General features: G+C 36.0%; 2 protein-coding genes and 2 pseudogenes across 5 annotated transcripts; 3 read left to right on the forward strand and 1 right to left on the reverse strand.

Annotated features, from left to right (window-relative positions):
- Window positions 1–4843: 4843 nt before the first annotated feature.
- On the reverse strand, window positions 4844–10720 carry LOC140171533 (uncharacterized). The gene is made up of 3 exons (XM_072194802.1): window positions 10557–10720; window positions 7227–7445; window positions 4844–6266 (listed from the first exon to the last, which is right to left on the reverse strand). The coding sequence occupies exons 2-3, from the start codon at window positions 7407–7409 to the stop codon at window positions 5166–5168; spliced, it is 1284 nt and encodes a 427-aa protein (XP_072050903.1). The 5' UTR covers window positions 7410–7445; window positions 10557–10720; the 3' UTR covers window positions 4844–5165.
- Window positions 10721–22200: 11480 nt separating this feature from the next.
- Window positions 22201–47364, forward strand: LOC140171535 (uncharacterized; annotated as a pseudogene).
- On the forward strand, window positions 25546–28790 carry LOC140171534 (EGF domain-specific O-linked N-acetylglucosamine transferase pseudogene; annotated as a pseudogene).
- Window positions 47365–56060: 8696 nt separating the features above from the next.
- Window positions 56061–77847, forward strand: LOC140171536 (uncharacterized). 4 transcript variants are annotated; one of them, XM_072194806.1, is made up of 13 exons: window positions 56061–56145; window positions 56911–56990; window positions 58087–58204; window positions 58916–59122; window positions 61454–61560; window positions 67908–68110; window positions 68520–68697; window positions 70482–70653; window positions 71988–72088; window positions 73592–73736; window positions 74013–74095; window positions 74778–74943; window positions 76956–77847. In XM_072194806.1, exons 6-13 carry the CDS (start codon window positions 68004–68006, stop codon window positions 77105–77107), a joined length of 1104 nt encoding a protein of 367 aa, XP_072050907.1. In that variant the 5' UTR covers window positions 56061–56145; window positions 56911–56990; window positions 58087–58204; window positions 58916–59122; window positions 61454–61560; window positions 67908–68003; the 3' UTR covers window positions 77108–77847. The 4 variants fall into 4 exon arrangements, with proteins under 4 accessions (XP_072050907.1, XP_072050905.1, XP_072050904.1 ...); XM_072194804.1 differs by lacking the exon at window positions 56061–56145 and adding an exon at window positions 56176–56283; XM_072194803.1 differs by lacking the exon at window positions 56061–56145 and adding an exon at window positions 56200–56338.
- Window positions 77848–144179: the final 66332 nt, after the last annotated feature.

Consider the following 144179-nt stretch of genomic DNA (forward strand, 5'->3'; position numbering starts at 1 on the left):
TTCAGAATTCCATCAAATAACGGTCTACTAAGCCTAAATTGTATTTATTTTATAATAAAGTATCTGGCCGAGTATCTGTTTCTTTCAATCGCGATTGTGCAAGAATGTATTACCGCAATGCGCTAAATATGAAAACCATTATATGGGCTGGATTTGATGAAATCGGCGGTTTTTTAATTAATTTTTTGATTACTGCAAGACGATGTTTTTTTAATCAGATATTTTAAAATGAATCAAGAATAGGGAATGTCACAAACAAGAATTTAATTTGTTATTCGATCATGTTTATTCAGTCCATAACATGAAGGTAGCAGCAAGCATTTGCGCATGGGATTGATCCCAGCGAAATTCAAACTCAATTACCCAGTTATACCCAGCCAGTTATGACTGATTTTGTCAAAAATTTACGGAAAATGTATGTATTGACAATAATTCTATTATTTCTAATATATATAGAAGGAACCAGCAACTTGAAAATTCCTCAATTTCAAGCTTTATTGTGCAAATCAGACTTGCCGGGCAGCTTGCGAAGTACAGGAAGCAAGTCTTGTTTACATGTTTCCGACTAGGATCACGTGACTGCGAACCCTGAGCTTACGCCACGAAAGCATTCCCAAGGTCATAGACGATTGATTTGGGTGCTTTTTGGCGCCTTAAAAAGACCAAAAATTCAATCATTTTTTAATTTTTCAGCTTTATTGGCCATCAAAAAAATCGGAAAAAATAATTTTTAGTATCCTGACATCATAAGCTTTCCATTGACATATAACTTTATTTTTAATGAGGTTCACCTTTAAGTACAATTTAGGTACCAAATCCATTTGAACATATGTTTATAAAACATCTGTTACTACATGTACAAGTACTGGTACAATATGTGATTTCACAGGATGAAAATTATTGCATTTTTTCTCAAATCACTTTGGCTTGTAAATACTGACAAATGGGGACATTTTCTGGTCTAAAACCCACCAAACTGGGACATCAGGTAACCAGGAATGTTCCCAGTTGTAGAGACTTCTCCCCTGCACCCCTATGGCATAAAGTGCCAAAATGGCATTAACTATTAAAGATGCCACGGGTGTAGGACATGTAGATTTTAGGCATGTCCAAGTTTTGTGTGTTTTAGCACAAATGTCCCCAGTTGACACACAAATATCCCCATTTGACACATAATAGTAGTTTTCAGGCAAGTGCCCCATGGTACAAGAGGAGCTGGACCGGTGTGTGTACATGTATGTATAAACAGTATATACAATTAGCAGACCAAAAGAAAATGAGGGGGAAATGTATGTGTTTATGTATTGTTCAACAAAAATCTGTTTGCGCAAAATTCCTGAAGCCACATTGTTAAAAACTAAAAGCTAGGGTAAAAATAAGATCTAACCTAATACTAAATACAGTAAGGTACACATCATATTGATGACATATTATTTTTAGCTAGCCTTTCTCCCGCCCTTTCTCCAAACACTGTATTATTCTTCACAATCAATTTATATCAAAACATGGTTCTGATACATGCATGTCCTGATATCAAGACCTGCATAAGTTTTAAAATCCCACAAACATAAGCTACTGAAAGCTGATTCCAAGTTTTCCATCACCCGCCTGCATCACTTTTTCATTTTGGCCAAACTTTTCATTATTTTCATGAAAAAGTAAATTATATGAAAATTGAGATGGAATTATCACAAATCTAAACTCTCAAAATGTCAGACATGCACAGCTAATGATTTCAGCAGTTTCCTACTGGAACGGGTAGAGGATTGACGAATGTAGTCAATAATGACAATTGAAGGATTCCCTCATCAGTCATCATGTTCCTGGTGATGACAAAAACTGCAAATTTTTCATTTTTAATAAAAACAAACTCAATTTGACTCAAATCTATTTTCTCAATCTGTTGCAAAATGTCTGCATTACGTTTTGTTACCTGGAGAGATCATGTCTCACCTCCTTTTTCAACCAAATCGACGGTAATAACTCTTGTAGTGAGGGATCAACATTTAACCACAAATTGCCTCAGGCAAAACTCACTTCCTGAGAACCAAATACCACACAAGGTCATTTTTATGTAACTCATTGACCCATTTGTGTTATACTCTTGCTATAATTAGGGTGGTCACATGAAAATTTCAAACCCATCCCTGGAATTACTTTTTCTGTCAGAATTGTTCCTGCTGCAAAATGATTTAAAAAATCCTTTGAATCAACTCAATCGGACAATCCGTTGCGAAGATACAGCATTTCAAAGATTCACAAAATTGGTAATTTTTACCCCATTTTTAGGAAAATCCTGATTTTGGCATAAATTTGCATATTCACGGAGCGATAATTGTGGGAATAAAGCCAAAGAAGGCACGAGATGTATAGTTTTTGTTTATTTAATGTTCATTTATGCAAATATTAAAAATCCAGAGTCATAATTGCTATATTTTGCTTCTTTACAACATTTTTAAAATGGCTGAAATCACAAAAATAACTCTTTTGCCAGGACTTTTAAGGGTGGTCTTAACCCTGGAATTATGGAAACTTTCGGGCTTCATAACTGCTAAATTATTAGTCTAAAGAATATAAAAGTATACATTTTAGACTGGAAATGACTTGCTGAATTCATCTGTGAGGTCAATTTGGGCCAAAATTCTCATTTTTGGAGAAAATCACAAATAACGGGTTTTTTGGCCTAAAAATTGTTTGACCAAAAATTTTTTTTATTAATTTTTAAAAACTAGATAAAAATATCTAGGGAGCGTTTTTTTATTTTTTTGAATTTTGACCAACTTTGAGAAATTTGCACCAAAAATGGTAAAAAAATGCAAAATTTTCAAAAAAATCATAAAAAAGCCTGATTTTCTACCAAATTTCAAATATTTTTGGTGAAGTTGGTCAAAATTCAAAAATATGAAAAAACGCTGCCTAGATATTTTTATCTAGTTTTTAAAAATCAATAAAAAAATTTTTTGGCCAAACAATTTTTTTTTACGTTACTAAAAAAATTTGGGCCAAAAAACCGCTTTTTAGGATTTTCTCCAAAATGAGCATTTTGGCCCAAATTGGGCCTCACAGATGAATTCATCAAGTCATTTCCATTCTAAAAATGTATACTTTTATATTCTTTAGACTAATAATTTAGCAGTTATGAGGTCCGAAAGTTTTCATAATTCCAGGGTTCAGACCAACCTTAAGGTAAATATATGTGATTTGCACCATTGAGGGCGCTATTTGTGCCAATTATGACCTTCAAAGGACTGTATTTCCTAAACTACACAACCAAATTGTCTGATTTTTGCACAGGATTTTGCTCTGAGGGTCTAGATTGTAAAACTGAATATAGCATAATTGTACATCTTTGGGAAAATAGTTTTATTTGATGACAAAAAATAATTTTGTGCGTAACTTTTTTATGCGTGACCGTACAAAAATGCTATATTCACCTTCATTACGAGCAGAATATTTTCTATCTAATTAGGTAGTCGGGTTTGCACAGAAGTTACTAGGAGACAAATTATATGGAATTCAAAATGCCCAAAAGTTTTCCAACTGCTGCAGAATCTGTTACATTTCTACCATACATTTGTGTATGTAGGCAGGGGTACACACACAATAGCTAGCATTGTGGCCACCCTACTATAATGACATCCTTGAAATCTGGTCTACTCATTGACAGATACATGTACGAACCTCAGGAGGCAATTTTTGATCAATTCTCTCCAGGTAGTGAAATGTAATGGTATCTAATCATTAATTCCTGTTTTGAAGGTCTTACTAAAATTAACAATGTAATGAAATACACCCGAATAATATTAATAGATAATGAAAGAGTCACTTCATCACGTAACAAAAAATGTGACAGGAAAAGGAAACTTAACACCATCATTCATCAGCCTTTACATGTATGTACATTTTGTAAACATTACAAAAAGTATGTGAAACTGATACAAACTCACAAAGAAATGAAAACAATCATACTAAAATGCACATTTTTGAACATCGCAACTTGATATTAATAGATTTAGTATTTCTTCTGCAGATCATTTTTCACCATGTGATGTAGGCCAATAACATAATGTTGGTATTGGTAAAAAATTTAGTGAATTACAGTTCAAAGTTGTGTAATATCAGACCCGTACAATATCATTCCTGTCCAAGTTATTTTTCTTTTAATACTAACAGATCTTAAGTTTTACAAACATATTATTGCATGGTGTTGAAACCAAGTACAGTGGCAACTCGTTAACACAAACTCTCTTTTAAAACATGAAGTTCCTGATAACAAGAAGTATATTTTACATTCCCAAGCATACATTTCACATGTTATTAGAATAGATAACACAAACTCCTGATAACAAGAAGTAAAATTTGAATTCCACACAACTTCGTGTTAATGAGTTTCCACTGTATGTGTGTGTCCAAATTGGGGTACAGGCAAAAAATGTAGGAAGAAGCAAAAAATAATAAAATACATACAAAAATCAGATACAAACTCTCATAACTTCTCAACATGGTACACAGTGATTGCGCCAGAAAGAGGGAGACAGCTAGAGGAATATGCCTCCTAGTCAGAAGTCTTCCCCCATGCTGACTTGGTCCCCAGTAAAAACACAAATTATGAAAATGTCCATTTCTATGCAGCAATTTTCCAACTCATTTTCAACACTGACTCTTTTAGTTTTAGCCTGAGTGGTCTGATCAATTGGGGGGGGGGGACTCATATACCATGTGTTACCATCCATGTGCAGGTCATCACATTTCCAACCCAAAACACTGTCCTATGTGAAAATACCAGCCCTCATCACTCACCTTGAACTCTTCTTGGAAAGGGGATCCTTTTCACTGTTTTAAAACATTTTTGTTGGTCTTCAATGTTTGCAAATTAATCAGGGTGCAATAACCAGGAAAAAAGAAAAGAAAGTTGAATATAGCCCTAACATTGAAATGCCTACCCAGTACCCTCATCAATTATGCCATTAGCCAACCCTTTTAAGCAAAGGATCCTGTAATTGGAACATGGTCCGTGATGTCGTATGAATTTCCTACCCTTTCACATGAATACCTGCTCATGGTTGGAAACATGTTGGGTTTGAGTGGCCCCAGGCAACAACCGCATAAGCATCACCCTGGTACAAATGTATTTAGTTCTGCTCCTTTTGATGATTTGAACTAGACTAAACATTGTCCTTGTTGTCTTTGGTAGAACTATCATATCCTTTAGCTTCTGTTACCTGTATACTTAAGCCCTGCGACTGCTGCTGTGTCTTACACTTACACCTGTCCCCATCAGCAGTACAGTCTGAACTTTCAATTTGGGCATTAAACACAATGGGTTGTATACAAGCCTGTTGTAATGGCTGTAACATCTCTTTTGGCGCTTCAATTTGTATTGAACCAAGTCTTATCGGAATTGTAATACAACCCATTGATGTGGAGACTTTAACATCTCCTACAGAGCTACATGGTGAACCAACCGACCTTTGCAGTGAACTGCAGCCCGTGTGAGGGTTAGGAGCGACTTGACTCATACATGAGGTTCTTTCTTGAAGCCTACTACATGTAGCATTGCAATGACAAGACTCTGAGGACGGAGGTGATGAGGCAGAAGAATTGGCTACTATGTTGGTACTTTGTTTGAATGATCTTTGATGTTGACTACTTTCTTCACTTGACCTTCCATCCAAATGACAGTCATCTTCACAGACATCATTCACAGTTGTTTCATCAACTTCGGAAAATTTCAGTTTCTTTACCGGAGGCTCTGCTGATGATTTTTCCTGATAGCACTCTTGTTTGATTCTCACTGATGATGCGGTGGTCAACGGTGGAGATGTCTCTTGGCAGTTACTAGTAGAAGGCACTATGAAAGGTTTATTGTCTTCATAATCTGCTTCACTTTGGCAAGAAGCTGCTTGGTTGTATCCATCATCCAGAGAGTCTTCCGTATACAAATCACCGTATGTGGATGCCTTGCGGCTCGACCAAGTATGCTCCATGGTGATCTGTGTTGTAAAGGCCTCCATTTCATTTTGTAGAAGGCTGCGAATGTCTTTGGCAAATTCTGATACTGATGTATAATCATTCTGATGCTCACGGATCCAATTATCAACGCCCATGTAGAGGCGGACTTCCTGCTTGGATGCAGAGTATACATCATGGACACCAATCCCAGCTAAGAAATGGTTAACGAGCTGTAAGTAACTGATTGTCATATCTAGTATTTCGCCCTTTTCTAAGCGTCTTGAGAGTGGTACCTTGCGGCAAGCTGGTACAAACTGTAGTGGTATAAAATTGATAGATAAATGGGTTTAGTACATTGTTCATTTACAGAGATCAAATGTGAGCGGACACTACGAATGAGCCGTAAACTCGGCAAATTGTATTCTGAGATACAGTGTAACATGTGTGTGAAGGTTGTAGGCCTATTCGATAGGTGTCTCAATTAGGCGCGACATGTTTCTCATTTGATAGTGTTTAAACCAATCAACAATCCTATTGCTGAAGAGGATGATAATCTTCTACATATGGAATCATTAAATAGCCTTCATGACTAATGATCAAGAGGAATGACTTGCAGTCTTGCATGTCGCTAATATTGTTTTTGAGATATATATTGGCAAAAACAGTACTCAAATTATTTTGTTCTATATTGTTTTCAGCCATTGATAAATTGCTTATAACTTGGTAACCAGATGAAAATTGCAGACATGCTACTCATTCCCTTGATCATGTCACAAGTGTGTAGCATAAAGGAAACAAACTTCTTTTTCAGCCGTATATAACAGGATGCATGTTAAAACTGAAAGGTTATACAATAGTACATGCACACCCAGGGGGGCCCTGACACATCAAAAAATTTTGGTTGGTATGTTCCCCCGGAATTTTGAGGTGGTGGGTCTTTGGGAGCTGACAGTGTAGGCCTACCGGTAAAAGGGGGTCTTTCGGAGCTGCGAACAAGTTAAAATGGGGACTTTTGGAGCTGCGGACAGTCAAATTCAAGGGTCTTTCTAGGCTTTCTGGTTGAAAATCGCCTGAAAACCAGAAATATGAGGAATGAACAATTTTGGGGTCTTTTAGAGCTGAAATGATCAAAATCAAGGGTCTTTCAGAGCTCTATTTTGGTCAAATAATAGGGGGTCTTACGAAATCCAAAAAGGGGGATCTTTCCGGAGGAACATACCCGTATGGTCATTTGTGTTAAGTGCCACCCTAGCTGCACACCTACATGTACATACCTGCCGTATGGTCTCCAAGCAGGTATTGATGCGATCCCTTCGTCTCTTCTCAACATTCTTGTGTGCATCCAAGTATTCTCTAGTATGTCTACCTCTAGCGTTGCTAAGGTTGAGTGGGCCACACCCGGGCAGATGTGGTCTGATTGGCCTTCCGTTACTCATAGATTCATTTGGGAAACTCATGGTTATTCGTTCAGCTCATGCATGAAGCTTAATATTCTGTGGATGAAAAAAGGAAAGAAATAGTTCCCAAAAAGTTAGTGTTACACATGTATGATATTTAAATCGGTATAAGTAGAGGAGTATGAGAGGTAAAACAGGTTTTCATGGAACAGTCTTGGGACCAAGTCTATCAAAGGCACTATTATTCCTGTCATATAAATGACTTGCCGGACAAGCAGACCTCGCAATTCAGAATGTACGCTGACGACTGCCTTGTTTACCAACCCATTTCAACTACTGCACTGGAAATTTTATTTTAGAACATAGACAACAGTTGTGGAGTTACAGTCAAAAATGAGGGAAAACCAATATTTTATCAATAAATCAATAACTACTTGCCTTTAGTTGCTGATGAATTTTCAGTGCAGTAGTTGTAGTCCTTGCCCTATAATACACAAATCTTACTTGTCACCAATGTGCTATAATTTTTTGAGAAAAATGCAAAAATAATAGGCACAAAATTGGCCAGGGATGTAGTACCCCCCTTAATACAACTGCTGAGCTACGTGTCAAGGGTTCTTACCACTAAACCCGCCTGTGAAGCGGTTTCCGGCAAAAGTTTGTCACGCCTATTTTAGTCGCAACTTTGCATCAAAGTTGTGCAAAATCGGTACAATAAAACCATTTTAGTGCTGTTTACTAGAACTTGTGAATGTGACCTCTGCAAATTTGAAAAGAAAACGCAAACATTTGAGTGATGTTTATGATTATGTGCGCATGAACACACGGGGTCAAAACGTGGTTGGGTCATTCTTCGGTAAAAGGTGCACGTTTGAAGGTTTGGAAAATAGACATTTCAAAATGATTTTTCTGTTAATTTTTTTACAGATTAAGAAAGAGACATGTCTCCAGTGTAGTAAAAAAGTGTTTGGCTCAATTTTTATTAGCAGCTTGGTGTAATTTTGTGGCTTTTTCTGCAGCTAATGTCATCTCCATCACCGTCATCATCTCCGTCACAATTGCAATGAAGTTCAACTGATACCAAAAATGTGTCGCACATTGGATTTGTTTTTTACCTACAGAGAAAGGGAGTATAACCAAGATTATGCAACATATCATTACATTTCCATTTGACCAGTTTTAAGGTCAAATGGAAATCTGTAGAGTGACGGAGATGATATGTCAAATATTGGAAATTCTGCTGTATCATCTCCGTCACGTGACGGAAATGATTCTCTCATAGCGAAAATCACCCCCAAACGTCATATCCGTCACAAAATTGTGACGGATATGACGTGATGGTATATTACGAAATTAACAAACTTACGACCCTAGTGGTACATGTACAACTATAACATACACATGGTCAATAAAGGAGGTGAATAGAAATAAACGCACAACTGTTGTAATTTTGAAAAAAGAAAAATAAATAATGCGAACATTTTAGGTATCAGAAGCGTTCGGAGATGATGATTAATAAAGGTACCCACCTGTATGAGTGAAGAAATGGTTAGGCTATTGAAACTTGATGTTGAGTTTAGCGTCCCATTTTTTTCAGCTCATAATGAGGCAACTATTTCATTATTCATTTTTTCCAAGGTTTCATTATCGGCGACCTTTTACCAATGCTTATGTGCTTTTGTTCATTCTAATTGGATAGCCAGTCGCAATATAATGTCACAAACACACATAAACATTTATAAAAGTATAATTATCTTTTTCAAGTTTTAAAACAAACTAAATGTATTCCGAAGTACATGTATATTATGCCAGTCTTCTTCACTCCAATTTGTACTAACCTCTCCGTATACATTTGAAGATAGGGGAAATGGGGGGGTGACTCATTAAATACAAAAATAACAATCATGCAGAACATTATGAAATAAATTTTGGCACCAATTTGTCAAAACTAGGCCTTTCCTTGTTAAATTATTTACAACATCAACAATCTGGTAAAAACATTTTGGCTAGGTTGATTTCTCTTCTAGTCTATCTAGCTGGTATCCCAAAGGTAAATAATTGAAATAATTGGATAGAGCAAGGGTCAAAAACCTGTATATTTTTAATGCTAAAATATTTAGATGGATTCATCTGATAGTTCTCAAGGCCTTCTATAGTTTTTGAAGGGTTCAAATACAAAAAAAAGGGGTTTAAAAAGTTTGCAGAACAAATTTTCTTTCTGGTTTAGTAGTAATTTGCAAAATAATGAATTATTTTCAGATTATACATCTCAAACGCGGCACAAAATTCATAACGCGGGCGGTGGACGCTAAACTCAGAATCAAGTTTCAAGTGCCTTATAGTTTTGATGAATTTATTGCGCCAACATTCATGAGGAAAAAATGTCCAAATGAATTTACTGCATTGACTTGTGCTCTCTAGGTCAAATAAATGACCTTACAAAATTAGTATTTTTCTCCAGGCGCTTCTAAATTTTCGTGACGGTAGATGACACAGACATAGGGACAGGAAATTTTAGACATATACTATAGGGTGAAATTATTTTTACTCCTGGCTATGAAAGATGTGTTACAATAACTTTTTCTACATTATACAATAAATAACTTGTCATTCCCGGTGTTTTTTACGATGCTGAAGTTATCCACTAAAAGATATCAGCATCAAAAATTTTGATGACCCCAATCGGGACATGAGGTTTTGGGGGTTGTGACACCCTGTATAAGCAATTTTCTCGAAAATAAGAACTTCTTTTAATATTTTGATGTTTTGAGATATAAAAGGAACATCAATACTAAACAACTGCAAAGTGGAGGGACTGCAATTGTGCACCTTACCGAAGAATGACCCGGTTAGCAGTCGGATGTAAACACTGGAAAATTATGCTTTTTTTTGTATAAACGCTAATTTTAAAAAGTACCCCAAGTAAAATGTTGTTTCATTTTCAGATATGTTATGCAGCATTTTGTTCTGATTGAGATGATATCAAATATATATTTCAAAGTAAGACGTAACTCGACTCATGGCCTAAAACGCAACCTGAGTTTAATATGTACCCTCAACAATGCATGGTCAAGCTGCAGAATTTTGCTATTTGCAAACATGCAATTACGACACTCGACAATGACAATCAAGACGATTGTTACAGTGGAATCTCTGCCATCGCTGACCTACTTCCACTTCGTAAATTATTAAGTATAACATATATACCTTTAAATGTTACTGCAAATCTTGATAAACGATCTGTGTGGCCTTCAAATTGATGCGAGTTTTAGGGCATTTCCCAAAACAGCATTGTGATTGTGACATTCGTCAGCTGACTACCTCCGAGAAAAAGAGATAGAGAAGCGACACTCTGTACAAACTGCCTATACTATGCTATACAGCAGTCGAAGACATGCAATCATGGAATAATTGATAGGAAGAGGCACTCCCTAATTAGCATGAGGCCGCATTCTTATTTAAATTAGCCATTGTGTTATAAATTCATATTCATGTTTACCAGTAGCACTTTACACCACCAGGTAGGGTAAGCCATGAATAATTTAGTGTTGTAAAGTCAAATAAGCTTCATTCTTTCCAGTCTTGAACAAAATAGTAGGCGGAGGCGGGAATCGATCTCGGTACCTTTCGGTTGAAAGGCACTAGCGTATGACCACTACGCCAAGTAACTATCTGCTGTGAGACGTGTGATTTTAATCCTTGATATTGCTCAATGGAATAAATCGTGAAATTAAATCAATAATAAAAGAAGCAGAGTTTTATTTTGGGCTCAAATTGGAGACAGCTCTACTAGAGAAAAGGGAAAATATTTGTCTTTGCTCTAAAGAAAATATTTAAGTTAGAAAATAATCAAATAAATTTAAATAAATATTTTGAAACAGAATGTTATGCCTCTATTGGAAAAAAATATATTACAATAACTTGTGTGTACTATAATTTATTATTTATTTATTATTAATTACTTAATTACTTAATTTATTTATTTATTTATTTATTTATTTATTTATTTATTTATTTATTTATTTATTTATTTATTTATTTATTTATTTATTTATTATTTAATCACTAACATTTATACTCACTTCATCACTCACTCACTTAAAATTAATCTCATTCTGATGACAAAACAACCCAATTAATTATATCATGAACAATATTATTTAAATTATTAAAATTTTGTAAATTTGACCAAATATTTTTATAATTGTCCCAGAAAGATTAATTTGATTGTAGGTGCATGCAGTAGAAAATAGTCTAAAGACAATAATATGCAAAGTTTAAGGCCTTTTATGGTGGGTATACTTTTGGAGCTACATTTTATTTCAGGTCGAAATATGGTGAAAAAATGAAATGTGTAAAAAACGCGTTTGAAAAAAAAAAAAAAAACGTTGTTTTTAAATTTTTTTATCCGATTTGCATAACTTTTGAAAGTTTGTTTAATGTATTATCAAAAGTGCATTATGTTAATGTGTCTAATAATGAAAACCACATTGATATAATGATGATTTTTTGATTTCTCTTGCCACCTGTCTCACTTTAATTTCAAAATGGCAATTTATTGCTCGCATTTATTTCAGAAAAATTAATTCATCCACCAATGCCAAGAAATCTACCGTCACCACTGTCTATTTTACCATAATGACAGATTCAGTAATCATCCATCTTACAAAATAATATTGTGTGAAATAATATATGGTCAGTAACTCAATCAACTCCCTCCTCTCAATTACTCTTGCATTCATTCATTTACCTGTTATACCTTCACACTTTATTCCAACAATCAATCATCAATCAATCAATCAATCAATCAATTCATCAATCAATCAACCCATACATCAACATACCAATCAGTCAATCTGTCAGTCATTTAGTCTCACGTCATCACAAGTCATAAAATTAAAATTGATCGACAACTTGATTGGTCGATCAGTTCATTGTTTCATTGTTTGATGAGTCTATTGATCTAAATTGACTATTATATAATTATTAATATAGTTATTGTTTGATTGATTGATAACTTGAAGAATTGATGTATCAATTAATTCGTTGAGCCGTTGCAAGTGAGTACGTGAAATGTTTAAGAGCTGAGTTACTTCAATAGGCCTAAATTAAATAAATAAATAAACAAGCAAATAAATAAATTAATGAATGAATAAATAAATAAATAAATTAATTAATTAATTAATTAATTAGTTTATTTATTTATTTATTTATTTATTTATTTATTTATTTATTTATTTATTTATTTATTTATTAAGTAATTAATTCATACATTCATTCATTCATTAATTAACTAATTAATTATTAGATGAATAAATAAAAGTTGTGCAAGAAAAATCAATGCAATAGATGTCCCATTTCGTTTACGGCTATCTATCTGTATATTAAATATTAAAAAACAAAACAAATATACTATATTTGTTTTGTTTTCATAAAATTGCTGTAGGCATATTTCTCTTTTGGAATCATTAGGGGCTGTGCAATAGTTATGATCCCTGGGGGAGGGTAAAATTAGGGGGGGGGCAAAAATGTTTGGCGAGCCGCAAGGGAGGACAAGCAATTTTTGGCCAGCCGAGATGGGGGAAAGCGATTTTGGCACACATCCATGGGGTGCGTTTTAAATAAAACGCTCTAAAAACGCTTCGAAAAACAGTACGGAAACGCTTTAATATGCAAATTTTCCTGCTCGCAACATAATAAGCATACCCGCAAATCATTGGCATGTGCAAGAGGGGGGGGCTAAGAATTTTTGGCGGACCGAGAGGGGGGTGCAAGCGATTTTTGGCAGGCTGAGAGGGGGGAACGATATTTGGCGGGCCATTCGGAAATTTTACCCCCGGTAACGTACTGTTATCCTAAGCCTTTTTAGAGCATTTTATTTAATAGGCGTAGGCCTACCATGAATAGGACCTATGTGCAAAAAAACCCTTCCCCCCCCCCCCGGCTCAGAATTATTACACAGCCCTTGATAATCTCCGGGGATAATCTCCAAAATCATTCAATCATTCTTTTGATAGACCTAAACTCTTCTAGTAGGCCATAGATTTTAAATACTATGAGTAGGCCTATACGTATTCAGCAAGTGACATGTAGGCCCCTACAAGTGCTATAAACGCCGTGCATCAGTGTGTCACTTCATTAATATTACTAACCGGCTCACACGCTGTAGTGTATAAATCAAAATTCAAAACACTCGGGTGATTACATAATCAGTGGTCTCAGCTCAATTGAGGGCGTTTCAATTTATTACGTGATTTGGGAAATGCACAAGATCAAATAGAACGGCGAGTAATGATTATTTACTTGTTTTTAAAAACAAACTGCTTAGGGCGGTAATACAACGTGTACGTCCGATAACTATAGATTGAATGATATTTATCATCACACGAGGAAACAAAAACAAACGAGGTCAGTGGAGGTCAGTGGTCTCAGCTCTCAGAGGGGCGCACTTTCAAGCTTGGTACTCGCATTGAACAGACAAAGTTCCCGAACTGAATGGCGGCTTTATTTGTCAACCGTAATTAACATGATCGAGGGGTCGAACATGCTAATCTCCATAACCGATCGATAACTGGACTCATTTTCTACCAAGCAAACCAGCGGGATTTGTCATAGGTTTGCGTGCGTAATAGAATAACCGTGAATTTAGTGTCACCCCCGTGATGCAATTCGCAAGCGTCGTCGCCGGCCAAGTCTTACTACGAACGTGTAATGAGAAGATACCATAGAGTCCTACATAGAGATCTGAAGAGACGGTCCGAATTGACCTAGTGACCTATAATTTATTAGAGAATCACATTTTTAGAGTATAAGTCCGCCCACCGCTGTCAATCATTCTAATGAACAAATGAAACAAGCTCTGGCATTCTGGCAATGACGTAATCCTAATTATAAATGAGAAAATCACATTGTACATGTAACTGTCTGCTGTACTTCATGTCTTCCAACAAGTGCCGGAGTGTCGCGGCCCTGACTACCTTTGCCGATCCCACCCGTATTTTTGTATGGACTTTGTCATAACGAAAATAATCTGTATACAAGCACGGAATCAGTGTTGGACCTTTAATTTTTAAGGGCACACGGAGCAACTTTGAGACGGGTTGAATGATGAAATGGACAAAATAATACAAACCCACTTTTCAGGGTAGGCCTAATTTCAACAACAACAACAAAATTCGAAAAAAAAATGAATGAATGAGATAAATATTATTTACCCAAGAACAGAGAATGGTCCCATTACTACTCCTTTGACTAAGTTATTCAACAACAGCTTATCCAGTGGGCAGGTCCCTCAAAAATGGAAATTATGTAGAGTCACTCCCTTATTCAAAGAGGGGTCCAGAGACGATGTCAACAACTACCGTCCAATTTCTGTTATTCCTGTTGTTATGAAAACTTTTGAACGCCTAATTCATAATCAGTTGTATGCCTTTTTAAGTCAACATAATTTGCTCTCTTCACATCAATCCGGATTCAGACCCAAACATTCCACACTTACCACTTTGATCGATGTTTCAGAATACATCCTCCAGAACATTGATGCTGGCCATTTTGTTGGAGGGGTCTTTATTGACCTAAAAAAGGCATTCGATACGGTCAATCATGCCATTCTTATTCAGAAGCTTACATCTTTTGGAATTTTGGGTCTGGAGCTGGATTGGTTTAAATCTTATCTTAGTGATAGAGAGCAGGCAACTAAGATTGGTAGTACTATTTCTGCATTCAAATGTGTCAGCTTTGGTGTGCCTCAAGGTACAATTTTGGGCCCACTTCTATTCACGATGTACATCAATGATCTGCCTCTAACTGTGTCCAGTGATACCAAAATCACGCTTTATGCTGATGACACGGCCGTTTTTCGCTCATCAAAAGACATAAATGAGATCAATGTGCATCTTAATGATGATCTTAAACGAATTACATCGTGGATGGAAGTGAACAAATTGACCTTAAATGCTAAAAAAACAAAAGCCATGCTTTTTTGTTCAAGTTATTTTAATGCAAGGGTTGATGAGCTAAGTCTTTACATGAATAGGGAACAACTTGAAAATGTAAATCAATGTAAATACCTGGGAGTCATTCTCGACCAAAATCTAAAATGGGAAGCACAAATTAATCAAACTTGTTTAACAGTTTCGAAATACATTGGTATGTTGTACAGAATCAGGGAATGGCTATCTGCTAACCACATGAATACAATTTATAAAGCTCTTATTCTTCCAAGATTGACTTACTGTGATACTGTATGGGGAAATTGCAATAACACGCTTCTGAATAGGATTGAGCGTCTCCAGAACAGGGCTGGGAGGGCCATTCTTAAAGTTCCAGTCAGGACACCATCTTCTTTAATCAGGGAAAAACTTAAATGGAAGCCTCTTAGCAACCTTAGACAAGACCATCTGTGTCTTTTAACTTATAAATGTATTGCTGGTTTTGTTCCAAAGTATATGCAAACAATTTTTACCTCTGTGAAAACCAGTCATCGTCACAATACACGTGGTAGCGCTCATGGCAATATTGCACTTAATTTCAAACCCAGAATTGAAGCTGGTAGACGCTCATTCTTATTCAGAGGGGCTAAGGCCTGGAATTCACTAGATCCTAAACTGAAATCACCTCTCCCAATTAGCACAGCAACTTTCAAAACAATATACAACTCTCAATTTTATGATTCTTAAATAGTAGCCTTTAAATTTGTTTCATATTTTGGCTTCATTCGTTTATTTTGCAAAACAAGATTTGTTTGAGTTATATTTATACTATCATGCTATGCCTTACTACTATTTTGTGCAATCAATTTCCATATTGAATTATTTGTATTTGACATTAAATGAATTATTTTGTTTGTATTTGGTGCAATCGATAGTTTTGAATAATATTAATGTTTTATAGCTATGCTGGTTCATAGGTTGATTTTTGTTGTTTCTTATCTTTTAAGTAGTTTTAATGCTTATTGGGTCCCCCATATTATTTGATCATTTATTCTATATGCTTTGCCTATGTATGTAGTATTAATAGTATTTTAAACATGTTGTAAAGTTACATTGTAATTTGATTTATTTTGTAAACATTGTATTTATCTAAATTTGCAATATTATCATGTATTTGAATGTATTTAGTATTTTTAAAACCTTAATAATTATGTTATGTAAATGTTGTATTGATCCCTGGGCCTCAAGGAAGAACAGATGATTAATTGTGTTTTCAACTGATTGAGTGTCCCAGGTTAAAGAAGAAATAAAACAAACAAACAAAAAAAAACAAAAAGAGACGAATATATAGGCCTACCTGTAGATATAGGCCCCTATATAGGCCTAGGCCTAATATAGGCCTATACGTCTCAGCCCAAGAAGGTCCAAATTAAATTATAAAATTAATGTTAAATTGGTTCTCGTCCCCTCTCCTCAATTTCTGGGATTTGTCAATTTCTTTTTTTCTTTTAAATAAATTTATCAGGATGGCACTTCCAAGCCTTTTTGTGGCACTTATAGGGGGTTTATCCTAAAGCCAAGAATTTTCTGCTTTACAAATGTTAAATTCCGCTTTTCTCCGCTTTGTAATTTTAGCACATTTCTGACATAATAAAATAAAATTTCACAAGAATCTATAGGGCCTACCTTCATTGCGATGTTGCAAAGTTGGGATGGGTGATTGGGTATCATGGCTGCAATGGGAGGTAGGACAGGCGTTGTACGGTAAATATATGACGGATTTTACTTTATTTTGAAGAATTTTGAAGACCCATTTCATTTAGTATTTTATTTATTTCTTTTCAATTGTATCTTTTTTTCTTTTTCTAGGTCATTTTTGCTTATTTTTTTCTCAGCAATGCGTTTTCCGCTTTACCTCCGAATTCCGCGATTTTCGCGGAATTTCTGCAAACGCGGAGAATTTGTTGGCTTTAGTTTATCCACATTTTGAAAAAATCATATACCGGTAACCGGTAATACCGGTACCTACCGTAAAATGGGGGTAACTTTGGGCACTTTTCAGAGTTTTTAAACCATTGCTTCCAAACAATACCAATTGTATTTCTAATTATCTCTTTTTTTTTATAACATTAAGGTTCCCTTCTACACCTTGAAGTTGAAAAAGATTTTTTAATAATTTTGTAAGGGTGCCTTAGGGGTTAAAAATTGCCTGACCAAAGCGTAACAGCCTGATTTACTCATGAAAAGAGCCACCCCATAAAACTTTTTGGTATAGCCTGTGTGACCTTCGACACAAGAGTTCTTTTGTTGTTCTCTGCATCAGTGGTTAACATCATTAAATACTAGCTAAGCTTAGCTAGGCCTACTGATGAAGAGTACAACCAACTAAAGTTGACTGCACCTACCAAGTTTCATGCCCATATGACATTTTTTACTATTTTGACCTCAGATGACCACTGGGTGACCCCAAAATGACCGTCCAAAAATTTGACTCTAAAAGTTGACTGTACCCACCAAGTTTCATGCCCATACGACAGTTTTTACTAATTTGACCTCAGATGACCCCTGGATGACCTCGGGTGATCTTGGCCCACTTACCAAAACAAACTTGTTCTGTCTGAGGTCCAGATGCACCCACCCACCAAGTTTGAGGAACGACCCCTAGTTCCCTGGGAAAATAGGCGGAAAACAGTTGTTACTAATTTGACCTCAGATGACCCCTGGGTGACCTTGACCCACTAACCAATACAAACTTGTTCCGTCTTAGGTTAAGATGCACCTACCCACCAAGTTGCATGCCCATATGACAGTTTTAACTAATTTGACCCCTAGATGACCTCTGTGACCTTGACCCACTAACCAATACAAACTTGTTCTGTCCCGGGTCAAGATGCACCCACCGTCAAGTTTGAGAAACGTGCGACCCCAGTCTCCGAGAAAAACAGTTTTTACTAATTTGACCCCTGGATGACCTTGGGTGACCTTGACCCACTAACCAATATAAACTCGTTCTTCCTCATACCAAGCTGCACCCACCCACCAAGTTTGAGGAACGTGCGACCCCCGGTCTCCGAGAAAAGAGGCGGACAGACAGACAGATGTACAAACAGATGTACAAACAGACGTACAGATTCTGGTGAATTATAGTAAGATTTGATATTTTCCACATTTTTGATATATAACAGTCCGCAAAGTAAATTTTATAAATCTAATGACATATTCTTAAAGTGTATGTAGCTGGGAGGAAAAGCCGACGATCGATTGAAAAATTTGACCTTTCATATTGAAGGTATGGATTTTTTTCCCAAAAAGACCTAATTTTTTTTGGTGTTTTGGGAAAAAATCCATATCTTCAATACGAAAGGTCAAAATTTTCAATTGATCGTCGGCTTTTCATCCCACCTACATACACTTTAAGTATAAATCATCAGATTTATAAAGTTTACTTCGAGTACTGTTAAATATCAAAAATATCAATTTTAATCATTTGCCATAAAATGTGAATTACATCGCGAATTTAAAAAAATTAAAATTATTTGATATCAGAAGGACATTCTCCGTATTCAGAATGCAATTCGATATGTCTGATGTGCTCTAATGTCCCACAATAAATACTGTCCAAACGTTCATACCCCACCCCTTAACAGTAACTTTATATTTTAGATGACATATCTTGGTAAGATTTAAGATAAGGTATTATGGCATTATGAAGAAAGATGAAATTTAAAGACAAAGATCTTCTGTTACCGCCTACATGGAATATAATTATTTTCTGAGATGATCTTGCGCTCACCTAAGAGGTATGTTATCAGTTTAAAGATATTATCAGTTTTGTGTTTACATGTAGATTTATCATTAATTTGATAAAATAAGAGTATTGTTTAGTTTAGATTTTAGACACTTACAAAATATCTAAGTGTAATGTAGGCCTATTTTGTATATATAGGCCTATATACGGCCTACATTACATACCGTATATATAGGCCATATTAGGAGATATTAGGTTAATAGTATTGCCATAATTAGCACCCAAAAGTCCTGTCTAGTCAGAACTTCATCTAGGACTTTTGTTCAGATTATGTAAGAAAGTCACATTTTGGGCTTAATAAGTGTTATCTAAGCAATATGAAAACACCCAACTATGCATAGTGATGAGACCTTCACTTTCTATTGAAACTCGTTTGGCCATGCTTAATTCAATAAGATTTGCAAGTAAAAGGCTAGGTACCGTAGTTTATTTGAAGATGGTTAAAAAGTGGAATTTAGTCTTTTGTTAAATTGTCATATTATGATAAGGGATTTGCATTTTAGCTTGGAACTTCTCTATATATTAATGTACAGTGTGGCAGGGTAATATAACTCATAAGGAAGTGGTGTTGTGGTAAATAAGAAATTCACTGATGATGTCATAGTAACAGAATACATGTAGAAAGGCCATAATTAGATACAAGTAGTAGTTGATGCTAATATATTAATTATTATGTCTAGATAGTGAATATAACTTTATAAGAAACTATTATTAAGTAAACAAGAAGCATAAATATTTCCCATATTTAGTAGTTACATTTCAAAGATTAAGATACTTAAATTTACAAATTCCTTTGATAAATTATCAATCATGATTAAGATTTCTTTTGGCTTATATATGTTTGTATTTAGCATTAATATGAGTAATTAATACAAATTTCATATTCAAGTTTATTGTTTTGCTCCAGAAAGTACGTTTTGCACACATAGGCCTAAGCGAATTGATTTAGTAGGCCCTATATACGGTCAATTTCGCCCCACCCCCTGAGCTGGGTGAGATGGCAGTATTTTCCCCCCACTATAAAAGGTACATTTCCCCTGACTGGGTCAACCCCGGTCTATATTTCCCCGCCAGTAACGTTATTCACCCAATGACCCCCCCACCCACCCCACCCCCCACCCCACCCCACTGATTTATAGTGTTGACTGATAGGCCTATAATAGAGTGCTAACAAACAAAGCACTGTTCACTGCACTGCGCAATGGGGAAAACTCAGCTCAGGTTCATGATAAACTGGCCCATGATGCAGTCATGTCTCCAGTAGAATTCAACTCGACCTTTGCAGGACTTAAACCCCATTAAAAGCTATTAAACCAAGATAACACTCATTGAAATTATTATTATTATGCGGCATTAAGGGCTGGGGTATGAACGTTTGGACAGTATTTATTTTGGGACATTAGAGCACATCAGACATATCGAATTGCATTCTGAATACGAAGAATGTCATTCTGATATTAAATAATTTTGATTTTTGAAATTCGCAATTTAATACACATTTTATGGCAAATCATTAAAATTGATATTTTTGATATTTAACAGTACTTGAAGTAAACTTTATAAATCTGATGATTTATACTTAAAGTGTATGTAGGTGGGATGAAAAGCCGACGATCAATTGAAAATTTTGACCTTTCGTATTGAAGATATGGATTTTTTTTTCTTAAACACACAATTAAATTATCTCTTATGGTGTAAAAATCCATATCTTCAATATGAAAGTTCAAAATTTTCATTTGACCGTCGGCTTTTCCTCCCTGCTACATACACTTTAAGAATATATCATTAGATTTATGTAATTTACTTCGAGGACTGTTATATATCAAACATTTGAAAAATATCAAATTTTATAATTTGTCATAAAATTTGTATTATATTGTGATTTTAAAAAATGAAAATTATTTGATATCAGAAAGACATGCTTCGTATTCAGAATACAATTCGATAGGTCTGAGGTGCTCTCATGTCCCACAAAAAATACTGTCGAAACGCAATAAACGCTCATTTTGGATCCCTTAAATGTCGGCTCAGCAATAACAAAATTATAATAGCTTATAATGACAATTGCAATATATAATAACAATGCTAAATCTGTGTCAGAATGGTACATGAAAGACGACGTTTAACATAATTAAGAAAGCGATCAGATTGATGATTTTATATCTGTCATTGTTAGGTAAGATAATCCCACAGATTCAAGCAATTCCTACATTCAATCAGAGAAGATGAAAAGAGAGGAGATTTAGATTAAGCTGATTATCCCAATTATTGACTCCCACGTCAGCATTTGAAGTAAACATTACCGGGAAACATAAACCTTCATGGCTGAAAAGTTTCATCCTTAAGGGAACAACCCAAAAGTTCGATGAAGCCCTATAAAGTATAATAAACGAACGTCCTTTCGTTAGGGAGGCATAGGAGGGAAGGGGTCAAAAAGTCCGATTACGTTTGTAAAAAAGTAGTTATAACATCGGTCAAAGTTGATCTTTTTTAAGGATTTAATATATAAATTTTAGTATTTTCTGAAGTACGATATTGACATTTTACAGTGGTTGCTTCGAAATAATTTCAAATCAATATACTAGAGTGCAGTAGGCCTACTCGCAACCTGCAATTTGTAAGTTCATTTTTAATTAGCGTCCCGCACCTTGATTCTTTTTTATTTGAAAATCCAGCAAGTCATAATTTTTGTCGTGCCCAGAAAGGTATGAAGAAAAATATTTTAAAATAAAATAGAATATTGGTTTCTTCCATAAACGTGATCAATAGCCTATCATTGCATTGTTGCACTCCTCCACATCCCCATCCACCATAGCGACGGTCCTGTATCCTATGAATCCGGGTTGGAATTTTCGATATTTGAAAACTTACGTTAGAAGGGAGGGGGAGGGGGTTAGCCTTCTAACGAAAGGACTTTCGTTTATAGGGCTTCATCGAACTTTTGGGTTGTTCCCTTAGCCTGCTTATCCTCCACCACGCTTGACTGATTTCACTGAGTTTGACTTATTAACCTACTGTATGTACGTGTAAACAATGACGTACGGTTAGTTAGATTTAATAGATTTTATATGTTTCCTTATTCTGTAAATACCATGCATGTAAAGCTATGTAATATAATTATAATGTCTACATTTTATTTCCGTGTTGGCTTTCGTTCACGCTTTCCAATTATTTAAAAGTAGATCCGCAACCAGTCCAAGCCACAACAAGCCAGCAACGCATATGAGACGGACGTGAGTACATGTAGGCCTACAGTGTTTTATTATTATAAACTGATCTTTTTTTATTTGCTTTAACTTAATTTATTTTCAGCAGTATTAAGCTTTCAGCAGTATTAAGCTTTCTAAAATAGGCTCCCCCTACATAGGCCCATTTGTTGTCTCATGATTGTATTCATCAGTTAACATAGGCGTAGATCCGGGGGGATAAATCCCCCCAATATTTTGTCAGGGGACATAGTCCATGCGGGGTTTCTGACCAAATTAACCTCATATTTGGCCATTTTAGCCACAAAAGTGCCAATTTTTGTGCACTTCGCGCGGATAGGCTACATGGCTTTTGCACCCGATTTCATGATTTTTAGCTTCAATATGTCTAAATTTTTCGCACGATTCGCGCGCATTTTTACCGTAAACTTATTTGGTCGCCAAAGGGTGCTGGATTCACTATCCTATACTTTTCCTCTTACAAACCCATGTACCTATATGTAGTAGGCCTACGATTTTACACCAATAGATATGCTTTACATTTCCCAATCTTTCGTTGCTTACTATGCTAATGTTACTTTATTGTTTTAAAGAAGAAAATTGTACCGTCCCAAACGGTAGTTCAGCACATCACATAAAAGTTCCCGTTGGGCGTTCCATCCCTTTTTTAAAGGAATTTTTATTTTTACTGCAGATTGGAAACCATGAGTATCTTTCATTATGTTGCAGTTTTCTTTATGTTTTTGAAAAATCTATATCTGCATGCTCTGCAACATCGTTGACTGATAATAGACCGAGTCTAGTTTGAATCTACAGTCCACCTTGCCCATTTTGCTCTGACTATTAATATTGTATTAATTTTATGCATAAAACTCCGATTTGTATTTGTGTAGAATGATAGATTTTCACATCCACTGATCTTTTCATTCACCGTAGGCTACTCCTTCATTATGATTATGCCAAGATATGTTGCATTTAATAACAGTAGAAAAAAAATTGTTTGCTTTTCCTCCACAACTTTTTAGAATTGGGTCGGTCGGTCGGGATTTTTTTTTAAATATTTTTTTTAAAGGTCATTGCCAAAACATGACTGTATCATTATGTCTTTATTTAGCTTAATATAGCCCAAATAGTTGTGAATTGTGATATTTCTCTACTGTATACCACTTCATTCATGTTTTTAAAACAGTTTAGAAGCGTGTAGAAAATGTAAAAAAACTTTTCAGAATGTCAAAAATGTTGAAAGAAAAAGAAAACTTTTTCTGTAATTTCCAAAATTAGGGTCTGTAGGCCTATTCATTTGTACAGTAAAACAAAAATAAAACTTTTTTCCAGATTTTCCAGATTAGGGTCGGTCGGTGGAGGACAATCATACAATCTTTTTTTTTTTTTGTGCCTAATTATAAACTTTTTAATACTAGTTTTGCCTGCGTAAATATTGACCAAGCTCTGTGGTTTATAGGCCTAATACCTCTGAGTACATTGTAAGGTATAGGCTAAAGCCAAGAATTTTCTGCTTTACAAATGCTAAATTCCGCTTTTCTCCGCTTTGTAATTTTAGCACATTTCTGACATAATAAAATTTCACAAGAATCTTGTGACGATCATTGCGATTTGCAAAGTTGGGATGGGTAATTGGGTATCATGGCTGCAATGGGGCGTTGTACGGTAAATTTATGACGGATTTTACTTTATTTTGATGAATTTTGAAGACCCATTTCATTTAGTATTTTATTTATTTCTTTTCAATTGTATTTTTTCCTTTTTCTAGGTCATTTTTGATTATTTTTTATTTTTTTCTCAGAAATGCGTTTTCCGCTTTACCTCCGAATTCCGCGATTTTCGCGGAATTTCCGCAACGCGGAAAATTCTTGGCTTTAGTAGCTATATAAGCTTATAATAGCAGCATATTATTCTGAGCCCGATTCTACATGACACAGAATTTGATCTTCTGAGGTCTGGTGATTTTTCAAGTTTTGCATATTCATGATATTATTGTTGTTCACCTTATGTTATTTTGCATCTCATTGAATTTAATGCTTGTCTTTATAGGCCTACTATTCATGACAGCAGATTCGAGGACGGAGCAACTTGATTAGCTTTGATTTCCTGCATTAAGCTACCAAAGATATCCTGCATCATAATGGCTGGGTAAGTGTCATTGCATTGGTGTCCATGGACCCATGATTCGGTGTGTTTTTTTAAAGACAATATTAAATTTTATATTTATAAATTCTAAAGGCACATGTAGAGCTCGTCCATTAGCATTGAAATGATGCATAAATCACTGATGATCATGTAAATGACCCGGGTCTCCCCGTCAGTCCGAACAGGATAGATATCTGTGGTCCGAACCACTGTCAGCCCGAATTTCTAGAGTTAGGGTTAGGTTTAGGGTTAGGGATATAGGAATAAGGTTACTGACGGTGCTTCGGACTGACAGGGTGTACCCAAATGACCACCAATGACCACGGGTACATGGTAGCAATTTTCTGCGTGGGACGGGGGGGCGTCCCCCACCTTTCGGCCGGCAAAATGACCATTTTTTGTTCTTTTCGGCCATTTCTTGACCATTCAGGCCGATTGTCCCCCGGGGATTGTCCTCCCATTTTCAAGTCAGATTGGCGAGAATGTTTTTGGCTTACAAAGTAATAATCAAAATGCAGATTCTGGCACCTTTGTTACTGTCACAGATGTGCTATAGTCTGCTATAGGCCTAGGCTAGTGGTTAAGCAGAAAAAAGACTTTTTTGTATTGAATCTGTAATTGCTACTTGTATATATTTGAATGGGGCTTCAACTTTGTCAATGCAATATACTGCTGTTTTCTTCGTCATTTTGCCAGATTTACAGTTCAAAAAATACATTTAAAAAAACAGTTTATACACAACTTTGTAGATTAAAAATTACAAAACTAATTGCTTCGTGGAATGTTTGAGGCTGATCTCAGATTTTGCGATTGTTTTTTTTGGGGGGGGGGGGGGTTAACGTCCTATAGTTCTCTCTACGATCCCCCACCCCATGTAGGGATAGTGGAGGGGGTAAGGATGAAGATTAATTTCCTGGAATTACCACTGTTAAAGCACAATCTAGGCTATTTATATCTTGGTGAATCTTTCATCATCGGAATCGGGAAACTCCCCGTTTCTCCCCTTCCGTGAATGCATTAAAAAAAAAAAGAAAGGAAAAAAAAAGACCATAACATTGAGGCAACCAGCATAAAGTACATCCTGTTTCAACACCACACCATGCATGGATACAACCTGCATTTTTTTCAAACAATTACAACAAGCTGTTCATCACCAAGCGCATTAAGATTTTTTTTGCACAGAATAAATTTTTAACACAATATATATTAAATTTATAAAATAGTAAGGCACGTGTAGAGTTCATCCATTGACATTGAACATGTCAAACACGATACATTAAGCAGCAATGAGCCAGGGAGACTTTGTAGGTAATCTATGATGGCTTGGTCGTGTGGTTGGTGTCCAGTTTTGTTTGTGATATCATTGGCGATTCTTTCCACACACATAAATGCTGGAGTAAGTGACACGACTGTTGACGCAGATCACTCCATACCAGATGGTATACCGAGACTGACAACCAAGTTTCAGGATCCTAATCTTCACCCAGAACATTATCCCTATTATTTTACGCAGCATCCAGAAGCAGCAGCCTCCTGCAGGCAAGATGATGACTGCTTGCGTAAGGATGCTGCAGACAAAAGAGCTTGTTGGGGGTATGAAGTAGGATGCAATCGTCAGAATCTAACGACATATCCGCGATGCTTAAAGCATCATCCTCGATTTGCTCGATCAATAGAAACTCAGCAAGACATCTTTTGGAACCAAACGGACTTTGGGTACCTGAAGAATATGAGAGAAGGTCACGCTCAGTTGTGTATACCAAAGACAGAGCAAAGTTCTACTCTGGATTGTTCACCACAAATGCATTTTTGCCGAGCCAGAAACCTTGTATTAAATTTTACAGAGCTTCTTGCGCAGTCTATGTATGCAGCTCTTCCCGGTGGTTATGTATCAGGTGACTGCAGTATGAACCAGGATATATTAGAACAATATAGCCAACAGAAAGGAGAATTACAATCATGGGTCAAGGAAGTAGGCAATATTTCAGAGGTTTCTACTGATGCAAGGGAAAAGTTGCAATCACAATGTGATACTGTGTTTGACAAACCGACCTTTCTAATGAAACTTGATGTAGGTGAAAATATGTACCACCATTTCTGTGATTTTGTTAACCTTTACCTTTCTCAGTTGTACAATCAAAGTTATTCATCAGACATATACATCATTAGATGGGATACGATGATATATTATCGCGATTTTTCAGCGAAACATGGCAAGCCTTTTCAGATCATCCAATCATTCCATTGCGAGACATGGCAGGTAAAACTGTATGTCTCCAAGATGGCATTTTCAGCACATTACCAAGAATGTATTACGGTTTCTTCTATAACATGCCAATAGTTCCTGGCTGTACTGACAGTTCCTTCATGCGTGCTTTTCATCAACATGTAGTGCATAGATTGGGCATCATCCAACATGGTCCTGTGCGAGACAAACTGCGCATCACATTTTTACAGAGAAATACTAGATTTCGTAATGTAATAAACCAAAAAGAACTAATAGATGAATTGAAGAAAAATCCTGACTATGATGTTAAAGTTGTAGTCTATAACTTGAAAAAGCTAACATTCGTGCACCAATTAGAAATAAGCCATAATTCCGATATTTTTATTGGTATGCATGGAGCAGGATTGACGCATCTCTTATTTCTTCCTGACTGGGCTGTGATATTTGAGTTATCTAATTGTGAGGATCCAAAGTGTTATTTAGATTTGGCCAGATTACGAGGAGTACATTACACAACATGGCAAAAAGAACATCTGTTGCAAAAACACAACGAGGCACCTCATCCGAGTCTTGGGACTCCCCATGCCAAGTTCTGTGACTATTCCTTCAACAAAGAAGAATTTATGAGACTAGTAGATGAAGCTGCTAAGCATGTCAGGAGTCATCCGAAATTCATACTAAAGAATACGCATGATGAATTGTAAGATGTGTTTTATCCATGAAGAGAAGAGGTTTAACATGTTTAATGCTGGTTTTATGGTAGATGTGGCATTTAAGACAGAAACATATGCTAATTAGGGTTAGGGGTTAGAGGTTAGGTTAGGGGTTAGGTTTAGTGTGAGGGTTCTAAGGGGTTAGGTTTTGGGGTCGATTGTCTTAAATGCAACCAAATAAACCAAAAAGAACTAATAGATGAATTGAAGAAAAATCCTGACTATGATGTTAAAGTTGTGGTCTATAACTTGAAAAAGCTAACATTCGTGCAACAATTAGAAATAAGCCATAATTCAGATATTTTTATTGGTATGCATGGAGCAGGATTGACGCATCTCTTATTTCTTCCTGACTGGGCTGTGATATTTGAGTTATCTAATTGTGAGGATCCAAGGTGTTATTTAGATTTGGCCAGATTACGAGGAGTACATTACACAACATGGCAAAAAGAACATCTGTTGCAAAAACACAACGAGGCACCTCATCCGAGTCTTGGGACTCCCCATGCCAAGTTCTGTGACTATTCCTTCAACAAAGAAGAATTTATGAGACTAGTAGATGAAGCTGCTAAGCATGTCAGGAGTCATCCGAAATTCATACTAAAGAATACGCATGATGAATTGTAAGATGTGTTGTATCCATGGAGAGAAGAGGTTTAAAGCTGGTTTTATTGTAGATGTGGCATTTAAGACAGAAACACATGCTAAATAGGGTTAGGGGTTAGAGGTTAGGTTTAGTGTTAGGGTTCTAAGGGGTTAGGTTTTGGGATCGTTTGTCTTAAATGGAACATTTACCGGTTTGTCATTAATTAAACATGGACCTGTGCCAGACAAACTGCGCATAACATTTTTAGAGAGAAATACTAGATTTCGTAATGTAATAAACCAAAAAGAACTAATAGATGAATTGAAGCAGGCGCAGGATTGACGCATCTCTTATTTGTTCCTGACTGGGCTGTGATATTTGAGTTATTTAATTGTGAGGATCCAAGGTGTTATTTAGATTTGGCCAGATTACGAGGAGTACATTACACAACATGGCAAAAAGAACATCTGTTGCAAAAACACAACGAGATGCCTCATCCAAGTCTTGGGACTCCCCATGCCAAGTTCTGTGACTATTCCTTCAACAAAGAAGAATTTGTGAGACTAGTAGATGAAGCTGCTAAGCATGTCAGGAGTCATCCGAAACGCATGATGAATTGTAAGATGTGTTGTATCCATGGAGAGAAGAGGTTTAAAGCTGGTTTTATTGTAGATGTGGCATTAGGGTTAGGGGTTAGAGGTTAGGTTAGGGGTTAGGTTTAGTGTTATGGTTCTAAGGGGTTAGGTTTTGGGGTCGATTGCCTTAAATGCAACATTTACCGGTTTTCTACCGAGTAGGCCTATACGAGTATACTGGACTTTTGTAGCGTTTAATCAATAAGTCAATAATCGATCGATAAATCAATAATCGGTAAATCGATAAATCATCAACCAATCAATCAATAAATTAATAAATGATCGATATTCACGACTCCGGTAATTGATATTAACGACGAATCTTAAAATATGTTTTATTGAACTTCTCTATTAAATGAGCTACGTGTGTAATGTAGGTTTCATATCTTCACTAAATTCAATAAATTAATAAATGATCGATATTCACGACTCCGGTAATTGATATTAACGACGAATCTTAAAATATGTTTTATTGACACGGGGAAGTAAGTTTGAAAACCAAATTCGTGTTGAGAGGATGATCGTAAAATACTATTTCATGTTTGTGGGTTTTTTAAATATTCTGTTATAACTAATATTTATGTCTATGTGAAGATAAGAAGTGAACAACGTCATGGTGAGTTTTAAATTAAACTTCTGTATTAAATGAGCTACGTGTGTAATGTAGGTTTCATATCTTCACAGCAAAAACACTGTTTAAAATGTCGCTGTTTAAAACGATGTTGTTCAAACTTTGAACAATATTGTTTAAAAGACAGTCCTTGAATTTTAAACAGTGTGTGTTTAATTCATGAACAATACCAAAAAGGAACTTTTAAACAGCGTTGTTTAAAAAGATCGAATTTGCAAAAGGGGGGTTTCCTTCCTTGAAATCAGGGTCAGATTCATCATCATGGCGGATGACTATGTGATTGACTTGCTCCAAAAGTGGGAAATGCTAGACCTAATTGATACATTCTGAGGTGAGTGTTTGGTTTAAATATTGTTTGATGTGATAGAGTATTATATGAACACACAGTTGTGTGTTGTACATGCTAAATGATGCAAGCTGTGCAGTAGTATGCAACCGTGACTAGTACAGTGTGTGTGTAAGCTCAACCACATCAAACAATATTTAAACCAAACACTTACCTCTGATACATATTCACACTGCTCATGCACAGATGCATGGGGCTGATGTACATGTTTTACAGTCAGTTCTTCTTGCCCATTCTCCCAAGTAAATTGATTTCAACAAACAAAAATGTTTAAAACTTTTAAACAACAATTTTAAACAACTATGTTTTAAACAATTGTTTTAAACAACAGCTTTAAACAACTGTTTCTTTTAAACATTTGTTGTTTAAAATACTTTAAACAACTGTGTACATTTAAACAACTAATGTTAAACAACCCAGATGTTTAAAAACTGTTGTTTAAAAAAGTGTTTAAAATTTTAAACAATTGGATGTTTAAAGTTTAAACAGTTGTTTAAAATATTTTTTACTGTGTTGGTGTAGGCCCGGGGGGGGGGGGCATTCAAATATGAAAGTGACGTACCTGTGCCCACCAGCGTACGAAACTAGGGGTCTATCGGTGTAGAAATTTTCAGAAAAAAAGGGGTCATTCGGTGTTGGCTCCTGGAATGGATGAAATTCCCATAGAGGTGTACAAGTTTGGTGGTCCTTGTATCATTCAAGCTCTCAGTGCAGTTTTTACACCCAAAAAAACTGTTGGTACGCAGCTGCACGGCCCCAAGTATTCATCAAGGATATATTGATTGTCAATGTTTAAAAAGGGTGATCGCTCTCCGTGTGGTATAACTATCGTGAGATATTCTTACTTTCAACTGCAGGCAAAGTTCTTGCGAAGGTGGTCCGAGCCAGATTGCAACAATTATAGCTGCCACTGAAATACTGCCTGAAATGCGGGTTCTGAGCCAGTCGATCCACAATTGTTCCAATCTTTATCGTGTGCCAGCTCCAGGAGAGATCAATGACAGCAAAGACCACTAATAAATGGTCATCATCGATTTCACCAAATCATTCGACACCATTGATAGAGAACTACTTTGGACACTATTGGAGCATTATTGTTGTCCAAACATCTTCGTCAAGATCGTTCGTGAATTTCGCGATGCGCCTCAGGGGAATATGCTAGTCGATGGTGCACACCGACATCGCCAGGCTAATAATTACTTTGTCATCAGAGAAAGTAAAATAAATACCCGGGATCGATACACGTGAATTTGCTATGCAGGAGTTTGATATGAGAAGAAAATCTTTGGATACCGGAGTAGAAAATGATGAATATCTCCCGTAAATGATTTCGTATAAAGAAACCAGATGTGGTCCCTTGCACTTGAATATATATTTTGAACAGATATGATAGTCGTTAGCTTGCGTCTTGAGAAAGAACCGTGCGTCTTGAGTCAAAAACTGACAATAATTCCGATTTATATGTGCCGAATTATATAGCGCAGTGTATATAGGCCAATCGTTGAGGTAGTCTAAAAGAATATGAACTATGGTGTACCATGCTCGACCCACACATCAGCGAGGTCAGTAACCGGCTAATCGGGGCTATTGTCAGTAGCCTTAGTCAGATGTCCTTCGGCCCATTATGCGACTCAAAACTATTAAACAGGTCGATACAAAATGGCCATGCGTGGCGGTGGATTCAACCTACCATGGCGATTTCTGCCATGAAGATATCGAGGCGATGACACTGTGTGGTGATGCAACTGACCCGGTTTGTCATGAAGTTAAGCAGGGGTGTGTTTTGACACCAACACTATTTTGGTCTTAAGTTAAAGCATGCAGTTGTTTTGGAAACTGCATCTGAAAACCACATAGATAACCTCCGCTCACAGACAGATGGCAAATTGTTCAACTTGGATCGTCTCCGTGCTAAGTCCCTAAGACGAAGCTAGACGAAGAGTATAATGTACAGGAGCTTTTATATGCTGATGTCTCGGCAATGGTGGCTCAATTAATTGAAGATCTGCAGGCTATGTTAGACCGTTTTATGACTGCATCAGTAGCATTTGGTCTTACAGTTAATGTCAGTAAGACAGGTAATTTACCAACCTGCTCCCAGTAATCCATGCTTCTGATGATCTCTACTAACATGGGGAACATATCAAATCTATTCTGTTACCTGGGAAGTGTGATATCCATTTTATGGACGACTCCATTAAGTTGGAGATCACAAAACGTATAATACGGTATATTCAAAGTGCCACAAGTGCCTTCTATCTCTCGAGTCAAGAGTATGGTCATAGCGTGTGATAAAAATTAACTTGTGATCAAAATGTAAGCTGTATCGCAGTGGCTCCGGAACCGGGGGAGGGGTCTCGGTCCCCCAATACTTTTGGTGGCTATTGAAAAGTACCATTGCCCCCAATAATTTCAAAAAGTTAACTTCCATCCAACATGTCCAACTTCGCCACCTTTGATGTTTCATGGGTATTATCATGGCGGGGCGCGTCTCTAATTGGGGGGGGTGCTTCAAAGAAACAAAATGGAAAGTGCAGGAGCCATCGTAGTGAAGAGCCAACTGCGCTGGGTCGGTCATGTCGCGCGTGAGGATGCCTGGTAACAGATTACCGAAATACAGACGTCATTTGAAGACAGCTGGTTTGGATGTTGAGACATGGGAGACGAATTGGGTTAATGATCGGGTCACTTGAAGGAAGAAGACCCACGATGCTGGGAACACAGTGGATCCGAGCGGATGGAGAAGCTACCTTGAAGGATGGAGAAAGAAGCATTCCTAAACTTCATCAACTGTGCCGTCATCAAACACGATGAGCAGCGATGATGATGATGGGTTATTTGAGTGAAAATTACGACAGGAATGAATGTACTTTTGCTTTTCTAAATTCTCTAGTGACTTACTTCTGAGATGAGAACAAAGTATTTTGTTGGAAAGATGATAATAAATTTAGTGTGACTCCTCCTCTAAGTAAGCGTTGAATTTACGGTAGATCATTAACGTTGTTTGAGGGCATGTAAAATGGAGGCAATTTTAAGAAAAGTTGAACAATGATGGCGTTATTTGTCTTAAATCTTGTTTGCATCTTTACAAGGGGTAGACACTTGCATAATTGTATTAGAACATCAGCCAAATGACTACCAAATGACAACAGAATTGTCAAAAAACGTTTTTAATGAAATGTAAGGTATAACTCATATTATTTGGCTAATGTTGATATGAAATATATGTAAATAGCGCCCTCAATTTACACACAAATGTACAGTTTATAGAAAAAAATTACCACAAAAAAGCAGAAAAAGATGAATGATTTGATACAGAAACGAAAATCTATGTTAAAAATTGCTACAAATTATAAAATATATGTGTATATACAGTTTAATAGTGTGATAGCTGATGATATTATTCAGGTCTAGAATTGAACATTATATAATGTTTTGTTAAAAAATTAATAAATGGTCGCATCAAACAACCGGGGGAACGATGTAAATGATTATTTCAATATAATTATTATAGTATTGCATTAATTTGTTTCTCTATGTTATTAGAACCGGTGAAGAAATCATATACAAATGTCTCGATGGCATTGATCACAAGTTACCAGAGGAACCCATCATGCAGTACATCATGAAGGACTTTGAAAAACACGGGGATAGAGTTGCAATGGTAAGTTTTGGGCTCACCTGTGAGATTTGCTTCCTGACGAAGGGCACAGACGCCGAGAGTGGATCCAAGTAGGGGTAAAAAAAAGTTGTATTTTACCATTTTTAACATCGAAATATATTGGTACAATTCTGGTTTACCCTGCGCACCGTGTGTTTTATACTCTCTAAATGGAAAAGAATGAATTTCCACACTTTCAAGGAGTTGAACGAAGGACAACCCGTTTTTGAGTGGAAAACACTCTAAAATGAGAAAAAGTACATTTTCTTTAGGCAATATTCACTCTTTTGAGGGTATACAGACTACTTTTTTCAATCCTTTTAGAGTGAATTTTTTTCCACTCAAAAAGGAGTTGTCCTCCATTTCACTCTTTCACTCTTTCACTCTTTTTTCACTCTTTCCACTCGGTGTACATTTAGAGAGAAGGTACAATTTTGGTTTACCCTGCGCACCTGTGTTTTAGGGTTAGGGTTGGGGTTAGGGTTATTCTAATTGTGCGCAGGGTATACCAGAATTATTCCAAAATATTTGCATTCAAATGCATATAGAATAATAATAGGGATTTTGGCCGGGGCTTTTGGTAATACAATTATAGACATTCTATAAAATACAAACCGACCGGAATATAAAAGATTATCATAAATAGATGCACTGCACTTTTATACTGTATACACATATGGTTGTAACTGGCCATATGAATATTCCTTGTTTAATTGCCGCCTGAATTGCAATTAATTGCCACATGAAATTTGATATTCAGAAAGCATAATCAAATAAACAATACTTAATTAATTCATATATTCATTTGCATTATTATTGTGGTAATAAACTTAACGAACACAATTAGATAGCTATAAATACTAAAATAATATTTCATCAAATATTTAATATACAGAATGCATAACCAAATAAACAAAACTAAATAAGTCATATGTTTATTTGTATTATATAGTGGTAATAAACTAAACGAACCCTATAAAGTACTAAAATAATCCATATCATAAAAATGGCGGGGGTTAAAATAAAGTGCAATATTTATATTGTGCACTCGTCATAATGTTCAACATCATAATGCAAAGGTTTCTATTATACAAAAACGATTCTCAATATAAACCATCATGCGCACAGTCTTCACCTCGATACACCTGAGCACACATTTTCGTCCAAGAGCTCTCAAACAAGCAGTCTTTGATTACACTACACGGTTGAGTGCGTAGCAATGTAAGAGCTGTGGAGCTTCTAGCTGAAAAATGGGCATCTGAGATTGGTTTTTGTCGAAAACCCCAAGTGTTTCCTTCATCCGATCAGAATTTTTTTATATATCAAACGAAAACTAACACTTTCCCCTAAAAAACACTTTTCACAACGCAATTCAATGTTAAACTATACCTATCCAAGCACATTTTTTGACCAAAATGTAGGTTTTAAAAGTCAAAACCTCAAGTGTTCCTTACAATATTTTTCATATTTTATGTCATTAAATGAAAAAAGCACACTTATATTGTCCATATACTAGCGTCACTATAATGAGCAATGGCCAATTCTCTTTATATTGCAAATCTTGTGCAAAAAGTTACTATTTTCTCCCGTTTTGTCATCATACGGTTGTAAATTCAACGAACTATAACTTAGCTAAAGAGCGTTTACGTAGAAATTGACTGCTTGAGAAATACATTAAAAATCTTGATAAAAACACAGAATCTTCCTCAATCTTGGCCAGATGCTTGGATTCAAACTTACATTTAATACCTGACACAGAATTTTCACAAAATCTGCCCAATTTCTTTGATTTTTAATATTGATTTATTGGTTTATGGAAGGCCTTTAGAGACATTATTTGGTGATGTGAAATCTTACAAATTGATATGATTCACGAGTTCCGTAACGATGTTGATGCTATACCTTGTCTTTATCGATCCTTTATCGTGTAAAATGAAGAAACACATCTTAAAATATTATTTTAGGACACAAAACGGTTTGATTTGCAAACGAATATTTAAAGGATAGCCTTACCGTCGTTTTATCTTTTCAGTTTCTGTTTCCGTATCCGTAATAGTTTTTGTAAGTCATTGTTATTCTGAAGTGGTAGTCTCCCAGGTATGACCAATCTTTTATTCTCTAGCCTTTTGTTAGTTACTGAAAATTTGAAGCTCGTGAATTTCAGTTTTCGTTTTGGTAAGTTATATTGATATTTTGCATAAAACCTCGAGATGTGCGGTTGGGTGCTAATCTAGACAAAAGAAGAGTCTAAATTTTACGGTCCTAAATTCGCGGGAAATTGTACGGCTTCAATTGACTTGTGTTTGGTGTATATGCACTTACGCCTAGACGTAAGTGCCTCGTAAAAATTACCTTGCATTGAAATATATACTAACCATATTGCCAAGTTATAAGCAAAAGTTTTTCATATTGGCGATGAAACGAGCGTCTAAAATAGTCAAATATCTCCCAATGAGGCGCGTACAAGTGGTGAGTTGGTAATCATGTTTTATATTGAAATGCAATACAAAGGAATTGCATTGGAGCAAAGATAATGTATTCTATTCATTCGTACCAATGGTAAGCTAATCTGATAATTGGTTGGGTCTATATGCAAGGCTCGGGTTTATTTTAAATGTTTATATTTTTGCAGAGCTTATTTTCAGTCATGGATCATACTGATAAATTTCGCAAGGGATGGAGAGGGATGGAGGGAGGGAGGGAAATACTTGAGACTGAACAAGTGAGAGTGGGAGGGGTGCGGAAGAAAGAGAGGAGAGGGAGAGACTGAAAGACTAGAAAGAGAAGAACTCGAGAGGAGTGAGTAGGGACTGGGGAGGAGTGGGGAGACTGATCATGGGGGGGGCAGGAGGAACAAAATAGGGAGATAGACATTGATGAAAGGGCGACACTGTGGCCATGCACAAGTGCTTTGGGGTTCGACAGGCTCATAAGCGGACCTTTTGTGATTTTAGGGCTTATTTAATTTTGCAACGTTTTTACAGAAAAAAGTGGATTTTGTTATTCGGATTGGCATGCATTTTGTGAAATTAATGTAGATCAATTTACCAATGTTAAAGAGAGAGGGCGCTAGGCCATTAAAAACACTGGTGTTAACATAATCTTTTCTCGCGGCTTTATTGACATAAGCAATCACCTGTATTGAAATAAGCTGATTGGTACTACATCTTCTCTATTCAGAGTTAACAATGAAGTCAGATTACAGTAACTTACTGAATCCCTTGCGTTTTCGTATCTGAACAAAAGACTTACGGAAACTGAAAAGATAAAAAGACCCTTAGTATACCGATCAAGAAAAATAAGAACAACCCCAGCAAGCTATATAGCGCCGCAGCTAAAAATATGTCATGTCTTGGGATACCCCAATGATGTAACTCATCACTACCTGGAGAGAATTACCGTCGATTTGGTTGAAAAAGGAGGTGAGACATGATTAAATCTCTCCAGGTAACAAAACATAATTACCTAGTGGGCACACCTGACGTTGTATCAACGTTGATACAGCGTCAACATTTCGACGTTGAAATCGGGTTGAAATCCTGCAAATGGACATCAACGTTGATATTACGTGGCATCGACGTTGTATCAACGTCGAAATTTCAACCTGAATTTGACGCTAGCTGTATCAAGGTTGAAATTTCAACTTGATTTCAACCAACCTCTAGGTTGAAATCAGGTCAGGTTAGGATTTCGACGTTGTATCAACGTTGATATAATTATTGTCGAAATCCTAACCATTGGGTAAAAACAAAACCTAACCCGGGATGCCCTATAGTGCCGATGATACTGCATGATATAGACTGGGGTAAAAAAGGTCAAATGCCATTGGGTAGCCATAGGCCACTGTTGAACAGTTTAACATGTCTGAGAAGGCAAGTTTTATACCGTTTCTTAATGTCAAAATGAGCAACTTGCCACCATTTTTGCCCAAATTGGAGCAACCCCTGTTACCTCCAGCAGCTACCAATAGCCAAATCAAAAATGGCTCCATGTTTTAAACAAACATTGGACCCTGTATTTCATGTGTGGAAAATCTCATGCTTTTATCGCAAAGTACACAATGCCCCCCCCGGTTCATGTAAGGCCGTCGATAGACTGAAGGCGTTGGTGAAACAAAATTTGGTGAACAATGGATTATTTTTTACGCAGGGTGACAGAAAAAAAGGAAAAATTGTATTGAAATGTTTAAAAATTATGCTGGCTACGCCAATGCCTCCCCCCGTTTGGGAGTTAACCAGTTGCACTAAAACTTGAGACACTCGCTGAGCTTCTTTTTATCTCCCTGTTTTGGCAAGGTTGATGGGGCAAGTGGTCGATCATATACATACACTCAACTCGCAGCTTTATATACCAAATTTGGCAGCGCTTTGACAAGAAAAGGTTTCAAGAAAGGTGACGTGCTTTGTATCTATAGTCCCAATGTACCGGAGTACCTGATTGTTGTTGGTGCTGTATTAATGGTTGGAGGGACGGTCACAACTGCAAACCCTCTGTACACAGCTGGTAAGTAATGTTAGGGGCATAAAATACCCACCCCTTTCGACGTGACAAAAAACCTTTGCCCCCCCTCACGCAAGCAAGACTTTGGGGAATTTAAAAACTTAAATTGTCTTCTTAGGGCGTAATATAGAAACGGTTCCCAAAAATATTTGTGCCAAAAAATCGCTTGGTCCCTCTTTTGACATGCCTCTTTTGCCTTTTGGCCTGCCAAAAATCTTTGCAACCCTCCTATAATTCACCACAATGGGGAATTGGGGATACACGTTTATAATTATTGCACCACCCCTTATAGTAGTTTACAAATTCAAAAAAACCTTGAGATCAGAAAAATATAAAAAATAACGACTAATTTGTTATGCTACTACCGAATCCAAGAAAATACAGCAATTTGGGAATTAACAAAATGTTATCTTTTGCCATATGAAACGTAGCTCTTTTGATCACCCTTTCAAGATCTCTTCTCACGTTATGTGCATTTACAGAAGAATTGAAGAAGCAGATGGAAAGTGCTGGTGCCTCTTATATAGTTACCATACCTCAGTTTGCTGACAAGGCGAAAGAAGTCAAGAAAGCAATTGTGGATATCAAGGTAAGAAAAATAAAAATAATAATAATAATAATACTAGTGTATAATAATACGTTGATTAAAGTGTGACATAAAGTTAACAATATATATGAGGATTATGATAAGGAACAAAATGTGCCAATTGATAAAAGATTGATTCAGATTAATAAACAACAACAAAACAACAACAAAAAACAAAAACGAATCCCTAAACGGTATACTAAAGTATATTGAACGTTCTACGTATCATTCAGACATGAGAATTTTCATGCTTTTGCAGGATTTCCTGCTGTTTTGTGGTCTAAATGTTGGCCTTTTTGACCTCATATGCATTTCACGCGCTTTTTCAGGCTTTTTCAAACTTTTCAAGATTTTTCATGCCTGATCAGCCATAGCCTTCAACATAGAAAGTCCAGTTTTTAGATATTTTCACAAAATATCAATAGCTCTCTCTAGAACCAATATTAGGCTTGTACTCATTTTCATCAATTTTTTATGCTGATTCCAAATATGGTCATGAAAATTTATAAATCTGATTTTGTTTTTAAATTTTTTAAATAAAATTTGAAACTTGTCGTCTGCAACTAGTCGACACCCGCATGGAGAGAGTTAAATTAAGCAATATCCGCCTTGAGAAGTACGCTTCATTTTGTTGTACAATCTGAACCAGGTTTTCAGTCGTAATCGAAGTTATATACTATTAGCCTTTCCGATATATTCTGGACACAACATGATGACGCTGCACGAAGTGGGTAAAGGCTTTTGAATTTGCCAGGTTTTGCCCAGATTGAATTTTGCCCTCCTATTGTGTGTGCCATACTTCGAAAAGGCTAATTGTATTGACACCAAATCCCGCCCGACCTCAAATACACGGAAATTATCTGTTCTTACATCCTTCACCATGATCACTGGAAGTTCCTGTTTAGTGTCCAGTTGTTTCCTGACCAATTGTGATATTGAATTGGGGTAATTTTTAGCCTTAGTGCGGTTTAGTTTAGCAGTATATTGTTGCAGTTATTGCAATGGCAGTTTGACGATAAATAAAAACGTATGAATTAGTAAGCATAATAATAATTTAAAAAAACCCTTTGAAGTTCTTAGATCTAGAGATCCCATTTCTTGAGCATGTCGTTGCCACTTTAACCAAGAACAGATCTGGTATCACACGAGAAATGGTGATATGTTACGTTCATTATGATTATCATGAATTTTAACAGGAAATTATCGTATTCGGTGAATGTGAAGATTGTACACCATGTGCTGATCTAGCGAAAGACGATGGTGGCGCTTTTCCAACCAATGTCGAAATCAAGATGGATGACGTAGCGTATCTTCTCTACTCCAGCGGCACAACAGGACTTCCTAAGGGTGTTATGCTAACTCATCGGAATATTGTCAGCAATATTTGTCAAACTCTGAAGTAAGAAATTATATTATTTATATACATTCCCAAGTAAGCTGTGATTGATTGATTGATTGATTGATTGATTGATTGATTGATTGATTGATTGATTTAATTGATTGTTTGTATTTATTTATCGAATATATATGAATTAACAACATTACAAAATGAAAATATTGCACATAATTTTATACATGTTATTTCCAATATGTCCAACGGGGCCTTAAAAAAGGCCACGATTGAAAAAGGCAGGCACCGATTTGAAGGAAAAATGAATATTGAACATAATAAAAGTGAAATGAAATTGCTTTAGGCCTACTACTGTTAAATTGTACGTACACAAAATGATTAGTGCATGTTTCCAAAGTCAGATGCATTTTTGATTGCACATTTAAAGTGATTTTTATATGTTAATATTTTGTTTTGTTTATATTTCGTCTGGGAGAGAATTCCAGTCGTTGATTGCACTTTAGAAATATAATAATGATATGAGGTTTCAAAATTTTCAAAGTGCGCACAATACGGGCCATACAAGCATGATCTATAGTAATCATGGTAATATCGGAGCTCATGCGAGGTCACAGATCTTTGCTCATGAATATTGCACTGCGATATTTAAGAACTACTTTCTTTGATATAACTTCAAACCTGATAATCTGCGATTACACGATTATGTAACAAACTGAAATGAAAACCAAAATTGCTTTCTACAAGTTTCAAGTTTCTAACAAAGGGTAACGACAAAGATATTGATAATGACGTCAGTCTAGAGCTTAGGCAGGAAACCACGTGATCAAAACAAAAACCAATACCAAAACTTAGTATTTGAAACTGAACGACCGAATGTCTATGGCATGTAATACCAATTCCAAAAGGTGTGCGATCCAGTTACCAGGAGTTATATATTACTACTTCGCTGGCGAATTGTGTACATAGTATAGGGATGAGGTCCAAAAAGTGTGTTGAAAGTGACTATAGCTATGAAATTGCAATACAAAAGTATCAAAGTATAAAAGGTCCATGACATTATTTGATTTATTTGGAAGTGATTGGCTCAATTGTGTTCACAGTAGTATATCGTAATATTTTATATGGAGGTCCAAAAACGGGAAGGTCTACAAAATTCTTTACAAAGATAAAAAAGAATGTAGTAATCGTCTGCATTATGGTTCCAACTTCAACTATGCAGATTATGTAATCTTAATTGTTATTTTCCATACAGCACTCCGAATGCACTGCCGTACACACCATACGTGGATTGCGCTTTAGCGCTATTGCCATTTTATCATGTCTATGGATGTGTTCCTATTGGACTTGCCAGCCTCAAACTCGGGGTCAAACTAGTTACTCTTCCGCGATTTGAACCGGAAGTGTTTCTGAAGGCTATCCAAGATCATAAGGTTTGTGGGAATGTTATTTGTAATGAAAACCAATTTAAACTTCGTTTACTAATTTTGAATCTGAACCACATCTGCCACATAGCAGTTTAGTAGTAGATACTAAATACAGCGTATTCATTATTACTTGTGGAACTCTGCTCGAAGCAACTCAGTGATTTTCAAGTCAACGGTACATCAGATTCAACAGAATATGCAAGCTCTGTGTAGATGGTACAATGCCCACCTCATTTCCACAACTTGATGCAATCTAGAGGAGTGCATTTCGCATCATAGATATCCATGAGGAACAGACCTCAGCTCCCACCCACTACCAATCAATGTTTTTTCAAGAAGCAGTCAATTTCTTGACTTTTGTTTTACTATGTCTTGAATTAAATTTTAAAGAAAATTCAAGACAAAATCAAGTAAAAGTCAAGAACATTAATTCAGTGACAAGGTTATCTCTGAATTTGACAGGTACTAATTGATTCAATAACATTGAAACATTGTTTGAAGCAATATACCTATCTTGTTCTGCGTTTGTATTACAGATTACCATCGGTTACCTCGTACCTCCGTTGCTTGTGTTTCTTGCAAAGCATCCTATAGTGGAGAAGTATGATTTATCGGCATTGAATGATGTAATTTGTGGAGCTGCACCACTTGGAGGCGATATTGCGTCGGCTTTCAAGAAGCGACTCAACATATCTTCCGTGCGTCAAGGTAATACGTTACTACATAATCGGATCTTGCTTTACACTGTTCGTAAATTATGTAAATTGAAAACAAAAAAGTTACACTATGTGGCACGAGTTAGGTTAAAGCTTAGAGTTATGGTATAAATCATGGTGAAATGTTAATATTATTCATTGTATTTGTAAACATCTCATATGTGTGTAATATTGTCTCTGAATATTCAATTTGCAGGTTACGGATTGACAGAAACCTCCCTGTACTGACAATCGGTGAACAGGGCAAGTCTGAACCGGCTTCAGCTGGCGTCCTTATATGCAACACAGAAGCAAAAGTAGGTTCAGCTTGGATTTATCAGAAAATACTTTACTGACTTTATTAATATTTTACTGACTTTCAAAACTTCTATACACACCTTTATCAAAAGAGCAACGCCGATAGCAGTTCAACAAAAAGAACGTTTGAACTCTTCCCTTCAAAATGTGCCTTAAGTTGCTCTCGATCGCACTAGTACTCGAAGACGTGTCACCACGTGTACTGTAATGCATTTAACAATTCCTGTTTAAAAGGGTTCCATTTGGGCCATAATTGATTCCATAATATTTGCAACGTGGATACTTTCCTCCAATTCTATCTGATTTTACCATAATTGATTTTATATATACTTTGCATAATTTGATCATGATATCCAGATTATGGATCCGGATTCTGGGAAGAGCCTGCCACCTGGCGAAGAAGGCGAATTATGGGCTCGAGGACCACAGATTATGAAGGGTTACTTGAAGAATCCTGAAGCAACGGCTAACTGTATTGATGCTGAAGGCTGGTTCCACACTGGTATGATTCAGTTAAATAATTCCAAGACATTGCAACAAAAACGTATCTGGCAGCTTGTTTTGGACCCTTTCTTTATCTGGCAGAAGATATGTTTCTAGGGTTGTTTGCGCTTACGTTGGCCATTACTATGAAAATGGTTAGGTGTTGTACGTGTTTAAGGTGCGTTCTACAAAATAAAATAAATATGTGGTTTTGAAATAGCATGCTGCAGGCACATAATTTTGAAACTTTGTTTGTCTTTGCTATTTTCAAATGATCTAAAACTATTTCTTTGCAAAAATTTCTATGCAGGTGACATTGGATATTTCAATGAAGATGGACAATTATTTATTGTTGACAGATTGAAGGAGCTCATAAAATATAAAGGATCACAAGTAAGAAAGTAAACATTACAATAGTAATAACAAACAATAACAATACAGTAGCAAGTGTAGGAACAAAGACCGCCAAAAAACCACCTACCACCACCTCCAACAAAACCTCTCAAAAAGCAGTCACAGTTGTATCATCGAGGCGGTTGTATGAGGCTCAGCATAATAATTCCTCTTTTTAAGACGAAATATAGACCTTTATTATAAGACAAAAAACAAAAACAAAACAAAAACAAACAAACAAAAAATAAAAGAAAAAAGAGAAAAGAAAAGAAAAACAAAACAAACAAAAACAAATACCACTATATGATAATGAAGGGAAATAACACCATAACTTTTGCCAAAAAAAGCATTGCACTATAATTTCTCATCTCTCATGCATGGTATTTCTTAATGAAGATATCATCGCTTTAATATAGTATTGATCTTGCCCATTCTTTCGATTCTCTGTGCGTTTCACACACAGGTTGCACCAGCCGAACTAGAAGCATTGTTATTAACGAACCCGGTTGTAGCTGACGCAGCAGTCATTGGTATACCTGACGAAGAAGCGGGAGAATTACCGAAAGCTTTCGTCGTCTTGAAAGGATCGGAACAAGTTACTGCAGCAGATATTGCAAAGTTTGTGGCAGGTCGGTTTAATAAAATGAAAACGTTTTGAAAAAACAAAGAGCCTTGGGATTTTATTATTCTTTTTGGATCAGTTGAAATGAATGTATTTCTCTTGACGAAGACGGGAAACTTATCATTAAAAAAATATATCGAATCGTGGAAAATATATAACAGACTTAACTGTTACACAAATATTAAAGGAACCAACAAAGCTGACACAAAAGGAAATGACAAAAGAAGTGAAAAAACTTTTGAAAAGTATAAGAAAAATTAAACAAATACACGCTGCTTCAATAAAGATTGACCAAAGGAATTTAGTTGTTTTGTTTGTTTTTTTTGGGGGCGCTTGTTGGAATCTTTTCGCTTTATATAGGCAAGTTAGTCATTTTGAAAATGCCACCTACACCCACAATACTTGCAATTTTACTTGTTGAGGTCACAGCAGATCCAAAGAGGTGTAAAAATGTGCAGAATAAATTATTGAATCGATTGAAAACCCAAATTTACCAAATTATTGTTTCAGATTAATTTAAGGTTAACAACTATTTTAAACTGTTGCGATTTAGTAGTTCACAGCCTCTTGTGAATGGTAGTGGTTCTTGAGTTATGTTATAAAGAGGGCTGAAACAACAACACTTTCAATAATATATTGATTTAGGCAATGGAAATCGATTTTGGGTTGTTTCGACCAACAAACCCCCTTCAAGTGCAAAGATACTTTTGTGCGTAGTATAGTTTTGATCATTTCGGTGCAAGGAAATTCACTACTTTTTCCATATACCTACATTTGTTGTTATCGAAATTGAATCTGAATTAATAGTTTCATTAATATATACATTATACCATTATGTTAACTTTCTCTTTTGATATAGATAAAGTGGCTCCTCACAAGAAACTTCGAGGTGGTGTTGATTTTGTCAAGGCGATCCCCAAGAGTGCCAGTGGCAAGATACTACGTAGACAGTTACGAGACCAAGAACAGCAAAAGAGGGAGGAAGCAAATAAATAACAATACATATTAATATTTTACGAACAACAGACCTACAAAACCAAGTTTGGACCACCCTGTGATTTAGCCAACTGCTTGAAATTTCGGATTTCGGTTATAATTATATAGTTGGTTTTCATTTTATTGCACCAACAGAACGGGGACCAGGGCAGATTTTGTTTTTTGTGGTGCTATACTATCGATGATGGAAACGATGTAGGTGTTGTAGCAGGGTAGTGGAACGGTTTTGACATTTTGTTTTCTTCGCCACTATACGCAAATAATAACTATTTTGAGTACAATGGACGTATGAATGAAATTGTCATAGTTTTCACATACATATTTTCTCTTACGTTGTTCTATATTCCTTGCTTTTCATGGTAAAGATATTTTTTGGTTCAAATTATTTAAAATATAGATGACTCAATTTTTTTGCGTATACTGTTTATATAAGATTAACCTTTAACTTATAAGGAGGTCTGTGTCAATCATCCCTTATAAATATTAAAGCCTCCTCTTGTGTCTTTGCTTATTTCCAGTCTTTCAGCATTTTTATCATTTGGTTTTTAATTATTTGTGGCTACGACAAAATGAGTGTAAAGTTGCAAGTTGGTAGTTTCGAGACATCCTGGACGCTGAGTTGATTTTCTTTGTTTACCCCGCACCTGTACAAGCTAGTAGTGTGTCCTTCGCGAATGGCCCATTGTGCCACAATTAGGGATTCAATCATGTTTCGCCGTTGTTCATCACCGTTTAACAACGATGCGGCCGCGTCGTCTGCGTGGTCAGCGAATTAAACCACGCAGACGCAGAAGATCGTATAATTCACGATTATTTCACGAGGAATGTCAGTTAATCATTGCCACTCATCTTTACAAAAACCTCGATGATTCCTCTGTTGATATCAGCAATAAAACTATGGCCTACAGAATAAAACGGCAATGTTTAGCCGCTACCTAAAATCAACTTGCAAGCTTGCACACGCACAAAAGTTCCAGACATGACGAATTTTACGCGCTCTCGCGTAACGCGTAGTCTCGCTCGCGTTCGCGTGTACGCTACAGTAAAAGTGTGGATTCATCATGGATTAACAACGGCTGACCCCTGTACAAAGGTATAGAGGCCGTCAGCGTGACGTCATATGCCGCCATCTTGTGGGTACACGCTGTGATGGTCGTTCGATCTCCATGCGTGAACAGCAAAATCACCGCGTTGATACGCGATTACAGCTGCGTGACAAGCTGCGCCCTGCGCGTAGTGTCCGACGCATGAACACAGATCATTTGTACCCACAAGATGGCGAAAGGCTGACGGCCTCTATAGGAGGAGTTGTTGAATACATACTGTTGGCTTGAACAGGTGGTTGTGAACAAAGAACACCAACGAAGTAGCTAGGGCGTCTCGAAACTACCAACTTGCGACTTGACGCTCATTTTGTGGTAGCAGATCACATTTGTGCTTCATTCATTCCTTTGGTTTTTACAGGGTTCTTTATGCACCTGTTGGTGCTCTATCTTGTTGTTATCGTTAAAAGTACTCCGGTATATGTAGTATTGGTATCATTTAAGTATGCAACTTTGTTGCAACGTATGGTATTGTGTATTTTACTCTCATTTTATCCTGCAAATTATGATAAAGATGATAAAGATTAAATCTAAAAGAAATTAATATTAACACAGTTGCTGTTAAAGGGATTCTTTTTCGGCTAATGATCAAACTGTCAGACATGAAGCGACATCATGCGTCTATGTTTTTTTTCTTGAACTTTCATAATATCAATTATTCAAGCCATGGCATTTTGTATAGACGAATCTAATTTCACGCAAGGCATTCCTACACCTCAATGACAGCCATAGCTGGGTCCCCGCTGGGTCTATCCCACCTGAAATGTGTAAAGATGCGGCCTTGGCGGGAAATTTAAACTGCATTTCATCACCCGTGTTACATGCATACAAAAGAATGATGAAAATGTACAACTAGTTTGGTACGCCGGGGACCCAGTAAATGGCCAAATGAATTCTGACCGTCACTTGGCTCGTTTGACTCGCTTACAGCGTCTAGGTGCTTGAAATGGGTGACATTTGACGTTTTGTCCCATAATGTCAACTTTTTGCCAGAGCTGAAATTGCCGCTCCGCTTGTTATTATGGAAACACGCACATATTAAAGGCGTAGCTCAACGTCAAGAGAAACAAAGCCCCCTCCCACAAAGCTAACTATTGGCGTTGAAAATTACATTTTGTATGGCACGTATTTTCGGTGAGGGATTCGATCGATAAACCGGGCACAGCGTCATCATCCCTATATCCTCGTGTCAAAAATTGCCGTGATAGTATGGCGAATCCGTTCTTCAAAGACTACGCATGGCGATTTTGTTCGAGATTGGCCGAGCGACTCAGGTTAAGCATATCACTTACACGATATGAGATACCGCAGCGTTTCCATTCATACACGTTTATACGATCTGCGCATGCTCAGTACCCCATATGGCGTTGCCATTACAAGAAAATTTGTTGTCAGGTAAAACGCAGGTTTTGTTTTCAATACACTAACTGGAAATTCAATACACTCAGATGCGATTGCTATTTTCTTTAAACGCATATATTTAACTGCATTTTCACCGTAACGTTTTTAAATCGTACGTTAATAATGTGATATATTCAACTGTTTGAGAATATTATCATTATGAAAAGAACAGCATAGCCCATTCAGCTCAGACCACACTGATGTCAGCACTGTCTATAAAATATTAAATCACAAGTCTATAACACAATGCACCACAGTGAGATACTATACAACTTTCTTAATCTGCGTCAATAATAGAATATTGATTTAAATGTAATTGAATACATCTCTAAATCTGAGTTTGTACTATATTACTGAGCGATCTAGCGATCGGTTTCTAGCCAATCAGATAGGACTCATTTTCTTGTGTTCGGAAAGGCGAGGTATCTTATTGGGGAAATACCAATCGCCCGTCGCTCACCAACGGAGTATTGGGACGTGATTCATTGCAGGGAAAAATATTTATTTAGAGGCTGTCGACACTGTGCCGGGTTTCTCGATTCGAAAATCCAAGTTTCTCGATTTGAGAAACAAAGGTTTTTGAATAACTTACTTTTTTGGCCGAGATCTGGATTTTTCGATCGAGAAAACTGGTTTTTCAAACACTAGCTTATCGAATATGATAAACATGGTTTTCGATTCAATTTGAAAAACCATGTTAATCGATTCGAAAAGTTTTTGATAAACCTAATTTCGGTCGAGAAACCTGGGTTTTCGATTTTAAAACCAAGTTTTAAAAAAACATAGCTTATCGAATTTGCTATTAAACCTCGAATAGAAAGTTTGCAAAAATTGGTTTCTATAGCGAAACCAGGTTTTTCGGCGAAAACATTGCAGAATGATTATATACTGCGAAAAAAAGTATCCTTACACTTGAAAAAATAATCACATTTTCAAAACTGTACCATATTGTGGTAAATTGGTAATGTGGTAATATTATTGTAATAGATGCACTATCTAATCCTGCACATTATGACACCACATTGGATCCAATGTGACCTCAAGAAGTAAAGTTACACGCAATTGAATAGACGAAGGTCCAGTTTTAAAAGTGACAATCTTCGAAGCTGTAGTACTAGAATTCCGTCTAGAAGCATATGCCTCTAAACGAGGGTTTTTTTTAACGAAAGATATGAAAGGCCAATACCCTTCTCAAAACATTGCAATAGATTTGTCTTACAAATATACATGTTCGTACAGTCGCCTTTAGGCCGTGTAAAATTAATATTTTGGTTCTCGTCCCCTCCCTCCTCAATTTCTGGGATTTGTCAGATTTTTTTTTATTTTTAGATTTTTCAATTTTTTAGACTTTGGAATGATTTATGAAATCTTCATATATATAAATAAGTTTATTAGAGAACAAGCATCACTTCCAAGTCTTTTTGTGGTACTCTAGGGGGATTATCCCTCAGAATCTCACATTTGAAAAAAAAAAAGGGCCTCATCGTTTCCTCGAGCACTGTTGGAGAAGACTGAAAACTACTGACAATGCTAATTTTACATTGGAAAAAAAAAAAAAAAAACACCTCCTCCCTCATCAATTCATGAAAATCCTCTGGACGAGAACCAAAACATTAATTTTATACGGCCTTATCAGTAATATAGTTGTTCAAACTCCAAATAACGTTTTTGTTGAGAGTGTCTGCCTCTTGTTTCTTGTGTCAAAAAAACCTCGTTTAGAGGCATATATATGCTTGTAGACGGAATTTTACGGTATATTCGTCTCAGGTGTAAACCCCTTGAATCGAACATTGCAGTGGTACTGTGGTATAGCATCAGTCGCAATTTGTGGAAAACTTAGGAAAACTTTTAAAATATATATATATATATGGTCAATTCCAGCCAAAGCGGGCCAAAATTCTCTCTGGGGGCCATTTTGAAAATGTTTTCCTTTTCAATTCTAGACTTATCAAATGAGACGATCATGTCTAGTGAATCATCAGGTGGAAGTGCCATCGGATTGAAAAATAACTTTTCTTGCTAGACCAAATAAAGTGTTAAATGCGCATATGCATGTTACCCACGAATTCAAGCATTTTTCACCTGTTGTACGCCATAAAATTTCACTTTCTTTAATATCTTTCAATATTTTATGTGTGACTCATATACACTAGAAATCGGTGAAGACTTTGAACGTAAAATAGAATTTTATTACATATATCTACAAAGAAATATTTTGGTTATTACAAATTTTAAGAAAGAACCAGGTGTACAGTTAAGATTGTGTCAATTCTTCGAACTCTTTCCAAAGTGGCTGTCATTTAACTTTACTGTATTATTTCGAAAGATTAGAATAAATGCTTCATATAAATATAAAGTTAGATTTTGTATCTCGTCGCAGGATGAGGATCTCGGATGGATTCGTGGGTAACAGCGTCTGGAAAATAGCAATTCCTATTAATTTTTTTTAATAAAAATAAAAAATACTTTTTCGTATGTCAATAATTCAGGCTGCAATGGCACTAAAATGAATTTTAATCAAAATACAGACTACATGGAATATTTAGAATGGATCATTATGGCATTTTGGGTATAAATATTTTGAGAATAATGAAGTTGCCAAATTCAAATAGACAGAGCAAACAGTTTTATATTATTATTTTAGTAAAATCATTCCATATTTTCATGCAGTAATATTCTATTAACTCGTGTTTGACAGTTCCTATGAACTAAAACACTATCAATACATTGTTAACTATAATTTAAGTAGGGATTCGTGGGTAACCAAAATTTTCGTGGGTAACACATATTTGAAGGTATGTATTGGTAAGCGGCAAAATAGAAAATATTACAGAAGGTTGGAAACCACCATGCGCTTATTCCTCCACTGTGTTTCAATGATTCCCGTTTCTCTAACCAATTGCATTTACCCAAAAAATGGTAATTTAGGATAATCAATCAAAACTTCATGATGCAGCTTCAGTATACCTTCAAGAGGACGCTATTAAACAGGACTGTTTTGGAACCTATTTCGCATGTTTTCAAAATGTTAAGATGCATAAGAAACATATAATTTACGAGTAAATCCTTGGATTCGTGGGTAACGCCGAATTCGTGGGTAAAGCTATAAGTACTATAGTACCGTTTGGGGTTTGCGTATCTTAGGTGTATAAACTGTAAGTACTGTCAAAATTATAGCATACCCATGGCTTGAATATGTGCTGATTTAAACTTAAAATAAACGATCTCCTTATTTTTGAAGGTTAGCGTCTATTCGGGATTCGTGGGTAACAAAAGTTAAAACCGTCGTAGATTCTTTTTTAAAGCGGTGAACGTATTTTTACGATTTACAATTTTAAGCGCTTGTCAAATTAAATTCAGTGTCCAAAGTCATTAAATGTTAATTTAAGTTATGGCAATTATATTTGCTGGACTCGTGGGTAATAGTTGATACGTGGGTAACGTCAAATTTGATTTTATGGAATTTTATGGGTAAAACGTATTTGCATAAAATAATCACTTGGACCTCAGAATTATAGAACGAAACTTCGTTTCATGATATAGTCATTTATGGCATATTCACTTAACATTTTTCAGAACGATCATTTTATTTTTGATACGCGGGTAACAAAATTATTAGCTAAATTGACTTAATGGCCTCTAGAGTCCACAAACTTTGGTGGAATTCAATCGTTTTACATATGATGAGAGATCATGCAAACGACTTTCTAACGGTAATAATTTCATTTTGATTGAAGGACATTCAATGACATATATGGTGCTTTATCTTTGAATTCGTGGGTAACGCCAATTCATTTAAACTATCATAACTTGTCCCCTGGTATGACTTGCTAGTAAAGGCCTATATGCACAAAGAGAGCACATTGGACGTGACATGATATGCTCCATCAATAACGTGATTTCCTTTATTAATGACATTTTAAAGTGGAAAGTTAACAAAGAGAGAATTTTGTCCCTTTGCTGGAATTCTCGCTATTCGCAATAAGGGCGCCGCCAGCGGATTTTGCGATGTAATCGTGATGTATCATGGGGAAAAGGTCGACATCCAAGTCCGCGCAATACGAATATTACCATGCTATTACATAGGAACACGTGACAATATTTTTTAGTTTGTCAAAATAAAGGTGTTACACGCGAATCGATACTCAATAATACTTAATAATGTGATTTGAAATGTGCACAATTAATTTTTCTCTATCGATTTGCGTGTAATACTGTTATATTGACAAACTAAAAATATTGTCACGTGTTCCTATGTAATAGCATGGTAATATTCGTATTGCGCGGACTTGATTCGACCTTTTCCCATGATACATCACGATTTTCCCATGATACATCACGATTACATCGCAAACCGCTGGCGGCGCCCTTATTGCGAATAGCGAGAATTGACCATATATATATGTGGATTCCAAGCATACGGCAGAGGGATAAAGACGCCCGGGAATGACTGTGCCAATTTCGGTTTTACCATTATAGTCCTGAAATTAAACTTTAACCTCACACGAGATAAATATATAGCTGCTTCTTATCAGTACAAATGATAAGCTTGATTACCATTGACTATTATTAACGTGGTGTAATCAATATGTATATACCACATCTCATGACATCTACGGAAATAGTTGCTGCTGGTTTTTCTGAGCTTCTGTCCGCTGCTAAATAGAAGGTATGTTCCCGATCTATTTGATCTAGGAAAACGATATAGACAAGTACGATACATGTACAATAGGGGACTGTGAGATTACATGTGCGTGTTTAAATCAACATGGTGTTTAGGTCAGAATCTGATCTGAATCTGAATAAATGATTCTTAATAGGTTGATTTTTCTGCCATAGTGTTTTGTGGTACCTTTGCAGCGATGAGTTGATGGGTAGTACGTTTTCAGGTGAGACCACTGCGCCCAACAGGGGCGCATTTTGGCAATGGTGCCCAACCGCCCAATTATGAGACATTTTGACTGGCACTGAATTGCCAGCACTGAGCACAATACAATCAAGACCCTTTATATGTCAGCTGAAAGCAGGACCTTTACTTATGTTGCAACTCGCACCTGGAACAGATGACCAATTGGTAGGGAATCACAATCAGCGGGTATCTTCAAGAGGGTTCTAAAGTCACATTTTGTTTCCTTTTTGTAGCCTTTTTTTTTATCACAGGCAGTTCTCGCTGATTTTTTTCTTCGTGTTATTCTTTTGCTTTGTTTTTTGTTTTTTGAGCGCTAAGTTGAGCGCTATATGAATATTTAAGACCCTCCGTACTAACAAATCGAAGACCCCCTCCCCCATCCCGTGGTAACCATCTCTAGCTGCAACAGCATTGCCAATCATTTCCCTGTTCCGGAGATGAACAACTAATTTGCCATTTGACGTAAAATTGTTCAGGCAGCTTTCCAGAAATTAACCTTCGCGCGATGCAATTCGTTGTACGTTGACAGTGGTTGCTGAAATGTCATGCATGGGAGCCTAAAAAATATAACGCAAACAAGGAGATTTCCAGGGCCGGCAAATACTTGAGAAAAAAAGTGCGCGAACATGGTAATTCCCTTGAAAGACGAGCCACAATTAAAATTATTTAGGTATAAAAAACACACGGGGAAACACATAAACAAATAAACTAAACAAACATTATCAAAAGAAAGAAATTAATACATTAAAGGAGGATGTTGCTATTATCATCATCCCTCTTTTATATATCAAAATTTGGTATCAGTGGAAAGCCAATATTTGTTCTCGTTGACTTTGTGAAATATTAGGCCTAAAAGATGTTTTATTTTAGCGCCCAAAACGTGTCGTAAATGAGGCAACTCAATTTTTTATTACATACTGTCCTATTTGAAAAAAAAAAATAAATAAATAAAAAATAACTGAAGATAAAGTTTATCAATGCAATGATGATACAAACATCAGTTAATTGACACATAACTATAGCCAAATAAATAATTGACACTAATTTACTGTCAAAATCAAATACATGCATGATTACAGATAATAGAAATTCAAATGTGTCATAATAGTACATGACGACTGCATCAATATACAAACCATTTCATGCAAATCTTCCTACCTGCATATGTGACACGATCTGGTCCATGGGGGCCAAAGGAGGCATTTTTGAAAATTGAGTTACTTTAATTATTACCTTATACAAACAATAGACTATCAGATACTGAAAACACCAAATGTCTAGCATACTTGGTTCTAAAGTTCTGAAGCTTTGTGATGTGTATTTTTTTTAATGTATTTTATTGTTTTTTACTCCATATTTTTGCCTTTATCTCAATTTCAAATTTGCCGCCTTTGGCCCCCATGGACAAGATCATGTCATATATATGAAATCAAGCATTCAATGCTTTATAATTCCGGCATGTTCATTAGTGAACATAATTATTGTAATGTCCTACAGGGTGTCCCTGAAATAACTGTATCGTCGGAAACGTAATTGTTTGGGTATTTTAACGCCACAACTAAAAATAACTATTAAAAGGGCATTTCGTGATCCACAGTTTCATCCCCCCACTTTTCTCAAAAAAAGTTGAGATTTTTATATCACTGGAAACCTCTGGATACATAATGTTTATGTACAAAATATTTCCTGCAGATTAATTCGATTAGCAAAGATATCGTGAAAATTGAATTTCGTTCTGGTGCACCAGAACGAAATTACAACGCATTGTCTATGGAGCAGTGTAATACACATAATCATGCATAACTCGCGAACGCAAAATCGGAATCAACTGAAATTTTGGGAATAGGTTTTTTCGTGGATATCTAATGAAAAATGACATAAATAGCGGATGCTATAGGATCACGAAATACTCCTTTAAGTACTTGTTGTAAAAAGTTTTGATCGACCACTAAGTTGAATACACTGCATAAATATTGCACCTGTCAAAAACAGCTAGCTACTCCATTTTGAAATTATTAAGTGACCTTTGATACCCACACAGTGCAATTTTAACATGGTTTAAGCTATACTTTTAGGGTCAAATCAAAAGAAGCGGATAACCAGCGGGAGCTAGCGGATGAGTCCTTAGAGAATCTATGTTTCTGGGAACCTTCTGGGTAACTCATTTGAAGCTATTTGCACTATTTGAGTTTTTGGGAGACTTCCGGATGTCTGAAACTTTTGGACAACTTAAGCTAGGTATCCGCAAGGTATCCGCTAGCAGGTACTTTCGGATAACTCTGGTAAAGGTACTCGAAAAGATCATGATTATCACCGAATGGCCGAATTTTTTTTTTGCTATTGGTACGTTTTCAGGGGAGACCAATTGGGCGCATTAAGTTGGCAAAAGTGCCCTTGAAGCGTAGGTGTTTTTTTTTGAAAATTGGTATTGCTTACTTGCTTGCTTGCTTAGGTCGACTCTTGTTGTAGTACTCCCATAATGGCCCTCCAAACTGCTCTATTCAGCATAGAATTTTTGATATCTGGTCTTGTTAATCCCGTATTGGGGGGGGGGGGGTCTCTAGCGGCAACCGCATTTGCAGATCCTTTCGCAATATCCCTGTTCCTGAGATGACCAAATAATTTGCCACGCGCAGATATGAAAATTGTTCAGTCCAGCTTAGAGCCAGAACTAGCTATGTCCATTTGTTTTCTCAATTACATGTTACTCATTTCGGCAACAAATGTACGGTTAATTATGCCCTCCATAATAAATGCAAGTGACTTTGGGGTATATGCATGGTCACTTGAACAATTATAGTAGCTTATAGTTAGACGCAAGTGACCATCATATACCCAAAAGTCACTTATACATTTTCTTATGGAGGGCAGAATTAACCGTACATTTGTTACCGAAATGAGTAACATGTTATTGAGAAAACAAATGGACATAGCTAGTTCTGGCTCTAAGCCCTCGATTTAAAACTATGTTTTTCCCTAAAACCCAACACTATATAACACCACTCACTCTCCCAACAGAGTAATAAAATCTCTACGCTTTATCTGCTTATAAGAAGTGACGTCACACATATACCAAGGCTTTCCTTGCACAAACTGGCTCTTTGACCCATCGTGAAATGTGATATATGAAACTAGGATTATACCATTTTGTGTCAGGGGATTGCTTAAATATATTATCCCTTAATAAATGAAGAAAGATTAGGAGGTTTCAGTTAAATAAACTTGAATAAATTCATAAATTCAATTAATTAATTAATTAATTAATTAATTAACCAATTATTCAAACAGTATACAATCAGTTAGACAAATACAATTTGCACCGCATTTCATTAAAGTCTTTTTTTTTTATAATTGTTCAGATATAACTTAACTGTTACTTAAGTACATCTTGTATCTCTAATATAATACCATCAACAATAAAAACTAATAATAATTTTGTCAAGATGTCAAAACTTTCTTATCATTTTTATATTTAATTACCACCAACTACATTTATTTTTATATTAATATGTCGACTAATAAAACGCCATGATATACTAGTATTTGATTTCTGATTCTTTAAGTTTGTTTCCATGCCCACCACTCTCCTCTCTGAACCAGATGCATCCCTTTTAAAAGTGTTTTCAATGTGGAATATATTTAGTGGCGTGCTCCCTTTAGGTCATATCCTATGCAGGTCCTTAGCAGGTGGTAAATGACGTGCATTCTCTAAATTCAGTAAATTTCCATCGTCAACCGTGTAATTGAATGAGATTATTTTGAAATTTTAAAACGCTTGAAATATCACAAACAAATACAAGCTAAAACCGTTGGGGTTCGTTAATGAACCCCACAAAACTAACCGAGTATATGGAAAATGCCCGGGGAAAATGCCATACGGCCGGGCGGTTTCACAAGTTGCCGGCTCTATCATGCCATTCACCGCCTGGTCCTAATAGTATGTCACCCTGCACGTACACCACTAAATCACAACACATTAGCGCCGTTTCAAGGTTATTTTGAACGCTATCCATAAATTGAACATTTTCGATTTGTATTCAAAGTCGACTGACGATATAGTAAATATTCTAGTTCATGTAAAAGACCTAAAAAAAGGAAACTAAAGAAAGAGCTAAGAAAACTAGTAAGTATTTACGTACACAACAAAGGGCCGATTATTTAGTGGTGTGCTTCCTCATACTTGGGTCATATATCCTGCCAGCTGCCATCGTTTATCTATAAAAACTATCATGATTATACTCTGTGCTGCCATGCTTCGATGGTCTGTAAAGCTTTGATTTATTAATGGTGTGCTACAGTACCAACATGTCATATATGTAATAGTTTAATACTGTTGTGTTTATACTGTATAAGGCCCCTAATGTAAATATATCCACAGGATAGATACATCTTTGTAACCAATTTATCCTCTATGTGAAGTTCATGGCCACATTCGCCTCTTTTTAATATCGTAGTTTTACTTACAAGTGGAAAAGTGAAAGCGCGACCGTCCATATTTCACCATATGAAAATATTCTTGTCATTGTGCTAATAAACATTCAATATTTGTACAATATTTTTCCACATCACATGCACCAGTCACGGGGCGGATTTAGGGGGGGGGGGCGCAGCCGGCGCGCGCCCCTCTATTTTTTGACTAGCAAAGGGCGCCGGTATCGTAACTTAAAAATACAAAAATTGTAAGAAATTTAAAAAAAGGAACAAATTCGGCCATGAACAGCAAACAATGGGCCAAAACCGTTGAGTTTTCGAGGGGGTAACCCCCTTTAACACATTTTTTTCCTCGTCGACCAAAAGGCGCCCCCTTTATCAAAAATTCCTGGATCCGACCCTGCCAGTTACTGTATTGTTTATGTTATTTATAGTTATAACATCTCATTGTTTACAGTGTAATTACAGATCTGCATGTATAGACGTCGATTGTCATTCCATCCGTGCTACGTCTGTTAACCCCGTCATAATGGCTAGGTAAGTGCGTCGATATTTCACTCGTATTACCTTACTATGAGCAGTGATGGATGATTGACAAAGCATAGTGCAGTTATACTGCACAGCAAACATGATTCGACCTTTGCAGTACTTAAACCTGGTTAACAGGATATTACTCAAGCAAAATCAATCGATAAAGTCTAGCCCAGCCCGCGCCCATCCTCCACATTGAATGATGGACTGCACTTATGCCCAAATATGGCACTTGCCAATCAATAATCACCCACTTGAAATCCCCTGGCTCGCTCCACTGACCAAAGTTATGGACAGATCGGGAGTTGGTTTTGCTGTAATTTGTCACTTACATATAGGCCTAAGGGAGGTACGAACATTTGCAGATGCTCCACCTTCTCAGTTTTTAGCCTACATGTAATTATACATTATTCCTGATTGACAGCAAGTACAAAAATATCCGTCAAGTGGTATAGCTTTAATGCCCTTCGGAAGAGAGCGGTCCACAGTGAGTGATAGTCACTAAAAGTTGCATTCGATTTACACAGGGAATTTTGCAGGCCATGCGTGCCCTTCCTTACTAAAACACCAAAGTGCGAATATTTTCAAACATCAAAATTAGCTAAAAATTTAGGACATATGTTACAAAACTATATTTGCTAGAATTTCAGAGAGTACAAAGAATTAATATTGGCCGGTCATTTTGCACACAGTGACGTTAACACAATGCCCTATACCTATAACATAACACTGTTTGTAGAGGTCACGCGTCAATGGTGAGAGCACTGCATGTATTGTGTATATGAAAATGAACAGTAACTGCAGTATGGATGAATAAAAGGCATTATATTGTAATGTAGGTTGCATCAAAATGATTGTTCACCATCGTGTTGAGACACGCTTGTGTCCTGCTGGGACCAGACTTAACAAAATGCTCAACCCAGGCTAAAAGCTATAATCATTCTAGCCTTTATGGAAAGAAAAGTGCAAGAACAAGAAAAATAAGCAGTACTCCCAGCCCGGACTCCCAATTATCAAGTGAATAAATTTACACTGAATGATGATGATGTTTTTTTAAGTTGACATTTTGCATTTTGCCTGTTCTCATAATTGATTATACCAGACCTGGTGCAGAATACATTTACAGGAGTCCTGATGGCATTGGTCACAAGTGGCCGGAGGAACATATCATGCAGTATATCACCAAAGACTTTGATAAACACGGAGATAGAGTTGCAATAGTAAGTTTGAGACTGTTAGATGCTTCCTGATGAAGGTAACTGACTTAACATTATTGGCATCAGATCCATCCCAGTATGCCTGTTCGCCAATTAGAGATGTCTGTCCGGGATGTCGAATGCTTTCTGTTTCATTTACTTTCCCGAATTTTACAACCATACATGTAGTTTCCGCACATCTGTAAGCCTCTGCCTCGCACACTACATCCCCAAAATATGATTGTTGGTATACCACAACATGAAGACAGAAATGTAAACCACAGTAGTCCAACTTTTCATAAAATGGCCATCACCCGAGTAGAGGCAATCAGTAACTGGTGACATTCTGGAGGCAATTGTTGGTCAGAATATGGTATAATACCGTAAAGATTCGCCTAATGGCGCACAGGGGCTCCTCTACCTTGGGGTAAATTTTATGTGCAAATAGAGAGCTCCCTCCTCTGAAACTCCCAATAAAATTAACGGTCCGTGCCCTTATTTGCTAGTGGAATTTTTTCGATTCAGGAGAGCGCTTTTAGTTTGTGCCTAAAATTTCAGTTATGTCAAGGGAGCCCATAGCGCTATTATTTACGGTAGGTTATTATCCGCATTTTGGTCCACTTAAAAGTTGGTAAAATATGACAAATTGTTTAAGGGACGTGCAACCAAGTTACGCATAATGGTGAAATATCAACACTGTATTAACGCCATCCACAATAATTGTATTTTGATAAGGTTGATGGAATAAGTGGTCAGTCATATACATACAATCAACTTACAGCTTTATATACCAAAGTTGGCAGCGCTTTGACAAGAAGAGGATTCAAGCAAGGTGACGTGCTGTGTATATACAGTCCTAATCTGCCGGAGTATATGATTGTTGCTGGTGCTGTTTTAAAGCTAGGAGGAACGGTGACAACTGCCCCCCATTGCACACTGTCGGTATGTGTAGTATATAGCTAGTTATAAACAAAATAATGCCGCATTCATTTTACCAAAGGGAAAATATAATATTCCTATAGCACTTCACTGCATAATAAACCGTTATTATTAAAGGGGGAATGAAAATTTACCTTCAATGTACGTGAAAAAGATCTAAAATAATTGTAAAAATCAACAAAAGTCAGATTTTGGTACCTTTGCCATTGTCATAGATGTTGCCTGCTAGTGGTTCAGCCGAAAGCCGCGTATTTAGGATAAAATAAGGCATTTACATGAAATCTGTAATTTATATATTGGCAGTATATAAATTAGCCACGTGTATTTGAATGGTGCCTCAACTTTGACAATACTGCTGTTTTCCTCATTTTTTTGGCAAATTTAGTCATTTCAAAAACAACTAATGACAATTTTAGTGATTTATCCTTCACTTTTAGGCAATTATAAACAATTTTGATTTTTTTTTGTACTTTCGCTGGGATCACTGAAAAGCCTGAGGCCTATAATAGGTATAAGCAATCAATGTCTATTGTCTTGGCTAAAGTGTTGCTCTGAATTGACTCTTTCCTCTTGACAATAATATACAACATGGACATATCTATACCGAGTATATAAACTTAGTTCAAAGTTTTGAGCTTGACCCCGGGGAGCTTGATTAGCATGTAAAATATATACATACTTCTTTGGAAACGTTGACCTTTGACCATTCTTTGTAAATGCCCTGCTATGACCTTGATATGTAGACTTAATTGGGTACTGTAAAAGCATCCAAGTTACTGAGTTGTTTAGCACCTGGTCAGTAGATAATCATACAGGGATACAGTCAGTAGTTTAACATGGTCTGAGAATGGTGAAAGACCCATTATTGATTAGGCGCGGATAATAAAAGCACATGTCCTTTGCGTGCATATTGAAAATTGTAATAGAATGTTTGGAATTTTCTAACTAAAATACTAACTGCATATATGTATGTATTTATTTATTTATTTATTTATTTATTTAGGCCTATGCCTATTTATTTATTTACTGATTTTATTGCTCGCTCTCGCAGGTTTTCTCCGGGATCTCCGGTTTCCTCCTGCTTTCAAAATCGGTGATTAGTTGTTTCGTTATCAAAACTTCCTTCACCCAATGGAATTTGGGGAGCTGCAGAAAAATGGGTGGATGTTACAATCTAAGTGCGGATAGGTTTGCGCCAGGTTCGGCTGCATCTAGCCTAGTTGATGCGATCTGATTGTGATGATTCACCACGCAGCGAAATTACAGCGCTTTGAATCCTCTGGAAAAAGCGCTATATAAATTCCGAAATGTATTTATTTATTTATTTATTTATTTATTTTTTATTATTTATTTATTTATTTATTTGGTAGATTAGTAAGTAATTAGTAATATTCCATGATTCATCGGTTTATTATTGATAGTTGATAACTTGAAAACACTGATTGATTGATGGATTGATAGTCATTTCACATTATAGTCCTAGTTTATAGGCCCTGGAACGTCTATTAAATTTGAATAGCATCGTACATAAATAGGCCTATCAGTATTGATTTATTCTATTCAGCAATATCAAGGATTACTATCAAAATTCTCACAGCTGATGGTCAGTTGGCTTAGTGGTAACGCACTGAGTTTTATAAATTGGAGGTCCCGGGTTCGATTCCCAGCTCTGCATATTTTTGTTAAGGCTGGGGAAAATGCAATTTCTGAACTGCAAACTTATTTGGCGCGCGATCTGAGCTGGTCCTTTTCTGGTGGCTGTGTCTGTTACAGGCACACTCCCTTTGGAATCCAAACCAGGTTCCTGCCTATTACACTTCCCTTAATATTATTAATATGTATTTTTTTTAAATATTTGCAAACATGTTGTAAACATTATATTCTCTTTGAACAGTATCATCCCCAACTTTGCCACCAAAATGCAGATTTTGGTATCAGGGGAAAGCGAATTAGTGTCGATTGTGGTATACCACGTTTGATTAATTGACATAATGTAAATGCACCGATCTCAACTGCTAATTTCATTATGGTAATTAGAAAAATAGGATATCAATATATTACATGAGCATGGTGATTATTATTAATAAAAAAAACCACTGCAGACTACAAGTATTATGACACTGTATAAATATCAGTAATTCCATAAGGATTTAGTCACATTTATTTTGTTGCCTTAAAAGGTACGACATTTTAAATACGTAAGTTTTAAAGAATTCGATTTCCAAATATATATATATCGGCTCACCTTCCGTTAATGGACTTAGACGTAGGTAAATGATGGAGTTCACATGGTGGGATAGTAACCATAATTATATATTCTTCTCACGTATACAGATGAACTCACAAAGCAGTTCAAAACTGCCGATCCTTCATTCATTGTGACGATACCACAGTTTGCTAACAAGGCCAAAGAAGTCAAGAAAGCAATTCCAGGTATCAAGGTATTACACAATACAAATACAAGTTTCAAACAAGGAATACAATTTATGTCCATACTTATGTAATGTAACAAAATGATCGAGATGGTCTTGACACAGGGGCGTAGCAAGAACTGAGCCTCATGGGCCATGGATAAGAAGCAGTATGGGACCCTTTTATCATCTCCTTTATCAGACCTTATGTCATTTTCGCTTTTACTCTGACCCCTGATACTGAACCCTTAAGGCCTCTGGGCTTCGTCCACCATGTTCACCCGTTCGTTACGCCCCTGCCTAGAAATGAAGCCCTTTATATGACCTATGCGTCATCGGTTACGAAAGCGGAATGGGGACGGTTCGTTGTTACGGGTGCACTACACCAAATCCTTCCGCATTTGGTGTAACCCTTCATAGTTCCGGTAAAAATAGCACCTATGCGAAATATATCGGCGTCCGAGGGAACCAAATTTGAGTGACTCTTGGTTGTTTTGATAAAAAAAGATAGAATAGGAGCTCAACATTACATATCTGTTCAGAAAATTTTCTGAATCGAATGTGCATGGGTAATAGGCCCTCGGAACAATATCATGGCCGGAACTGGTAAGGAGGCGAGCGTGTCGGCTGAAATTCGGGATGGCGCTGTTCAGGAGTTCGTATCTCTCAAGTTTGTCTTAACTTGTCCCGAAAAATTAAATCTAAATAAAAGTTTAATCTTTATTTAAGACATTGGTTTGATCAAAATATTAAAAATGTTGTTACATGGGGTAGAAAAACAAACTTACTTTCTTGTATTTTCCCGTGTATTTCAATGGGACGATTATTTAGTGGTGTGTGCCCTTCGAAGACTCATTTTAAATGCTATGGACATGAATAATACCTGATTTTAAGTGCCAAAAAGTTGAGATTTTTGACTGTAACTGATGTCTTTGCAAAGAAAAAAAGTCTGTTTTTCTATTTCCGTCTACAAATACGCGATTTCATTCTTAAATGCACGAGAAATTAGCTTCAAAACGCAAGTTCCCGTCGAATTGACAATTTAAGACCGTGCTTGAAATTGAGCTATTTTGGTCCCAATATCATAGAAGTGGTCACTTTTGATTATCTCGGTGCTGAAAAAATGAAACATCTTTGGAATTATTTTGATGCAAAATGTAATTATAAGATCAAAACTCAATTATAACCGTTTTGAAAATAATCACTGAACCTTTAATTGGGTCTCAATAGACATTTAAAGTCAAAGCAAGTCAAAGCATACAATATTATGGCCTAATGATGACAAAATAACGGCATTTTTATCTCATGACCAAATGTTGAATTCCCAAGAGAGAAATTTATCAATTAATTCTAATGATGGGGTTTCTTAATTTTAGATCTTGCAAAAAGAATACACGCAACTTGGAAATTTAACATTTTAGAGTGTCAAATTACCGTTCTATCTACCCATAACACCCCCCAACTTAAGGCATATGCCTATTGACACGTCCTTAATCTAAGAGTGGGGGGTGAAATGATCACATGTCGCTTTTCGGTCATGTTAAATTTGTGATTGTACATATATTTTTGGAAACAAAGTCACTTTCCTGATGTTAATGGGATTATAAATACAGTTTAACATGGTCAAAATGTTGCTCTGGCCCTTGAATGCTGAAAATTGCGAAAAGTATCATATTTTCACTCAGTCCGAGCTTGTTTGGAGCCCTGTTTTATAACTTTGGAGTGACTAGCGATAAAAAGCAATTACACTTTTTAGGATGTTGACCACTGATTCCAAAAATAAAGAATATCAAAAATATTTTTTCTTATAAGGGTGCACTACACCAAATCCTTCCGCATTTGGTGTAACCCTTCATAGTTCCGGTAAAAAATAGCACCTATGCGAAATATATCGGCGTCCCGAGGGAACCAAATTTGAGTGACTCTTGGTTGTTTTGATAAAAAAGATAGAATAGGAGCTCAACATTACATATCTGTTCAGAAAATTTTCTGAATCGAATGTGCATGGGTAATAGGCCCTCGGAACAATATCATGGCCGGAACTGGTAAGGAGGCGAGCGTGTCGGCTGAAATTCGGGATGGCGCTGTTCAGGAGTTCGTATCTCTCAAGTTTGTCTTAACTTGTCCCGAAAAATTAAATCTAAATAAAAGTTTAATCTTTATTTAAGACATTGGTTTGATCAAAATATTAAAAATGTTGTTACATGGGGTAGAAAAACAAACTTACTTTCTTGTATTTTCCCGTGTATTTCAATGGGACGATTATTTAGTGGTGTGTGCCCTTCGAAGACTCATTTTAAATGCTATGGACATGAATAATACCTGATTTTAAGTGACAAAAAGTTGAGATTTTTGACTGTAACTGATGTCTTTGCAAAGAAAAAAAGTCTGTTTTTCTATTTCCGTCTACAAATACGCGATTTCATTCTTAAATGCACGAGAAATTAGCTTCAAAACGCAAGTTCCCGTCGAATTGACAATTTAAGACCGTGCTTGAAATTGAGCTATTTTGGTCCCAATATCATAGAAGTGGTCACTTTTGATTATCTCGGTGCTGAAAAAATGAAACATCTTTGGAATTATTTTGATGCAAAATGTAATTATAAGATCAAAACTCAATTATAACCGTTTTGAAAATAATCACTGAACCTTTAATTGGGTCTCAATAGACATTTAAAGTCAAAGCAAGTCAAAGCATACAATATTATGGCCTAATGATGACAAAATAACGGCATTTTTATCTCATGACCAAATGTTGAATTCCCAAGAGAGAAATTTATCAATTAATTCTAATGATGGGGTTTCTTAATTTTAGATCTTGCAAAAATAATACACGCAACTTGGAAATTTAACATTTTAGAGTGTCAAATTACCGTTCTATCTACCCTGATAACACCCCCCAACTTAAGGCATATGCCTATTGACACGTCCTTAATCTAAGAGTGGGGGGGGGGGGGGTGAAATGATCACATGTCGCTTTTCGGTCATGTTAAATTTGTGATTGTACATATATTTTTGGAAACAAAGTCACTTTCCTGATGTTAATGGGATTATAAATACAGTTTAACATGGTCAAAATGTTGCTCTGGCCCTTGAATGCTGAAAATTGCGAAAAGTATCATATTTTCACTCAGTCCGAGCTTGTTTGGAGCCCTGTTTTATAACTTTGGAGTGACTAGCGATAAAAAGCAATTACACTTTTTTAGGATGTTGACCACTGATTCCAAAAATAAAGAATATCAAAAATATTTTTTCTTATAATGGTGCACTACACCAAATCCTTCCGCATTTGGTGTAACCCTTCATAGTTCCGGTAAAAAATAGCACCTATGCGAAATATATCGGCTTCCCGAGGGAACCAAATTTGAGTGACTCTTGGTTGTTTTGATAAAAAAGATAGAATAGGAGCTCAACATTACATATCTGTTCAGAAAATTTTCTGAATCGAATGTGCATGGGTAATAGGCCCTCGGAACAATATCATGGCCGGAACTGGTAAGGAGGCGAGCGTGTCGGCTGAAATTCGGGATGGCGCTGTTCAGGAGTTCGTATCTCTCAAGTTTGTCTTAACTTGTCCCGAAAAATTAAATCTAAATAAAAGTTTAATCTTTATTTAAGACATTGGTTTGATCAAAATATTAAAAATGTTGTTACATGGGGTAGAAAAACAAACTTACTTTCTTGTATTTTCCCGTGTATTTCAATGGGACGATTATTTAGTGGTGTGTGCCCTTCGAAGACTCATTTTAAATGCTATGGACATGAATAATACCTGATTTTAAGTGCCAAAAGTTGAGATTTTTGACTGTAACTGATGTCTTTGCAAAGAAAAAAGTCTGTTTTTCTATTTCCGTCTACAAATACGCGATTTCATTCTTAAATGCACGAGAAATTAGCTTCAAAACGCAAGTTCCCGTCGAATTGACAATTTAAGACCGTGCTTGAAATTGAGCTATTTTGGTCCCAATATCATAGAAGTGGTCACTTTTGATTATCTCGGTGCTGAAAAAATGAAACATCTTTGGAATTATTTTGATGCAAAATGTAATTATAAGATCAAAACTCAATTATAACCGTTTTGAAAATAATCACTGAACCTTTAATTGGGTCTCAATAGACATTTAAAGTCAAAGCAAGTCAAAGCATACAATATTATGGCCTAATGATGACAAAATAACGGCATTTTTATCTCATGACCAAATGTTGAATTCCCAAGAGAGAAATTTATCAACTAATTCTAATGATGGGGTTTCTTAATTTTAGATCTTGCAAAATAATACACGCAACTTGGAAATTTAACATTTTAGAGTGTCAAATTACCGTTCTATCTACCTAACACCCCCCCAACTTAAGGCATATGCCTATTGACACGTCCTTAATCTAAGAGTGGGGGGGGGGGTGAAATGATCACATGTCGCTTTTCGGTCATGTTAAATTTGTGATTGTACATATATTTTTGGAAACAAAGTCACTTTCCTGATGTTAATGGGATTATAAATACAGTTTAACATGGTCAAAATGTTGCTCTGGCCCTTGAATGCTGAAAATTGCGAAAAGTATCATATTTTCACTCAGTCCGAGCTTGTTTGGAGCCCTGTTTTATAACTTTGGAGTGACTAGCGATAAAAAGCAATTACACTTTTTTAGGATGTTGACCACTGATTCCAAAAATAAAGAATATCAAAAATATTTTTTCTTATAAGGGTGCACTACACCAAATCCTTCCGCATTTGGTGTAACCCTTCATAGTTCCGGTAAAAAATAGCACCTATGCGAAATATATCGGCGTCCCGAGGGAACCAAATTTGAGTGACTCTTGGTTGTTTTGATAAAAAAGATAGAATAGGAGCTCAACATTACATATCTGTTCAGAAAATTTTCTGAATCGAATGTGCATGGGTAATAGGCCCTCGGAACAATATCATGGCCGGAACTGGTAAGGAGGCGAGCGTGTCGGCTGAAATTCGGGATGGCGCTGTTCAGGAGTTCGTATCTCTCAAGTTTGTCTTAACTTGTCCCGAAAAATTAAATCTAAATAAAAGTTTAATCTTTATTTAAGACATTGGTTTGATCAAAATATTAAAAATGTTGTTACATGGGGTAGAAAAACAAACTTACTTTCTTGTATTTTCCCGTGTATTTCAATGGGACGATTATTTAGTGGTGTGTGCCCTTACTTATTAAGTGCTGTGGATGATATACACTGCCCTCAGTACATGATGCAGTCATGTCTACAGTAGAATTCACCTCGACCTTTGCAGGACTTAAACCCCATTAAAAGCTATTAAACCAAGATAACACTCATTGAAAACGGCTCACCTGATTAAATCATATCTTCTCTGGTTAAATACACACAACATATGTTTCTGCTTTACACGTACAATGGAGCAATGCGCTGGGATTATAGTTTCAGTTGGGTGAACGATTATAAAGCGAGCGCTAGAGAACAATTCTGTGTGGTCTTTGTATACGAAATGAGACAATACGTGCTTATTGTTAACCAGCGTTCTTGAAAATGAGAAGCATGGTGGTTTGCAGATTTAACACGGTTTGGAAATAATGTCTTCATATTTTTGGTGTTATCTGTCGTTTACATATCCTTCCTAAAACACCAAAGTACGCATATTTCCAAACATCTAAATTAGCTAAAAATTTAGGACATGTTACAAAACTATATTTTCTAGAATTTTAGAAGAGTACTTTTAATATTGGCCGGTTATTTTTCACACAGCGACGTTAACTAGGCAATGTACTATTACCTATAACATACACTAAAACACCAAAGTACGCATATTTCCAAACATCTAAATTAGCTAAAAATTTAGGACACGTTACAAAACTATATTTTCTAGAACTTTAGAAGAGTACTTTTAATATTGGCCGGTTATTTTTCACACAGCGACGTTAACTAGGCAAATCCTCATACTTTTAACGTATGCTATTTGTAGAGGTCACGCGTCAATGGTAAGAGCACTGTGTATTGTGTATAGGAAAACGGACACTAACTGCAGTATGATTTGGATGTATCAGCCATCTTTAGATAGTTTGGGAGCTTATACGGTCCAAGCTTCACATCCATACGGTTTATTGTATTATAGAAAACCAAGCCAAGCAAGCAAGCAAGTAAAAACAACAATGCTCTCGAAATCGCAATTGTGTGTCAAGTAAGGGGTAATGGTATAGTTTTTTGTAATACTACTGTTTGCACTCGTTCAAGGAACGTCAGGCTTTGCAGTTGCCCTCCTGATAACTATACCAAACGATCCCTGCTGCTCTAAACATTTTGCGCGGCCATAACCTAAACGATATGTCGATTTATAATTATATCACCTGCGTATAGGCCTGCGATATTTTTTTAATTTCTGTTAATTAAACAGGAAATCATCGTATTCGGTGACTTTGGTGGTTGTACATCATTTGATGATTTAACGAAAGACGATGGTGGCGCCTTTCCAACCAATGTCCAAATTAAGATGGATGACGTGGCCTTTCTCCTGTACTCGAGTGGCACCACAGGACTTCCAAAAGGAGTTATGCTTACTCATCGCAATATTGTCAGCAACACCTTTAATACTCTAAAGTAAGATATTAAAATCATTGTATCGTATCATCACACTATGCTCTTAATTATATTTTGCTCAAGTCCGCTTTTTCATAATATGTTATGTTATGTTATGTTATGTTATGTTATGTTATACCAATAGCCACCGGAAATAATTTTATAGTTAAGCCTCAATCGATGAACGTCGTTTAACAAAAGTTATGATTAGTCCCGAAGCATTACATACCCTGAGTACACTATGTGATATTTAGTCCGCACCAAATAATCGTGCGATAGACTTTTTTCATGCCAGAAAAGACCTTGAACGTGCCATTATGCGTATACACTTAACATAGCACTTTATAGTGATATATTGATTGAGTTCACCGCTTTAACCATGAACAACCCTAATCAGTTAATTGTTGATAAATTGTTATGTTTAATATAGCACCCCTGGTGCAGCGTCATTTACACCGTACGTGGATTGCGGTTTAGCTGTACTGCCATTTTATCACGTCTATGGATGTGTTACAATCTCACTTGCGAGCCTCAAAATCGGAGTGAAGCTGGTTACTCTGCCACAATTTGAACCGGAAGTATTTCTTAAGACCATCCAAGATCATAAGGTGTGTGAAAGTGTTATTTGTTATTGATATTCATTACAAGTTTTTTACATTTCATTGATTTAATATCAAGCATCAACCTCATTTGCATGTTTGAATACGAACCACAAGGCACTATGTAAATGTGTAAAATAAATTCAAAGTATAGACCTCTGGCAAGGCAACCGTTACTACTTAGTTTCACAGCATACCCTCACTTACGATCGTTGGGTATACCAAGGGAGTGACACTAAATTCACGGTTGTTCTATTAGCAACGCAAAACCTATGAAAAATTCCGCTGGTTTACTAGCTAGAAAGTGAGGCCAGTTATCGATCCGTTATGAATAATTCATGTTCGACCCCTTGGATCATGTTAATTGATTTTGGCAAATAACAACGTTGTTAGTTTTGCGAACTTTGCCTGTTAAATGAGAGTATAGCGCGCCCCCAATACATCTGGGCACAAACCAGGCGAAAACGATCCAGTTTAATGAAATGGCGGACGGGTATTCCCATCAGGCACCAGTGATATGTTTTTTCAAAGAAAGTCTACTAATTTGATATGAAATGACATTTTGCAATAGCAAAGTCAAAGTTAGGACTTGCTGTCAATAATATGAAGGAAATATGTGACAGAGAGCTACAGAGGCAAGGTGTGAAATACAGGTAGTATTTTTTTTTTACAATAACCTTTGATACCCGACCTGACATTCCATCATGGCGCCTTATTCGTCTTATGTATTTCTATTATGCTCTCAAGTAAAATAAAATACCAATCTGCACTAAGCAGACAGAATGTTACTTGGCTCCCAGCATGAATTATTGATTTTTTACGGAGGTAAATAAATGCACAGTGTATGTGCAAGCCGTGCAACAATACTCCAAATATTTTACGGTAAATCCGAATAGTGGTCACATGTTGACATATCATGTGTTCGGGAAATCACGTGGCAACATTTTAAGATTTCAGGCTTGTTTACTAGTTAATTGCCATTTGTACTCTTTATTATTTATCTTGTTAATTAACATATATTTTAAATGCTGATAAATCGTGGTTGGCTGCCCATGATATCTGTTAAATTCAATGTTTTATGAATATAATTCTACCACGCAGAGGGGGTCACGAAGCAGAATTTCACACCACCTGACTTAGCTAGATTTCGAAGCTCTGCTCTTCAAATTCATGTAAATTTCAAAGTTTATACACTTAATATATTTAATATGATACTAATTTTTTGTTATAACCAACTGGTACATGAAATATACTAGCTTACTACCTATACAGAAAGGTGATTATCAGCCTTCACTCAGCAATTTGACATGCCCGGCATATGCAGCCATTCTCCGTCTGGATAACATGACTGTCGCCCTCAATACGTCTGGGCACAAATTTAAATAACAATACGCTATTTACATATCAATGCGGCCTCATGCTAATTAAAGCTGCCGCTTCCAGGAGTTCTTCTATGGGTATACCGATCATCAGACGGATAATTTGTCATGATTTCAACTTAACAGAAATGTTTATACATGTATATACATTCTGTGGTGTCAAAAAAAATGACAAACCAAGTCAGCCAGAACAGTCTCTACTCCAAAAGTAGTCGAGAGTGCTCAACCACTATAAATAGTGGGGGCGTAATATAACAAGTTAACTTTACAAGTGACTAACTTTTGAATTATAGAGTGCTCAAACCCATTAAATGTGTAAAATAGATAGATAAACTATTTTTCTAAAGCACTTCTCTTTTCGCATGTTGAAGATAAGAAATTGCTTAGTATTTATGTTCTTCGGTTGTGTCACAGATTACCATTGGATATCTGGTACCTCCTTTGGTTGTATTTCTTACCAAGCATCCTATGGTAGACAATTATGATTTATCGTCGCTGAAGGATGTCATGTGTGGAGCGGCACCTCTTGGTGGAGAACTTGCTGCGGCTTTCAAGAAGCGACTCAACTTGTCTTACGTTCGGCAAGGTAGCGTCTTAAAATATGTATTGCTTTGAACATTGGATAGAATGTAGAAAAGGGAATACGTACATGCTGTATCAAAATGATTGGTATCCATCAGTTTTTACAATGGATGAACCTGACATATCAAAATTCAACATAAGATCCAAATAATTTGTAGATTGATTGTAAAAGATGTCTTTAATTATACATTCTGGACATTTTCAAGAGTATCAAATGTTGTGTTTGGTAGAGGCAGGCTGTTCAATAAACATTCAAATTGACGGGTACCAATCATTTTGATACACACTGTACCTGCGTCATCCCGGCACCATTGAAATAACCAAACTTTCGTTATTATGTATAAAGTACAAAGTTTGGTAATTGCAAGTGGATTTGCTTGGAAGAGCCAGGCTTTTCAAAAATACTAAAACCCAGGCGGATATTGATACAGCCTTGTATCCTCAAGCCATACAAAAGAAAGCGTAGAGAACCAACGCATGATTTGGTTTTTAAAAAAACCTGGATATTGAGCCTTTTATTATCGGCTTGCGATATGTAACAAATAATGCAAATTATGCAAATGGCCAATTCCACCGTTACGGACGTTACAGATACATGCAACTTGCAACTTTGAAGTGAATAGCACACATGTTTGCTGTTAGGATAACACTGTATTTCTTAGTATGCTACTGGTACACACTCTAATGTTTAATATAATGAAGCAATTTTGTTTTGGCTTTCTTAGTTAATTAGCTACAGAAATTAGAAACGAGCGTTACGGACGTTACGCGAAAGTGCCTGCCTTTTTGACAGATGGTACATATCCTTTTATCTCCACTCAGTTCTGTGTTTTATTTTTTTCTGTTAACTATATTGAGTAAGCCCTGACTCCATTCTATGTAAACATGAAAAGTAAGTTTGAAATTGATCCTGTATCCTCCTACACTGTTGATTTAGTGTTACGGACGTTACATTTTATGTCAAATGTAACGTCCGTAACGTTTTTCATAATGAAAAAAAAAATCTTTATTATCGTGCAGTAGGTCTGACATCAATCTATGGAGGCATGATTAGCTAGTTTGAAATAAATGCTCCTGTTTTGAGCCATAATGTTCCAAAATTTTGTTTAAAATTTCCAAAAGGCACTTTTGGCATGGAATTGGCCAAATGCGATATTCATAATGTATTTATTTCCCTCTTAAATTCTATATCGCAAACTCTCACACACAGTACGCATACTAGTATTCTAATTATCATGAAATTGTATGCATTATTTTTATCACTGCAAAATGGCAATATAATAAAATAGATAGCATTCAATTATTAACAGAACATATTTTCTTTGATTCGTTTTACAGGCTATGGACTAACAGAAACGTCCTCTCCTCTGACAGTAGGAAAACGTGGCATAACTTCGCCGGCTTCAGCTGGCGTTTTGTTGATCAACACAGAAGCAAAAGTATGTTAGGTTTCAGTGTGGATTAATCAGTAATAATATGAAACAATCATTTACGACAGGTGGTCGGATGGAAGCATGCCCTAGCGTTGTTTGCACTCATATTGAGACAAATAAAGCTGACACACAAGAGGAATGATTTGCGTTCTATGAGATCCCATGGCTTGATATGAGAGTCATTTCCAACCTTACGTGCATGATTTTTCTCGGAGTAAAACATATATTATTGGTCTTAAGGCTTAAGGACAAAATCGGCAATAATTACCTTTCTTGACGTATTTGCTATAAGATCAATGTATTAGTATTAAGAAATATACTAGCTGCAGGTGTTTTAAAAGCGGTTTTTTTAGTTATTCAAAAGGGCTAAAACTGGGAAATATGTCTCATGTCAGGCTATTCCATAGTGCTTGATTCTATATGGCAAGAGTCCACACAAGACTCTTCAACGTAAAAATGCACCTAAAATATCACTATCGAACATGTTATTTGATGGCATGTAGAACTCCATTATTTTAAAGCAATGTTGAACACTGATGGCGCTATTTATCCTAAATCGTGTTTTTATCTTTACCAGGTTAGATTCTTGTAATATGGCATTAAAACATAACAAATATTATAAACATATATCAAGGACATTTTTAAACTACCTTTTATCATGAATTGAAAGGAATAACTCATATTATTGGAGTAAATTAAATTTAAAATAATGTAAGTAGCGCTCACAAATCATCATACAGTTTATAGAATAGAAATTACCACAAAAAGGCATAAAACGATGACCAAAATAATAAAGAAAAGCAAATCTAATGTAAAAGTAACTAAGTGTGATAGCTGTTGGTATTGTAAAGGTTAATGCTCTAACTACGTGATTATATATGATTCATAACCTCATTAATATACGCAGCAAGTGCGATCCAATCACAGATAATAACTTTTAAATACGCGGACGCAAATGCAGGTCATTGAAAAAGAACAATGACCGCGTCTCGTGGCGTAGCTAAAAGTACGCTCTACAATGACCGCGTTGCGTGACGTGTTACGCGTTCGAGCAATTTACGCGGACGCTGGCCGCCGTATTTGGACATCGCATGATTGCGTGCTAGTGTGATTGGTCGCTAGCGGTATTTCCTTAATGGGCTATTCGATTTTTTACAGGGAAAACGACAGATAAAGTTAAAATTGAGTTCTGTTTTCAAATTAAAAGAAGAAAATGTGACGTAAATTGATTTAAAAAAAAAGTGAAAAGTGACGGTTATGAATGAGGTTAATGACTTTGCAACAGTAATTTTTCGGGTATTGTGAAATATCTAAACATTGTGCTTTGGACCTCGGAAAATTCCCTCCGGGCTGCGCCCCTCGGGATATTCCTCGGTTCCAAAGCACAATGTTTAGATATGTCACAATACCCTCAAAACAACTGATGCGCAGTTATTAACCTCTAAATAATAAAATATCACTCATGTTTTCTATTTTTTATTAACTTCAATATTGCATCGTAATATCTAGATTGTGGATCCGCTATCAGGGAAGAGCTTACCTCCCGGAGGACAAGGCGAATTATGGGCTCGAGGACCACAGATTATGAAGGGTTACTTGAAGAATCCTGAAGCAACGGCTAACTGTATTGATGCGGAAGGCTGGTTCCACACTGGTATGATGCCCCTTTAAAGATAAATAGAATACAATTTCATGGCATTGGTATGACTCTGTCATTTCCTCTGACATGTCTGATGGCATTTGTATCCACCATTTTTATTGCATAATACAAGGGTAGTGTAGATTGACTAGCTCAATCTAAAATGAATACTTAGAAAGTATCCATTGAATAGAGGGCGCTTTCTCATCATGGAATAAAAGTTAATGTTTATTCGTGGACCTTTCAATTTTTTTTCAATAAAACGTATTCGTTAATTTTTGTTCTTTTCAGGTGACATTGGATATTTTGCCGAAGATGGACAATTATTTGTTGTTGACAGATTGAAGGAACTCATAAAATATAAGGGATCACAGGTATGTGGCAAACATCTTGGGCGTCAATCCTAGGGGAAATTGTGTGAAATATCCATAAATGTTTTATTTTCCAGCCCCCTTATGACAATTCAGGCCAACTGCAAACAAACAGTCAAAACGAAAAGGACAAAAACAGCAATAGTAACGTCATCACCAGTTGCTGTTGTTTTTGCAGCAGCAGCAACAGCAACAATAACACCAGTGTGACAACAACATTAATAGCAACAATACTGTTGTTTGCGTGAAACATAATTCGGCTTTTTAAGACCACATGTCAAAGGCTTCTCTATCCAACAGTAATTTAAAGAGAGATAGGGAGGGAGAGCAGCGGCGTAGCCAGCCTTTTAGTATGAGGGGACAAAGACAATTGTCTCCCTATCTCCCTATTTTTCAATTTTTCGTCCCGATTTTAGTCATTTTAATGACATTTTACTCTTTGCCGTCTCCATTTTATCCCTGAAAAACTCTATGGGGAGCAATATTTGCTCCCACCCCGGCTCCCCCATACCACGCCACTGGGGGAGAAGTAGTGAAAGGAGGGAAAGCGAGATTTTATAGTACTTTTATTTTCACAGAATTCCTTTTCCGATCAATTTACTTCCTCATATTAATAACTTTTCTTTTGAATTGGTATTTGTCACAACAAGCTAACTTTTTACGAATATTTTCATGATATTTTTAGGTTGCGCCAGCTGAACTAGAAGAACTGCTATTAACGAACCCGGCCGTAGCTGATGCAGCAGTCATAGGGATACCTGACGAAGAAGCAGGAGAATTACCGAAAGCTTTTGTCGTCTTGAAAGGAACGGAACAAGTTACAGAAGAAGACATAGCGAAATTTGTTGCAGGTTTGTGCTACTTATCACTATTAAAAAAGGCCCAAAGCTTTTTCGTAAAGTTATAAAAAGTAGAATGCATTTTTGTAGTGCAAAATCTCGTTTTGTATGGTTCATTAATTATTGTTAAAGATTCAGAATCGCTGTGATAAAGGATCCGTATTTGCCTGGTATAAATGCTGATGAAACGAGTACTTTGACTTTATATATCATGCATTATGAAAACGATTTGGCTACAAAACGATTCTCTTATAAACGCATCTATATGCACAGTTTCCACCTCGATATACCTGAGCACACAATTTCGTCCAAGCACAGAGAGTCTAGCAATGCATTGCCTCTACAATTGTCAGACCTCAAGAGTTCCCTTCATCCAATCAGAATTTTTTTAAATTTCGAACAAAAGCTAACGCTTCCCCCTAAAAACCCTTTTTTTGTTACGTCAATGTTCAATGTTTATAGCAAGGCGACTGTGGTAAATATTTTGAAAACGACCTACTCAAACACAATTTTTGACCAAAATGTAGGTTTTAAGTGATCCTCACAATATGTTTCAGATTTTATGTCATTAAATGAAAGCACACTTATATTGTCCATATCCTAGCTTCATTTCAATGGTAATGACCAAATTTAAATTGCAAATTTTGTGCGAGTAGTTACTAGTTTCGCCTGTTTTGTCATACGGTTGTAAAATCAATGAACAATGACTTTGCTTAAAGAGCGCTTGCAAATTGATCGTGATGTTGTAATCGAAACTTGGTTGACTAGATTGTTTAAGGCTACATGCTCTTTTTGGTTGAAATTTTTGGCGGGAAATAATCCCGCCAAAACATTAAAGTAATCTTTTCCCACAACTAAATATCATAGTCAGGAAATTAATGATGCATCTGGTAGCTTAGATCATAACTTTCATTGCACTTAGTTGCAATTATCCCAGAAAATTCTTGATTTGTTTTTACAGAGTCTTGAATTGTCGATGTTTTTGATCAAAAACATCACTCGGTGTATTTTGAAACTCGAGGCATTAACTCTTCTCAAATTAGCCCCAAATCATAATTTATTATATGCATGTGGCAAACACCAATGGGAATAATTGGACGTTGTTTGCGGAGCCTAAATTTGGTTTGATTTTATTTCACAATAATTCTAAGGTGAGAATTTTGACCTGACATTTACTTTTTGGATTTCAAATTTAAATTTATTGATATACATATTTTGAATAAATAAAGAGTACGCTTACCTTTCTGCAACACTTCCCGGTATCATTAAGCATCTGCTGATAACCAACATTTTAGCTGAAAACAGTCCCTTCCTATCATTTTTGAACAAAATATGGTTCAAAAGTCCGTACGCTGCGTGTATAAACTAGCACAGCGATATAACGAACAGAGCTATTTACGGTTGGGTATCTATTGTAAGCTATTAGGGTAGGCCTATAGTATATCTTCCCTCAAGTGACAAGATGTGTCAAGCAGGGCGGTATATTCAAACGCTATTGTCTGGATCATTGAGTATCGATTGAGCACGTATACATGCAGCACGGATGTGTGTGGTCCTCCCCAGGTTTTGACATAAATTACAAATGACGTCGTGAATGACCCAGCGTTTTCATTTTATTATTACTAAATTAATCGTCGTTTATCACGAGTGCTAAGAGTTGTACCAGTTCAATTCATCAAAATTAATTTGTATTAAATGAAAAACAAACAGACAAGTAGAGTCATATGTCTTTCTATGACCGTATTCCTACCAAAATCAAAATCAAAATGATTTTCAATACACTAGAAACGTGTTGATATGTATATCTTTGAAAATCGCCGAATGTTAACCACAGTCACCGTGGCACAGCATAGGCATCTTTAGCATTCAGTGAAATTGGCAGTGGTTCGAACCCCGGTGAAAATTTTAGTATTTTTTATTCTTTTTACTAATGCGCTGTGCCGTTTTACAAACACGCCCCTGAATGAAACTCATGGGCATGTACCCTTAATTGAAGAAATTCATCCTTTTGTACATTCATATAGGTAAAGTGGCTCCTCAAAAGAAACTACGAGGTGGTGTTGAGTTTCTTGAGACGATTCCAAAGAGTGCCAGTGGCAAAATTCTACGCAGGCAATTACGAGACCAAGAACGGAAGAAGAGAACTAAAGCAAAAAATCCCCTTTCCAAACTTTGATACATATATCAAGTTAGAATGTAGACGATCATTTGACTAACATCCCAGCAAACGCAAACGTTATTCAAAACGATAAATACGGCTTATAAAACATGTTCTAATATCATTTAAATGTCAAAATATTTTAAAAAAATATTATGACAAAATGTTTTGCAACGTACATATTTTTTTCAATACTGAATTACCTATATGTGAGTGGACGCGGCGAATCAGCCGTAAGCTCGGCAAATTGTATTCTGAGTTAAATTCGTTGCGACAAGTATCTTATCAAACGCTGTTTAAATCAATCAATAATACTACTGCTGAAGAGGATAATAAACTTCTACCTATTTCTATAGAATAGTTCTTGTCTTTGTTTGCTTTGGCTAAATCCTGTTCAAGTGGTAGATAACAAAGCATTGTATTTTGTCTAGGTATGTATAATCAACAATGAACAATGAGAGGATATTTCTGAACCTCGTTGACTTGGGGATGATTTGAAATGACCGCCAATTATGACTGTTGGATATTTATTACCAGAAATGTAGAAAAGAGACACACGTAGAACCGATAAAAAATACAATTTTGTCGAAGGAACAGAGTTCAACAAATCATAACCCCGCTTTTGGATATCGTTTGAAGTCAAATGATATACCATTTTAAAGCTTATGGTATATATTTTCTAAACACGAAATAAAACAAAATTGATCGGGGCCGACTTTACGGCTGATTCGCCGCGTCCAGTCACATATTAGAATGGTTTGAAGCGAATTATAATTTGTTTAAATGTTATTAGAACGTTTTATACCCTCTATATACCCTCCTGTAAAACGTTTTGTGTTCACTGGGATTATGTTATTCCTATTTTACCGCACAACTTGCAACATATTTCGGATTGATTAGTCAATAAAAGTGTCGTGATTTGAATAATTATTTTTTGCCGATAACGATATGAATATCATGTGCATTAAATCTAATTATATGACATTTTTGTTGTAATAGTACCAAATTTCATACGCACGGCTACGGTTTTTAGTAAATATTCGTCCTACCATATTGTAACTTTCAGCTTCGAGGGCGCACTGTCATTTTAAAGTGTTTACGGTTCAGTGTGTTAAAACCAGAAAAGTCTCAGGTCAACCTATGTTGAATTTTTGATCATTTGGCATCTAAATCATATAGTTTTACCTGATATTAGTGGCATTTAACTGTGAGAGTTCTGAATATGAGAAAATTCCACCCGAAATTAGCCATTTTCCCATTGAACCCCGTGTAATACATAATTAGGGTTATTTAACCTGTAATGTGTGCAATCGTATAGGCCTAATGTTTTATATGCCGTTTTTATTGTGTATTATATGTATGGCCTTGTGCCACTTGGGAACCAAGGGAGAACGGTGCCAGTACATTGATTGGTCACCCCAGGATATAATAAGAAATAAATAAATAAATAAATAAATAAATAAATAAATCAATAAATCAAAACGCCAAATGAGAATAATTTAGTTACAAGTATTACAGACTTGACATTTAATATGGAATATTTTTTCGCAAAATTCCAAGACTGGTCTGGACGTCTGCATAAACCGCACTGGCTAAATATTAATTGGGGTGTGTCGGTAGATGGTGTAAAATAATTGTTTGATAGAAAATGTGCTTTCCATAAGTTTAAATTATGGTGCTCATAATGCAGCGAATGTGCCTAAAATGGCGGATTTAGGGAAACTGAAGGGTGAGCTTTGTGGCGGACAGAATTTTGGACTTTATGCAACATTTTCTGTTATTATCAAATTTATAGGGGTTTGAGGTGATATTTTTTAAACTTCGTCAGCAATTGGCATTCATCACAGCTGAAATACACTTGCAATGTACAAATTGAACACGGGACGAGCTTAAAAATAGGGCTCTTAAAAGTGGTACGTACCCAGGAAGTTTGAACGGCCCCCTGGAGTTACATGTTCTATACTTACGGTACAAAAACAACTGTGTGGATTCCTGGTTGTCTAATGAACTCACGCTATTTCTTTGTGTACAGTAAGTTTATAACATTTGGCCCCAGGAGACCATTCAAACTTTCTGAGTGCGTACAACCTTTAAGAGCCATATTTTTAAAGCTCCTCCCACTTTCAAAACTGGTAGATTACAAGTGCATTTCAGTACTAACGAACACTTATTGGTATTTAGGTTCAGTAAATATCGCCTCAAACCTCAATACATTTGATAATATCAGAATAATGTTGCTCAGATTCAGAAATTTTACCCCCACAAAAATCAAATTCAGTCACCTTAAATCCGCCATTTTAGGCTAATTCACTACATTATGAGCGCCGTAATGTAAACTAATGGAAGGAATATTTTTTGTTAAACAATTATTTTACACCATTTCCCGATATACCCCAATTAATATTAAGCACATGCGGTTTATGTAAACGCCTACCAGACAGTCTTGAAATTTTGCAAAAAAATATTCCATATTAAATGTCAAGTCTGTATTTAATTATCTAAGTCTTCATTCACAAAATCACAGAATTCACAGAATAGTAATACAATAATGAAAATTACATAATATACCTTACATTTGCTATTCAACGTAACACAATTAGACAAGTAACGTCGAATCGACGTCGATTACCCGTTGACGTATCAACTCGTTAATCATCAACCTGATTTCTACTTCACGTTGAAATGTCCATGCCCATCTGCAACCCCGACTTCAACTTACGACCGACTCGTTTTCAACTACATTTCAATGTAAAATTAGCTAATACCGGGTAGAAAAATGGTCGAAATGCAGTTGACATTTGATGACATCAGGTTGAAAATGCGGACGTATATCGACATCGATACAACAATATGACTGGATATCGCATTGACGTTGACGCACGCTTTCAAATGCGACTTTCATTTCAACCGTCGATTCAACGTTGGTAAATCAACCTGTGCCCACCGGGTTGTTCTATAGGTATTTATCTCAGACGATCTTTTTTTCAAATGGGTACAATTATATCTCTTTTAACATATCTTGCATGATCGTGACTATAACCTTGTCTAAAGCCGCACAAAATGAGCGTACATTGTCTCTCACACTGTCTCAGATTAACGCCTATAGTACAACCCGGTGGGCCAGGTTGATTTGTCGATGTCGAATCGACAGTTTACCAATTCAAACTGTCCTCTTTACTGCATGTGCTTATAAATATGAGCAGAAGTGTATTAGATGGGAGACAAGGAAGGGTGCTCCAGACGCGTCTTATGAGCTTGATCTACCGTCCAGGCAGATATTTGACAAAAAGTGCAGTGCACATCTTCTTGCCCCGTTTTACAGCAGAATAGTTTCACGGCAAAGTCAAATTTGGAGCCGGTCACCGGCAAAACCATTGTTTGAGCAGGGTCCAGTAAGCTATACGTATAGGCCTACTAGAACATGTGTATATGTGCCGCCTTTGACAAAACCAGCATGAATTCGAGAACATCAAATATTAAGAATAACTACATTAAGAATAACTAAACACAGCCAAAATAAAACGTCTCCACTAGTTCCAACCCCATTTAATCAGAGTCTGGTGAGTTTTTGGCAAAATAATCCATGTAATAATTTTCTATACACTTTCCTTCGAAGGTTGATACCAACTTTGATATCAAAAGTTTAATCATCGTGACCATAAGGACCGTTGTTTGGAAAATCGTGCAATTTCAAAAATGACATAGGGAATTGTATCACGTAGCGACACTAGCGTGAGTGCCAAGAATTACGTCGCCTGAATAGGCCGGCAGGTTAAAGGTTTACCCATGCATGTCAAAATGCAAATCAAATACCCCGCTCTTTTAATTGTGCGCAGGCAAGTGTACAATGATTCCTGTACGGGTTGCTTCAGGCCACATAATAAGCTGATACCATGCATTGATTTTTGCGTGGTCAATTTGTAATTTGACATTTTTAAAATTGCATGAATTTCCAAACAACGGCTCCTATGCTCACGATGACTTTTGATATCAAATTTGGTATCAACCGTCGAAGGAAAGTGTATAGAAAATTATTATATAAATTATCAGATTCTGATTAAATGGGGATGGAACTAGTGGAGACTTTTTATTTTGGCTGTGTTTATAGCAAGATTATGTACTGTTACCAAGTGTATCGACAAACGATAAATCTACAAACAAGACATCGTACATATTTGTCAAAAAACAGTAATTGGACTGTTCATCATTATAGGACACTTCTGTAATATTTATCATTTTATTTGATGCAATTCCGAGTGATTTGTAGAAAGTTCCTTAAAAGCATGTTCGTTGTATTACAACTCGGCTTTCCTCAAACTCCACAAATTCTATTCTATACAATCGTAGGCCCACTGTGCCTTTCAAATTTTCAGTTTTTAATCCTGATTAAATATAATGTCTTTTTATTGGTGCATTGCATTTCAACCAATGAATTTAAAGAATGGCCGCCAACTTACGAGTTTGTCAGCAACACAACAGGGTTTTTCTCACCATCTCCATCCATCTATTGAACATCTCAATCAAATATTTGAATTAACAACAGAGAAACCAAATCCAGAAGCTGAAACTTGTAATACAGAACTGAAAATTTGAAAAGACTCAATCTGAAAAAAATATTCCCCTCAAACTGTTGGAATAGAATAACCCCAACAGGCAATATTGTACGAGTGTTGGATATGTAGTAAGTATCTCTCGATCACGCATAATCTCCGGAAATAATTCTACGCGATCTGCAATTTATTCCCACGCAAATCATGCGTCCCTGAATATAAATAACTACAACAAATTTGTTTACAATTTTTAAATATTTTCATAGATCTTTTCAAATACAATATAATATTAATTACCAACTTTCTGAAAACATTTATGCATACTATATAATAGTTATTATTATCGTGACCTTTAATAGTTTTATACTTGACAAGGTGATATTATACAAATATATACTGCCATGAGAGGTTCTGGTTAAAACTATGGGCCTGAGGTGAGATCAATAGTACTATTTATTAATTGATCTCAACGAGGGACCATAGTTTTAACCAGAACTTCGAATAAAGGCAGTATATATTTGTTTTATATACTTCATTAATATGTTCTTTGTTCATTGATTGGTTAAAAGAAAATTATTTGACGTTTTGACTCTCCAGCTTCTATCCCGGGCTTCTATCCTGAGTGAACAGCACGACCAATTTAAGCACAACTTATATTTTGCCCTTCAAAAAAATCGAATAGGCTAAAATCGGGATAACCAATTACAGCAGCGCGAAATCACGCTATGGCAGTTTCGCGTGCGTGAACTGTTCCGTCGCATCAAATGCGCGCACGCGGAAGGCATGGTCAAAAGTACTATTTACGGCTTGGAGGTACTATTTACGGCTCATCCGGGATATTGCAAATACTATTTACGGCTTAGAGGTACTATTTACGGATAGGAGTACTGATGGTAGAACTATTTTTGGTCATGTGATCCACTTTTAACCAATCAATGAACAAGAATATATTAATGAAGTATATAATAATTTACTAAAGCAGTCTTTAACAATGTGAACCTACAAATTAGTAATAGTAATATTAGTACGTACTTACTGTATATTAAACTAAATTATATAATGATCTATAATCGAGGCCCTGCGTGTGACGTAATTAGCCGCAATCATGGCCAAATGTTCAACTCTGTTCAATGAAATCTAAGTACAACAATGGGTACACCTGGACAAAACTGGACCACAAATGTTTTAGCTTGCTTGTGTCTTAAAGCACTCTCCTGAACAACATATATCAAAAAAGAAGAACGGAAGTAGAAGAAGCATGCCAATTTGCATTATTTTAAAATGGTCGCTAATGAAGGGCACGATTTTTACAATTGGGCAAATCCGGGTAAAAACCCATACCATTGAATTCCTCTCATTATAAGGACAATTTGGACCAGTTGTTTCTCTTTTTTAACCAATTTTGGACATTTTTGTGACAAAGTGGCATATACTGCTATTTTATATCATTTTGAGTTTAACAGAGTGCCGACAACGCCAAATCGCTGTTAAACATTTTGGTACCATTCCAGCGGTTCTTCTAAAAGTTGAGAACATTTGTGATCAATCATTTGATATTATTTAGAAGTGAATGAACATTGAAAACGTCTATTTACAGCTATTCGGCTTTATCATGTTCATGAGAAATCCAGAGAGTTTTAATGCGAGGCGAATACACATTTAACTACGTATAAACTACTTAATTAACCAGAAATTACCGGTTTTCATACATATTTGGACTGTAAAATCACATGTTTCTTGGATTTCAAAGCAGAAAACCAGATTTTGCCCTATGTGTATATTTTCTGGGCTTCTCCAATTTCGCGAAGACCTAATCACATTATTACGTCATAGTGCCGTCATGTGGAGAATGTTTTTAGTTATTTTGGTATTACTGGATAACGGACAACAACAGCTATACATTGTATCCAATATAACAGTATACATTGGTATCCAATATAGCAGTATAAGACATTTAATATAGAAAATCTGGGGGTTTCAGCTATACTAGTATACGTTTCGTCTGTTTATCAAATTCATTAATCTCATTTTGGTGCGATTCGTTCAAATCAAAACTTCGATATTACGTTGTGGAGTAACAATTTACCAACAATTTTTGGTGGAAATTAAAGATCACCTAAAGCATAATTAGAAGCATACATTAACTCAATTTGCTCAAAATTCTCAATTCCATTCGTCACTCTGCCGAATTCATAATGATAGGCTTGCATCAGTTTCTTTAGATTTATTAGCCAACACTTCCTCTCCTACAGGATGACGACGATTTTCTCGTTTCAGTTGACCACTAGTTTGAAGCTCTATATCTTGACCACTAGTTTGAAGCTCTATGTCTTGAGGAATATACAGCGATTTCTGGTTTGTGGACAAAGATTGTGTCTTTTGCAAATTTTCATCCGGAGGTGTTTGTCTTAAAGGTTTCTTATCCCATGGTCGAGGTAGTTCTATCTTGTCTTCAACTTGCGGAGTTTTACGCTGTTTGCGATACTTGCTGATAAGTGACGCAATTGTGTACAAATACGGGTTGATAGCAGAATTTAGGGGTAAAATTATTGAAACAGACCATGCAAATACTGCAGGGGGTAGAGTCATTACCCCACTTTGCACCAATATCCCAAGCACAATTATCGGAGCCCAGCAAAAGAAATCTGTAAGAATAATGGCAGAGACTTTGGCAGTCATTTTTAACTGTTGTTTCATACCTAGATCACGTCCTGCTTGTTTTGATGACTTCTTGACAGATCGCACAATCTCTACATAACACAGCAGTATAACTATAATGCAGATGCCATTAAGACCTAGAAATATTGCAGACGCATAATACAAACCGGGAACATAACCAAGAGGTACCGATTTATCAAAGATGTATAAGTTTAGGTATACATCGTCCGTTATAGGAACCAATTTAATTGATGCATTCTTGATTCCGAATCTTTCAACTTGCGCCAGAGGAAGTCCAATACACACGTGAGAGTTCTCGTAAAATTTGAAGTTTTTTCCTGCAACAATAGAGGGAACCACTCCTAATGCCAAAGAAATAAACCAAATAAATGCAACTGTTACAGCTGATGACTTTTGTCTTAATTTGCGACTAGAGTAAGGAAATCGAATGTTCATAAATCTATCGATGCTTATCAATGTCACAAAGAAAACAGAAGCTTCACTGGATAGTATTGCCATTGCGCCAGCAATTCTGCACGTGACACCAGTTCTCCAGGACTCAGCACGCATAGGAAAATATTCACCAAAGTAGATATCAGCAGATGCAATGATAAGCATATAGATTCCCATAAGTAAATCAGACAGCGCCAGATTGCTTAGCAGAAATGTTTGAATTTTACCTATTTCCTCTTTTGATTTTTTCCTAAATAAAACAAACAAATTCCCAACAATGGCATTCAAACCAATAAGCCACATCACACCCAACAACCCCCTGCTAGACAATAATCTATCGCATGTCAAATATGGAGATCTCACCTCTACAGCTTTACAATTACCACTTGCTAGAAAACATTCACATATTTCTGATTGGCTTACCGCAACTACAGCCTGCGTTGGAAAGTCGAGAAATGTATTGTCATCTATCATTGTCAATCTGTTTTCTCGTAAGTCAATGTAGGTGAGATTGTTTAAATGGGTAATATTTGGAATGTTTGTTAACCTGTTATGATTTAATATCAGATAAGTGATGTTCACTGTGTCTTGGAATATACGGGAATCCAAGAAACGTAGCCTATTGAAAGATAGAGATAATATGTATACGTATCTCAATCCCTCAAATGTTCTGTAATGTAAACCAGTCAAATAGCGGTGGTTTTCCAGGCTAAGTTGTTCTAAATTAACAAGTTTCCAAAATGATCTATATCCTACCTTCATAAGTTTGGGAAAATGTAAATCTAACGCCTTCAAGTTAGGTAAATCCTGAAAAAATGATTCATTTAATGATGTCATTTCATTTATTTGGATGTCTAGTACTTGCAAGTTCTTAATTCCGTAGAACAATCCTTTTGGTAACTTTGACAGGTTGTTGTCACCGAGAAGCAGTGAAATCAGGTTACTTGTGTAATTGAACAAATCGCCATCTAATGAAATAATTTGATTTAGAGCAAGGGACAACGTTTCGAGGTTAATCAAACCTTTCAACAACCCTTTTGGTAAAATTGTCAACTTGTTTTCAGAAAGTTCGAGGAAAGTCAGCCTACTTGTTTCATTGAACAAATCCCCGTCTAATGAAATAATTTGATTTTCATCAAGGTAAAACTTTTTAAGGTTAATCAAACCTTTCAACAATCCCTCTGGTAAAATTGTCAACTTATTTTCAGACAGGATGAGTGCAACCAGCCTACTTGTTTTATTGAACAAATCTCCATGTAATGAACTAATTTGATTTCCACGAAAGGACAACTCTTCAAGGTTATTCAACCCTTTCATCAAATCTTTTGGTAAAATTGTCAACTTGTTTTCAAACATTTTAAGTGTAATCAGCTTGCTCGTTTCATTAAATAAATCTCCATCTATTGAAATAATTTGATTTCCAGCAAAGGACAACTCCACAAGGTTAAACAACCCTTTCAACAACCCCTTTGGTAAAGTTGTCAACTTGTTTGCAGACAAATTGAGTATAGTCAGCTTACTTGTCTCATTGAACAAATCTGCATCTAATGAAATAATTTGATTTCCAGCAAATGATAACTTTATAAGGTTAATCAACCCTTTGAACAACCCTTTTGGTAAAGTTGTCAACTTGTTTTCAGTCACATTGAGTATAATCAGCTGACTCGTCTCATTGAACAAATTTCTATGTAATGAAATAATTTGATTTACACCAAGGTCCAATATTGCAAGGTTAATCAACCCTTTGAACAACTCTTTTGGTAGAATTGTCAACATGTTTGCAGTTACATTGAGCATAGCCAGCCACATTGTTTCATTGAACAAATCAACGTCTAATGAAATTATTTGATTTGCACTAAATGACAATTTTACAAGGTTAATCAAACCTTTCAACAACCCTTTTGGTAAAATTGTCAACTTGTTTTCAGAAAGGTCGAGTAAAGTCAGCCTACTTGTTTCATTGAACAAATCTTTATCTAATGAACTAATTTGATTTCCACTAAGGTCCAAACCATCAATGTAAATCAACCCTTTGAACAACCCTTTTTGTAAAATCGTCAATTTGTTTGCAGTCACATTGAGCTTAACCAGATTACGTGTCTCATTGAACAAACCTCCATCTAATGAAATAAGTTGAGTTTCATAGAGGTACAACTCTTTAAGGTAAATCAACCCTTTAAACAACCCTTTTGGCAAACTTTTCAACTTGTTTGCAGCCACATTAAGTTTAACCAGCTTACTTGTTTCATTGAACAAATCCCCATGTAATGAAACAATTTGATTTTCATAGAGGTGCAACTCTTTGATGTAAATCAACCCTTTAAACAAGCCTTTTGGCAAACTTGTCAACTTGTTTGCAGCCACGTCGAGTATAACCAGCTTACTTGTTTCATTGAACAAATCCCCATGTAATGAAATAAGTTGATTTTCATTGAGGTGCAACTCTTCAAGGTTAATCAACCCTTTGAACAACCCTTTGGATAAACTTGTCAACTTGTTTGCAGTCACTTTGAGATAAACCAGCTTAAATGTCTCATTGAACAAATCTTCATCTAATGAAATGATTTGATTTTCACCAAAGGTCAACTCTTTAAGGTTAAGCAATCCTTTAAACAACCGTTTTGGTAAAGTTGTCAACTTGTTTTTGGACAAGCCGAGTGTAATTAGCCTACTTGTATCATTGAACAAATTTCTATCTAATGAAATAATTTGATTTCCATTGACGAGCAACTCATTAAGGTTAATCAACCCTTTGAACAACCCTTTTGGTAAAAGTGTTAAGTTGCATTCATGCAGATAGAGTGTTGCAAGCCTACTTGTCCCATTAAATAAATTCCCAACCAATGTCAGGTTGTTGCCACCGAGATGCAACCGTTTAAAGTTATACAACCCTCTCCATAACCCTTTTGGTAAAGTTGTCAACTTGTTTGCAGATACATTGAGTGTAGTCATCCTACTTGTTTCGTTAAACAAATCTCCATCTAATGCAATAATTTGATTTCCACCAAGGTGCAATGTTTCAAGGTAAATCAACCCTTTGAACAACCCTTTTGGTAAAAGTGTTAAGTTGCATTCATGCAGATAGAGTGTTGCAAGCCTACTTATCCCATTAAATAAATTCCCAACCAATGTCAGGTTATTGCCACCGAGATTCAACCATTTAAAGTTATACAACCCTCTCCATAACCCTTTTGGTAAAGTTGTCAACTTGTTTGCAGACACATTGAGTGTAGTCATCATACTTGTTTCGTTAAACAAATCTCCATCTAATGCAATAATTTGATTTCCACCAAGGTGCAATGCTTCAAGGTTAATCAACCCTTTGAACAACCCTTTTGGTAAAAGTGTTAAGTTGCATTCATGCAGATAGAGTGTTGCAAGTCTACTTGTCCCATTAAATAAATTCCCAACCAATGTCAGGTTGTTGCCACCGAGATTCAACCATTTTAAGTTATACAACCCTCTCCATAACCCTTTTGGTAAAGTTGTCAACTTGTTTGCATACACATTGAGTGTAGTCATCATACTTGTTTCATTAAACAAATCTCCATCTAATGCAATAATTTGATTTCCACCAAGGTCCAACTCCTCAAGGTTAATCAACCCTTTAAACAACTCTTTTGGCAAAATTGTCAATTTGTTTTCATACAGTAGGAGTTTAGTCAGTTTACTTGTCTCATCAAATAAGTCTACATCTAATGAAATAATTTGATTTCCACCAAGGAACAACTCTTCAAAGTTTGCTAAACTTTTGTACAATCCTTTTGGTAAACTTGTCAACTTGTTTTCAGACAGTATGAGTTTAGTCAGTTTACTTGTGTCATTGAATAAGTCTCTATCTAATGAAATTATTTGATTTCCACCAAGGGACAACTCTTTAAGGTTTGTTAAACTTTTGAACAACCCTTCTGGTAAAATTGTTATCTTGTTTTCAGACAGTATGAGTGTAGTCAGCCTACTTGTCTCATCAAATAAGTCTACATCTAATGAAATAATTTGATTTCCACCAAGGAACAACTCTTCAAAGTTTGCTAAACTTTTGTACAATCCTTTTGGTAAACTTGTCAACTTGTTTTCAGACAGTATGAGTTTAGTCAGTTTACTTGTCTCATTGAATAAGTCTACATCTAATGAAATTATTTGATTTCCACGAAGGGACAACTCTTTAAGGTTTGCTAAACTTTTGAACAACCCTTTTGGTAAAATTGTCAACTTGTTTTCAGACAGTATGAGTTTAGTCAGTTTACTTGTGTCATTGAATAAGTCTCTATCTAATGAAATTATTTGATTTCCACGAAGGGACAACTCTTTAAGGTTTGTTAAACTTTTGAACAACCCTTCTGGTAAAATTGTTATCTTGTTTTCAGACAGTATGAGTGTAGTCAGCCTACTTGTCTCATTGAACAAATACCCATCTAATGAAACAATTTGATTTCCATTGACGAGCAACACATTAAGGAAAATCAACCCTTTGAACAAACCTTTTGGTAAAAGTATTAAGTTGCATTCATGCATATAAAGTGTAGTCAGTCTACTTGTTCTATAAAAGTTAATTCCACCCAAGTTCAGGTTGTTGCCACCCAAAATCAGTACAGTCAGTTTTCTTGTTTCATTCAATAAATCCATATCTAATGAAATTAGTGAATTTGATTCTAGATTTAACACTTCAAGGTTAATCAAACCATTGAACAATCCTTTTGGTAAAATTGTCAACATGTTTTCATACAGGAACAACTCTTTAAGGTTTGCCAAACTTTTGAACAACCCTTTTGCTAAAATTGTCAACTTATTTGTAGCCAGATTAAGTAGAATCAGCCTACTTGTCTCATTGAACAAATCACCATCTAATGAAATAATTTGATTGTCATCAAGGTACAGCTGTTCAAGGTTAATCAACCCTTTGAACAAATCTGTTGGTAAAATTATCAACATATTTTCAGACAGCATGAGTTTAGTCAGCTTACTTGTCACATTGAACAAATCGCCGTCTAATGAAATAATTTGATTTTCATAGAGGTACAATCGGTCAATATTAAATAACCATTTGAACAAACCTTTTGGTAAAATTGTCAACTTGTTTTTAGCCAGATTGAGTAAAATCAACTTACTTGTCTCATTGAACAAATGCTCATCTAATGAAATAATTTGATTTTCGTTTAGATACAAATCTTCAAGGTTAATCAACCCTTTAAACAATCGTTGTGGTAAAAGTGTCAACTTGTTTGCATTTAGTGAGAGTACAGTCAGTTTTTTAGTTTCATTGAACAAAGGCCCATCCAATGAAATTATTTGGTTTCCATCGAGGTACAACTCATCAAGGTTTTTCAACCCTTTCTGATCAATAAAAGCATAACTAGTCACTTCCACTATATTCTGTTCTGACAGGTCTAATATCGTGATATCATTTGGATAAATAATCAGAGCTGTGCGGCTTGACTGGGAGTTGTGACACCTAAATTCTACATATCTATTCCCAAGAAAAGCATCACAATTAGTTGGAAATTCAAACGAGCAATAAAAATAAAGGAAAAAGAAACATGTTATAGAATGATTGAATTCTTTTGTGGGACATTTGTTTGTTTCATATACACCTGAAAGAGCATGATGTTGTTCAGCAACTCTTTCTGAGCATAAAGACTGAGACTGGTTTATTGGTATATTGCTAATGAGGATATTGCCAGTACCTTGCAGATATAGCTGGAGATTTGCATGTGAAAATACAATGGCACAGGATTCATTCGCTGCAATAATAACATATCTATTCTGACAATTCAAAAGATATCCTTGCTTGTCCACGTACATAAAGGTATCAGTGGGCATTCCTTGAGGTATGCGTAACAAAGCACCTGTTCCTTCTGATGCTGTTAATTGCACGATGCAAGATTTGAATGGATCTCCACTGAAAGTGAACGTAACTTCATCGATTATTTGTTTTTTATCCTTGGTTAGGGAGCATACAAAGTTGTTTTTGTCAGCAGTATTCCATAGAGGAACTACTTGCAACCTCGCAATAACATGAAACACCAGATTGAAGAAAATAAGGGGAATCATGATGTGAGCATTTCTGATTCGGAATATTGTGAAATTTGACATTTCGAAGATATCTTAAAATTAAGTTACTTCGTGTTCTTACTTGTCCGACGGCAAATCTATACAACTATAAACTAATTCAAACCCCATGTCCGCCCTAAAGCATGTTAAGCAACTTGGTGTACACAAATCAGGTCGTACTAATTACTACTTACCATTAAAAATACTTATATTTATCTATTAGTATTACTTTTGCATTTTTACTGTTCGTAGAATGAGTTCAAAGTTCTATAATATATATTTTTTTATTTACCTTAGAACAGCAACAGCACTATTATATTCGCATCGATAAACAAGTCTTTGTTGTAACGGTAACAGTACAGATGAATTGAGATAGATTAGATATACCCGCGAACCACTAACAGAGTCTTTTACAGCGACTACTTATCGTACCCGCTCATAATTGCTTCAATTTGTTTACTTCCAATGACAAGAGAGAAGCCCAGAATGTAGCCTGCGGTTGGACAATTCAGTATAGATGACTGAGATGTTTAATCTCCAGATTCTTTCTTAGCTCACGGCGGATAAATTACTGCTTTTTGTCAAATTATAGCGCGAAAGTCAGAGAGAAAGGTTTGGACAATTAAATTGATTGAAGTGTTATACTTGCTTTTTAATAGACGTTCAGCGATGAATAAAGTTAGTTTCGACAATTCAGTAGATCAACAGTCTGTATACGCATCCAGTTGTAATCTTCTACATTATATCTGTTTTAACAACACAAAGAAAAAAGATATGACTATGTATAACAAAGGATCGCAATGGGCTATTCCCGAAATTATTGCTACCCCTCCTTAAGAAGACACGGAAATGCCATAAAAAGCAATGGCTTTTCATTGTCAACAGCGGAAATTTACAGAAAATTACTCCAAAAAACTAGATTGGGCAGAAGAAAGTAAAAACAAAATTAATACAAAGTTGGAGTTGACAGAACTTATAAATTAATCGTAGAGTTAGATTAATATAGAAATTGAAAATACCATACCTGCATTAATACCACAAAATCTTGAATGCACAAGTGGCTGTGGGTGTACATGGTCAATATGTATGAAATGTGTAGTTTCAAAACCTCGTATGTATAGGTTAAAAAACATACTGGGGACAAAATCCAGAAATCTGACCACAACAAATTTTTGACAAATGACCTGAGGTACATTCTGTACAAATTTCATAGAAATCCATTAAAAATGGGGCCACTGACTATTTTTAAGGTTAAAAATCTAAATTTCTGGGAAAATGCGTTTATATCTAGAAACACCTTTTAAATTTTTTTATGCAAATTAGATGAAAAATTATTACATGTAACATGTAAAAAAGCAGGCACTTGATTTATTATTTGCTTTTTAAGATGCAGATTTTTACTGTAAAAATATTATATATCGCCACTTGAAAAACAATTAAATACATAATAAATATCACTGTTTGAAAAACAATAAAATACATGAATAATACATTTGATCGTGAAAGATGCTTCACTTCAAGTTGCAATTTCTTGGGAAACGTAAGTGCGATTTTTGTGGAATAAAAAGTATGTGAAAGTGTGCTCGTTTACCTGGAGTGACAAAGAAATATGACTATATATGGGTGTGTTTTATGAGGGTCTTCCCGATAATATAAAATTTGTTTTTCAAAGTTCAAGGTAACTCCGAGTTGACTTACAGTCGGAAACATGACACCTATTTTGCATGTAAAGTCTATCGGGAGCTATTGAGTGGTGTAAACCGTTAATATGTCTCTTTTAGAGTCGACCATCATCAAAACTGGTGGCTATCTTAGATAATTTGAATTGGATAATCCTACAATAAGTATTAAGAAAACAAGATTAGCTACTTGAAAATTCAAGATGGCCACAGTTTTTAACATGACCGCCAATGAACGGCTACCATCTTGAAAATGTGCGTCCATCATTTTGGATTTTTGTAAAGTGATTTAAAGGGAGGGCTACTGCAAAGTTTTTGATCCCTGTAAATGATCATTTGATCCTTTGTAACCGTATCGTCACTTAAAGCCATATTATAACATTTCTGTAAAATAGATTGGTCGTGTGTCTTGAGCTCGCTACCAACAAAAGGTGGCGACGTTACATTTTGCCAAAGTCGACTCAAAACAAATGATGATATCTCTGTCAAGCAAGAAGGTATTGTCATGCTTGTGGTCTCATTTTATTGCTAAATAAAATGCACTTTCAACCCTGTAAAAGAAATACTTGAACTTTTTAATACTGACACTGTGCTTCATAGAATTCAGAATGGGCAGGGTGGCGGTGGTGGGGGATGTGGTGGTGGGGGATGTGGTACACACAAACTCTATGGGATTGGTATTTTTAGTGCGTAATCTGCTTCTGTAAAGGCTGTAAATTGGATTTGGACTCTATTTAGCATCTAAAACACTCATGGCCTTACAGCTAAACAATTCTACTAATTTCTTTCAATAATTTATGATTGGTTTAGTCTAGAAAATACAAACTTTTCCATACAAAACTACCCGTTGTCATATTAAACACTGTAGTAAGTAATGCAGATGTCTTCAAAATCTAAAAGTTACCGTAAAATTTTAATTACTTATCCTATCATAGTCAAAGTATAGATTTTCTGAAGGGAAATTTGACGAGGAATCTAAATATGGACATATTTTTTCTGTATGGGTTAGGGGGGAAATGTTTAGGTTCAAAATATGTTGAATTGTAAAAAAATATATTATACTTTGGGACACCCTATATTCCTAGATTACCAAACAGCTGTGATTTTGGTTTCTTCCAAAGTCAGTTGGCTCTCCATATCCTCTAGCCAAATGAATGTTGTTTACTTCCAGTTTATTACTCTAAGTTGGTAATAAGCAATGTATTGAGTGACCCATTTTTTATCTATATCTTTTTTATTCCACCCTGTATAACTTGCAGGTCACCCTGTATAATGAGTTGAAATGTATATATTTGAATTGCTTATGCCTTCAGCTTTCCAGAAATGTATACTTTTGCTAGTTTAGGGTTAATGATTGTCGAGATAATCTAATTAGAAACCCGGTTGGTGTAAAAATTCATAATATTTGTCATGTAACGCTAAGGGTGGCGAGTTCAGGACACACGGCCTAGTACTTATTTTCCATAAAATGTTAACTTTGACTGTCAGATACGAGCGTATGTCCCCTTTTAATTTTGAGCCGAACAAGTGAAGTAAAGCATAGAAAATTGGAATTTACTACTAGCGCCCATGCATGTTACTCCCGCGGTTGTAATACGGTACGATCCTCGGGGTGTGTGTGTGTGTGTATCCCGCACGCCGTGTACGTACTGTGCATACGTGTTCGACTAATATTTACATCGTAATAATAAAACGCCGGTTCCATCGTTTTATTCAAAATCTCGGATTTTGACAAAACTAGAGCACATAAAGTCTTGATTTTTGCAGAGTATCTTTATTGACTAAACTACTTTACAATTTGCGTATACCTCATCTCATAGTTTTACATGTTCCAGAAACTAAACGATGTAACTATTATTTGTTCATTCGTTTACTTTATCTTCTTTGTGAATTTGAAACCTAATTACTTCCATCTTTAATACAGGTTTGTTTGTTTATTAGTGAGGTTTGAATTTGACATTTTATATACGAGGGTCATTCAATAAGTTTTACCTCCGCTCTTATAACTTTAGTTTTGCAAATGGTAGCTTCTTTAAAGTAAGCATAGTTATACATTGGAATGTTACCTACGAATGAGGGCAAATATATGTTGATACCTTTGCGACCAACATAAGCTTTGATACACTGGAAACGGTAAAACATAATGAAATATTTAGAGTAAAATAAAAATTCAAAGAACAGACCTTCCAGAATAGGTAGTCGTTACTCTGAGTTTCATGCCTAAAAGGCAATCGTCAGACGACACGATGAAATGCTTTGGGTGGACTCCCAACTCTTAGGAATATGAAAGAATATACATTCCATGGTGTCAACACAGCCAAAGTCTATCCCAGAGTCAGTCTGTCTATCGGAGATAGTCAGAAAGTGCTCAACTAAAGAGTAAAATATGTGTATATTCTTGCAAATTTATGAAGTACATAGATATGTTCATCACCTCATGTCCTGAACTTATCTCTACCTACAAAGTGCTTTTAAATCATTTAAGTATATAATTTTGCCCTATATACTTGTTTGTTTACCTGTTACTATGGGATTATAGTAACTCAGTGTGTGTGCCACATAACAAAACATAAAATTTATTCTATTCAAATAGTACTTGAATAGAATAAATTATATTTTTGTTATACTATCTATTTACTGTGTTTAGTGATGCGCGCTAAATACAGGGTGTCCCAAAAAAAAGAGGCCCCACATTGCGCCCTCTTTTCATCCTATTTCTGAAAAGTTGATCAAATATATATTGGTATGTAAAGAAACCTTCAATCGTTAGCTTTAATAAACCAAAACAATTATTTCAATCGGCTCATAACTTTTGAAGATATGTCCTTTTAAAGAAATGTATCCGTTTTTCACTCTGTCCACGGAGGAGGTTTGGCTACTTCAAAGATTGAAAAGTGCATATACCATGCATGAATATAAAACATTCCTCGATGATAACTTTATAAAATAACAACTTTATTTAAGGGACTGGGCTTTACCGGTGGGCTTATGGGTTATGGATTTTGTTAAGTGTCATTAATTTGGGCGAAATTGATGTGGGATGGGACTTCTTTTGCTATACTTGCAATTACTTATGTTTTTCTCGTTTCTTGCTTTCTTTTTATTGACAACATAAGCAATTTCTCTTTTTGGAATAAAAGGTAGCCCTGAAAAGGGCTGTTTAGTTTGTCTTTGGTTCTTTTGAAGTGAGTTAACTGTGCTGCTCTGCCCTCTACCTGGTTGCCTCCGTGACGAATACATGTTTCAGCCCTAGTTCTCATTGCATTAATTGCGTTGCGTACCATCCTTAAGGCCTTGTGCGCCGGATACTTGCGAATGCAGCAGTAATACGGGGTTGCGATGATGTTTGAAGCTAGCTGGTGATCCTCGCTTATAGTGAATGCTTTCCCAAGACTATTTGCTATTATCTATCCATGTCATTAACCGTGTGTTTCGTTTAAATCTTTGATGTAGCCAAACCTCATCCGTGGACAGAGTGAAAAACGGGTACATTTCTTAAAGAGGGCATATCTTCAAAAATTGTGAGCCGATTGAAAGAATTGTTTTGGTTTATTAAAGCTAACGATTTAGGGTTTCTTTACATACCAAAATATATTTAATCAACGTTTCAGAAATAAGAGAAAAAGAGGGCGCAACGTGGGGCCTCTTTTTTTTTGGGACACCCTGTATATCTTCCACAATGCATGTTATAGCAAATTGAATACTGTATAGCCTCCATCATGTATTGTTTGGAAAAGAGATTTCTATAAAGCTTAAGTTCATCCTACGTCAGGTTATAGGTCACCTGGTTGAGGTCAAATTTAGGCAACCATTTTGAACAACATGTGATATATCAACATTGCTATAATGAGGCATTAATTTTGATATTTGGTCTAGTGTGTCTTTTACTGGATATATAATGCTATGATGGACAAAATAACATCTCTTGGGAATGGATGTAAATGGTGAGTACAGTTTAGATTATCTAGTTGAAACGGATTGGACAAATTTAGGTAAAATTGGTACCAAAATCACAAAAATGAAGCTATGAAAACTACCTAATCTGATGGTATAGGTGCAGAGAAATGCATTTAAAAAAAAATATAACTGTAGTTTGGTTGTGGAAACTTTTTACCAATGGCTTAATTAGGTTTCAGCGAAATAATGACGCTAGTTAAAAATACAAAATATAGCTCAACATTTAAAATACAAGAGGTTTAACCAGTTCGTTTGCTGATAGATGTGGAGCACTGAAAATCACCAAGTTCATGAAGTCATCAAGAACCACTTATTCCCATTTTACATATCAACATTATTTCTCTAATACGTTAGCTACTATTCCACAGTGTGGTAAAAACAAACACCATGAGTACTACCTACTAATTGGTATTTATTCCGTCAATCAGCAGCATGGTAAGAATGGTGGTAGGACTGAAAAGGATTGAGCTTATACACCTAGAAGCCGCATTTTAATTGGTCACTCAGATGGCTATAATCATGTAATTAGCCAATCAGAAACGTTGTAAAAAGATGCAGTGGTTAATTGGTATAAGCTTATTCAAAATATTCACACGAGCTGCCATTTTATCAGGCAGTATTGCAGTATGATTTAATACCACAACAGAAGAGTGTAAATTTAGCTTGCCCATCCGATTCGATATTCATGCCTGTTTTAGATTTTTTAATATTTATTCCTTAAAGATATGCAATCGTCTATGGTATCGCATATCATCAGCGCTCATTGTGGAATCGATATCTTTCCCATGGTTACGCTAGCTAGCGCTCCTACCTTACACTCGCATGACAATGTATTTTGTTTTCTTCCTTTCAAATTTACTATAGTACCTGAATAAATAATATCACACAAATTATAGTATTTTGTCTTGGCCAAGCACAATTTATAACAGAACATATCTTTTTCACCTTATTTTCAACATTAAATTAAAAGATATTCTCAAATAAATACATACAGACTGTAACAATGAAAATTATACAATTGAAATTTCGCTTTTAAGAAAAAAAATAAAAGAGATTGTGGCAACAATGTTTTATAAAGTGGAATTAGTACATTTGGATTTTTTTGGAAGATACCTTCTTCAAATTCGAACCACCAATATCCATGGTTCGATGTAGAGAGTCTTTCCTATTCAGAGGAAATATTGCAATTACACACCTTATTGTCTTTTAACAATAACCAATGACACTAGCACATAATGTGATCATCCATCTCAAACCGCTCGTATTGTATTTCGAGTTACAGTGCAAAATATGCATAGAGGTTGTATTCATATGTCGCTAATATTTGTCCGACATATTTTTCATCTTTGTCCAGTCAAACACCAATCTTTAATCCTATTTTTTGAAGGGGATAATAAGCTTATACTTATGTATAACATTAGTTAAAAGCTTAAGTCTTTGTTTGCTTTGGCTGAATCCTGTTCAAGTGGTGGGTTAACCAACAATTAACAATGAGAGGACATTACTGAACCTCGTTCAGTTGGGGGAGGATTTGAAGTGACCGCCAATTATGACCATTTGATATTTAATACTAGCAATGTGGAAAAAAAAGAAATAATGTAGTGCCAAAATAATGTACCCTTTTACGGAAGGAGCAAAGTTTAATAAGTTATAACTCCGCTTCTGCAGTACGACGGCAACTTCATGACCTCTTTTGTTCGACAGAATTTCATGCATTTTGGTTGTCGTATATTGAACATGTTGACGACAACCAAAATTCATGACATTTTCAGGCAAACTAACTTTAATTAAAAACAGGGAAAATATGACACACCCTGTTTTTCACTTTATCCATTGCTAGTGTGACACTGTTGTATCCTGGTCAGTTGGAACAGGTTTTCCCTGTTTTTATATAAACTAACTTTAGTTATTCTATAACATGACACCCATTTAAAAAAAAACCAAAGAAACAGTGTGAGTTCATTTAGGCCAGCAGATTGAGACTCATTTTGGGGGTGGCAAGTGGCAACTACCGTCCTACCAGCTAATTTTGGTATTTTTATGGTCCTTACCCTCTTCCAGATATAAAATTGCCCAAAATATCTGTGGGGGAACTTGCTCAAATGACGTCATCAAAAATGGCCGCCAAGTTAGCACACCATACTGAAAATGACCTTATTTCAATAGTTTTTCAAACATTTTGAGTTATTTAAAGGTCAAATATGTTATATATCCAATTCGTAAACATTATTTACTTATCTACAGTTAATATAGACACATTGGAACATTAGAAATGATAGAGGGCGCTTTCAATATGGTTGCCAATTAGCCAATTAGTAATTTTATATGATTTATTTAGAAAAATAACATTGATATATACTGCACATGTTTGTTAGGTAATATAATGCTCTATTTACCCGAAAGGAAATATTTTACTGGCCACGGATGTTGTTTTATAACAAATGACGTCATCAAAATGGCCGCCCAAAATTCAAATTTTAGCACACCATATTGGAAATGACTTTATTTTATTAGTTTGTCAAACATTTTGAGTTACTTTAGGTCAAATATGTTATATATCCAATTCGTAAACATTATTTACTTATCTACAATTGATCTAGACACATTCAAACATTCAATATGACCTCCAATTAGCCAAATATGAATTTCCCCGTTTAATGCCTGTAGATATGCAGGGTCTGAATCTGGTTGTTTCTGTTTGCATCACTTTCTTCTTGCCTACGCCAAAAATGATGACACTGTGTCGTAGCCAGTGAGAGCGTGGACTGCAGGTAACACACCACAAACTGTTGACACTTGGACATTAGCAACATCATGAATCGGAATCATTCTCCGCTGGTCAATAGTTTTAGTATACCTTCCATCTGCATCCAAATTTCAAGAACAGCTCGCATCCGTGGAATATAATGTACTAATAGATCATTACATCAGTGTCTGTTGATTGAATGATTATCCGTCCAGTTGCATTCTTGGAATTCAATTTCTTGTCAAAGTCCATTGAATGGAGCCCATGTGTAAAAAACAACTTGTCAACAAATTTGCAGATGTCACACATTTGGTCGTAAGACCAGATGTGTAGCCTCTAGTAAGGTATATCTTCAGGGTTGGAGTAATAAAGATTCTAGCATCTTTTTACAGAGTCTCTTCAAGAGACATTGTGACTTTTTGGATGACAATCCCATTAATGATTTCCATATGGAAGTGGCCTAACACCTTCATCCTGATACTTGTGTTTGCCGTTGTCCTTGTCTGCGGGCCCTCTATCACCCTTTCGCGATGTTTCGTCATCATAGCGGTCAAAAACAATATGCACCTCTTGTGCAGTTTCAAGCAACTTTGTAATGTTCTCGCGGAAGGCTTCTGCAATGTCTCGAAAGGTGTGTATATTATGTTAAACATTCATGCGTTGAAACTCAGTCATATCATCTGGGATGTATTAGGGCATATCACATTCTGTGCGTGAAAACTGTGCCACAGACTGCTTAACTGTATCTTCAAGACTGTGGAGAAGATTTGGCTGTCACACGTTTAATACCACCCTCATTGAACAAGCTTGGTAAACAACTGTGACAGGGTAGCTTAGAACTGAAGTGAGTTTAATTTCTGGCCGAACTGTAGTTAGTGTAAGTGCTCGTGGGCTTTTTCAACTCTTTAAATGTCTTCAGACCTGACTTGGCGATTGGAGTATAAAAGGACTTGGAGTCTTCAGTTTCTTTGTCAAGATGAGACTTTATTAAATCACCCATCACCATTCGCCCTTTATCCACAGCATTCAACAGGAAATAAACTAGTAACTCAGGATGGGACTCTACGTCAAATGGATCTGTCCTGTCATTTCCAATATACCCCATATGCTTAAGAATGAGCTTCATCCTTTGTCCATAATGCCGGTTTTGTTTGTTCATGTGACTCTGTTGTAGTTGACTTTGGGTCACTGTAAAGTTGTATTGTACCACTATATTGACCAAGAAGGTGGCATGTCCATCGGAGCAAATTGATAAGTGTTCTGTAGTAGAAATTTTGAATTTTGATAGAAAGTGGTTTTAGTCAGAAGATATCGCATTTTTAAGTTATCATCCCATTTTTAGACCAACACACGGAACTAAGTTTATCCGTGTTCTCTACCGCGGTAACAAAAGGCAACTACCAATAATAGGAAACATAGCCTACTTCTCTATTACAGCTTGTAATATAAAATTATTTAAATGTCGGTAATTATTTAATTTTAATTATATTTATTTATCAATTCATCTCATTTTCATTTTTAAATAAACACGCGCAGTTTATGTTGAACTGAAAGTGTTTGAGGGCATTTGAGTGAGCAAAATGCTGTAGAACAGATAGTTGGAATAAAATACTCATCCGTGTGCAACATCGTTTTTGGTGTGTTTTCTAAGAATGTACTTTTCTTCAAAACCATTAGAGATAAAAAGACATGATTTTTTCACCAATACTAGGAAACATTCTATCCTGTTATAGCTTCTAAACACAAATTATTTAAATGTTGGTAAGTATTTTATTTTGATTTTTGAAGTTGGGTACAGTTCATTTTAAATCACCCTGTACAGAACTGTCTGAAATGATGCGTCAAGGTCAATTTCTTGTACATTCTTGTACAACTTCTCCATTTCTGGACAAAGTATTGCAACTGCTTTATGAAGTATTTGATCTTTTATTCTTGTCCTCTTCTTGTTCGTTATTCTCCATCTGGTCAGTCTCAGCAATTTTATCCAGTTTTCTTAGCGTACGGTACGTATCACAGTTTTAAAGTCTGTATATTGCCGTTATCATCCAAATTATAATTAAGTTAAACATTTTTATAACCCCACAATCAGATATTGGTTAATAAATAATATAATGTGTAAATTAATATAGTTCATATTGGATAAATAGAGCATTATACCATCTACCAAATATCTGCAAAGTATATGAATATCATATTAAGTAAAAGGGAGTAAGTTTTGCCATGTTTTATCTGTTTAAATCATGTAAACTTCATAATTGGCTAATTGGCGGCCATATTGAAAGCGCCCTCTATCATTTATGATGTTCCAATGTATCTAGATCAACTCTAGATAAGTAAGGTATGTTTACAAATTAAATATATAACATATTGGAACTTTAAGTAACTCAAAATGTTAAAAAACTAATGAAATAAAGCCACTTCCAGTATAATGTGCTGGAATTTGTAATTTTGGGCGGTCATTTTGATGACGTCATTCCAGCATGTTCCCCCGCAGATATTTTGGGCAATTTCATATCTGGGAGATGGTAAGGACCCATACTTTTTAAAAAATACCAAAATTAGCTGGTAGTTGCCAGTTCCCCCTTTTTTAGAGCACTGTTTGGCCATTCTCTCTTCACCTAATTGGACAACCAGGAATCCGCACAGTTGTTTTTGTACCGTTAGTTTATAACATTTGACCCCAGCTAGGGGCCATTCAAACTCTCTGAGTGCGTACAGCTTTTAAGAGCCCTATTTTAAGCTCCTCCCCTGTTCAAAAACTTGGTACATTGTAAGTGTATTTCAGCTGTGATGAATGCCAGTTGCTGACAAAGTTTAAAAAATATCACCTCAAACCCCTATAAATTTGATAATAACATTAACCACGTTGCATTAATTCCGAAATTGTGTCCCCCACAAAGCAAAGTACAGACTTGACATTTAATATGGAATATTTTTTTCGCAAAATTCCAAGACTGGTCTGGAAGGGGTATGCATGAACCACGCAGATTAAATATCAATTGGGGTGTGTCGGGAGATGGTTTAAAATAATTGTTTGCCAGAAAATGTGCTTTCCATTAGTTTACATTATGGGGCTCATAATGTAGTGAAATAGCCTAAAATGGCGGATTTAAGGAGACTGAATTTGTTTTTTGCGGGGGTAAAATTTCTGAATTTAAGCAACATTATTCTGATATTATCAAATTTATTGAGGTTTGAGGCGATCTTACTGAACTGAAATACCAATAAGTGTTTGTCAGAACTGAAATGCACCTGTGATCTATCAGTTTTGAAAGTGGGAGGAGCTTTGAAAAATATGGCTCTTAAAAGTGGTGCGCACTCAGAAAATTTGAATGGTCCCCTGGGGTCAAATGTTATAAACTTACTGTACACAAAGAAAGAGTGTGAGTTCATTGGACAACCAGGAATCCGCACAGTATTGTTTTTGTACCGTAAGTTTATAACATTTGACCCCACTGGGCAATTCACACTTTCTGAGTATGTACAGCTTTTAAGAGCCATATTTTAAGCTCCTCCCCTGTTCAAAACCTTGGTACATTGTAAGTGTATTTTTCCTGTCATGAATGCCAGTTGCTGACGAAGTTTAAGAATTATCACCTCAAACCCCTATAAATTCTGTGATAATAACAGAACCATGTTGCATAAAGTCCGAAATTGTGTCCCCCACAAGGCTCTAATTCAGCATCTCTAAATCCGCCATTTTAAGCAAATTCGCTACATTATGAGCACCATAATGTAAACATATGGAAAGCACATTTTCTATCAAACAATTATTTTACACCATCTCATGACACACCCTAATTAATATTTAGCCCGTGCGGTCTATGCAGACTCCGTCCAGACCAGTCTTGGAAATTTGCGAAAAATATTCCATATTAAATGTCAAGTCTGTATTACACTGCTCCATAAGCCAGCGTTGTAATTTCGTTCGGGTATACCAGAACAAAATTCAAATTCGACGATATTTATGCTAAACTAATTAATCTGCAAGAAATTGTTGGTACATAAACATTATGTAGCCCGAGGTTTCTACTGGTATAAAAATCTCAACTGTTTGGGAAAAAAGTGTGGGATGAGGCTGTGGATCATGAAATGCCCTTTTAACAGAATTAGCTAAAATCAGCCATGTGCTTCTTCCCTTTCAGTCCAAAATGAAGATATTAAAAGCATTAAGGGAAGGGGCATGAACGTTTGGACAGTATTTATTGTGGGACATTAGAGCACATCAGACATATCGAATTGCATTCTGAATACGAAGATGTCATTCTGATATCAAATAATTTTGATTTTTTGAAATTCGCAATGTAATTCACATTTTATGGCAAATCATTAAAAATTGATATTTTTGATATTTTTAAATATTAAAAATATATAAATATCGAGTACTGTTAAAACAGTACTCGAAGTAAACTTTATAAATCTGATGATTTATACTTAACGTGTATGTAGGTGGGATGAAAAGCCGACGATCAATTGAAAATTTTGACCTTCGTATTGAAGATATGGATTTTTTTTTCAAAACACCAAAAAAAATTAGGTCTTTTTTGGGACAAAAATCCATATCTTCAATATGAAAGGTCAAAATTTCAATTGATCATCGGCTTTTCCTCCCAGCTACATGCACTTTAAGAATATATCATTAGATTTATCAAATTTACTGCGAGGACTGTTATATATCAAAAATTTGAAAAATATCAAATTTTTATAATTTGTCATAAAATTTGTATTATATCGTGATTTTCAAAAAATATAAATTATCTGATATCAGAAAGACGTGCTTCGTATTCAGAATGCAATTCGATACGTCTGAGGTGCTCTCATGTTCAATAAAAAAATACTGTCGAAACGCTCAAAACTCTCATTCCAGATCCCTTTATAATTCAAATAATTTTCACTCATGTGACATAGTTTATACATGTTTTTATCGGTAAATTCATCCCCCCCACCCACCCGTTCAGAAAATAATAGCTGCGTCACCGATCATGTTCATAGATATGAAAACTTACGGTTTTGTTCCAGTTCAGAGGATTACGTCTCGGCCACAGATATGAAATGAAATGAAGTCAGTTTCGACGTTACTTCTTTGCCCCACAGCATTTATGCTAGCTTATATGATTCCCCCCTCCGCTTTCTTCAATTTTCACTTTCCTGGTCAGTCTCAGTTTCATCAAATTACATCGCTACCAGTTGTAAATAAGTCTTAGAGTGATTCGCAACAACAGATTTATTTTCTTCACAGTCTGATACTCAAATAATGCTTGTAGTTTAGCATCCGATGCGATGACTAAAATTATAAGCTTAAGGCTGGTGTATCTTTTAAACAGACGACATACGCAAGGCAATACAATCAAAACACCAGCAGTCGAGGCAATTACAAAAGAGGTTTATAATTGCTTGAGTAATAAACGAGCTAAATTTACATTCTAAATCCTAGGGTCTATGTCAAAAGTATTGAGTAAATAGACAAGGTGAATTTACATAAGAATGGCGTGCTAGCAACGAGCTATTTTCGACCAGTGAAGAGGACTGTTATTCCCAAACAAAACAATAAACATCCACGCTTATTGGCCAGATCTTAGTTGCTCATCGCTGGCGCTTTCAATCAGATTCAAGAGGGAAATTATTATAAACTATTGATGGGGTATAGTTGTGCGTCACGAGTTTAAGTTTGGAATCACGTGGCCATGATGCATAAGAAGAACTAAATTTGCACACAAATACTGCTAAGCCCGCATGCTATTAATAGAACACAAACAGTTTTGTTTTCAAAAATTGCAACACAATTTAATTCAACTTTATTTACATAATCATAAACAGACAGAATTAAACACATTACTACAAAGAAATATTAAACGAAACGATTATGGAAGGAATCGAAATGCCAATTTCGCCAGCATTGATCACCCCTTGTTAGAAAACAGAAAGAAGGAAAAAACAAAACTAGTGGCAAATGGTGGTCGTAGACCACAAACCTAGCTGGGACATGTTGGTGTTTTGGAGGTATCTGACCCCTGCAAAATGTTCCAAAAATGTTCCCCTGGTTATGAGGTTTGTTGTCACCGAGTCTGAGTCCTGTGCTCCTTACAGATGTCCAGGAAATGCAATTTTAAGATTTGACCCCAGATGACCTTTGACCTGACCCCTGCAAAATGTTTTTCTGGTCATCAAGTTTGTTGTCACCGAGTTTGAGCCCTGTACCCCTTACAGATGTCCAGAAAATACTTTTCTAAGATTTGACCTCTGTATGACCTTTGACCCGACCCCTGCAAAATGTTCCCCTGGTAATGAGATTTGTTGTCACTGAGTTTGAGCCCCATACCCCTTGTAGATATCCAGAAAATGAAATTATAAGATTTGATCCCAGGTAACCTTTGACCTGACCCCTGCAAAGTGTTCCAAAATGTTCCCCAGATCATTAAGTTTGTTGTCACCAAGTTTGAGCCCTGTACCTCTTACAGGAAATGCGTTTCTAAAACTTGACCTCTACATGACCTTTGACCTGACCCCTGCAAAATGTTCCCCTGGTCATGAGATTTGTTGTCACTGAGTTTAAGCCCCATACCCCTTACAGATGTCCAAATATGGCAATTGTAAGATTTTACCCCCTTAATGACCTTTGACCCCTATTCTGTGTGCAAGGTATGGGCACTGGGCAAAGCCGGTGCACATGTGTAAGTGACGTCATTGTGCTATGTAATATGTGGCAGAAGAAGCATTTTGAAAGTATTTGGTTATATACCGGTAATGCCCCCTTAATGACCTTTGACCCCAATTATGTTTGCACCCTATGGGCACTGGTTATAGCCGATACATATGTGCAAGTTACGTAATTGCCGGGTGTAACATGTAGGAGGAGAAGCATTTTGAAGTTTGTTGCCAGAAAGAAGAAAGAAAGAAAGAGGAATCGGATAGAAAAACAGTACCTAGCTGGGGGGTTGTAAACCCCCAAGCTAGGTAATAAAAGACTATCATACAAAACACATAAGGGAGGGATCACTATTTACGCCCGCGGGGGGACGGAGAATTTTAGGAAGGGGACGCGAAATTTTATGATTGACTTGAGGCGGAACATGAAATTTTGCCCTTAATATTGAAGGGGGACGTGAAATTATATTAGGAATGGAAGATTCAAGGAGGGGGCGTGATATTTTACCTTTGATATGAGATGATTCGAAATTATTGTGCGAAAATATATGAAAATCCTCAGCCCCCACCCCCTGGCGTAAATAGTGATCCCTCCCTAATGCTTGCTCCATAAGATGAGATAAGATGCAGTTTGTATTTTCGTCGAAAGTGTTCTAATGATTTAGCTTCTTTGACATTTTTATTTGGGAAGTTCCATAGGATAGGCTTCCCCGAAACCGTTTTTGATATTCCATCAATATTCCATTTAGTCTAGGAGCTAAATCTCATACGGGCCTTAATTAAGGATTGAGTTCACTAACAGAAATGTCAACCAATGTTTAATACCATGAGGTGTTTGGATAGACCCTCTAGATCACTGCTTGGGAATAGTGGACTTAAATTGACAGGTCACACAGGAGGTAAAAAAATTGGAAATGCTTCGACCTTCACACTTAGAAACTACGAGGTCAAAAAATGACCCAATCGGGGTCATTTTTGACCCCAGTATAGTTATCAACTAAACACAATACTACGGATGGGGTCATTTTGACCCCATTGATCGGGGTCATTGCAATTACTGCGTATTTTGGTCAAATAGTAACCCCATTGGGGTCAAAATATAACCACATTTCTCCAACGTCACCTGTGTGGCTACATGCTGGGGATCTTCTGCGTGGCATGCGAGGGGTCCGAGGTTCGAATCCCGGGGGTGCAAAGTGACTTCTTTCTTCATCTTCTCTCCTTTTTCGTTTCTTCTTTCCCTTCCGATAGCAAAAATCCCTTGTGTTCAGTTTCACATTCACATTCACCGCAGACGATGATCCTGTTAAATGCATACCAAATGAAAGTGTACGTATTAACCAGCTAGCCAATCTACTATAAGCCAGTGGGTTAGGACCGCATACAATGATAAGAACAGCTGGGATCTCTTGTTGTGGGCCAACAAAGGTCTCTTTTCTTGTCCATTAGGCCTACATGTACGGTATCTTTTCTTTACTTTTTACGGGCCCACTACGGTCTCTTTTCTTTGCCTTAACGGATCCATTATAAGGTCTGGCTTCTTTGCTCTTTTACGGACCATAATAAGCAAACAAAAGTAGGGGGTCCGTAAAAAGCAAAAGAAAAGAGACGTGCATTATGTAAAAAAATACAAGATAGCCTTTGAAGCACATAGTCTAATAAATATTTCACTTGGATTTACTGTTTGTTTTTGCTAAAATTATTATCCTCGATATAATGAAATCTTCGAGAAATTCGGGCCCGTAATGGCTCTCGGTGGCACTGATCTCTTGGTTTTGAATCGTAGAGAGCAAATCCAGAGATTGTTAAAGTCCTACATGAACAAACTTATTCCCCGGATTACATTTCGCACTCTGAAAATCACCAATGCTATTTTTCCACCATTTCGATTTTGCAACAGCTTACCCTGGGCCAAATTTGTAATAAAAAGTCTTAATTTTCAGGGCTTTTGGATCATTTTATTTGTTACACTACGTATAATGGAAATATATTATACTCTTTGTTTGTAACTTTGTATCTGTATTACCTTGATATCTGGAATAGCTTCTTGGCAGCCTTGGCTTTGTTAGCAAACTTAAAGTCATAATGTACGATCTTTTTTCAGAATTTACCTTTATTTTTTTCAAAACCGATTTTTTGGCATATTTGTAATATTTACACATGTTCTAACTTAAATCTATGAGCAAACTGTCAAATTCGTCCTATTTGTAGTAAAACGGAACGATTTTCTGTTGGTTACGCTCCCTCCTCATGTGGAGGGAGCGCAACCAAACTGGCCGCGTAGGAGACTAACTCTGAGGCCGCACTCGCTGTCCTAATCCAAACAGTGCGAGATGTTTCGAGTGATAGAGGTGAAGTTTATGATGTTGTTTCTTTGCAAATTCCCAATGTTTTTCGCGTCCAAATGTATTGTGAACTTTCATAATGACTGCATATTATCATTTTAGAAGAAAAAAAGAAAAATCTAAAAATTTAAAAAGATCGTACATTAAGGCTTTAAAGGGTCCTGACATACATCTCCCCACTCAAATCTTTTGCATTTAATCATCTTCAACTCTTTCCTAGAAATCATTATAATGCCAAATCTAAACACCATGGAATTCACCACATCACGACCAATCTCACATTGGGCGCCCATTCCTTTTTTAAAAGAATTATTTATTTATTCCGTTCTTGTTTATCTGTTCATCGCTAAACGATGATGCTAGCGATGAGCAGCCAAGATCTCACCAATAAGCGTGGTCGTCTATTGTTTTGTTTTTTTGGAACGAGTAATCCACTTCGTCTCTAGCGCACGATTCGAATGGAAATCCAACTTGTCAATAATAGACATAATAGAGACGTTGCGATTTCCAAACGTAGACATCGGACGTACGTTGATCTATTCAAAACCACTCTCCTGTATCGAAGCGAGGTCACGTATTTAGCTATTTTTGAAGATATTCCACGTGCGAAATCGAAGATACAAGGGGATGACACTCTTATTCACATTTTCATTTTACAACGCAAACCTATATCGAATCCCGGTGGTTTGCGAATAATGAAATATCCGCATCCCAGATCAATTAAACCCTGGTATGAATTATCTATTAGCTTTCGCCACGATCCGGTTTGCAATAACATAAAAGCACTTCAAATAACAGCCCGTTGAGTTCAATGAACTAAACCGATGGAGAAGTGCCCCGTAAAGAAGCTCGCCCATTGACCTCTATGCAGGTCAGTGAGCTCTCCATACACAAATGAACAAATACAATATGACAAGGCCAGCACCTGCTTAGTGACATGTTATTTTAAAGTCTTCTAAAGCTTAATATCTTGAAGATTAGTATTCGTTTGTACATATGGACTGCGCATTTATGATGCAAAATATTAGTTCTTATATAAAATTACAAAATATTGGTATTTGGGACACATGGTATAGGTGATATAAAACGACTAATAAAATCATGTCATCATGGCGTCATGTCAAAGGTTCATTATATCCCGTATGTTTGTCTAAATTAATTAATATTTTCAAAACAATTTCTACACCCATTTAATATGTACTAAGGTGGAAGCCGACTTTTTTAAATTTTCATTTCTTTTTATGTATCAAATTCAGGTTTTTCCATTGCGCGGGCCGCCGGGCAATACAAATTTAATGCTAACATTGAATAAACGCGGAATTAAGAATATGCGTTTCTAGTATATACAGCGTCTGACTCTACCTGAGGACCTAGCCTGAGTCCCATGGGCTCCAAGAATGGCTCTCCATACACAAATGAACAAATACAATGAAGGGTCGCCATTGCTTTCCATACACAAATGAACAAATACAAAGGAGAGTCCGACTGCCATGCAAATGAGCCAAGTGTCCTCTCAAGGTATGCTCAAGGATGATCTCCTGGATGGGGCAGCTTTAATTAGCATGAGGCCGCATTGATATGTAAATAGCGTATTGTTATTTAAATTTGTGCCCAGACGTATTGAGGGCGACAGTCATGTTATCCAGACGGAGAATGGCTGCATATGCCGGGCATGTCAATTTGCTGAGTGAAGGCTGATAATCACCTTTCTGTATAGGTAATAAGCTAGTATATTTCGTGTACCAGTTAAAAAAAAAAAAAAATTAGTATCATATTAAATATATTAAATGTGTAAACTTTGAAATTTACATGAATTTGAAGAGCATAGCTTCGAAATGTAGCTAAGTCAGGTGATGTGAAATTCTGCTGCGTGACCCCCTCTGCGTGGTAGAATTATATTCATAAAACATTGAATTTAACAGATATTTTTGGTAGCCAACCACGATTTATCAGCATTTAAAATATATGTTAATTAACAAAGATAAATAATAAAGAGTACAAATGGCAATTAACTAGTAAACAAGCCTGAAATCTTAAAATGTTGCCACGTGATTTCCCGAACACATGATATGTCCACATGTGACCACTATTCATATTTACCGTAAATATTTGGAGTATGCTTGCACATCATGCACATACACTGTGCATTTCTTTACTTCCGTATAAAATCAATAATTCATGCTGGGAGCCAAGTGACATTGCCTGCTCAGTGCAAATTGGTATTTTATTTTACTTGAGAGCATAATAGAAATACATAAAGACGAATAAGGCGCCATGATGGAAGGTCAGGTCGGGTATCAAAGGTTATTATAACTTAAATACTACTTGTATTTCCCACCTTGCCTCTGTCACATATTTCCTTCATATTATTGACAGCAAGTCCTAATTTTGACTTTGCTATTGCAAAATGTCATTTCATATCAAATTAGTAGACTTTCTTTGAAAAACATATCACTGGTGCCTGATGGGAATACCCGTCCGCCATTTCATTAAACTGGATCGTTTTCGCCTGTTTTGTGCCCAGATGTATTGGGGGCGCGCTATGCTCTCATTGAACAGGCAAAGTTTGCAAAACTAACAACGTTGTTATTTGCCAAACTCAATTAACATGATCCAAGGGGTCGAACATGAATTATTCATAACGAGCTATAACAGATCGATAACTGGCCTCACTTTCTAGCTAGTAAACCAGCTGAATTTTTCATAGATTTTGCGTTGCTAATAGAACAACCGTGAATTTAGTGTCACCCCCTTGGTATGCTCTGTGGTAGATACATCGTTGATAATGTACAAAATTTGTCCATTTCACAATTCGCTGGTCTCATACACCTGTTCCGAATTTTGATATGCCATAGCCTTTGTGTTGTGATCATTTCGATCAGTGGTTCGTAACAAAGAAAGCGTGATCCCGTTGACCTAGCAACGGTCATATTCTAACGTGCACTACGACAGCGAATATGTTAAAGACAGTCAAAGATAATGAAGATACGAAGGAAAGTCTAATTATTATTATGATCATTTTGTTTGTAACAAATCATTATAATAAAGGTACAGCGATGTGTTAAAAATGGACTAAATTTAAACGCAATATTCAAACGCAGAGATTCCCCATTGATATGTGTGTGATACTTTGCGTAGAAAAAATGACATTGCGATTTCCCATTTTGGATTCCCAACGTAGAATAAAACGCAGATGGTACGTTGAATATGCTGATTTTACCTCATGTCTAAGTCCATGCAACGCGCCCAATTTTCAGGACGAAAAAGTCTCATTTTGAAAGTAAAGTCATGATGTATGGATGTAGTGATCTTTAAACTGCCAAAACATATGTTTTTGGGCAACTATAATATTTGGGGAGCACAAAAAACAATTAAGTTTAATCAGCATGTAGATCAAAATTTTAGTCAAAATCAAAAGCGGCTTGTTTGAATCAGGCTTACTATTTTCGGGATATTATAGTCTTTATTTCAGCTCATTTGTCCTCCTTCGTGACGAATGAGCACAATCCAGTATGGAACCGAGACTATCAATATTTAACACCGTATTATCGTACGTAAAAACGTACTCGAAAACGTACGTTCCACGCGCTGCGTTAAGAAAATCGCAATGTCTCTAATAGTTTGATCAGCTCGTAATCGGCGGGGCTTATAACATCTCGGATTAATATCAATATAATTTATTTGAAGAATTGTCTTGTGACATCTCACCAGAAGCATGACGCATTATCAAGTTAATTGAAATCCTATACTTCCTCTATACTTCTTTAATACGCAAGGACTAGTTTTTCTACTAGGTCTACTTTTCGGTGTAGTATTAAAAGCCTAACAATTCCCGCCGATTACCAGCTGATCAAACTATAGAACCTACATGATTTAGAATTCAAATTTAGCTTCTTTATAACTCAAGCAAATTTAATATATTTGGAAATTGCCTCGACTGTTGGTGCTTTGTATGTATGTTTGCCTTGCATATCGTTATGAATTCGGCAGACGGCCGAATCCGGATTCGGCTTTTGGTAAATTCATTTTACCCATTCATTACTTTTGAATTTGAGAATAAGGGATCAATGCTATACATGATAGAGGGCAGCATGTCAATTTTTTAACGGAGATCAGATGATAAGTATTCAAAAGAGGGCGGCATACAGGGTTAGCTAACGGTGACTCACAGTACGGTCAAAGACGATAACCGTTAAAAAATCGATATGCCGCCCTCTATAGGTAAAGCATTGATCCCTTGTTCTCTAATTCAAAAGTAATGCATGCCAAAAATGAATTTACCAAAAGCCGAATCCGGATTCGGCCTTCTGCCGAATTCATAACGATATATAGTCTCTTTTTTTCTTTGGTGGATATGTAATTTGATGAAGCTGAGGCGTGGAGCAGGAAAGTGAAAATCACTCATTGACTTACGTACTTACCCCTGATAGATATGTAATTTGATGAAGCCGAGGCGTGGAGCAGGAAAGTAAAAACTGAAGAAAAGGAGAGGGGATCATAAGCTAGCTGAGAGGCCAAGAAGAAATCCTCTAAACTGGAAAGAATCGAGCTCAAAACCGTAAGTTTTCATATATGAATATGATCAGTGACGAAGATAAATAATAAAGAGTACAAATGGCAATTAACTAGTAAACAAGCCTGAAATCTTAAAATGTTGCCACGTGATTTCCCGAACACATGATATGTCCACATGTGACCACTATTCATATTTACCGTAAATATTTGGAGTATGCTTGCACATCATGCACATACACTGTGCATTTCTTTACTTCCGTATAAAATCAATAATTCATGCTGGGAGCCAAGTGACATTGCCTGCTCAGTGCAAATTGGTATTTTATTTTACTTGAGAGCATAATAGAAATACATAAAGACGAATAAGGCGCCATGATGGAAGGTCAGGTCGGGTATCAAAGGTTATTATAACTTAAATACTACTTGTATTTCCCACCTTGCCTCTGTCACATATTTCCTTCATATTATTGACAGCAAGTCCTAATTTTGACTTTGCTATTGCAAAATGTCATTTCATATCAAATTAGTAGACTTTCTTTGAAAAAACATATCACTGGTGCCTGATGGGAATACCCGTCCGCCATTTCATTAAACTGGATCGTTTTCGCCTGTTTTGTGCCCAGATGTATTGGGGGCGCGCTATGCTCTCATTGAACAGGCAAAGTTTGCAAAACTAACAACGTTGTTATTTGCCAAACTCAATTAACATGATCCAAGGGGTCGAACATGAATTATTCATAACGAGCTATAACAGATCGATAACTGGCCTCACTTTCTAGCTAGTAAACCAGCTGAATTTTTCATAGATTTTGCGTTGCTAATAGAACAACCGTGAATTTAGTGTCACCCCCTTGGTATGCTCTGTGGTAGATACATCGTTGATAATGTACAAAATTTGTCCATTTCACAATTCGCTGGTCTCATACACCTGTTCCGAATTTTGATATGCCATAGCCTTTGTGTTGTGATCATTTCGATCAGTGGTTCGTAACAAAGAAAGCGTGATCCCGTTGACCTAGCAACGGTCATATTCTAACGTGCACTACGACAGCGAATATGTTAAAGACAGTCAAAGATAATGAAGATACGAAGGAAAGTCTAATTATTATTATGATCATTTTTGTTTGTAACAAATCATTATAATAAAGGTACAGCGATGTGTTAAAAATGGACTAAATTTAAACGCAATATTCAAACGCAGAGATTCCCCATTGATATGTGTGTGATACTTTGCGTAGAAAAAATGACATTGCGATTTCCCATTTTGGATTCCCAACGTAGAATAAAACGCAGATGGTACGTTGAATATGCTGATTTTACCTCATGTCTAAGTCCATGCAACGCGCCCAATTTTCAGGACGAAAAAGTCTCATTTTGAAAGTAAAGTCATGATGTATGGATGTAGTGATCTTTAAACTGCCAAAACATATGTTTTTGGGCAACTATAATATTTGGGGAGCACAAAAAACAATTAAGTTTAATCAGCATGTAGATCAAAATTTTAGTCAAAATCAAAAGCGGCTTGTTTGAATCAGGCTTACTATTTTCGGGATATTATAGTCTTTATTTCAGCTCATTTGTCCTCCTTCGTGACGAATGAGCACAATCCAGTATGGAACCGAGACTATCAATATTTAACACCGTATTATCGTACGTAAAAACGTACTCGAAAACGTACGTTCCACGCGCTGCGTTAAGAAAATCGCAATGTCTCTAATAGTTTGATCAGCTCGTAATCGGCGGGGCTTATAACATCTCGGATTAATATCAATATAATTTATTTGAAGAATTGTCTTGTGACATCTCACCAGAAGCATGACGCATTATCAAGTTAATTGAAATCCTATACTTCCTCTATACTTCTTTAATACGCAAGGACTAGTTTTTCTACTAGGTCTACTTTTCGGTGTAGTATTAAAAGCCTAACAATTCCCGCCGATTACCAGCTGATCAAACTATAGAACCTACATGATTTAGAATTCAAATTTAGCTTCTTTATAACTCAAGCAAATTTAATATATTTGGAAATTGCCTCGACTGTTGGTGCTTTGTATGTATGTTTGCCTTGCATATCGTTATGAATTCGGCAGACGGCCGAATCCGGATTCGGCTTTTGGTAAATTCATTTTACCCATTCATTACTTTTGAATTTGAGAATAAGGGATCAATGCTATACATGATAGAGGGCAGCATGTCAATTTTTTAACGGAGATCAGATGATAAGTATTCAAAAGAGGGCGGCATACAGGGTTAGCTAACGGTGACTCACAGTACGGTCAAAGACGATAACCGTTAAAAAATCGATATGCCGCCCTCTATAGGTAAAGCATTGATCCCTTGTTCTCTAATTCAAAAGTAATGCATGCCAAAAATGAATTTACCAAAAGCCGAATCCGGATTCGGCCTTCTGCCGAATTCATAACGATATATAGTCTCTTTTTTTCTTTGGTGGATATGTAATTTGATGAAGCTGAGGCGTGGAGCAGGAAAGTGAAAATCACTCATTGACTTACGTACTTACCCCTGATAGATATGTAATTTGATGAAGCCGAGGCGTGGAGCAGGAAAGTAAAAACTGAAGAAAAGGAGAGGGGATCATAAGCTAGCTGAGAGGCCAAGAAGAAATCCTCTAAACTGGAAAGAATCGAGCTCAAAACCGTAAGTTTTCATATATGAACATGATCAGTGACGTAGCCATGTTTTCGGAAGGGGGGGGGGGGGGCACAAACTTGTGTGACTAGTGTGATTGTATCAAGTATGCATGTCACATGAGTGATAATTTGTATTATTAATGCGTTAATGGTTAATTTTAGACTGAAAGAGGCAACAGGGAAGAAGCCCCAGGACCGTCGTGTACCGATGACCAGTCATGTACCGACTGTCCGTGATTTCTGGGGGGGGGGGGTGGCTTGCCACTGAACATGATGAATGTTTTACTATAGTTTTATTCAATTTGTGCGCCATCATTTATATGTAGCCATTAATAAGAAATAGCTCATTTTACATACATTATAATAAAGGTTGACGGGGCCTTATTGACCGGCAAATAAAATAATTAAAGATTTGCATATACGTTATGAGAATTGCATTCTACATGAACAGCTAAAATTTCAGCAAGTCTTGTTTTACCGTAATCATTGATGTTCCTATAAATTCATTATTCAAAATTGAAATGAAAACAATCCGGTGGCTTAATACACTTCAAGAAAATCAGCATTGAATGAGTTTTCAAGAAACCATTACCTGAATATTTTGAAAAAGAACATACGGATTACCAGTATCCCTGCCTCCGCGGGACACATTGGTCTGGGGCGGACATTTTAAAAATGAATTTAGAAGAGAGGCAACGACATCACTTGCATTACATTCCAGATGTTAAATCTACATCATATGCAAAATTTGAGGAAATTCGCACAAGTCCGTTTTATTTTAGGGCCATTTGTCTATAACTGGTCTTTACATGTAGCCCTATGGAGAGAGTGCCCGTTGGGGGCGCTATATCCCCCATTTTAGGAACAAAAATGTGATTAAAAAAACCCGGAATTTTCTAAAATTTTCAGAGTATGTAGTATGAACATGTAGACATATAATCAAGTAGTTGCCCTACCTGCTCTCCTCTGAAAAAAATAAAAAGTCCTATACCTCAATGATAATGAAACCTCCCGCTCAACGCAAAAGTGGATAACCATGGCCGTTCTAAATCTAGCGGAGAAGGGAATTTTTTCTGCCAACAGCTAGTGCCGACCGCGACATCGTCCAAATGTAATCGTACTGTCCACGGATAAAAGGGGTACTTCGAGAAGATCTAAATGCATTTCAGAAATAACAACCGAGGTACTAGGCTAGTCAAAAAAAAAAAAAAAGGGGTTAACCCATCACTAATTGCAACAGAATCCATTTAATCACCATTCATTTCAGAAAAGCATGTTTAATAACACATCAAAAGTCCCCAAAAATCCAAGTTGTTGAATATTGCCTAATTTGCATAAATCCAAAATGGCTGCTTATGCAGAAGTGAATATTCAATGTTAGTCAAATCTTGTTAATAACAATACCAATGTATTGTTATTATCATAAGGATTCAGAAAATGTATAGTTTGACCAGTATCCGAAATATATTTAGGCAAAAATACGGTCCAATTTTAATCCAACTGGTCTCAAACTGTTCCATTGGCAAAAATAAATCGAAATTATAAAGGTTACATTGTTTTTGATGTTTTCTTACATAGGTAACACCACAGAATAGTTCAAGGTCAACACTGCTCAATGGGATTTGATCTTCTTTGCCATGTTACCAAGGTAACAAACCACCTGAGATGTGACAAACTAATCTTTTTATTAAATGAAACCAAAAATGGCATTACAAAAATTAATGCTCGTTCATTGACAATTGTTAAATTACATCAAAAATAGTAGGCATAGACACTCTAAATATTGACCATTGCCGAATATCGCGTTGATATAATATAAGCGCAAGTTTTGTCAACGTTTTTGCCGCTTTTGACAAAGAAATTGTTTACTTACCCCAAACTTCTCACATAGTCTTGTGATATATTTCGATTACTTTTGGCATTACAACATACATTTCAGATGTATATTGACATTTGACAATCATTTGAGTGTACAGAATCATGAATTTATCCCACAACTCTTTGAAATGTATGAAACTAATTCACGGTTTTTCTACGAGCAACGCAAACCTATGACGAATTTCGTTGGTTTACGAGCTAGAAAGTGGGGCTTTTGTTATAATATTATCGAAATTAATTCTTGTCAATAACAAGAAGGAATATATCCGATTTTATAATAGCCAGCTCTAGCATTTTATATGATTAAAAGCATTTGCAGACTACAAAAATTGAACTTCCACATGAAGCGGCACATTAGATTGCTTTTGTTTCCTTGTGTAGTAATAAATATAATATAAAATATTATAACAATTACATGAAATATACCAATAAAATAAATACAATTTCAAAAAACATTTTTTAAGTCAGCCACATTTTCTACTCAGACTCTGATCGCTCAAGAGATATTTGCTGCGAAAGTCCACAAACAGCGTCGCCCGAATGAAAAAGAGGACGGCGTAGTTTAGTGGGAAGGAGGGCCTAGTGTGCACCCTCAGAAATAAACTTCAAATCAACGTTTTTAGATCAGAAAGCATGCGTAGGAATAGATAAGCTATGTTAACAAATGTCCCTAGGGTCAGCAAGGTCAAATTTCATACAACAGGGTTGAAATTTCAAAGTATAACGAAGTATAACGACTGGTCATAACGATTCAGAAAAAGTATAGTTTGACCCTATCCTCATATTCGCTTTTGCTTGGGCCCCTGAACGCTCTGAGCCACTAGACTTCATCCACTCTGTCCACCCACTTGCTACGCCCCTGATTACTGGGTGAAAAGTTGCAATTTGATTAACTAAACCTAACGCCACTGCATAAAGACTGAGTGTCTTCCCTTTAGTGGAGCAATATACGCCTAATCCATACGCTTGTTTGATGGAATGTGTCTCAAAGGTAATCAAAGTTGAACAATGATGGTGCTATTTATCTTAAATCTTGTTTGCATCTTATACAAGGGGTAGACAATTGTGTACTGGCATTAAACATCATAAAAATGAGTAACATATAACAAGCACATTTTCAAACTACTTTTTATTATGAAATAACTCATATTAATGGGCTTAAGTTTAAAATATATGTATATAGATTAATGGGCTTAAGTTTAAAATATATGTATATAGCGCTCTCAATTTGTACACAAAATACAGTTTATAGAATAAAAATTACTGCAAACAGGCAGGAAAAGATGAAAAAAGTTGATAAAGAAGAGAGCATCTAAGTTAAATGAAGCTAATAAAATATTATGTGTATATTAGTGTCATAGCTGTTAGTATTGTAAAGGTCTAGAATTGAAAAATATGTAATGTTTTGTTAGAAACATTAATCACATCAAGCAACCGTGAATCTATTAGCATCTTCAACAATCAAGAAACAGACAAACAATCACAACAACAAATAGAGCGCCTCCGACCAAACCACTCTGAGGACGTTAAGATTAATAAACAGGTTGGATTTCTGCTGATTACACATGGCTGTCCGTATCTACACATGCCTCACTATAATTTTTATCGCTAAAGATTTTTGGATTCACTTGGTGTTTTGGGTACGAAAATATGTCCTTGGTGAGATTTTTGGTAGAATCAGTCTATCAATGGCAATTACACGTTAGAAAACTTTTGATACTTGAATTTTTACCAAGTGTTTTACAAACATAGCCCAATCCAATTAGCATTTCAAACAAACAAGAAATAAATAAACAAACAAACAAAAACAAAATAAAACATTCAATTTGGAATTGAAAACGTCAATTTACGAGGAACTATGTGGTTGAGGACATTATTGTTTTATGTTGAAAATACGGCGGAAAAGATGTTATTACACTCTGTATATTTGTCCGTCCGTGCATAAATTGTGCCTGAACAAGACAAATGATTAATTTTGTGTGATATTATTTATTCAGGTACTATAATAAATTTGAAAGCAAGAAAACAAAACGCATAGTCATGTGAGTATACGGTAGAAGTGGTAACCATGGGAAACTGAGATATCGATTCCACAATGACAAGCTGATGATATGCGATACCATATACGATAGACGAAAAGGAATAAATTTTAAAAATCAAAAGCTAAAACAGGCAAGAATATATCGATATTTGCAAGCTAATTTTATACCCTTCTGTTGTATTATATCCTCATACAATCCTGCTTTATGAATTACCAGCTCACGTGATTATTTTGCACAAGCTTATCATAAACCAATTAACCCATTGCGAACTATGTTTCTTTTACTGCGCTTCTGATTGGTTAATCATCATAATCATAATACTTGCATATCGAGCTAATCGGGAAGGAATAATACACACATTTTAATCTATATGTTTTATAATTTTTCCGGTGTTTCAAATCATATTTTGGTTCCGGGGTCATCTACAAAATTCTGGAAAGATATCAAAATACGTTTGCTCTCATTTGTAGGTGACATTCCAATGTAAATTATGATGAGTGTGAAGAAGCTTCCATTTGCAGAGCTAAAGTTATAAAAGTAGAAGCAGAACTTATTGCATGACGCTCGTAAAGAAAATATTAAATTCATACTTACACAAATAAATAAAGAACATGTATTGAAGTCAATGCATTAGGATGGAAAAAATTAGGTTTCAAATTCACCAAGAAGATAAAATAAACAAATGAACAAATGATAATTACATCATTTAGTTTCTGGAACATGTAAGACTATGAAATGATAATTTTATCTTAAATTAAGTCTACTTCAACACACATCATACTTTGATACCTAAATTTAGAAACTCTGTTGTCTGTCTATTTTTCCGCCACGAACGTATTTGCATTGAATTTGGTTTCGTGCTTGTCGGAACCACGTAAACACCAATTTCCACTCCTGCATGTATTATGCGAGTTTAGCTAGCTAACTTGTCATGTGATATATCAAACACAGATGTTATAAGTATAGCATCGCGTCGATGGGCGTAGTCTGCAAAGAAAGCCGTAGCTGCCGTGTGCATAAGTCTCTTGAAAAACAACAACTCATCGAGTGGCTAACTTTAGCTCCTTCTATTTTGGGGCCATAATTGAGCCCAAGATTATATATATATATAAGCTACATACTTAGCACGTACATTCATTGTGAGTCACTTGGTGGCCATCTTGACTTTTCAAGTGGCTAATGTTGTTTTCTTAATAAGTTAGTCAAAAGGAAGCCAACTGCGCATTTTATTCTTGTATGACCACGTGATCATAATTGGACATACATTCCTTGTGTTCACTTATTAGAAAAATAGTATCCAATTCCAAATCCAAGATGGCCACCATTTTAAAAGATGGTCGACTATAAAAGAGACATATTAAGGGTTAAGGGTTCATACCACTAAATAGCTCTCCATACACTTTACCTGCAAAATAGCTATCGCGTTTCCTTGAACTTTGAAAAACATTAAGTTAATCAGAACAGAATTCTGCAAATGTCGCCGTTCTTTCAAAACCTCGTAACTCCAACTTTTTTGGAAAATTACTTTTGGTATTCATGTTGTTGCTACAGTCATTATGCAAATTGTATTAATGTTTTATTTTAATCTGCCAATCAGAAAGCAGAAAAGTTTTGCTCTTAAGAGGGTACTACACCCCTGGCCGATTTTGTGCCTATTTTTGCATTTTTCTCAAAAATGATAGCGCATTGGTGACAAGTAAGATATGTATATTATAGGGGCAAGGACTACAACTACTGTACTGGAAATTCAGCAACTCAAGGCAAGTAGCTATTGATTTATTGATCAAATATTGGTTTTCCCTCATTTTTTACTGTAACTCCACAACTGTTGTCTGTGGTGAAATAAAATGTCCAGTGCAGTAATTGTAGAGAAAAATGCAAAAATAGGCACAAAATTGGGCAGGCGTGTAGTACCCCCTTAAAAAACCTTTTATGTTTTTTAACCTATACATACCAGGTTTTGAAACTACACATTTCATACATATTGACCATGTGCACGATAAGCCATGTGTGCATCACGATTGCATGAAATGTGTGATTTGCTCCACAGCAACGCCCTCAATTTTTTTCGAATTACTACTTTTTGCACCATTGCAATGGCCATTGGTGTACATAAATGCCCTTTGAAAGACTAAGCCTGAAGTGCTTTAATTACAGTAAAATTTAACATTTATAATAAAACCGGGTCGCCCCGGTTTTATTCTGTTATCACCGATCCGTGCTGAATAAATACATCGTCTGCTTGTGTATTGAATCATCATAATCAGTGACGTACCGTATAAACTGTATGCATATCGCTATTCGTAGTACGTCTTGTTTGTACATCCCATCAGCTGCGCGTGTAGCTCCTCCAATCATGATAAATAATACGATTGGCGACATTATACACGCATTGTAGGCGCTGTACGTCGACTAGTATAAACTTTTTTTGAATCCAATCAGCTGCATGAAACTCCCGATCACGATAATAATAATCGGCGAGCTAAATACACGCATTGTAGGAGCTGGAATGAAGTACCAATTTATTTTTCGTTTTACCTCATTTGTTTGGCTCGAAATTAAAAGGGGACAATGCGATCAGTAGCTATCAGTGAAAACTAACATTTAAATAGGAATCTATTTTTATGCAAATCACTCATTATTGCTTTAAGGGATCTGAAATGAGCGTTTTGAGCATATTGACAGTATTTTTTTGTGGGACATAAGAGCACATCAGACATATCGAATTGCATTCTGAATACGAAGAGTGTCTTTTTGATATCAAATAATTTTCATTTTTTGAAATTCACGATATAATACAAATTTTATGAAAAATTATTAAAATTTGATATTTTTCACATTTTTTTGATATATAACAGTCCTCGAAGTAAATTTTATAAATCTAATGATATATTCTTAAAGTGTATGTAGCTGGCAGGAAAAGCCGACGATCAATTGAAAATTTTGACCTTTCATATTGAAGATATGGATTTTTTTCCCAAAATGACCTAATATTTTTTGTGTGTTTTGGGATAAAAATCCAAATCTTCAATACGAAAGGTCAAAATTTTCAATTGATCGTCGGCTTTTCATCCCACCTACATACACTTTAAGTATAAATCATCAGATTTATAAAGTTTACTTCGAGTACTGTCACTGACTGTTAAATATCAAAAATATCAATTTTAATGATTTGCCATAAAATGTGTATTACATAGCGAATTTCAAAAAATCAAAATTATTTGATATCAGAAGGAGATTCTTCGTATTCAGAATGCAATTCGATATGTCTGATGTGCTCTAATGTCCCACAATAAATACTGTCCGAACGTTCATACCCCATCCCTTAATGCAGTTATAAGTATTAAAATCTATGGTATTATAAATCTAATTATCAATCTAACTTAACTACCAATTTATAACTTCTGTCAACCTCCAACTTTGTATTAATTTTGTTTTTACTTCCTTCTGCCCAATCTAGTTTTTTGGATAATTTCCTGTGAATTTCCACTGATGACAATGAAAAGCCATTTCTTTTTATGGCATTTCCGTCTCTTCTTTTGGAGGGGTAGCAATAATTTTGGGAATAGTCAATTACTATCCTTTGTATACATAGTCGTATTTTTTTTCTTTGTGTTGTTAAAACAGATATGTGTAGAAGATTGCAACGGGATCCCTATACGGTCGGAAGATCTACTGAATTGTCGAAACTAACTTTACCCATCGCTGAAAGTCCACCAAAAAGCAAGTATAACACTTCAATGAATTAAATTGACCAAACCTAAGCTTTCTCTCTGACTTTCGCCCTATGATTGGACGAAAAGCAGTGATTTATCCGTCGTGAGCTAAGATCTGTCATCCATCTGAATCAGAAACTACTGAATTGTCTAATCTCAACCGTCATTCCGGGTTTCTCTCCTATCGTTGGAAGTAAACAAATTGAAGCAATCATGAGCGTCGTTAGCGGGTACGATAAGTAATCGCTGTCAGAGACGCTGTTGGTGGCTCGCGGGTAGTAATCAGCTCCCCAGGCTGTAACAAAGACTACCGGCGAGGTTAATAAACTTCTAGCTGGTTACAACCTGAAATATCTACATCTGATATCATCAAATCTATCTCAATTCATCTGTACTTTTACCACTACTAAAAAATGGTAAATATAGGACTTTGAACTCATTCTACGAACAATAACACCCCAAAATGTATACTAAATAATAGATAAATTAAATATATTTCAAATGGTAACTAGTAATTAGTACGGCCCGATTTGTGTACATACAGCAAGTTGTTTAACATGCTTTACGGTGGGTATGGGTTTTGTACTAGTTTATAGTTGTATAGATTTGCCGTAGGACAAGAAAGAAGACAAAGAAACCCAATTTCACGATATCTTCGAAATGTCAAATTTCAGCATATTTCGAATAAGAAATGCTCATATCATGATTCCCCTTATTTTCTTCAATCTGGTGTTTCATGTTACTGCGAGGTTGCAAGTAGTTCCTTTATGGAATACTGCTGACAAAAACAGCTTTATATGCTCTCTCACCAATGATAAAAAGCAAATAATCGATGAAGTCACATTCACTTTCAGTGGAGATCCATTCAAATCTTGCAGCTTGCAACTAACAGCATCAGAAGGAACAGGTGCTTTGTTACGAATATCTCAAGGAATGCCCACTGATACCTTTATGTTCGTAGACAAGCAAGGAGATCTTTTGAATTGTCAGAATAAATATGTTGTTATTGCGGCAAGTAAATCTTGTTCCATGGTATTTTCACATGGAAATCTCCAGCTATATCTGCAAGGTACTGGCAACATCCTCATTAGTAATATACCAATAAACCAGTCTCTGTCTTTGTGCTCAGAAGGAGATGGTGAACAACATCAGGCTCTTTCCGGTGTATATGAAACAAACAAATGTCCTACAAAAGAATTCAATCATACTATTACCTGTTCCTCTTTCGTTTATTTTACTTGTTTGTTTGAGTTTCCAACTAACTGTGATGCTTTTCTTGGGAATAGATACGTAGAATTTAGGTGTCACAACTCCCAGTCAAGCCACACAGCTCTGATTATTTACCCAAATGATATCACGATATTAGACCTGTCAGAACAGAATATAGTGGGAGTAACTAGTTATGCTTTTATCGATCAGAAAGGGTTGATGAACCTTGATGAGTTGTATCTCCATGGAAATCAAATAATCTCACTTGATGGGCCTTTGTTCAATGAAACTAAGAAGCTGACTCGACTCTCACTACATGCAAACAGGTTGACACTTTTACCACAACGATTGTTTAAAGGATTAATTAACCTTAATGGTTTGTATCTCTATGATAATCAAATTATTTCATTAGATAGGCATTTGTTCAATGAGACAAGCAGGCTGATTCTACTCAATCTGGCTGACAATATGTTGACAACTTTACCAAATGGTTTGTTCAAAGGGTTGATTATCCTTGAACAGGTGTACATCAATGAAAATCAAATTATTTCATTAAATGGCAATTTGTTCAATGAGACAAGTAGGCTGATTCTACTCAATTTGGCTAAAAACAAGCTGACAATTTTACCAAAAGAGTTATTCAAAAGTTTGGCAAACCTTGAAGAGTTGTACCTGTATGAAAACATGTTGACAAATTTACCAAAAGGGTTATTCAATGGTTTGATTAACCTTGAACTGTTGCATCTACATTCAAATCAAATAATTTCATTAGAAATGGATTTATTGAATGAAACTAGTCAACTGACTGAACTGGCTCTGAATGGCAACAACCTGACTTTGGTTGGAATTGTTTTTAATGGAACAAATAGACTGACTAGACTCTATATGCACGAAAGCAACTTAACACTTTTACCAAAAGCGTTGTTCAAAGGGTTGATTAACCTTAATGTGTTGATCGTCGCTGGGAATCAAATAATGTCATTAGATAGAGATTTGTTCAATGAGACAAGTAAGCTGATTATACTCATACTGTCTGAAAACAAGTTGACAATTTTACCAAAAGGGTTGTTTAAAAGTTTGGCAAACCTTGAAGAGTTGTACCTTAGTGGAAATCAAATTATTTCATTAGATGTAGATTTGTTCAACGAGACAAGTAAGCTGATTCTACTCGTTCTGGCTGAAAATGTGTTGACGACTTTACCAAATGGCTTGTTCAAAGGATTAATTGACCTTGAACAGCTGTACCTCAATGAAAATCAAATTATTTCATTAAATGGAGACTTGTTCAATGAGACAATTAGGCTGATTCTACTTAATCTGTTTAAAAATAAGTTGACAATTTTACCAAACGGGTTATTCAAAAGTCTAGCAAACCTTGAAGAGTTGTTCTTGAATAAAAACAATTTGACACTCTTACCAAAAGGATTGTTTAATGGGCTGATTAACCTTAAAGATTTGAATCTCTTTGAAAATGAAATTATTTCATTACATAACGATATGTTCAATGAGACAAGTGGGCTGGTTACACTGAATCTAGCTAATAATAGGTTGACAATCTTACCAAAAGGGTTGTTTAAAAGTTTGGCAAGCCTTAAAGAGATGTTTCTGGTTGATAACAAGTTGACAATTTTACCAAAAGGGTTGTTCAATGGTTTGATTAAACTTGAAGTGTTGCATCTAGAATCAAATCAACTAATTTCATTAGATATGGACTTATTGAATAAAACTAGTAAACTAACTATACTGATTCTGGCTGAAAACAACTTAACACTTTTGCCAAAAGATTCGTTCAAAGGGTTGATTAACCTTGAAGATTTGAATCTCAATGAAAATCAAATCATTTCATTAGATAGAGATTTGTTCAATGCGACAAGCAAGCTGATTAGACTTGGTATATCGGCAAACAATTTGACAAGTTTACCAAAAGGGTTGTTTAAAGGGTTGATTAACCTTGAAGAGTTGTACCTCCATGAAAATCAAATCATTTCATTAGATAGAGATTTGTTCAATGAGACAAGTAGGCTGACTAAACTCGTACTGTCTCAAAACAAGTTGACAATTTTATCAAAAGATTTATTCAAAAGTTTGGGAAATCTTGAAGAGTTGATCCTGCATGAAAATAAGTTACCAGAAGGATTGTTTAAAGGGGTGATTAACCTTGAAGATCTGCATCGCAATGAAAATCAAATCATTTCATTAGACGTACATTTGTTCAATGAGATAAGAAAGCTGACTCTACTTAATCTGGCTAAAAACAAGTTGACAATTTTACCTAAAGGTTTGTTCAAAGGGTTGATTAACCTTGAACATCTGTACCTCTATGGAAATCAAATTATCTCATTAGACGAACATTTGTTCAATGAGACAAGTAGGCTAATTCTACTCAACCTGGCTAAAAACAAGTTGACAATTTTACCAAAATGGTTGTTTATAAGTTTGACTAACCTTGAAGAGTTGCAGCTGTATGAAAACCTGTTGACAATTTTACCAAAAGGTTTGTTCAAAGGGTTGATTAACCTTGAAGTGTTGGACCTTGGTAGAAATCAAATTATTTCATTAGATGGAGATTTGTTCAATGAGACAAGTAGGCTGACTGTACTCGCTCTGTCTGAAAATGTGTTGACAATTTTACCAAAAGGTTTGTTCAAAGGATTGATTAATGTTGAACAGCTGTACGTCTATAAAAATCAAATTATTTCATTAGATGGATACTTGTTGAATGAGACAAGTAAGTTAATTATACTCAATCTGGCTACAAATATGTTGAAAAGTTTACCAAACGGGTTGTTCAAAAGTTTGGCAAACCTTAAAGAGTTGTACCTGCATGAAAACATGTTGACAAATTTACCAAAAGGTTTGTTCAAAGGGTTGATTAACCTTGAAGTGTTGGACCTTGGTAGAAATCAAATTATTTCATTAGATGGAGATTTGTTCAATGAGACAAGTAGGCTGACTGTACTCGCTCTGTCTGAAAATGTGTTGACAATTTTACCAAAAGGTTTGTTCAAAGGATTGATTAATGTTGAACAGCTGTACGTCTATAAAAATCAAATTATTTCATTAGATGGATACTTGTTGAATGAGACAAGTAAGCTAATTATACTCAATCTGGCTACAAATATGTTGAAAAGTTTACCAAACGGGTTGTTCAAAAGTTTGGCAAACCTTAAAGAGTTGAACCTGAATGAAAACATGTTGATAAATTTACCAAAAGGGTTATTCAAAAGTTTGGCAAACCTTGAACTGTTGAATCTAGAATCAAATCAACTAATATCATTATATATAGATTTACTGAATGAAACCAGAAAACTGACTGTACTGGTTCTGAATGGCAACAGCCTGACCTTGGATGGAATGTTTTTTATTTTTAATGGGACAAGTAGACTGAAGACACTATATTTGAATGAAAACAACTTAACACTTTTACCAAAAGGTTCGTTCAAAGGAATGAATAACTTTCATGAGTTGGCCCTTGGTGAAAATCAAATCATTTCATTAGATGGAGATTTGTTTAATGAGACAAGTAGGCTGATTACACTCATCCTGTCTAAAAACAAGTTGACAAGCTTACCAAAAGGTTTATTGAAAGGGTTGTTTAACCTCGCAGTGTTGGACTTTGGTGAAAATCAAATCATTTCAATAAATAGCGATTTGTTCAATAACACAAGTAGGCTGATTACGCTAATACTGTCTAAAAACAAGTTGATAATTTTACCAAAAGGGGTTTTCAAAAGTTTGGCAAACCTTGAAGAATTGTCCCTTGGTGGAAATCAAATTATTTCATTAGATGGTGACTTATTCAATGAAACAAGTAGGCTGACTAAACTCATACTGTCTGAAAACAAGTTGACAATTTTACCAAAAGGGTTGTTTAAAAGTTTGGCAAACCTTGAAGAGTTGTACCTTGGTGGAAATCAAATTATTTCATTAGATGGAGATTTGTTCAATGAAACAAGTAGGCTCATTCTACTCATCCTTTCTGAAAACAAGTTAACAAGTTTACCAAAATGGTTGTTCAAAAGTTTGGCAAAACTTGAAGAGTTGTTCCTGTCTGAAAACAAGTTGACAATTTTACCAAAAGGGTTGTTCAATGGTTTGATTAACGTTGAAGTGTTGAATCTAGAATCAAATCAACTAATTTCATTAGATATGGATTTTTTGAATGAAACTAGTAGACTGACTGAACTGGCTCTGAATGGCAACAACCTGACATTGGTTGGAAATTTGTTTAATAGAACAAGTGCTCTGACTACACTCTATATGCATGAAAACAACTTCACACTTTTACCAAAAGCGTTGTTCAAAGGGTTGAATAACCTTGATGTGTTGCGCGTCGATGGAAATCAAATCATTTTATTAGATAGAGATTTGTTCAATGAGACAAGTAAGCTGATTTCACTTAATATATCTACAAACAATTTGACAAGCTTACCAAAAGGGTTGTTTAAAGGGTTGATTAACCTTAAAGAGTTGGACATTGGTAAAAATCAAATTATTTCATTAGATGGGGATTTATTCAATGTAACAAGTAGGCTGCTTATTCTCAACCTGACTGAAAACAAGTTGACAATGTTACCAAAGGGTTTGTTTGGAGCGTTGATTAACCTATATCAGTTGAACCTTGGTAGAAATCAAATTATTTCATTAGATGAAGATTTGTTCAATGAAACAAGTAAGCTGATTACGCTAAATGTGACTGCAAACAAATTGACAATTTTACCAAAAGGATTGTTGAAAGGGTTGTTTTACCTTAAATATTTGACTCTCAGTGGCAACAATCTGACATTGGTTGAGAATTTGTTTAATGGGACAAGTATGCTTACAACACTGCATATGCATGAATGTAACTTGACACTATTACCAAAAGGGGTGTTCAAAGGGTTGATTAACCTTAATACGTTGCTCGTCAATGGAAATCAAATCATTTCATTAGATGCTGATTTGTTCAATGAGACAAGTAGGCTGATTACACTCACCCTGTCCAAAAACAAGTTGACAATTTTACCAAAATGGTTGTTTAAAGGTTTGGTTACCCTTAAAGTGTTGGACCTTGGTGAAAATCAAATTATTTCATTAGATGGGAATATGTTCAATGAAACAATTAAACTTGTTATACTCAATGTGACTGCGAACAAATTGACAATTTTACCAAAAGGGTTGTTCAAGGGGTTGATTAACCTTGCCAATTTGAATCTTAGTGAAAACGAGTTGACAACTTTACCAAAAGGGTTGTTGAAAGGTTTGATTAACCTTGAACAGTTGTCCTTTCAATCAAATCAAATTATTTCATTAGATGCAGATTTGTTCAACGAGACAAGTAGGCTGAATACACTCGTCCTCTCTGAAAACAATTTAACTATTTTACCAAAGGGTTTGTTCAAAGGGTTGTTTAATCTTAAAATGCTGTTACTAGCTGGTAATCAAATTGTTTCATTAGATGCAGATTTGTTAAATGAGACAAGTAGTCTGATTTCACTCAATCTAGCTGAAAACAAGATTACAACGTTACCAAAAGGGTTATTGAAAGGTTTGATTAACCTTGAAGAGTTGTTCTTTGAATCAAATCAAATTATTTCAGTAGATGCAGATTTGTTCAACGAGACAAGTAGGCTGATTATGCTCGTGCTGACTAAAAACAAATTAACTATTTTACCAAAGGGTTTGTTCAAAGGCTTGTTTAATCTTGAAATGTTGTTTCTAGATAGAAATCAAATTGTTTCATTAGATGCGGATTTGTTCAATGAGACAAGTAAGCTGATTACACTCGCGTTGACTAAAAACAAGTTGACAATTTTACCAAAGGGTTTGTTCAAAGGCTTGTTTGATCTTCAACAGTTGTTTCTTTCTAGAAATCAAATTATTTCATTAGATGGAGATTTGTTCAATTACACAAGTAAACTTATTGCACTGAGTCTTAGTGACAACAACCTGTCAAATTTACCAAAAGGGTTATTCTACAGACTTAATAACTTGCAATTTCTAGACATCGAAATAAACGAAATATCATCATTAGATGAATCATTTTTTCAGGATTTAGCTAACTTGAAGGCGTTAATTTTACAACTCCCCAAACTGATGAAGCTAGAATATAGATCGTTGAGGAAACTTGTTAATTTGAAAACGTTTTTATTGTTCACCGGCCGCTATTTGAATGGGTTAAATTACAGGACATTTGAGGGATTGAGAAATATTCAAATTTTATCTTTGTCTTTCAATTGGCTACATATCTTAGATTCCCGTTTATTTCAAGATACAGTGAATATCACTTATCTATATTTGAACAATAACAGGTTAACAAACATTCCGAACATTACGCATTTAAAGGATCTTACCTATATTGACTTACAAGATAACAGATTGACAATGATAGATGACAATACATTTCTCGGCTTTCCAACGCAGGCTGTAGTTGCGGTAAGCCAACCAGAAATATGTGAATGTTTTCTAGCAAGTGATAATTGTAAAGCTGTAGAGGTGAGATCTCCATATTTGACATGCGATAGATTATTGTCTAGTAGGGTGTTGTTGGGTGTGATGTGCCTTATTGGTTTGAATGCCATTGGTGGAAATTTGTTTGTTTTATTCAGGAAAAAAACAAAAGAGGAAATAAATAAAATTCAAACATTTCTGCTAAGCAATCTGGCGCTGTCTGATTTACTAATGGGAATATTATGCTTACCATTGCATCTGCTGATATCTACTTTGGTGAATATTTTCCTATGCGTGCTGAGTCCTGGAGAACTGGTGTCACGTGCAGAATCGCTGGCGCAATGGCAATACTATCCAGTGAAGCTTCTGTTTTCTTTGTGACCTTGATAAGCATCGATAGATTTATGAACATTCGATTTCCTTACTCTAGTCGCAAATTAAGACAAACGTCATCAGCTGTAACGGTTGCATTTCTTTGGTTGATTTCTTTTGCAATTGGAGTGGTTCCCTCCATTTTTGCAGAAAAAAACTTCAAATTCTACGAGAGCTCTCATGTGTGCATCGGACTTCCTCTGGCGCAGGTTGAAAGATTCGAAATCAAGAATACATCTGTTAAGTTGTTTCCCATAATGGATAATTTAGACCTAGAAATATTCACCTTTGATAAATCTGTAACTATTGGTTATGTTCCCGGTTTGTATTATGCGTCTGCAATATTTCTAGGTCTTAATGGTATATGCATTATTGTTATACTGGTGTGTTATGTAGAGATTGTGCGATCTGTCAAGAAGTCATCAAAACAAGCAGGACGTGATCTGGGTATGAAACAACAGATAAAACTGACCACCAAAGTCTCTGCTATTATTCTTACAAATTTCTTTTGTTGGGCTCCGATTATTGTGCTTGGGATATTGGTGCAAAGTGGGGTAATGACTCTACCCTCTTCGGTGTTTGCATGGTCTGTTTCAGTTATTTTACCCATAAATTCTGCTATCAACCCGTATTTGTACACGATTGCGGCACTTATCAGCAAGTATCGCAAACATCGTAAGAAACCTCCTGATGAAAATTTGCAAAAGACACTGTCCACAAACAAGAGGCCGATGTATAGTCCTGAAGACGTAGAGCTTCATACTATATCTAGTGGTCAACTGAAACGAGAAAGTCTTCGCCATCCTGAAGGAGAGGATGTGTTGGCTAATGAATCTAAAGAAGCCGAGGCAAACATATCGTTATGAATTCGGGGGAGTGACCAATGGAATTGAGAATTTTCAGCAAATTGAGTTTATGTATGCTTCTGATTATGTATTAAGTGATCTTTCATTTCCTCCAAACATTAATGGTAAATGTTACTCCACAACGTAGATTTCGAAGTTTTGATTTGAACGAATCGCACCAAAAGGCAATTAATGAATTTGACAAACAGACGAAACGTATACTTTGCTATACTAAGCAGGTTGATCTATTGTATGTATAGTATAGCTGAAACCCCTAGATATTTTATTTTAAATCTCTTATACTGCTATATTGGATACCAATGTATACTGTTATATTGGATACAATGTATACACTCATAGAAATTGTTCGTCGGCATTACTCAGTAAGTTGATGTAAGTCGTTGCGTACAATTTCGAGTAACGCTGACTCGATATCATTATGTTGGTCGCACTCATTGGCACTTACTTTATTGAGTTGTTACAACTCAGAAAATGAAACTAGGTTAGCATAATTTTCTAGAGGTCTGCTATAGTATACAAAATTTTGCACTAATTACAAAAACAAATATTTGAATACTGCTAATTGTGCAGAAAATGATCCAATTACGTGAATTAAGTAACAAAGTACCAAATTGGAATAACTCAAAACAATAAGTACCAGTAACTTAATATCAACGAGTTACATCAACTTACATGTTGAGTTACAATAACTCAACTAATTGGTTCTTTGAACCTTGTTTATTTTTCTAAGTTCCCTGAACTTGAATTCAGAAGTTGGCATTACCTAAAAAGTTGACGCAACGACTTACATCAACTTTTTAAGTAATGCCAACAAAATTGATTAGTTGACGGAACATTTTGAGCTTTTTCAGCATTTTTTAAGTTCGGATAACTAAAATGCATTTTGTTTTGGCAACTTTTACACTATTTTTGAGTTGTCCAAACTTACTCCTTTTGAATTGCGACAACAAGGCGAACAAGTCATTTCTATGAGTGTATAGGCCACGATGTCATTTGGGAAAAATGTCTAAAGTTGGGTAAAAAAGAGGGAGAACTGGTCCACACTTGTCCTTATAATAAGAGGAATACAGTGAGGGCGCCCTAACCTTGGAGAGTGGCAAAAATTTTTACTCTGCACCTTTAGAATTTTAATCTTCAAAAATCATCTTTTTAACGCGCACATCCTTAGTTAATTTTGATATATGTATTAAATTGGACATTTCCTTTAGTAGTTGAAGCACGTTTTGGTGTTTTTTAGCGATTCGCAAGCACAAAATTTGAACTTTTTAATCAGTGTCGTCATTGAAATTGGAAGCTATTGGAATTCACCATGTTGAAATCTGGATTACGCAATACCGCCGGGACATCGTCGCAATTTTACTTCATCCTGTTGGCTATGGTACTTGGTGGTTTACATTTTTCGACGGAGAGGTATCTATGCTACACGCATTCTCAATTTCAGAATGCGTAACTTCTACCCAGCATCAAAAACAGTCAAAGAGAAATTATACTCAACACTGGTGAGACCTCACCTTGAGTATGGGAGTGTTGCATGGAACCCATATACTTCTAAGAACACTTCGTCTCTGGAAAGAGTCCAGCGACGAGCTGCCCGCTTTGTTTGCGGAGACTTCAAGAGGAAGAGTAGTGTCTCCAAAATGTTATTTGACCTGGGATGGACGTCCCTTGAAGACAGGAGGGAATCAAACCAACTCACTTATTTCTATAAAATCATCAACAACATTGTTCATATTAAACCGGATGTCATCCAACCCAAGAGCATCAGATCAAGCAGGGGTAACAACACACAGTTCAATGAAATAACAGCAAAAACCAACATTTACATTCAGTCATTTTTGCCAAGAACAGTGAGAAAGTGGAACAAATTATCGCAGGAAGTTATTAGCGCCCCCAACCACAACAAATTTAGAAGCAAGATTTAGCGCCACTCATCCAGGGCCTCTTCGTCAGACTTCCTTGCGGAGTACTAGAGAGGACAACCACCAAGTACCAAGTAAGTAGTAAGTACCAAGTATATGAGTCTTTACCCAGATTTGCCCAATTGTATATTTTGTGCCCTGCATTAGCGACCATTTTAAAAATAAGGCAACTTAGAATGTTTCCCCTACTTCCGTTTTTCTTCTTTTTTGATATGTTGCTCAGGAGGGTGCTTTAAGATACTACCAAGCTAAAACATTTGTGTTCCAGTTTTGACCAGGTGTACCCATTGTTGTACTTAGATAGAATACCGTAAAGTCGACGCTATGGGTTCCCTTGACTGCAAATCTCACACATCCAAATCAGAGTCCCACAGAGACGTGTGCTAAATTTGCCTTAAGAAAACGTCATTTTTTCTTTACAGGAGCGACTCAGTTCCTAGTGACAGCTATGATGGTTGAAATCAGCCCTTGTCTGATCCCTCTGGCTGAAAACAAAATTAAATTGACCGTCATTAGTTTTTACGACTGGCCCTCGAAGTCTTTGATGTCTGGGAATTACCTTATTTACATGCAAAACCATGCCAGTGTTTCTGGAAAGAAAAAGACTGATCTCTCCAATTTGTGGTACACTTACTAATTATGACCAATCCACATTTAGCCAAAATTCTGCAAAATTCTGCTCATGTTGATGTTTACTTTTGTTTTTCTGAGAAATGAAATTCAAGGGTGCACACCCATATAATGCTATTTTGTGGTGTGAAATAAGTGGACTTTTAGGCACAACCTAAAAGTGCCATCCGGTAAAATTCCCATGGATTACAGAGTAAGGAGCTCTCTATTTTCACATAAAATGTAGTCCAAGGCAAAGGAGCCCAAGCACGCGCCATTAGGCGAATCTTTACGGTAGGTACTGTGTATAAGAAAAATTAGCATGCTTTCATTGAACAGAATTGAACATTTGGCCATCATTTCGGCTAATTACGTCACACGCAGGGCCTCGATTATAGATAAATATATAATTTATTTTAATAACATTAAAAGAAACAAATTTATTCCATGTTCACTACGATCCGTTTCGCCCGAAGGCTCCTCAGGTGAATTTAGTTTAATATATAGAAAGTACGTAGTAATATTATTATTACTAATTTGTAGGTTCACATTGTTAAATACTTCTTTAGTAAATTAATATCACCTTGTCAAGTATAAAACTATTAAAGGTCACGATAATAATAACTATAGTATGCATAAATGTTTTCAGAAAATTGGTAATTAATATTATATAGTATTTGAAGAAATCTACGAAAATCTTAAAAAAACTGTAAACAAATTTGTTGTAAGTATTTATATTCAGGGACGCGTGATTTGCGTGGGAACAAATTGCAGATCGCGTGATTTCAGATTTCCGGAGATTGTGCGGGATTGAGAGATACTTACTACAACACTCGTACAATATTGCCTGGTAGGGTTATTCTATTCCAACAGTTTGAGTGGAATATTTTTTCAGATTGAGTCTTTTCAAATTTTCAGTTCTGTATTACAAGTTTCAGCTTCTGGATTTGGTTTCTCTGTTGTTAATTCAAATGTTGGATTGAGATGTTCAATGGATGGATGGAGATGGTGAGAAAATCCCTGTTGCGTTGCTGACAAACTCGTAAGTTGGCGGCCATTCTTTAAATTCATGGGTTGAAATGCAATGCACCAAGAAAGTCATTATATTTAATCAGGATTGAAAACTGAAAATTTTAAAGGCACAGTAGGCCTATTGTATAGAATAGACCTCGCAGTATTGTGCGGAATATATCATATTAATATGGACATAAGAGGAAAGCCGAGTTGTAATACAACGAACATGATTTTAAGGAACTTTTTACAAATCACTCGGAATTGCATCAAATAAAATGAGAAATATTACAGAAGTGTCCTAATGATGAAATGTCCAATATTGTTTTTTGAAAAAATTTTACGATGTCTACAATGCTCTTTTTAATGCGCGAGCGACGATAGATTTTGCGGGCCTTTTCACGGAAATTTTCAACACGAAAATCATGCGTCCCTTGTTTGTAGATTTATCTATCGTTTGTCGATACACTTGGTAACAGAACATAATCTTGATGTAGTTATTCTTAATATTATTTTGATGTTCTCGAATTCATGCCGGTGTTGTCAAAGGCGGCACATATACACATCTTCTATATAGTGGTGTAAGCCTACTGAACCATGCACAGTAAACAATGGTTTTGCCGCTGAAACTTTTTTGACCCACAAAAAGATACATTCTGCTGATGTAAAACGGGGCAAGAAGAAGATGTGCACTGCACCTTTTGTCAAATATCTGCCCGGACGGTAGATCAAGCTCGTAAAGACACATCTGGAGCACCCTTGTCTCCCACCTAATACACTTCTGCTCATATGTATAAGCACATGTAGTAAAGAGGACAGTTTGAATTGGTAAACAGTCGATTCAACGTTGACATATCAGTCTGGCCCGCTGGGTGTGCTAGGTGTTAATTTGAGACAGTGTGGGAGACAATGTACGCTCATTTTGTGGGTTATAGTCAAGATCACGATATGTTAAAAGAGAAATAAAAACAAACAAGCAAACAAACAAAATGTATCAGTTAGTAGTTAAAATGTAACACTGAATTGTTCCATTTTGATTCCAAATATGTATCCTACATTTTGTAGAAAGCAAATTTATACTTCTACGCTACTCAAATTTGGTGCACTCACCGGAGCGCTTTCACCGGGTCATCCGGCGTCTTCAGCGTATATTATTACTCTGAAGATTTGTTGATCAGAGCAATAACATCCGCTGAAGATGCCGGTTGACCCGGTAAAAGCGCTCCAGTGAGTGTACCAGATTTGAGTAACGTAGAAGTATACATTTTCTTTACGTTACGTACGTATAAAATATACATCATTATACTTTTTTTTAGCTATAAGACTGAACGACTACACGGATACCAATGTAAGGCTTCACAAATTAGGGGTCAATATCATGAACTAAGATCGTCTCAGATAAATACCTATAGCACAACCCGGTGGGCACAGGTTGATTTATCAACGTTGAATCGACGGTTGAAATGAAATTCGTATTTGAAAGTTTGCGTCAACGTCAATTCGATAACCAATCATATTGTTGTATCGATGTCGATGTACGTCCGTATTTTCAACCTAATGTCATCAAATGTCAATCGCATTTCGACCATTTTTCCACCCGGTATTAATTTTGCATTGCAATGTTGTTGAAAACAAGTCGGTCGTGAGTTGAAGTCGGGGTAGAAGATGGCATGATTTCAATCACATTTCTTCGTGAAGTTGAAATCAGGTTGATGATGATGAGTTGATACGTTAACGGGTAATCGACGTCGATTCGACGTTACTTGTCTAATTGTGTTACGTTGAATAGCAAATGTAAGGCATATTATGTAATTTTCACTATTGTATTACTATTCTGGGAATTCTGGGATTATGTGAATGAAGACTTAGATAATTAAACAATACTTGTAACTAAAATATTCTCATTTGGCGTTTTGACTTTATTGGTGTTCAGACTTCAGGCGAGTAAAGAGCTTTAATTAAGGCCAGGGTATAATTTGACATTCAATTTTCCGTTGTGATGATCGTGAACGTTCTCGGCTAGCAGCAACATTCCACTCTACAAACATTCAATGTTTAATTTATACATTAATCATTATTAATCTTTGCGGGCGTTTTCTCGTTGCGACAAACTTTCGGTTCTTATCCTGGTTTTATACACTGTCATGCCGCTTGCCGCTGAGTGATGCACGCGCATTAAAGACACATCGCCAGAATCAAGGCTTGTCATTGGCTGATACGTCATGCAGCTTGCTGCAGCGGCAAGCGGCAGGAAGGTTTGACAGAAGCATTAGCCTTGATTTGCCAATCAAGTGATTAGCTTTGTTCAAGGAGGTTCTTCTCCTAGACATTTTCCGCTGCGGAAATTAGCCGCCAGGAAAAAGTCCATCAAGACTTTTGTCATGTTTTCGGTTCAGCAGCAACATTCTCTTTCCGCTCAAATGATCACTTTATGAACGTCTTCTGCTGAGGAAGACGTTGCGGAAAGTTTAGCCGCTGCGGAAGACGCTGGCGATAAGTAAACCACTGCGTCAGTCGCAACAGGGAAAATGCCTGCAAGACGTCAGAGAAACCATGATAACTGCGCACCATTTATTTTGAGGTCATTGTGGGAAATTGGAGGGTTTTGTTTTGGACTGAGGTATAAATAAAAATCCCTTTAAAAAGGGATGGACCGGGACAGTATTGATTCCATGTGAAGTATGAGTAATGCTTTTGATATATTCTTTTCTTTGATAGTATTTGATGGCAAGAGATGGTCTGAAATTATATTTGGGACATAAAATATAATGATGTACGTGTAATTGATGATAAATTAAAGAAATCATTCTGCAAACATATCGGTAATCTTCCTTTAATATTCTGCAAGTTGCACAATTACCTGCGGTCAGTTGATGTTATTGTTTTGAAATTAGAATATACAATTACAAGTATTGTTCAAGTAATTATCTATGCTATCCTGTATCGTTTTATGGATAAAAGTTTTTAGGTCCTAGCTATAATATGGGCATAATTTATAAATGTAGGCCTATAGTATTGAACAATGTACCCATTTGACATGCACTTATAGAAAATAAACAAATTATTGTCTTAATTTATTAATTATAAATAAAATGACACTTCATAAAATTACATTCAACATTTTGGCGCACATTTTTATTATGGATCAAAGTTCCACTTTTGTGCTGCACGTAGGCAAATATGCGTCACTTTGGCACAAAGCTTGACCTTTCACCAGTTTTATATTAGTGCGCCCACTTGATCCCAAGTAGCTGTTACTTTTTCTTTGTCTACCAGTTGCCAAAGAAGCTAGACGATGAAAAATAAAATTGGGATCTTGTTGGCGCATTTTTTTTGATGCATTGTGCTATGCGTCATTAATGAGGGGAAAAGAGGGCAATTATTGACATCCACAACGAGGCTAAGTCCATTTTCAAAAAATCAGAAAAATATGAAGATCAAGAGATCCCAAGCATTTTTTTTCAATACTTGCAGAGAATTACCTCTGCTTTGATGAAATGCTATGCGAAGAGTCAGGTGACGTTGGGGCGCAATAATACAGGCATGTAAAAATGTGCGAAAATAGGAAATTTTGACCTTTGACCTCTGTTAACTCGGTGCGTCAACGAAATCCCAAAACATTTTTGCTGAAAAATAAAACTTGCCATGGAGGTCTTTAATTTCAAACTTGTTCGGCCTTGGGATCTTGATGGCGCAGCCCGTTATGATGCTTTGAAGTTTGCACGAAGGCGCTTTTCATCAAATCATTGGATTTGCTGATTTTGTGCGCCATCAAGATCCCAATTTTTTTTCTTGGTTTTTGTAATGTAACCATTTGGTACTTTAATAAAATGCAAAATGCAGGTTGGGATGATGATGGCGCACAATGTTTTGCACCTCCAAAGTTTACCATTTGCAAGTAAGGCTCAGAGAGGCTGAAATTTCAAGAATTTTTTCAAGCTGAACGAGGGCGCTGTGATTAGCTTTGTTCAAGGAGGTTCTTCTCCTAGACATTTTCCGCTGCGGAAATTAGCCGCCAGGAAAAAGTCCATCAAGACTTTTGTCATGTTTTCGGTTCAGCAGCAACATTCTCTTTCCGCTCAAATGATCACTTTATGAACGTCTTCTGCTGAGGAAGACGTTGCGGAAAGTTTAGCCGCTGCGGAAGACGCTGGCGATAAGTAAACCACTGCGTCAGTCGCAACAGGGAAAATGCCTGCAAGACGTCTATGGCAAGCCAAGGGGGCCAAAAGCGTGGAACAGCTACGCGTAGCTTCTTTCTGGTTACGAGCAGCTGTTTGTCCAATCAAAATAGTCAAATTTAATCACGTGGTTGGGTCGTTAGCTGCGCGTAGTATAGTTATAGGTATCCTCTTTCACAATTATTATCTTGTAATTAATTTACGGAATTAGCATAGATAACGAACGGGTAAAGGAGGCCAAATCACAGCACGTGTCAAGAGAACATGTTGCTAATGCCTGGCTAAAATGACACAAAGCATATTTATTTAGTGTTTCCAAGTTTACACCGTGTTTATAATAGCAAGTAACTTTATACTCGGGCTGTATTAGCGGTGCAGGGGATATGAAGGTCAAACAACAACTACTACTGATGTAAAGCGCTGTGTAAAGATATTGCAGGGAAAGCGATATCACATGCCACTGTGTAAATATGGAGAGGGTAAAATGGGTCATCATTTTTTCGGAACGGGGGGGGGTTCCTAAATTTACAAAAAGTCGGCGTCAATAAATTGCGGCCCTCACTATTTCGGCATCAAAATGTTATGACCCCCGACTTTCACCACCGATACACCTTACCCCCTAGACAGGCTAAAATTGTATTGAAATCAGTCTTTTTGAATACAATAAACACACTATCTGTAGTCATCTTGTGACTCCCTACATTTTGTCATTATCAATTTATGACCCCCTCCCCTTATTTTTCTTTCCAAAAAGTATGGCCCCTATATTTTGGATCCCCTTCCGAAGAAAATGATAGCGCCCTAAATATAGAACAATCATCATTCTGTTCAGATATTACTTTAATAGCACCTATACCATTTTTTGCTGATATACTACAGATATTTTCATTTACAAAAATTAACAACGTAATATTTGTGAGAGAGGATGTTTACATCAGCTCCACGTGTTTAAAACCGCGAATCTGATTGGTTAATAAGCTGCACGTAACGAGAAAGAAGCTACGCGTAGCTAGTCCCACGTTCTGAGCCGCTTAGCTTGCCATAGACGTCAGAGAAACCATGATAACTGCGCACCATTTATTTTGAAGTCATTGTGGGAAATTGGAGGGTTTTGTTTTGGACTGAGGTATAAATAAAAATCCCTTTAAAAAGGGATGGACCGGGACAGTATTGATTCCATGTGAAGTATGAGTAATGCTTTTGATATATTCTTTTCTTTGATAGTATTTGATGGCAAGAGATGGTCTGAAATTATATTTGGGACATAAAATATAATGATGTACGTGTAATTGATGATAAATTAAAGAAATCATTCTGCAAACATATCGGTAATCTTCCTTTAATATTCTGCAAGTTGCACAATTACCTGCGGTCAGTTGATGTTATTGTTTTGAAATTAGAATATACAATTACAAGTATTGTTCAAGTAATTATCTATGCTATCCTGTATCGTTTTATGGATAAAAGTTTTTAGGTCCTAGCTATAATATGGGCATAATTTATAAATGTAGGCCTATAGTATTGAACAATGTACCCATTTGACATGCACTTATAGAAAATAAACAAATTATTGTCTTAATTTATTAATTATAAATAAAATGACACTTCATAAAATTACATTCAACATTTTGGCGCACATTTTTATTATGGATCAAAGTTCCACTTTTGTGCTGCACGTAGGCAAATATGCGTCACTTTGGCACAAAGCTTGACCTTTCACCAGTTTTATATTAGTGCGCCCACTTGATCCCAAGTAGCTGTTACTTTTTCTTTGTCTACCAGTTGCCAAAGAAGCTAGACGATGAAAAATAAAATTGGGATCTTGTTGGCGCATTTTTTTGATGCATTGTGCTATGCGTCATTAATGAGGGGAAAAGAGGGCAATTATTGACATCCACAACGAGTCCATTTTCAAAAAATCAGAAAAATATGAAGATCAAGAGATCCCAAGCATTTTTTTTTCAATACTTGCAGAGAATTACCTCTGCTTTGATGAAATGCTATGCGAAGAGTCAGGTGACGTTGGGGCGCAATAATACAGGCATGTAAAAATGTGCGAAAATAGGAAATTTTGACCTTTGACCTCTGTTAACTCGGTGCGTCAACGAAATCCCAAAACATTTTTGCTGAAAAATGAAACTTGCCATGGAGGTCTTTAATTTCAAACTTGTTCGGCCTTGGGATCTTGATGGCGCAGCCCGTTATGATGCTTTGAAGTTTGCACGAAGGCGCTTTTCATCAAATCATTGGATTTGCTGATTTTGTGCGCCATCAAGATCCCAATTTTTTTTCTTGGTTTTTGTAATGTAACCATTTGGTACTTTAATAAAATGCAAAATGCAGGTTGGGATGATGATGGCGCACAATGTGTTGCACCTCCAAAGTTTACCATTTGCAAGTAAGGCTCAGAGAGGCTGAAATTTCAAGAATTTTTTCAAGCTGAACGAGGGCGCTGTGCACGCTCATATTTTACATGTGAGTTGTTGGTGCTAATAAGTACCAACATTATTTTTTAGAGACAATTCTATTTTTTTTGTATCGCAAATCCGTACATAACAAGGGAGACTGGCTCTTAATATCATAACTTAGATGTTTGGCAAGCGTTGTATGTACATAACTATGGCCAACTTTGTGTTGAAACTGCTCCGTTGACCTACAAACAAAACAATTACCTGATTTCATTTAGGTGTATGTTGAGACATGTGTAAGCATTACAAATATAACAAAATATCATGTTTCATAAGAAATTAACTAATTTCATATCACAATGGCTTTAAAGGGAATTTGTAGAGCTGACTCATAATGCTATACACATATATCGTCGTCACGTAGTATTACTTTACCTCATTATTTTATTAGGTAATCCAGACATCTTATTGGTTAATACCAAGGAGGTTAGATATAGAATAAATCGGCAATAGATTACTCAATGCTTTGTTTATTTGATGCCGATTTGTTTTTCCCACAGGCTATTCATAAAAGTGGTACCATTGTTTCGAACAAAGGGGTTCCGACATTAAATTGGTCACTGATCCGGCAGCATATTAACGCTTTACACAACAGGCTACTATCAATAAGTGACCACAATAAAGGCATGCGTAAGCAAACCACTTGAGAAAGTGGTACCATTGCTCTCACGTATCCCAAATGTCTGTTTGTGCGGGTCTGAAGTCTAAAAAGGAGGCTTTAGCTGTCGATGTACACTTCTTTATCACCCATCTGACTTTAGGCGCTTCATTTAAATAAAGTAGATGGTATTGCTGATCGATTGCACATCAGAATATATTAAGGCTGCCATGTTCATATGTCTATAATATACTGTGCCAGGTCCACATGTCTATAGTACTGTATACTGGTAATCGGTACGTATACATAGCCCTTGAAACCTTGATGTTCTCTTCCATGTACCTCAATCCACGCAGTGTATTCATTATTCTTAAACACTTGAGAATGTTCCTGCAATCTTATTGGTTCTTACCCGTGTGATATGACACGATATCACACACCTTCGCGCGTGCGTGTCGACGCGATACTCGTACGCGCTATTTGAACCAATCGGAGGCGCATAGCAACAACGGGACTGATCGATTCTAAGTCCTAAATTCCTTGTGAAATGTAGGATTTAATTTGATTACAATTTGGCATACCTATGATTAACACATTTATTTGAATTGAAGTGTTTAAGAATGAGAATAAAGTTATTGTTTTTAGCCGCTGTCATGCATCTATCGTCTCATATAACACGCGACATCATTATTTTTGGCGTAAAACAACTCGGCTTCGCCTCGTTGTTTTACTTAAAATAATGATGTCACCCGTGTTATATGAGACGATAGATGCAATCCAGCGGCTAAAAACAATATATTTATTCTATAATTATAGGAAATAGAATGAGCGGCATGGCTATAGGGGACAGTAGTTTGGCTAAGGCAATTTGAGCCAGTGTATGTTCACTCGTACTGGGAGAGGTGAAAACCATCTCACCAGCCGAGACTTGCAGCAGTTTCTGGACAGCTATCTATGTCTCTGAACACCTTGTCACAAGCATGACCAATGCCTGTATAACGTGAGCACAGCATTTGATTATCTGAGTTGAATTGATTCCCAAATTATCTAGTAATGTAGCACAGTCAGCAGTTCTGTCTGACATCCAGAAGTCGACGTGATGTTTTATTTCTACAGGGTGTCCCCAAAAAAAAGAGGCCCCACATTGCGCCCTCTTTTCTCCTATTTCAGAAACGTTGATCAAATATATTTTGGTATGTAAAGAAACCTTCAATCGTTAGCTTTAATAAACCAAAACAATTATTTCAATCGGCTCATAACTTTTGAAGATATGTCCTTTTAAAGAATTGTATCCGTTTTTCACTCTGTCCACGGAGGAGGTTTGGCTACTTCAAAGATTGAAAAGTGCATATACCATGCATGAATATAAAACATTCCTCGATGATAACTTTATAAAATAACAACTTTATTTAAGGGAATGGGCTTTACCGGTGGGCTTATGGGTTATGGATTTTGTTAAGTGTCATTAATTTGGGCGAAATTGATGTGGGATGGGACTTCTTTTGCTGTACTTGCCATTTACTTATGTTTTTCTCGTTTCTT

The sequence above is a fragment of the Amphiura filiformis genome, chromosome 15 (assembly GCF_039555335.1).
Source record: "Amphiura filiformis chromosome 15, Afil_fr2py, whole genome shotgun sequence".
Taxonomy (NCBI): Eukaryota; Metazoa; Echinodermata; class Ophiuroidea; order Amphilepidida; family Amphiuridae; genus Amphiura; species Amphiura filiformis.

Excerpts from the sequence above, each read along its gene's own strand:
- LOC140171533 (XM_072194802.1), bottom strand. The coding sequence starts at position 7,409 with ATGAGTTTCCCAAATGAATCTATGAGTAACGGAAGGCCAATCAGACCA. Across the intron at positions 6,267-7,226 it reads GCTTGGAGACCATACGGCAG|TTTGTACCAGCTTGCCGCAA; the intron begins GTATGTACATGT and ends ATACCACTACAG.
- LOC140171536 (XM_072194806.1), top strand. The coding sequence starts at position 68,004 with ATGGATGACGTGGCCTTTCTCCTGTACTCGAGTGGCACCACAGGACTT. Across the intron at positions 68,111-68,519 it reads AACACCTTTAATACTCTAAA|CACCCCTGGTGCAGCGTCAT; the intron begins GTAAGATATTAA and ends TGTTTAATATAG. Across the intron at positions 70,654-71,987 it reads CTTGTCTTACGTTCGGCAAG|GCTATGGACTAACAGAAACG; the intron begins GTAGCGTCTTAA and ends TTCGTTTTACAG.